The 105,294-nt window shown below is 47.8% G+C and overlaps 5 protein-coding genes and 1 long non-coding RNA gene across 17 annotated transcripts; 2 read left to right on the top strand and 4 right to left on the bottom strand.

The window, feature by feature from the left end:
* Positions 1-10,442: 10,442 nt before the first annotated feature.
* On the top strand, positions 10,443-28,577 carry HMGCL (3-hydroxy-3-methylglutaryl-CoA lyase). 4 transcript variants are annotated; one of them, XM_086328315.1, is made up of 10 exons: positions 10,443-10,526; positions 14,528-14,611; positions 16,456-16,545; positions 16,677-16,784; positions 17,452-17,547; positions 19,517-19,665; positions 22,179-22,242; positions 25,321-25,509; positions 26,785-26,910; positions 27,903-28,577. In XM_086328315.1, the coding sequence occupies exons 4-10, from the start codon at positions 16,716-16,718 to the stop codon at positions 28,002-28,004; spliced, it is 795 nt and encodes a 264-aa protein (XP_086184441.1). In that variant the 5' UTR covers positions 10,443-10,526; positions 14,528-14,611; positions 16,456-16,545; positions 16,677-16,715; the 3' UTR covers positions 28,005-28,577. The 4 variants fall into 4 exon arrangements, with proteins under 4 accessions (XP_086184441.1, XP_086184451.1, XP_086184435.1 ...); XM_086328325.1 differs by having other exon boundaries at positions 14,528-14,646; XM_086328309.1 differs by lacking the exon at positions 16,456-16,545.
* Positions 28,578-30,189: 1,612 nt separating this feature from the next.
* Positions 30,190-34,760, top strand: GALE (UDP-galactose-4-epimerase). 3 transcript variants are annotated; one of them, XM_086328294.1, is made up of 11 exons: positions 30,190-30,223; positions 31,899-32,113; positions 32,272-32,387; positions 32,476-32,589; positions 32,799-32,975; positions 33,253-33,366; positions 33,444-33,510; positions 33,603-33,688; positions 33,799-33,876; positions 34,092-34,206; positions 34,377-34,760. In XM_086328294.1, exons 2-11 carry the CDS (start codon positions 31,993-31,995, stop codon positions 34,433-34,435), a joined length of 1,047 nt encoding a protein of 348 aa, XP_086184420.1. In that variant the 5' UTR covers positions 30,190-30,223; positions 31,899-31,992; the 3' UTR covers positions 34,436-34,760. The 3 variants fall into 3 exon arrangements, with proteins under 3 accessions (XP_086184420.1, XP_086184429.1, XP_086184410.1); XM_086328303.1 differs by having other exon boundaries at positions 30,190-30,234; XM_086328284.1 differs by having other exon boundaries at positions 30,190-30,247.
* A 53-nt stretch (positions 34,761-34,813) lies between these two features.
* On the bottom strand, positions 34,814-39,240 carry LYPLA2 (lysophospholipase 2). Of its 2 annotated transcripts, none has more exons than XM_086328354.1 (10): positions 39,144-39,240; positions 37,568-37,724; positions 37,287-37,318; positions 37,128-37,193; positions 36,600-36,647; positions 36,443-36,513; positions 36,228-36,301; positions 36,045-36,146; positions 35,771-35,944; positions 34,814-35,691 (listed from the first exon to the last, which is right to left on the bottom strand). In XM_086328354.1, exons 2-10 carry the CDS (start codon positions 37,643-37,645, stop codon positions 35,641-35,643), a joined length of 696 nt encoding a protein of 231 aa, XP_086184480.1. In that variant the 5' UTR covers positions 37,646-37,724; positions 39,144-39,240; the 3' UTR covers positions 34,814-35,640. The 2 variants fall into 2 exon arrangements, with proteins under 2 accessions (XP_086184480.1, XP_086184474.1); XM_086328348.1 differs by having other exon boundaries at positions 37,568-37,671.
* A 2,587-nt stretch (positions 39,241-41,827) lies between these two features.
* On the bottom strand, positions 41,828-49,549 carry PITHD1 (PITH domain containing 1). Of its 4 annotated transcripts, XM_086328363.1 has the most exons (6): positions 49,262-49,549; positions 48,524-48,567; positions 48,075-48,152; positions 44,272-44,376; positions 43,519-43,627; positions 41,828-42,755 (listed from the first exon to the last, which is right to left on the bottom strand). In XM_086328363.1, the coding sequence occupies exons 1-6, from the start codon at positions 49,457-49,459 to the stop codon at positions 42,654-42,656; spliced, it is 636 nt and encodes a 211-aa protein (XP_086184489.1). In that variant the 5' UTR covers positions 49,460-49,549; the 3' UTR covers positions 41,828-42,653. The 4 variants fall into 4 exon arrangements, with proteins under 4 accessions (XP_086184489.1, XP_086184497.1, XP_086184494.1 ...); XM_086328371.1 differs by lacking the exon at positions 43,519-43,627; XM_086328368.1 differs by lacking the exon at positions 48,075-48,152.
* A 3,665-nt stretch (positions 49,550-53,214) lies between these two features.
* On the bottom strand, positions 53,215-57,089 carry LOC147377376 (uncharacterized). Its single transcript, XR_015137469.1, has 2 exons — positions 55,999-57,089; positions 53,215-53,924 (listed from the first exon to the last, which is right to left on the bottom strand). It is a non-coding gene; the product is annotated as an uncharacterized LOC147377376 (long non-coding RNA).
* Positions 57,090-58,386: 1,297 nt separating this feature from the next.
* ELOA (elongin A) lies at positions 58,387-76,617 on the bottom strand. Of its 3 annotated transcripts, none has more exons than XM_086328253.1 (11): positions 74,799-76,617; positions 68,633-68,689; positions 67,538-67,644; positions 65,684-66,869; positions 65,223-65,337; positions 64,050-64,205; positions 63,859-63,956; positions 62,858-63,038; positions 62,453-62,564; positions 61,726-61,907; positions 58,387-60,811 (listed from the first exon to the last, which is right to left on the bottom strand). In XM_086328253.1, the coding sequence occupies exons 1-11, from the start codon at positions 74,949-74,951 to the stop codon at positions 60,750-60,752; spliced, it is 2,409 nt and encodes an 802-aa protein (XP_086184379.1). In that variant the 5' UTR covers positions 74,952-76,617; the 3' UTR covers positions 58,387-60,749. The 3 variants fall into 3 exon arrangements, with proteins under 3 accessions (XP_086184379.1, XP_086184389.1, XP_086184398.1); XM_086328263.1 differs by lacking the exon at positions 74,799-76,617 and adding an exon at positions 74,347-74,544; XM_086328272.1 differs by lacking the exon at positions 74,799-76,617 and adding an exon at positions 68,786-69,449.
* Between the last annotated feature and the right edge of the window lie 28,677 nt (positions 76,618-105,294).

The raw sequence follows: 105,294 nt of genomic DNA, 5'->3' as shown, positions 1-105,294 counted from the left end.
AGCAAACCACGGGAAGGAGAAGAATCTGGATTTCCAGAGTTGCCACATTATTAGATTCAAATGTCCAGTTTTCAACAACAACAAAAATCATGAGACATACAAAGAAACATGAAGGTATGACCTATTCAAAAGAAAAAAAGTAAATCAACAGAAACTTGCTGGAAAAGACCTGATGGCAGATATACCAGACAAAGACTTAAAAAGAACTGTTTTTAAAATGCTCAAATCACTAAAGGAAAATGCAGAGAAAGTAAAGAAAATGAATATATCAATAAAAGGAACATGTAACAAAAATTCTGGAGCTGAAAAGTAAAATACTGAAATGAAAATTTCACTAAAGGAATTCAAGGGCAGATTTGATCAGGCAGAAGAAAGAACAGCAATGGAACAGTGGAAATTATTGAGTCTGAGGAACAGAAACAAAAAAGATAGAAAAAAAATACCATCTATTTGGCCATGAATTAGTCTCAATAGATTTTTTAAATATATATTTTTCAGAGTATCTTCTATGACCATGACTAAATGAAGTTGTGAGGCTTCCCAGGTGGCTCAGTGATAAAGAATCTGTTGGCCAATGCAGGAGCCACAGGAGACTCGGGTTTGTTCCCTGGGAGGGGAAGATTCCCTGAAGGAGGAAATGGCAACCAACCCCAGTATTCTTGCCTGGAAAATTCCATGGACAGAGGAGCCTGGTGGGCCACAGTCCATAGGGTCGCAAAGAGTCGGACACGACTGAGTGACTAAGCATGCATGCAAATGAAGTTCAATATCAGTAACAGAAATAACTGGAAAATTCACAAAATTGTGGAAATTAAACAATGTAACTCTATCAAAGAGATCACAAAGAAAATTAGAAAATACTTAGACATGAATGAAAACAAAAACAACATACCAAAACTTACGGGACCCAGAAAATGCAGTGCTGAGTAGGAAATTTATTGATATAAACACATTTCGAAAAAGGAATAAGAAAGATTTCAAATCAACAACCTAACTGTAGAACAGAAGGAACTAGAAAAACAACAAACTAAAACCAGTTAGCAGAAAGAAGGAAACAAAGATTAGAGCAGAGATAAAAAATATAAAAACAATAGAGAAAATCAACAAAACCAAACATTGATTCTTTTTAAAGAAATCGAAATAATAAGCTTGTAGCCAAGTGTACTAAGAATTGGTGAAGACCCAAATTACTAAAATTAGAAATGAAAGTGGGGACATTACTACCAATTCTACAGAAGAATTATAAGAACTATGAACAACTGTATACCAGCAAATAGGATAACCTAGATGAATGTGGACAAATTCCTAGAACCACAAAATCTACCAAGACTAAATAACGAAGAAATAGAAAAATATGAATACCATATGAACCTTTACGTTGTAAACCAGGAGTGAGATGGGGTGCCAAGTATCACTGTTAATATTCAGTGTTGTTTGGGTTGGAAGGTCCTGATAGATGCAGTAAAACAAGTTAAGAAAAAAACAAAAAATGGAGATCTAAGAGTCAGAAAAAATGAAACCACACAATCATTGTTCTTGGATGATGTGATTGTTCACATAGAAAACTTCAAAAAATATATACAAATAAATCATTAGAATTAGGTAAATTCCCTGGGAATTTAAATCCTAATCCTAAATTCCCTGGATTATGACTTGTCACTTTTACTCCGGGGACCCAGGTTCTACCCCTGATAGGGGAACTAAGATCCCACAAGCTGTGTTCAGTTCAGTTCAGTTCAGTCGCTCAGTTGTGTCCAACTCTTTTCGAACTCGTGGACCGCAGCACGCCAGGCCTCCCTGTCCATCACCAACTCCCGGAGTTTACTCAAACTCATATCCATTGAGTTGGTGATGGCATCCAACCATCTCATCCTCTGTCGTCCCCTTCTCCTCCCGCCTTCAATCTTTCCCAGCATTGGGGTCTTTTCCAATGAGTCAGTTCTTCGCATCAGGTGGCCAAATTATTGGAGTTTCAGCATCAGCATCAGTCCTTCCAATGAATATTCAGGACTGATTTCCTTTAGGATGGACTGGTTGGATCTCCTTGCAGTCCAAGGGACTCTCAAGAGTCTTCTCCAATACCACAGTTCAAAAGCATCAATTCTTCGCCACTCAGCTTTCTTTATAGTTCAACTCTCACATCCATACGTGACTACTGGATTTTTCCAGTTTTGGGTTTTCCATAGCTTTGACTAGACAGACCTCGTTGGCAAAGTAACGTCTCTGCTTTTTAATATGCTGTCTAAGTTGGTCATAACTTTCCTTCCAAGGAGCAAGCATCTTTTAATTTCATGGCTGCAGTCACCATCTGCAGTGATTTTGGAGCCCAAAAAAATAGTCTCTCACTGTTTGCCATCTATTTTCCATGAAGTGGTGGGACCAGATGCCATGATTTTAGTTTTTTGAATGTTGAGTTTTAAGTCAACTTTTTCACTCTCTTCTTTCACTTTCATCAAGAGGCTCTTTATTTCTTTACTTTCTGCCATAAGGGTGGTGTCATCTGCATGTCTGAGATTATTAATATTTCTCCCGGCAGTCTTGATTCCAGCTTGTGCTTCATCCAGCCCAGCATTTCTCATGATGTACTCTGCATAGAAGTTAAATAAGCAGAGTGACAATATACAGCTTTGATGTACCCCTTTCCTGATTTGGAACCAAGCTGTGGGATGTGGCCGAAAAAAAAGTTATTAGAATGAATAAGACACTTTAGTAGATCATTGGTTCCATCAGTAAAAAACAATTGCACATCTACAGTACAAAAACTAGAAAACTGAAAAATATCTGTTTACCTTAACAGATATAAAGTATTACCTAAAACAAAATTTACAAAAGTTGTGCAAGAGACTGAACAGCCGAAGCTCCAACTTTGGGCTCTTAAGTTTTCAACCACCATTTTCCCAGGAGGATGATGGAGGGGCAACAGGATGGCTCCAGGTGGCCTCTGGCATCTTTTGGACTCTGGCACCATGGTCTCCCTGACGGTATGGAAGGTCCCCAGTAAACCACGATGGGAGACTCTGAGAACAGATCCAATTCCTAGCAAAGTCACCGCCACAGGTGTGTCCTCGACTTGTAAATTTTCCAGTAGATACTGAACCTCTGGAATGCTTGGGGGAGCATGATTCCAGGATGATTCTAATGAAGATGAATAGATCCAAATTCTTAAAAATTTCATCCCAAAGAAGGGTTCCAACTCTGTCTTCAGGATTGCATGCAATGTGATGAGTAAATCCGAGATGTTGGACTTGATTCCAGGATCGTTCCAATGGAGACCAGAAGATCCAGCTCCACACCAACTTGAGCTCCAGACTGTGTCTCCAACTCTAGATCACATCTCCCCCTCACCCCGCCATTTTTTTTTTAATATGTTCTGGATCTTAATTGCAGCATGCAGGATCTCTTTTTTTTTTTTTTTTGCAGCATATGTGATCTTTACAGAATGTGGGATCTAGTTCCCTGGCCAAGAATCAAACCAGGCCCCCTGCATTGGGAACTTGGAGTCTTAGCCACTGGACCACGAGGGAAGTCCTTAGATCAATCCTAAAGTCTGGAGTAAGTCCACGCTGTAGGATAGGATTCCAGATTTCAGAAATGGTTACAACAGAGATGAGTAGATCCAACTTCTTACAAAATAGAGATCTGAGGTGTGCTGTTTCCTTTCAGTGGAAGAGCTCAGGGGAGTGTCACAGGCCAGGATGGTTTGCTGTGCAGCCACATGGATGGACCCCCTTACAAAATAGAGGCTCAAGGTGTGTCCCCAACTCTTAAACCTCCCAGATTGTGTCAGATGTCCTTAATAAGACCACTATGGAGGATCTTTCTCAGTGGAAAGGAGTAAGTTGAACTCCTTGGGTCTGTCTTAAATTCAAACATCTCAAATAATTCAGTGCTGAGATTACCAGGCCAGGCCAGGACAGTTTGCAGCAAAGAATGAATTGAACCCCTTACAAGATTGTGGCCCAAGGCATGTCTGGAGGCCAGTTCCTTTGGGAGGCCAGTTCTTCCCATCTGCCATCTGGTCCTAAACTGACAAATTATTTTTTCACTGTGTTCATCTTAGAAAGCTAATAAAAGTGACTCCCATAGCCTGTTAATGGGCTGGGAATATTCTGATGGTAGGTAATCCTGCCATGGTGGCCACCAAGGGACATGTGGTGCAGCTGATCAAGGAACTAAGATCCCACATGCTGCACAACAAAAAATAATAAATAATTTATATACTTGGAAGCATACAATATTTTTCCTTTGGTATCTTATTTGTTTCACTTAGCATAATATTCACAAGATTTATCCATGTTGTAGCATGTATCAAAATTTTATTCCTTTTTAAGTTTAAATAATCTAGACTGTAAAGAATCCGTCTGCAATATGGGAGCCCTGGGTTAGGAAGATCCTCCAGAGGAGGGCATGGCAACTCAATCCAATATTCTTGCCTGGAAAATCTCCATGGAGGGAGGAGCCTGACAGGCTACAGTCCACGGGGTCGCAAAAAGTCATACATGACTGAGCAACTAAGCAGAGCAGAGAGAACATTCTATTGGGCTTCCCAGGTAGCTCAGTGGTAAAGAGCCCGCCTGCCAATGCTGGAGATGGAAGAGATGCAGCTTGATCCCTGGGTCGGGAAGATCCCCTGGAGGAGGGCATGGCAACCCACTCCAGTATTCTTGTCTGGAGAATCCCATGGACAGGGGAACCTGGCAGGCTACAGTCCACAGGGTCGAAAAGAGTCAGACCCGGCTGAAGCTACTTAGCACTCATTCAGCACACACAACGTTCTATTATACGTATATACCACATTTTCTTTATCCATCCATCAGGTTTTATCTGTTTGTTCTTGGCTGCACTGGGTCTTCGTTGCTGTGTGCAGGCTTTCTCTGGTTGCAGCAGGTGGGGGCTGCTCCCTAGTTGCGGTGTGTGGACTTCTCATCGTGGTGGTTTCTCCTGTTGAGGAGCACAGGCTTCATCGTGGTGGTTTCTCCTGTTGAGGAGCACAGGCTTCAGTGCTCATGCCTTCAGTAGTCGTGGCGCACTGGCTTACCCACCCCGCAGCATTTGGAATCTTCCCAGACCGGGGAGAGAACCTGCATTGGCAGGTGGACTCTTAACCACTGGACCACCGTGGAGGTCCTATCCATCCATCAGTTGATGGACATTTGAATTGTTTACACCTTCAGAATATTGTAAATAACTTTGCTAAGAACATTGATGAACAGGTTTTCTCTCTGAGTTCCTACTCTTCAATTCTCTTGGGTATATACCTAAGATTGGAATTACTGGATCATACGTTCATTTTATATTTTACTTTTGAGGAACTGCCAAACTGTCTCCCATAGAAGCTGCACCTTTTATAGTACATTGCCACTAGTCATGGCAAGGAAGGTTCCAATTTCTCCACATCCCTGCCAACATTTATTATCTGTCCATTTTATGACAGCCATCCTAGTGGATGTAAGGATTCTTTTATTTTCAAGCTACTTTTAAAAGCTATAATAGTCTAGGGAACCCATTTCAACAAAGTTTTCAGATTTATTGTCCATAAACTTGTACATTACAGCATGCAATGTCTTTCACTCTGTCCTCTTGTTTTATTCATGCTTTTTGTTGTGTGACCAATGTGGTCACATAATGTTGTCAGTTTTATTCGTCTCAAAGAGCCAGTATTCTTTTCTTGTTTTTTTAATTGGATGATCCTCTCTCAACTGTAATATTTTTCCTACGTCATTCAAATTTCTACCTTCTATTTTGTCCTTCATTCTACTTAAGAGTTTTCCAGTTGTTCTTTTTCTACATCTTGAATAAAAATAAGATTCTTCCTCACTCACTTCCCACAAACACTCCTTCTAGAACCCTGGTTGAAATGAGGCTTTTTGAAATATGGCTTAATAGAACAAAATCCGTAAGAGATTTGACAGTACAGCATGGTATTGCCTTGTGGCTTATGTACCATAAATAAGGAATCTATAGAAACTTCTATATATAAAACAGATGATAAGTACCTACTGTACAGCACAGGGAACTCAATACTCTGCAGTGACCTATATGGGAAAAGAATCTAAAAAAAGAGTTGGTAGATGTATCTATATTACTGATTCACTTTGCTGTATACCTGAAACTAACGAAGCATTGTAAATCAACTGTACGCCAACAAAATTTATAAAAGTTTAAAAAGTGATAAAAAATAAAATGGTTCCAACTGCTAGTGACCCTAGACAGATTCTCATACATTTGCTAGTATTACTCTTAGGGTAAATAGTTAATGCTAACCATGTACCTGGTATTATGTATTCCACAGTGAATAATAGCCAGTTAAAGTCTTTGATCCATTTTGAGTTAATTTCTGTATATGGTGTCAGGAAAGAAGTCAACTTCATTTTTTTGCATGTGGTTATCCAACCTTCTCAGCAAAATTTGTTGAAAAGACTCTTTCCCTATTGAATGGTTTTGGCATTCTTGTTGAAAATTTTCTATCATATACGCAAGGGCTAATTTCTGAGCTTTCTAACCCCTTCCATTGGTCTGTATGTCATTTATGCCAGTATTACATTGTTTTAATTAATACAGGAAGTTTTGAAATCAGGAATTGTGAGTCTTTCAACTTAGTTCTTTTAAAGAACGTGTTGGCTATTCTGGGTCCTTGAGATCCCTTACAAATTGTTGTTATTGTTGTTCAGTCTCTCAGTCATGTTTGACTCTTTGCAACCCCATGGACTACAACACGCCAGGCTTCCCTGTCCTTCACTGTCTCCCAGAGTTTGCTCAAACTTATTCTAATAAATCAATAATGCCATACAACCATCTCATCCTCTGTCATCCCCTCCTCCTTCTGCCCTCAATCTTTCCCAGCATCACAATCTTTTCCAATGAGTCAGGTCTTCCCATCAGATAGCCAAAATATTGGAGCTTCAGCTTCAGCATTAGTCCTTCCAATGAATATTCAGTGTTAATTTCCTTTAGTATTGACTGGTTTGATCTCCTTGCTGTCCAAGGAGATTAAGAATTGTAGGATTTTTTTTTTTTTCTGTTTCTGCCAAAATCATCACTGGGATTTAAATAGGGTGAATCTGTGTATCACCTTTGGGTAGTATTAACACCATGACAATATTAAATCTAATTCATGAACACAGATATCTTTTCATTTATTTATGTCTTCTTCAATTTCAGCAATGGTTTGTAGTTTTCAGTGTACAGGTCTTGAAAGTCATATTTATTTTATGAAAGTCATATTTATTTTATGAAAGTCATTTATTTTATGAAAGTCATATTTATTTTATGAAAGTCATATTTATTTTATGACTTTCAAGACCTGTACACTGAAAACTACAAACCATTGCTGAAATTGAAGAAGACATAAATAAATGAAAAGATATCTGTTTTCATGAATTGGAAGATTTAATATTGTCATGGTGTTAATACTACCCAAAGGTGATACACGGATTCACCCTATTTAAATCCCAGTGATGATTTTGGCAGAAATAGAAAAAAAAAAAAATCCTACAATTCTTAATCTCCTTGGACAGCAAGGAGATCAAACCAGTCAATACTAAAAGAAATTAACACTGAATATTCATTGGAAGGACTAATCAAGTGGGCCTTAGAAAGCATCACTACGAACAAAGCTAGTGGAGGTGATGGAATTCCAGTTCAACTATTCCAAATCCTGAAAGATGATGCTGTGAAAGTGCTGCACTCAATATGCCAGCAAAGTTGGAAAACTCAGTAGTGGCCACAGGACTGGAAAAGGGCAATTTTCATTCCAATCCCAAAGAAAGGCAATTCCAAAGAATGCTCAAACTACCGCACAATTGCACTCATCTCACACGCTAGTAAAGTAATGCTCAAAATTCTCCAAGCCAGGCTTCAGCAATATGTGAACTGTGAACTTCCTGATGTTCAAGCTGGTTTTAGAAAAGGCAGAGGAACCAGAGATCAAATTGCCAACATCTGCTGGATCATAGAAAAAGCAAGAGAGTTCCAGAAAAACATCTATTTCTGCTTTATTGACTATGCCAAAGCCTTTGACTGTGTGGATCACAATCAACTGTGGAAAATTCTGAAAGAGATGGGAATACCAGACCACCTGATCTGCCTCTTGAGAAATTTGTATGCAGGTCAGGAAGCAACAGTTAGAACTGGACATGGAACAACAGACTGGTTCCAAATAGGAAAAGGAGTTTGTCAAGGCTGTATATTGTCACCCTGTTTATTTAATTTATATGCAGAGTACATCATGAGAAACGCTGGACTGGAAGAAACACAAACTGGAATCAAGATTTCCGGGAGAAATATCAATCACCTCAGATATGCAGATGACACCACCCTTATGGCAGAAAGTGAAGAGGAACTCAAAAGCCTCTTGATGAAAGTGAAAGTGGAGAGTGAAAAAGTTGGCTTAAAGCTCAACATTCAGAAAACGAAGATCATGGCATCCGGTCCCATCACTTCATGGGAAATAGATGGGGAAACAGTGGAAACAGTGTCAGACTTTATTTTTGGGGGCTCCAAAATCACTGCAGATGGTGACTGCAGCCATGAAATTAAAAGACGCTTACTCCTTGGAAGGAAAGTTATGATCAACCTAGATAGCATATTCAAAAGCAGAGACATTACTTTGCCACCAAAAGTTCGTCTAGTCAAGGCTATGGTTTTTCCAGTGGTCACGGATGGATGTGAGAGTTGGACTGTGAAGAAGGCTGAGCGCCGAAGAATTGATGCTTTTGAACTGTGGTGTTGGAGAAGACTCTTGAGAGTCCCTTGGACTGCAAGGAGATCCAACCGGTCCATTCTGAAGGAGATCAGCCCTGGGATTTCTTTGGAAGGACTGATGCTAAAGCTGAAACTCCAGTACTTTGGCCACCTCATGCGAAGAGTTGATTCATTGGAAAAGACCCTGATGCTGGGAGGGATTGGGGTCAGGAGGAGAAGGGGACGACAGAGGATGAGATGGCCGGATGGCATCACTGACTCGATGGACGTGAGTCTCAGTGGACTCCCGGAGTTGGTGGTGGACAGGGAGGCCTGGCGTGCTGCAATTCATGGGGTCACAAAGAGTCGGACACGACTGAGCGACTGATCTGATCTGATCTGATCTGACTTTGGGGTCTCAGACAGTAAAGAATCTGCCTGCAATGCAGGAGACCTAGGTTTGATCCCTGGGTGGGGAAGATCCCCTGGAGAAGGGAATGACTACCCCCACTCCAGTATTCTTGACTGGAGAATTCCATGGATAGGGAAGCCTGGCAGGCTACAGTCCTTAGGGTTGAAAAGAGTCAGACAGGACTGAGTGACTAACACTTTTCACTCTCAGCCCTCTAGCTGCAGGCTTGAGGATTCTGGCAGTTCTCTAACTGCTATGATGGAGGAAATTTGGGGGGCTGTGGAAGCATAACTAAACACTTATCATGTCTTGTTTTCTCCTTAGCTAAAATCTGAGTCCCTTGAAAACAAGGACAGTGCCTTCTCTGCCTCCCCCAAGAATGCCAGTCAGTGAGCGTTCTTACCCAGCCAGGAGCCTCAGTGCCTGTTTGCACAATGTGTATCTTCCTGCTTAAAATCCTTCCAATGCGTTGCTATTAAGATAGCTGTTATTAAGGAGTTAGCCAAAGCCCTGTGGTATAGTCCCTGCCAGTATCTCCCATCTGAGTAGGAAGACCTCTTCTCTCTGCCTGCTCTCTAGTCATTCTGGCCTTTTTTTCATCTTTCTAAAACAATGTTTTCAAACATTTCTAATTGCAGCGTACAGTAAGAAATGTATTTTACAGTGAAACCCAGTTTGTTTTGTAATGACAAACAGAGGCTCTGTAAAGCATTACTTAGCTTTCCTGCTTATACAAGGCACTCTGATATTTTCTGTTTCTTTTAAAAAGTACCGACTAAATTGATATTATTTTGAAAAACACCGCTCTTACGCATTCAATTTCTTTGCTTCGGGGCCTTTGCGTACACTGTGCTCTGTCTGAAAAGTTTTTCCTGTATCCTCTTTACCTGGGTAGAGTTTACTTATTCTTCAAGGTATGTAATCAAAGGACGCTTCTCTCTCCGGAGTCGACCGCCTGCATTTAAGTCCTTAAGACCGTGATGAATGAGTTAATACATGCAAATAACTCAGAACAGCGCATGGCAAAATAGTAATGCTTGGTCTCATTATTGCAGAAGGTGCGTGTGATTGTTCACATCTGTCTTTCCACATCTCCCAGATTACAAAAACTCATTAAGTCAGAGACTGTGGTGAATTTTTGTTCATCTTTATAGAGTCCTCACTTGCCCTTTGCACACAAAAAGCGCTCACAAATGAGGGCTAAGGAAACTGCCGAGAAGGAATAGAAACGTCGACAGGCTGGGGGCGGAGCCACCGCATGGCGTCACTACGGCGCTCCAGAGGCCCCGCCCCGTGGGCGGGGCTACGCCCACCTAGCCGTCAGTGTCACGTGGGACTCCGCTGAAGCGGCCGCATTGGAAGCTGGGCGGAGATGGCGACAGTGAAGAAGGTGCTCCCGCGGAGGCTGGTGGGCTTGGCGACCCTCCGGGCTGTAAGTGCCCCGTCACGTCCAGGGCCGGTCTTGAAGGCACCGTGAGGGTCAGGGTCTAGGACTTGGCCCCTAGCGGCTGCTCCCGTAGAGGCAGAGCCTAGGACTTCCCTGGTGGTTCAGCGGGTTAAGACTCCGCGCTGCCAGTGCGGGGTGCAAGGGTTTGATCCCTGGTGGGGCAACTGAGATCCCACGGGCAGTTCTGGGCAACCAAATGATTAAAAAAAAATCGATACCATTTCTCTGAGAGGCAAAGCCGGACAGCTCTTTAGGCCAGAGTTGGGAGGTCTTTGAAGTCTTGGACACCACTCTCTGACTCGCCCAGATGCCTTGAGAGGCATGGGAAACTGACCCTCAGAGAAGGGGAGCGACTCTCCCGGGTCGTGGAGACTTGGAACGCCATCCTAGGCGTCCTGCTTCCCTGGCTAGGGCTCTTCTTGCGGACCCTGGCATCTTTCTATCATAGGGCTTCAGACTTCTTGAAGTTCCTCCTTAATGAAAGTCATGAATACTCAAGAATACCCTGCCAGTTCGAGTGGGAAAAGCCAGGCCATCCCCCTCTGTTGTTCTCCATTTCTAGTTCTTGTTGCGTTTGGGGACACTTGGTCCCAGCTAGATGAGCAGGACTTGGATCGCGTGTTGCTGGATGTGATTCCCCTGGAGTTGTACTTTGGGCTAGTTCGATCCTGATGTTCCGCCTTCTCTCCCATGCTCAGTGAGTGGAGAGAAAGTGTAGGAGACCTAACTGGGTAAAGAGTTGAATACATTGTGTTGGTTAAAGCTCAAGCTGTGATGCCCCAGCGGTTCTGAAGCTACTTTTTAGGTTGAGTGACAAATCTCTAAATTCCAGTCATATTGACCTTTAACATGGAAAAAAAGAAAATCCTCAGGGTTGGTTTGGAGGTTCAGGAAAATGGAACTAAAGCATTTGACATTTTTCTAGCTCTTAGTAAGTGATAGGTCAGTTGTTGCTTTAGAGTTTAGAAGGAGTTAAAACTGTGTGCTGCTGCTACTGCTAAGTCACTTCAGTCGTGTCCGACTCTGTGTGACCCCATAGACGGCAGCCCACCAGGCTCCCCCGTCCCTGGGATTCTCCAGGCAAGAACACTGGAGTGGGTTGCCATTTCCTTCTCCAATGCATGAAAGTGAAAAGTAAAAGTGAAGTCACTCAGTCATGCCCGACCCTCAGCGACCCCATGGACTGCAGCCCACCAGGCTCCTCCGTCCATGGGATTTTCCAGGCAAGAGTACTGGAGTGGGGTGCCATTGCCTTCTCCGTAAAACTGTGTAGTGGTAAAAATTACATTGTCTTGGCAGTGGGGAAGTGGGTAGGGGGCTCTTAAAAAGCCACTTCAGTGTCTACTAGACCACCCTCCCCCACCAGTTGCTCATTGCAAATAAATCCGTGAAGTCCAACTTGAAAAGTTAAGAAAATTAAATGAGATGGTGAATGTCAGTGTTTGAAAAAACTCCTATTGCAATGAGATGGTAGTGGTAGGCATTCCATGGGGTTACTAGCATAGATTTGATATGAGAACCAGACAGTTAAGTGCAAACTTCCTCACTTCTAGCTGTGTGATTTGGGGTCCTTCTGAGGTCATTTCTTCCCCTGTGGAGTTGGGAGAGTAATACATGATAGTCCCTCATCGTATTGAAGCGACTTAGCAGCAGCAGCAGCATCATAGCATCATATAAGGACTAAAGGAAGTGCTGATGGCTGCGGCGCTGGCCTTTAGCCAGTGTTAGCTGTTGACATAGGTACCATAGCTCAGGAGGCTGTGGCTCAGGATTTGTGTGGTTAGAGGGGATTATTTCTATGCAGAACTGTACAAAGGGAATTAACTAGGTGTTTAACCCAGGCAACCCAGAGTAGCTCAAACTGTACAGGATGTGCCTGCAATGCGGGAGACCTGGGTTTGGTCCCTGGGTTGGGAAGATCCCCTGAAGAGCAACCCACTCCGCTGTTCTTGCCTGGAGAACTCCATGGACAGAGGAGCCTGGTGAGCTACAGTCCATGGGGTCACAAAGAGTCAGACACAGCTGAGCAATAGCACTTAACCCAGGCAAGAGAAAACGGGGGGGACCAGAGGGTGGCAGAGATAATGTGGCCTAGGGGTTAAGAGCGTGCATTCTAGATCCACACTGCTGGGTTCAGATATGGGCTCAGTAACTAGCTAACCATGTGACCTTGGGAAAATTACTTAATCTTCTTGAACTTCATATCTCTCATAGTAAAATGGGGACTTTAACAGTTCCTACCTAATAAGGTGTTGAGAGGATCGTATGGGTTAATATGTAAAAGGCTCTTTTATGTGCCTAAAAAATAGTAGATGCTTCATAAATGTGAATTGTTTTGTTAGTATATGAAGAGTTGTTATGAAGAAGTGTGTTATAGAATCAAGTTGATTCTGTTCTCATAAAAGGAACTTGAAACAATTCTTTCAACAACATTTACCAGTTATTTATTGAGTCCCTGTTAGGTCTCAGGGCCTCAGAGAAATATAACAATTAATAAAACAGAGTTCCTGCCTCTTGGAGCTTACATTCCAGTGGGATCCTTTTAGGGTAATGTACCAGCAGAAGCTGAACATCCCAACTGGAGGGAGATTCAGTTTGCAGGGACCTTCCAACCTAGCCTGTTGACTTCATGAAATTCAGTGGCTCATCACCTTAGCCTCTAGGAAGCTTTGTTGGGTAAAACCAAGGCCAGTTTGGGCAAGTTAAGTTCCGGCTGTTTGATAGCCAGGAATATTTCCTTCCTTAAGGGTTTTGGGAATGGGGATCCTTAGCAGATTGCTAGGGTCTTCCCTCATAGCTCAGTCAGTAAAGAATCTGCCTGCAATGCAGGAGACCTGGGTTCAATTCCTGGGTCAGGAAGATCCTCTAGAGAAGGAAATGGCAACCGACTCCAGTACTCTTGCCTGAAGAATCCCATGGACTGAGAAGCCAGGTGGGCTACAGTCCGTGGGGTCGCAAGAGTTTGGGCACAACTTAGCAACTAAGCCTCCACCACTAAGTAGATTGCAGGTACCCCTGCCCCTTGCCCTCCTGCAGTGTGTTCATCCAGATTAAATCTGGTGAAATGAAATTAATTTCAACAGTAATAAGTAGTACTAAGAACAATAGAGGAAAGGAAGAAAAAAACCTTGTATTACTTGGTGGTGAGGAGGGGAAGATTTTCTATAGAAGACTATATATAGGGCAGACTTTATACAGAGGCGACTCCAGGCCGTTGTTTTAATATCTTCAAATGCTGAAGGTTTCACCTCCTCTCAGACTCACTCCCCTTGTCACCACCCACCCTGTGATCATAACAGAGCAGAGCCTCTTCCATCCCTGCCACCCCACATAGTCCAAGACGACTCCTCTCCACACTTGGCAGTTGTCCTCCTCTGGGGCAGCTGTGCCCCGGGTGTGTGTGCTAAGTCACTTCAGTCGTGGCCGACTCCGTGCGACCCTGTGGACTGTAGCTCACCAGGCTCCTCTGTCCACGGGATTCTCCAGGCAAGAATACTGGAGTGGGCTGCCGTTTCCTTCTCCAGCAGATTTTCCTGACCCAGGGATCGAACCACGTCTTTTAGGTCTCCTGCATTGATTGGCAGGGTTCTTAACCACGGGAAGGGTTCAGTACCACCTGGGAAGGTTCAAGTCAAACTAGGCTTTAGGAGAAATCAGTTCTGTTTGGGGACTTCTAAGTTTGAGAAGTACAAATAGGTTTGTTTAAAGAACAGTCTAAATGCCCAGTTGCCAGGTGGTTGGAAATGAGTCTGGATTTTAGGGGAGTTGCAAGTGGTCCATACTGCAAGCATGAATCTCTTACTCTGTTCTTAAGTGAAATGTTCTTTTTGTTCTTGATTCTAAAACAGAGCAAATATGGATTAAAGGGTGAGAAATACTGCTTCTAGTCTCAGTATTGAGGATGGATACATTCTTTCTGATTTGTCCCCATGGAGAACTGTGACACTCTCTTCCTGTTACTTTTTGTTCCCTCTTTTAAACCACAGGTCAGCACCTCATCTGTGGGTACGTTCCCAAAGCAAGTGAAAATTGTGGAAGTTGGTCCTCGAGACGGACTACAAAATGAAAAGGTAAACGTGGAAATCAACCAAAAGATATTTCACAGGTACTGAGCGCTCCATGTCACGGGTGCCGAGCTGTGCCTGACTTTGGGCCCGTCTGGGAGGCCAGGCAGGCACCTGTGACAGTTCAGCCCCAAGTGTTGTGATCCTGGGTCCCTCTCAAGGGCCTGTGGGGCGGGGTGGATGGTGAGAGCTGCAGGAGTGTGGGGGAAAGGTGAGGGCGTGCCTCATCCAGCAGCGACACGTCAGGGGATTCGGCCAGAGGAAGTTATGAAGGTCACATGCCAAGATTTAGCTTGGGAATGTCCCTTACAACCCTGGTGTAAGAGCAGGACAGTTGCAAATAACCAACATGTTCAGTATGAGGAAAAGTAGATCAAATACATTAATGACTTCATAAAATGTAATACTGTGAAGCTGTTAATGATATAGGAGTATATTAAGTGATGTAAGCAGATTATACAATACTGTATATATAATTACATACGTATTTATATATTAATATACATTTAATCTTATATATAAACAAAAAAGTTTGTATATGTGTGGAAGCATCTTCCGAGAAAAGGATCTTAGAACAGTGCTGTGTGATAGAACTTTCTATGAAGATGGAAATGTTGTAGATTTGAGCTATCCCATACAGTAGCCACTAGATACATGTGGCTGTTAAGCACTTGAATTGTGGCTTGTATGGCTGGGGAATTGAATTTTTAAAATGTAGTTTCAGTTAGTTTAAATTTAAATAACCACATATGGCTCATGTGTAATGTACTGGACTGCACAGATCTAAAAAGTTACCTACCAGGGTATTAAGAGTGTTATCTCTGGCAGGTGTTAGGGTGGTTTTCTTTTGTTTGGGGTGTGTTTTTCTGAAATAATCATGTGTTAATTATTTTTTAAATTAAAAAAAAAACCTTGAAATCTTAAAACATGCTTGCTGCTGCTGCTAAGTCGCTTCAGTTGTGTCCGACTCTGTGCAACCCCATAGACGGCAGCCCACCAGGCTCCCCCGTCCCTGGGATTCTCCAGGCAAGAACACTGGAGTGGGTTGCCATTTCCTTCTCCAATGCATGAAACTGAAAAGTGAACGTGAAGACACTCAGTCATGTCCGACTCTTAGCGACCCCATGGACTGCAGCCCACCAGGCTCCTCTGTCCGTGGGATTTTCCTGGCAAGAGTACTGGAGCATGCTTAGTCTACCTTTAATAATGAATGTTGGTTGTAAAAGACAGTTGTAAGGTCTCTGAGGGCAGGATTGTGTCTGTTCTGCTCACCACTGTATCTGTAGCTCCTAGCACATTCCTTGGAGCAGGGTGAGCCCTTCAATGGATTAAATTAAAACAGAGGGAGAGAAATTGGGGGTGGAAGAGGCTGGTGAGAAGGATTTTGGAGTTTTAGGATTTTGGACCCAATTTTGTAAGGACTAGGCAGCCAGGGGAAGCTTTTGAGCAGGAGGGTGAGATAATAGAGACTGTGTTTTAGAAGGATTCCTGTGTGGGATAAATTGGTAGAGGAAGATCATGGCGTAATAGACATGGGATGATAGTAGATTTGGAAATAGGAATCCACAGAGGCTGGTGAGCAGCCAGACAGGGTGTGGCGGGGGGAGAAAGAAGTAGTGGAGCATGTGAGGATGAGATCCTGTGCCACCTGAGACGGAAGGAGGAAGGTGTGGCCTGTTGGAGGCCATGTCTCATAGGATCCAGAGGGTTAGTCATCTCCGCCCTTTCAGGCCATGGCTCACTGGTCTCAATCTGTTTTTGATGGGGTCATAAAGTAACAGAGCTTTAGTTTAAAAGCCCGTATGACGGGCAAATACTGTTTCCATTGTAAGTATTAACTCCTTTTCAAGTGAGAAACTGCTTTCACTGCAAAATGCTCTCTGTGGAACTGGAAGACAAGCCTGTACTGCACCTATTGGCAGGATTACATGTGAATTCAGGTTAGTGTCTGACAGTGGAGACAGTGAAGCGGGTGCTGTAGAAAAAGCTTTGAACTGACTGCATTCTGAGACCATTTCGTGACTCACTTGGCCAGCCTGTCTTTTTCTGGTGTTTTCTCTTTGCATTACAGAATATTGTACCTACTCCAGTGAAAATCAAGCTAATAGACATGCTTTCCGAAGCAGGACTCCCTGTGGTAGAAGCCACCAGCTTCGTGTCTCCCAAATGGGTTCCACAGGTGAGCCCCGGCCTGCAGGCACATCTCAGATGCATTGGAAGTAAGTGGAGGTCAGGATGTAGGTTTCCAGGTCCTCACTTTTGTGAGCTCTCAGTGCTTCATAGTAACATGTACAGCAAAGGAGGGTGACTTGGGAGGAAGACTCGGTCTTGGCTGTGCCCCGCCTTGCCTGGTGAGGCCTTCCCCTCCCCAGGTTCAAGGTGATGTCTCTGGCTCTAGAATCGTAGAATCTCTAGGCCTGTCTAGAGATGTGGCTTCTGTGTTTGTCGAAAGGGGAAGCTGGACAGCTCCTGCATCACAGAGACAGCCAAATGGGAAGAAAGATCCTGGTCCAGCTGAGTGTTAGGTGACAGGGAGCTGAGCCCAGGGTCGGACTCAGAGCACGTTCTCAACCAGTGGCTAGAAGTATCATTGCTGCTGGTGCGGCTCATGTAGAGTCGACAGTGTTAGCCACATGGAGAAACTGGGGTTCTCACCCATGCTAGGGAGCCTTCTGGCTCATCAGCCGTCAAACAAGTAGTGAAAGCCTTGGGGAGACTCAGCTCTGCAAAAGGCCTCTTTTCTCCAAAGGTCCTGGAGAACAGAGATTTTGTGCTAAAAATGCTTTCTCTACCTGAGCTCTCTGCCGCCTTGGTGGTGAATTGGCAATGTCTCCTTTGGCTCCCAGATGGCTGACCATGCTGAAGTCTTGAAAGGCATCCAGAAATTTCCTGGCGTCAACTACCCAGTCCTGACCCCAAACTTCAAAGGCTTCCAGGCAGCGGTAAGAGACTCATTTTTGGTTGGGGAGTGCCCCTGAAAAGAGATGGATGGCATGGGCCCCTGTCTTGTCCCTGAGCCTCAGTCTCTGTCCCAGGATTCTGTCCGAACGACTTGTCTCCAGCGGTGGTGGGCATCGTCAGACAGACCCGAGGAGGGGGTCCTGGCCCCGCCACTCTCAGCTCTCTGATTTGACAAGCTGTTAAACCTCTTTGAGCCTCAGGTTCTGCCCATGAAATAAGGTTAATGGTAGTACCTACCATTGTGAGGATTTCAGAGGACAGGATGCACATAAATTGCTTAGTAAGAGCCTGGTAGAAGGTGAGTACTTAATAAATGTTCACTCCTGTTCCTGTCGCCCATCTCCTCTTGAGAGGTAAGCAAGCTGTCCACAAATTTAGAGGTAGTTGCTAGTATCTAACTTTTTTATCATTTCAGATGAGAATTTCTTTGGAGATGTTGATTCTGAATTTAGGCCACAAGGGACTTCCGGGGTGGTGCCGGCAGCAGCACTGTGGGTCCTTGGGGGAAGGCCAAGGCTTCTTTGTTTGGGGATATGATTCACTGTATTAATTTCCTACGGCTGCCATTACACGATACCAAACACTCGGTGAAAGGTGAAAGAGAACAGAAACGTTCTCTCTCCCAGTCAGCAGGCTGCAAGTCCGCGCAGGGTGGCAGCAGGTTCCTCCGGAGGGCCCTGAGAGGGCGTCGTTCCCGCCTCTCGGCGGTTTCCGGCGATGATTAGCAGTCCTCAGCGTTCCCCAGCCTGTGGGCGCGTCACTTCAGGGTCCACCTCTACCTTTGCCGGCCTTTCCTCTATCTTCACACGAGCGCCTTCTTATTTCGGCGTGGAGACCAGTGTGACCTCATCTTAACCCTATACATCTATCTACAGTGATCCTGCTATCAAACAGGGTCACATTCTGAGGTTCTGGGGGTTGTTGTTGTTGTTCAGTCACCCAGTCGTGTCCAACTCTTTGTGACCCCATGGACTGCAGCACATCAGGCCTCCCTGTCCCTCACCATCTCCTGAAGTTTGTCCAAGTTCATGTCCATTGCATCAGTGATGCCATCCAGCTGTCTCATCCTCTGACACCCTGTTCTTCTGCCCTCAGTCTTTCCCAGCATCAGGGACTTTTCCAGTGAGTCTGCTGTTCACATCAAATGACTAAAATCCTGGAGCTTCAGCTTCCACATCAGTCCTTCCAGTGAATATTAAGATTGACTAGTTTGATCTCCTTGCTGTCCAGGGGACTTGCAGGAGTCTCCTCCAGCACTGCAGTTTGAAGGCATCAATTCTTTGGCGTTCTGCCTTCTTACAGTCCAGCTCTCACAACTGTACATGACCACTGGGAAGACCATAGCCTTGACTATATGGACCTCTGTTGGCAGAATAATGTCTTTGCTTTTGAACATACTGTCTAGGCCTGTCATGGCTTTCCTGCCAAGAAGCAATCATCTTCTGACTTAATGGCTGCAGTCACCATCTGCGGTGACTTTAGAGCCCAAGAAGAGGAAATCCGTCACTACTTCCACCTTTTCCCCTTCTATTTGCCATGCAGTCATGGGGCTGGATGCCATGATCTTATTTTTTTTAATTTAGTTTTAGGCCGGCTCTTTCACTCTCCTTCATGCTCATCAAAAGGCTCTTTAGTTCCTTTTCGCTTTCTGCCATTAGAGTGGTATCATCCGCAGATCTGAGGTTATTGGTGTTTCTCCCGCCTATCTTAAGACTTTAAGCATGACCTTCCTCACATGGGAGATGAGTTCAATTGTCCAGTGGTTAACACATTCTTTTAGTACTACCCTTTTTGGGAATTGGGTTGAGGATTGACCTTTTCCAGGATAGTACTGGGGGTAGGAGGGACACAGTTCAACTTATAGTAGTACTCATATGTCATAAAATTCACTCTGGGTGGGTATTCCATCAAGAGAAAATCGCTGAAAGGAATTCACCTGGCTGTTGGCAGGTTGCTGCCGGAGCCAAGGAAGTGGCCATCTTTGGAGCCGCCTCTGAACTCTTCACCAAGAAGAACATCAACTGCTCCATAGATGAGAGTTTGCAGCGGTTTGATGAAATCTTGAAGGCAGCTCGGGCAGCCGGTATCTCTGTGCGGGGGTGAGTCTGGCTACGCTGGTGCTGCCTCCTTTCCTCAGAGCATTCTGGAACAGGGCCAGCCTCTGACTCTAGCGACCTCCCTCACAGGCTCCTTATCCTGGGTGCAGGGAGCCAGAGCTCCACACCCAGACGTCTTTTCCCAAGTAAAACAGGGTCAGAAGAAATCCTGGCAAGTGCTTTCTCCAAACCTGATTTTTGGATCCTTTCACCCCACGAATCTAGCAGGACAGGGTCCTAAACAGGGCTTGTGGAGGTCAGCGTAACCCTGGCTCCACCACCAGCTCATCACACGTCCCTGAGGAATCCCCTCGGCCTCTCAGGTGTCTCCAGCATCACATCTTTAATGGCAGCAGTGCCAGGTGTTGTCCACATATTATCTGAAGATAGCCTCTCAGGCACCCAGCACGGAGGGCACTCTCCCCGCTTCCAGATGATGAAACTGAGGCTCCAGAAGGATGAAGAGTCTGCTGTAAAGTCACAACCGACTGCAGCCAGAATACGCATCCGATCACATCGCCGCCTGGTTGAACGTCTGCCAGTGCTCGTCAACTGCAGACTTCAGCGGGTTTACAGCCCCTGCGCAGCTCAGCCCCTGCCGCTCTCTGCAGCTCACGTCTCCCCTCTGGCCCCGTCTCCTCTGCACACTGCATTCAGCCAGTGGGAACCTCTTTCCGTCTGTCACACGGGCCAGTTCTCTCCTGCCCCTGGGCCTTTGCATGTGCTTTCCGTAGACTCAGACCACCCTTCCTTCTACATTCTACTTGCCAGGGCTCACTCCTGCTCACCTTCAGGTCCTCTCCTGGTGCCAGTTTCTCCAAGAAGCTTGCTTCTCTTCCCTCAGGTGGAGTTGGTGCCCCTTCTCTGGGCTCCCAGAGTCCCCTGGACATCCTCTGACATAGCACTTACCGCTTGTTACATTCTCCGCTGCCTCCCACCTCCCACTAGACTCTGTGTTCTGTGAAGGCAGAGCCCACATCTCCGTCGGTCCCTGGCATGTGCTGTCTCCCGTCTCTGGGCCTAGCACATAGTAGGTGCTCAGAAACCGATGGGCAGATGGATGGATGGGAAAGCAAGGACGTGTCAGGTCTGCCTGACTCCCAAGTCTGTGCTCTTTCCTCAGGATTTCTTTTAGCTTTTCCATGCTCAGCAGTGATTGGAGAGTAAGGAGAATGAAGATGACAAAATACACTGAGTTGTTTGAGTCTGAAATTATTTATCCAGCAAACATTTATTCTGCCTCTTAATATGCAGCATCATTTGTTAGACTCTAAAAGATTTAATGGAGCCTCTGCCTCAGTGGGATGAGTGGGCTCAGAAAGCATCTAAACTCAAGATCCAGACTCCTCACCACAGCTCAACGAGCCCCCATGATCAGGATGGTGGCCGCCTCTCCAGCCCCCTGTTGTAGCCCTTTGCCCCTTGCTCCCCACACCTGTTTTTCTGTCCTTTGTTGTATGTTTTGAGCACACCTCCTCTTTCATCGGACTTCCCTGGTGGCTCAGTGGTGGAGAATCTGCCTGCCAGTGCAGGAGCTGCAGGTTCAATCTCTGGGTCAGGAAGATCCCCTGGAGAAGGAAATGACCACCCACTCCAGTATTCTTGCCTGGAGAATCCCAAGGACAGAGGAGCCTGGCAGGCTACAGTCCATGGGGTCGCGAAGAGTCAGACATAACTGAGCGACTGAACAGCTCTCCCACCTTGGGGCCTCTGCACTGGTCCTCTGCCTGGAATGTGGCTGTCCCCGCCACCTCAGTCAAGTGTCACATCCTCACAAGATCTACCTGGGCCATCCTAGCTGCGGTTGGCCTCCGGTGCTCCTGCCACACTTCCCTTGTCTCTCCTTCACAGCACATCACTTTCTGAGATCACCTCCTTTCCCTACTAGATCTGATTTATCATCTGTCTCCCTAACTTGAAACCTTAAGCTCTGTGGCGGTGGGGACCTGCTTGGCCTTGCTCACTGCCCTTCTCCAGTGCCTGGCGCACTGTGGGCAGCTCAGTAAACCTCAGTCGAATAAATGAGTGTATGCGCCCCCTGGCAGCCCGCCGGTGCCGCTGACCCCTCGGGCCTCAGGCCAGCCCAGCTTTCTTGTGCCCGCTTCAGTTTCATGTACCCTTCCTTGGTTCTTTCCTGAGGGGAGCCCCACCCGGGCCCACGTTCTGCTCTCCTCACCCCGTGCAGTCAGCTGGCTGCTCATAGAGCTCCTCCTCCTCTGTGGCTGGTCTCTGGTTGCCTCTCCTGAGACCTGGGCATCATTGGCCTCCTCACCCACAGGCCTGTTGGCTTCTTCCCTTCCCTGCGTGGCGCTGCACTGCCCACTCCTGGCGCTGAGCGGCACTGCCATCGTCTGGCTCACCAGCATGGAATTAGCCTTTGCCCCGGGCCCTCAGCCTCCTGCCTGGCCTCAGGTTTGGGTGGGGCTGACCAGGGCGATGTGTCAAACAGCCAACCTGCCCCAGCCCTGTTAGCCAGAGAGCCCAGGTGCACTGACACCATTCCTGTTTTCCCACAGGTACGTCTCCTGTGTGCTTGGATGTCCCTACGAAGGGAAGATCTCCCCGGCTAAAGTCGCTGAGGTCTGTGTGAGTGTGTGTCCGGCAGGGGAGGGGCGGGTTCATGAGGTTTGGCTTCCATGCCGGTCCCTGAGTGTGCAGGTTACTCTCGCCACCCTTTCCTGGTGGGTCACTGATTTCATTTGTTAACTCAGCTCCTTCCTTAAGACCCTGTGAGAGCACAGCCCTGCACTCACCCCAGTGGGGGGCCACTCCTAGCCTGGCAGGGAGTCTCTGAAGCCCCTGCCCTCTACCCCAGAGCAGAAGCCTCTGACTCAGTTCCCAGGCTGGTCAGTGAAAGGTGATGACTGAGGTGAGGATTCTCTGCAGAGGGCTCCCTTCTTGTGCGTGGGGAGACATCCTGGAATGCGAAGTCAAGTGGGCCTTAGAAAGCACTGCTACGAACAAAGCTAGTGGAGGTGATGGAATTCCAGTTGAGCTATTCCAAATCTTAAAAGATGATGCTGTGAAAGTGCTGCACTCAGTATGTCAGCAAATTTGGAAAACTCAGCAGTGGCCACAGGACAGGAAAAGGTCAATTTTCATTCCAATCCCAAAGAAAGGCAATGCCAAAGAATGTTCAAACTACTGCACAATTGCACTCATCTCACACACTAGCAAAGTAATGCTCAAAATTCTCCAAGCCAGGCTTCAACAGTACACGAACTGTGAACTTCCAGATGTTCAAGCTGGTTTTAGAAAAGGCAGAGGAACCAGAGATCAAATTGCCAACATCTGTTGGATCATTGAAAAAACAAGAGAGTTCCAGAAAAACATCTACTTCTGTTTTATTGACTATGCCAAAGCTTTGTGTAGATCACCACAAACTGTGGGAAATTCTTCAAGAGATGGGAATTCCAGACCACCTGACCTGCCTCCTGAGAAATCTGTATGCAGGTCAAGAAGCAACAGTTATAACTGGACATGGAACAACAGACTGGTTCCAAATTGGGAAAGGAGTACATCAAGGCTATATATTGACACCCTGCTTATTTAACTTATATGCAGAGTACCTCATGCGAAATGCCGGGCTGGATGAAGCACAAGCTGGAATCAAGATTTCCAGGAAAAATATTAATAACCTCAGATATGCAGATGATACCACCCTTATGGCAGAAAGCTAAGATGAACTAAAGAGCCTCTTGATGAAAGTGGAAGAGGAGAGTGAAAAAGTTGGCTTAAAACTCAACATTCAGAAAACTAAGATCATGGCATTCAGTCCCATCACTTCATGGCAAATAGATGGGGAAACAATGGAAACAGTGAGAGACTTTATTTTGGGGGCTCCAAAATCACTGCAGATGGTGACTGCAGCCATGAAATTAAAAGATGCTTGCTCCTTGGAAGAAAAGTTATGACCAACCTAGATGGCATATTAAGAAGCAGAGACATTACTTTGCCAATAAAAGTCCATCTAGTCAAAGCTATGGTTTTTCCAGTAGTCATGTATGGATGTGAGAGTTGAACTATAAAGAAAGCTGAGTGCCAAAAAATTGATGCTTTTGAACTGTGGTGTTGGAGAAGACTCTTCAGAGTCCCTTGGACTGCAAGGAGATCCAACTAGTCCATCCTAAAGGAAATCGGTCCTGAATATTCATTGGAAGGACTGATGTTGAAGCTGCAACTCCAGTACTTTGGCCACCTGATGTGAAGAACTGACTCAATGGAAAAGACCCTGCTGCTGGGAAAGACTGAAGGTGTGAGGAGAAGAAGATGACAGAGGATGAGATGGTTGGATGGCATCACCAACTTGATGGACATGAGTTTGAGCAAGCTCTGGGAGTTGGTGATGGACAGGGAAGCCTGGCATCTTGCAGTCCATGGTGTCACAAAGAGTCAGGACACGACTGAGCAATTGAACTGAGAAGAACACAGGGCAGGAAATGAGTTCGAGCAGCCCAAGAGCTTGTGTCATTTTGTCCTCAAAGCCACCCTGCAGGAAATTCCTTGGTTAGAACTCTATGCTCTCAATGCCATGGGTCCAGGGTTCAATCCCTGGTTGGGGAACTAAGATCCTGCATGTGGCACAGAGCGGCCAAAACAAAACAAACAGATCACCCTGCACTTCTGGAGTTCTTGTTATTCCAATTTACGGTTAAGGAAACTGACACTGACTGACTTGCATACAGGTTGCATGTGGAGAAAGCAGGTCTCAGCCCATGTCTGTCTGCCTCCAGCGCCCTCCTGCTCTTCCTGCACACCAGGTAGCAGCCAGAAACGAGCGGTGGCTAACAGGAGCCACTGCTTCCTGAGAGTGGCCGCTGCAGTCCAGACCTTAGCCTCCTATTCCCCCAGTCCTCCCCAAAAGCTCGTCCTCGTTTTTCAGGAGCAGAGATTGAAGCTCAGGAAAGTGAGGTCCGCTGCCAAGGTTCCCCAGCCAGTGAGCAGCAGGACTGGGGCCTTACTTCAGCATCATGTCACTCCCCCACCCACCGCCTTTGCTGCATCCTCTCCCGCCCACCGGCTGCCACGGGCTCCTTGTCACCCTGCCTGCGTGGGCAGTGGAGGAGGGGCCCACCGTTTCCTTCATCCCACAGACCACTGTTGAGTATCGAGTATCGTTTCCGTCCTTGGCCCTGCCACATCCTTCCTCCCCCTTCTCCCCAGAGCAGTGGAGGGCAGCATCTCATGGAGCAGATCCCGCTCTGGTTCTGCCGTGATCTTAGCAGTTTATGGACGGGCTTCTGAATTTTTCATAGCCAGGTCCTTCTCTTAAAAATAGAGAACTAGCACTTCAGACCCCTGACTTCACACATCTGCTTACCAAGGATAGAGCCACGTGAAGGGAATCGGTTCTCCTGATTCCCGCCCCAGGTCTGACACCGTGGGTGAAGGTGGTAAGGGAAGGATCAGCTGGAGTCTGAGACCCTCGGAGGAAAGCCGCAGGGGTTAGAGCCCGGGGCCTGCACCGATGGCCAGCGCTGCTCCTCACGTCTGTCTCCCAGTGAGCAGAGTGAGGAATCAGTCCCACTCACAGAGTTAGTTGTAAGGAGTCTCTGGTCCAAGAGGAGCTTGGTGCCTCGGACATGGAGGTGTTCTGCGGAGGCCAAGGACCCCGGCTTGAGGAATCCGGGTCCTCCAAGAGCCTGCTTGTCTCCCCAGGTCACCAAGAAGCTGTACTCCATGGGCTGCTACGAAATCTCCCTGGGGGACACCATCGGCGTGGGCACCCCTGGGGCCATGAAGGACATGCTGTCTGCTGTCCTGCAGGAGGTGCCAGTGACAGCCCTGGCCGTCCACTGCCATGACACCTACGGCCAGGCCCTGGCCAACACCTTGACGGCCCTGCAGGTAATCAGGGCATGTCCTCGGATAGAGGCACACGTCCATTCTCCCACAGGGCAGGGCAGCAGGACAGCTGTGTTTCGTTTATTCTTTGAGCAAGCCTTCACTGTGTGCCCACACCTGTGTGCCAGGCCCCAGGCTGGCCACGGTGGACACAGACATGCCACCCTGCCCTGAAAGTGCCTGCATCTGTCTGTCAGGAAAGACAGTGGAGAGTTAGGTGACAATCCTAACGCACTGTGACAATGTCATGGGGACTGAGGATGGTCCCCATCCCAGCTGGGGGTGGGGGAGGGCAGAGAGGATTCGCCAGAGAAGGCCTCATCGAGGCTTGAAGGACATGAAGCTGAGCAGTTGAAAAAGGGAAGCGGAAAGGTGACCAGGCAGCACTGCATTGTAAACAAGACTAAGGCGGGCTCAGGAGGACTGGGGTGCGCTGGCCCCACCACGGCATGCAGGGCTGTGAGTGTGCATGCGTGCACCAGTGAGGGGTGGGGGGGATCCTTTGATGCTCTTTGCCCAAAGACTGGACCAAGACCTCAGACTGAGTTTCTCTTGAGGTTAGCTTCTTGTGGGTTGGCCCAGAACAAGGGTCCAATGGCCCAAGAGTCCCTTAGAAAGTTCTGCGTGTCTGACCACAGGCTGCCTTGCTGCAGGAAGTCTAGTGTAGTGTTTAGGTTAGTAGAGCAACCCTGCGCCGTCTTTTTTTACCCATTTTTATCTCTCACGTTACCTCCTTGAGGCTCATGTCTTTAATCCAAATGATTCTATGACTTTCTGGGTCTTATTTTCTCAGAGTTGAGGCTTAAGGAGAGAGAAAATGAAACAGTCATCTCGGAAAGTGGGAGCAACTGATCGAGAGAAGTGGGATCAATCCAGAGAAGCGACCTTGGGGTCAGAGGCCTGACGTGGCGTGCAGGAGAGGGGGTGGTAAACGAGTACAGGAAAACAAAGGGGGTCTGAAACCTCAGCAGTTGGGAGGAGTTACTTTAGGTGAGCCATCAGGAAGGGCGTCTCTGAGGAGGTGGCTTTTAGGCTGAGAAGGAGAAGTTGAGGAGCCAACCATGAAAGGAAGGAGGAAAGATTCCTGGCAGAGGAAACTGTAGTAAAAAAGACTCACACTGTTTTAGGAACCAAAAAGAGGAACAGTTTCTTTCAGTGGGATTTTCATAAACTGAAGGAATGAATAATTTGAGTGGAATTTCAGGCAGCCACTGAGAGGGAGTTGGTAGGCTCAGACCCCCCACAGTGACAGCCATATTCCACCATCCTTGTTTTCAGATGGGAGTGAGTGTCATGGACTCTTCCGTGGCAGGACTGGGAGGCTGTCCCTATGCACAGGGGGCGTCGGGAAACTTGGCCACCGAGGACCTGGTCTACATGCTGGCCGGCCTGGGCATTCACACGGTAAGCCCGCCTGCGCCCTGGTGGTGACGGCCCCGAGCTGACCGGAGCTCTGCCTGAAGCCGGAGCTGCTGGGTTTGTTCTGGGTTTTTGTGGTGGCGTTGGTGCAGTTAGGAGGAGAAGGGCGCCACGGGACTAAGGCTTTTCTGTCCTATGATTTGAGATAACAGAGCGTGGTCGATGGGGGCTATGAGAAGGCCAGGCCCTTGGCGCGGGTTTGAGAGTTCCATCTGAGGCGGCACCAAGAGCCCTGGAAGGGGCAAGGCCATGGCCTGAAATGAGTCGGTTCTCTCTGGACCTTTGTTTTCTCCTCTGGAAAAAATGAGGGCAATAGAATTGCACGCCCTCCCCTCCCGCTCCCTGGGCTCTGCCAGAGTCAGTGAGGGCCCACAGCGTGGGCTGGAAACACTATAGCATCTGTGCTTTGAGATCAGACAGACTGGGTTTAAAACCTAGTCCTGCCACTCAGGCTGTGTGACCTGACAGATGACTTCAGCACTTTGGGCCTAAGAAATGGGAATAAATAACAGCACTTATCTCATAGGATAAGAAAGAAAATGTAGCCCAGAGCTAAGCAAATAGTACACAGCAGTAAATAGGAGCTTGTTGTCAATATAAAGAGGCTTCAGTGTGGCCTTTTTAGCTGGTGTTTCTACCCCTGCTGCTCTGCCTTCGTTACCCTGACTTCATACGCAGCGTTTCACCACTGTGGGCCCAGCCTGTGCTAGACCCTGGAGTACCGAACAGGACTACTGGCTCCCTTCTGGGGTGCGGCACCTCAAACCATGTCACACACTGAGGGCAGTCAGAGGGGAACCCCATGTGCCAGGAGGACACCACCTCACAGACAGCCGGCAGTTGTTTTAGGGGAACAAGAGCATGATTGTCTTCACCTTCACTTTCTCAGCAGCACGGTTTTCTGTCCAGTCGGATGTTTCCCTGGGTGTTGAGGGCAGGTTGTGACTTAACTGCATCCTCTGACTTGTTTCTCAAAGGGTGTGAACCTCCAGAAGCTCCTGGAAGCTGGGGCCTTCATCTGTCAAGCCCTGAACAGAAGAACCAACTCCAAAGTGGCTCAGGCTACCTGTAAACTGTGAGCCACTGGGTCCCTGAGCCCTGGGGACCGTGTGGGAATAGGGACAGCTGTGGATGAATTATGGATGGGCACGTGGAAATGGGAATGCAGTTAACCGGAGCAGGCACTTCACTGTCAGCTCTGCACGTGGGTCTCTCCTGGAAGGAAGGAGGTGGACAGGAGTTGCCTGGCTGCAGGCCCTCCCTGCCTGACCTGAGTATGAGTGAGAGGTTTGGGTAGCTGGAGGTCTCCTTCCACCTGGACCCAAAGGCCCAGGAGTTGAAAGCCTGAGGGCTCTTGGGAACCCAATTCTCTGGCCTGGGTTGATCCTCAAGTCTCATCTCTGGGTGAAACCTGCCAGCTGGCCACTCTCCACAACTTGCTGCTGTCATATTCTTGAGGGCCATCGCTCTGACTTTGTAGGGCAAAGGGGCCTGGAGGAATTTTTCCCTCAGCTGGCAGAGGGCACTTGGTGAAGGGGTGAGGGCTGAGCAGCTGTGGTGGCCACCTGCCAACTCCAGCACCTCTGCAAAACCTCCACTTTGAACATGATTGTTGAAAACAGATGACATAATTAAAGGTTTAATGACAACCATTCCAGTGTTCTCTTGTGCAGGTGTGTGTATACATGAGACGGAGCGGAAAGCATCTTTACATTTCCTCTGAGAGGAAAACGGAGGCTTCAGTTTATTAACCTCTGAGTTTTCTCTCTCCTCCTCCTCAGAATTGGGGAAATCGGTGGTAATGACTTACTCAGCACTGACCAGGGAACCCTGGAGAGGTTGTTTTTGAGGCTGTTGGCTCTGTGACCAGGACTGTTTGTGGCACAAGGTCCTCTGGGCCAGGGCAGGCGGAGCTCTAGGCGCCCTGGGGACCAGGGGACCAGTCAGCATCCCTGGTGGACTCCAGCAGGCCCAGGGCACTCCAGGCTGTGGGACGCCCATGTGCCTTTCTTCCTCTGCTCCGGTTTCCTCATTCAGTATGTGTGTATGTTAGTGGCTCTACTGCTGCTGCTGCTGCTAAGTCACTTCAGTCGTGTCCGACTCTGTGCAACCTCAGAGATGGCAGCCCACCAGGCTCCCCCGCCCCTGGGATTCTCCAGGCAAGAACACTGGAGTGGGTTGCCATTTCCTTCTCCAATGCATATAAGTGAAAAGTGAAAGGGAAGTCGCTCAGTCGTGTCCAACTCTTAGCGACCCCATGGACTGCAGCCCACCAGGCTCCTCCATCCATGGGATTTTCCAGGCAAGAGTACTGGACTGGGATGCCATTGCCTTCTCCTAATGTTAGTGGCTCAGTCGTGTCCAGTCGTGTCCAACTCTGCAACCCCACGGACTGCAGGCCACCAGGTTCCTCTGTCCATCAAAGAATACTGGAGTGGGTTGCCATATCCTTTTCCAGGAGAGTCTTCCCGACCCAGGGATGGAAATGGGGTCTCCTGAATTGCAGGCAGATTCTTTACCATCTGAGCCACCAGGGAAGCTCCTCATTCAGTATGTCACACCTTTATACCCACCATTCCTTAGCCCTCCCTTTATTTTAGAGAAACAGAACACTATTTTCTAGCCTACTATGGTAGGCAAGGTACAAACCGTTCCGCGAGGTTGGGGGCCACGGTGTGCGTGAAGGCTGAGCGCAGTCGGCGCTGTAATTCGTGTTTTAGTCTCAGGGCTCCCTCCAGCCCTTTGGCGGGGTTTTTAAACTAGATTTTTGTAGAACGGCAGCCTATGAGAGACCCCGACCCACTGTTTTCCATCGGCGCCGCCCCTCCTGCCTCTCCCTTAAAGGGAGCCATCTACTTCACGCCAGGCTTACTAACAAAAGGTGGGAAACCTGGGGCGAGCGTGGAGCTGCGGTCTTCCGCGCCGCGCCCGGCTGTGGCTCCCACTGCAGGATGGCTGCCGGGCACCGCCGACGAGCCGCATCTCCCGAGGCGCAGCGCCTGCTTCCAGGGATCGGGACGGGGGAGCACGCCAGGTCTCGCGGGCCCGGGTGCCGACCGCGCCTTCCTCCGCCCACCGCCCGGGCACCGGTCACTACCGTCCTCTGCGGACTGTGCCGCGCAAGCGTCCTGGAGCCGCGGCGCTCTTGGTCCACCCGGCTCCCCGTACTGCCGGCTCCCGACCGACACGTTTCTTGGGGGCGTGACGGGGGTCGGGTCCAGGGCGGAGCGTCGGCTCTTAAAGGGACCGGTCACGGAGCACGGGAGGCGGCGCCGTTCGAGACTGCGCGGGGCGCGTGGTGCGGAGCAGGTTTGGGAAGCTGGTGAGGGGTGGGGCCGAGCGGGTTTGCGAGGGGCCGGGTGGTCCGCTGGGAGCGAGGGGGGAGTCTCGGGGGTCCGGGCTGCGTTCTGGGCAGAGTTCCGCCTACGCGGGCTCGCGCCCGCGGCTCCTAGCTCTCGCTGCCTTGGCCGGGGCGGCTAGGATTCATTCATTCCCGGCCGGGGGCCTCCTAGTTCTGCCCCCATTCAGCCACCGCCCGAATCCCCGGCCTGAGACTCTAGGGCACTCGAGCGCCCAAGGCCCTGCGCCCCCTCCCTTCCATTTTACGGATGGGGAAGACTGAGGCGACAGCTGACCATAGATCACCCCGCGTGTCGGAGGGAGGGCAACCTCATTGGCCTTCCTGCCTCCCTGGAGGCCCCCGCCACCATTTTCGGGGGGCTTGCACACTGCTGGGTGCTCGGTGGGGCGGGGGCGAGGGCGGCTTCAAAGCCTAGGGCAAAGTCCGGCGGGAACCAGTGGGGGCAGGGGGCGAACTGCTCGGGGAGGGGCGGGACTAGGTCCAGATTCTAAACCCGCCGTCACTGGCTATGTGACTTACGCAAGTTACTTAACCTCTCTGACCTTAGTATCCTTCTCTGTAAACTGGCAGTAATAACACCTGCCTCTTTAGGACGTTGGAGGAATTCAGGGAGATAATGCAAAAGTGCCCAATACAGAGCCTGGCACGTAGCGGGATGAGTTCAGTCTAGTGGGTTAGGAGCTGTATGAACCCAGAACAGGATTAAGGCTGCTTGGAGGAAGGCGGCTGCGGGCCAGGCGGCCCCAGTGAAAGGCCTCACTGTCTGGACTTCCTCCCCTGCCAATCCCCCCCCCCACCCCGCCCACCGTCTCTGCCCGCAGTTTGTTCAGGGCGGCGGTGCACACCTGGCAATGAAATCTGGGGCCAAAGCCACGTCTACACCACCCTGTTGAGTGCCGCCTACAATTAGGCGGGATTCTTACCGCCAGGCCAGGAGTGGCATCCGCACTGGCTAAACCAGCCTGACCGACCTGGGGGTGGGGCCCACTCCAGGACTACAGTGCTGCAACCCCAGAGCTGGGCTCAGCCGCCGGGCAGAGGACCTACCCTGAGGCCATCTGCTGTATTTCCTGCCTCTCCCAGTTGACCTTTGTGGGAGAGGGTGCTTGGGGGGGGGAGGGGGGGAGGGGGCGGGGGGGAGGGGGGCGTTGGGCAGGGAAAGCTGCTTACCCCAGGAGGTGTTAGTCACTGAACTGAGGAGCCAGTTTGTACCCAGTGGTGGCAGAGGGACTGGGGAGGTCTGGGTCTGAGCAGACAGACCTCTTCCTGGGCTCTTGCGAGTCCAGTGCTGCTACCTCGATTCCTTCTGTCCAGAATTGTCCCATCTCCAGACGCCTCAGGGGAGCAATGTGGAGACTCGGGTTCCACCTTCCCAACCCCCAGTTAGGGCTGGAAGTTATGGCGCCTGTGCGTCCATCTCCACCTGTACCACGGGACGGACCTTTAGAATCTCGTCTGACCCGTACACGACCACATACTCATACAGCTATAAACTCCGTTACAGAGACGGAAACTAGGGCCAGGAGAGAACTGGTCTCCGAGGCCTAAGGCCAGAAAGTGATGCTCTCTGACCTTGGACCAGGGCTGACTCCAGACCCACCCTATTAACTAGGACACACCAGTCTCGGACGCCAGTTTCCAGGTTGAAGGAGGCTCTGAGCAGACAGCATCGGCCACTTCTGAGTCTCTCTCCTGAGCCAGGCATAATGGCAGAGAAGGTGCTGGTAACAGGTGGGGCTGGCTACATTGGCAGCCACACCGTCCTGGAGCTGCTGGAGGCAGGCTATTCGCCCATGGTCATTGACAACTTTCATAACGCCATTCGTGGTAAGCGGGGCAATGGGAGGGGGCCTGGGGCTCCAGGGCGGATGGAAGGGAAACCCTGGTTTCTAAATCCACCTCCAAGGGGTGTATGCCTGGCCAGTCCCTTGGGAACCCAGCTCCCCATCGCCTCTGATTTTGATGGCCTCCGTGTGCCCAACCAGGAGGGGGCTCCATGCCTGAGAGCCTGCGGCGGGTTCAGGATCTGACAGGCCGCTCTGTGGAGTTTGAGGAGATGGACATCTTGGACCAGGCAGCTCTACAACGTCTCTTTAAGAAGGTGGGCGCTTGGCAGGAAGGCAAGCAGTGAGCATTTCCAAGGGCCGGGCCTGTAAGCCACATCTGATCCCAGCTTTACCACCCTGCAGCACAGCTTCATGGCAGTCATCCACTTTGCGGGGCTCAAGGCTGTGGGTGAGTCAGTGCAGAAGCCCCTGGATTATTACAGAGTCAACCTGACAGGAACCATCCAGCTTCTGGAGGTGAGACCTGGGCCAGGGACACACCCCGGGAGGGCCCGGGGCCAGGCAGGCAGTACCAAACACGGTAGCAGCGCCCAAGCTGGCTCACACACTGGACACGTCTTCAGCTCTCAGCCACAGTCTCCCCTTCTGTAAACGGGAACTTACACCTCAGCCCCCTCCACCTGTGGGGCAGGCAGGGGCCACTGACACCTCTCCTCTGTGGGCAGATCATGAGGGCCCATGGGGTGAAGAACCTGGTGTTCAGCAGCTCGGCCACCGTGTACGGGAACCCCCAATACCTGCCCCTGGACGAGGCCCACCCCACAGGTGGCTGTACCAACCCCTATGGCAAGTCCAAGTTCTTCATCGAGGAAATGATCCGGGACCTGTGCCAGGCAGACAAGGTAAGGGCCCCTTTTGCCTCAGCCTGGGCCCCACTCTTGGGCCCCTCACAGCCTGCCCCCTGAGCCCGAGGATGGGGTCCTGAGCCACCCTCCCTGAGGCCAAAGCTGGGGCTCAGGAAGCAGCGGTGACTTCAGGCCTTTTGGGGAGGGCTGGATCCCCTGCTCCTTTCTAAGGACAGAGAACGAGCAAGGTGAGGAGGTGGGGGAGGCAGCTCTGGATTCAGGTGGGCCATACAGCTTGCACCTCAATCCCGTCTGCCTGACTTGCATCCCACAGGCCTGGAATGCAGTGCTGCTGCGGTATTTCAACCCCATAGGCGCCCATGCCTCAGGCTGTATCGGCGAGGATCCGCAGGGCATCCCCAATAACCTCATGCCCTACGTCTCCCAGGTAAGGGAGAAGGGAAAGGAAGCGGGTGGGCTCCAGGGGTGAGGGCCAGGGAAGGGCTAACCTGACCTCCACCCCAGGTGGCAATTGGGCGACGGGAGGTACTGAATGTCTTTGGCAACGACTATGACACAGAGGATGGCACAGGTGAGTCCAGGAGCCGGAGGAGCCATGAGGGAGGCTGAGGTGGGACAGAGACTGTAATGGACCCCTCCCTGCAACCACTTCCTCCTCTGCAGGCGTCCGGGATTACATCCACGTCGTGGATCTGGCCAAGGGCCACATCGCAGCCTTGAGGAAGCTGAAGGAGCAGTGTGGCTGCCGGGTAGGGGAGAAGGGAAAAGTGGGGGAGACGAGACAGAGGCCGGGACCAATGGGGCCCAGAGGGAAGTCCGTCCACCCCCACCACAATCTCTGCCCTCCTTTCCTGGGCAGATCTACAACCTGGGCACGGGCACAGGCTATTCGGTGCTACAGATGGTCCAGGCCATGGAGAAGGCCTCTGGGAAGAAGGTAGGCTGGCAGCCCACCCTGCCCCACCCCCAGCCCCTCACACTGACATACCTGATGGGCACCTGAGTCCCGCTGTCTACTCGAGCCTGCCTGAGGCCTTGACGCCTGAGAGCGAGACCCTGCTCCACGCCTCCATTTCTGGAGGGCTGGTCAGCAACTTGGTGGCTTATGCCAGGGCTGGTTCAGCTAGGCTACACCCGCCCCCTCTCCTGCAGATCCCGTACAAGGTGGTGGCCCGGCGTGAAGGCGATGTGGCTGCCTGTTATGCCAACCCCAGCCTGGCCCTCAAGGAGCTGGGCTGGTCAGCAGCCCTAGGGCTGGACAGGATGTGTGAGTGCTCGCCCTAATCCCCGACCCTGGGTGCTTACCTGACCGCCGGGAGAGACTCGGGGGCCAGGAAAGGGCTACTGGGGTCCGGGCTGGCCCATCCTGGGCTGCCCAAGACGCTGCGGGCCCTGCACTCAGTGTGGCCCCTGAGTACGGACCTCGTCCCGTTCCAGGTGAAGATCTATGGCGCTGGCAGAAGCAGAATCCTTCAGGCTTTGGCACGCAGGCCTGAGACCCTGGCCTCCCACGGACCAGAAAAGGGAGAGAAGCAACTGCCTGCTCTCTAGCCTCTGGCAGGAACCCGGGGGCCCCAGAGGCTCCGCTACCTCGGACCCCAGCTGGGTCCACTGAGCCCGCCAGGCACAAGGCCAAGGTCTCCACTGACCAGGTATCGGGTCTGTGTGCCACAGGGGCCAGGAACCCATGCGGACCACCAAGGCTGAGTGGTGTCAGCAGAGCCTTAAGACACGCCGAAGCCCCTCCTCCCAGGCACTAATTTATACTGCTATGAAGGAGCATCCCAAAGTATTTAAAATAAACAGTTTTCTTACACTGGAGCAGATACTTGCACGTGGTCACACTCTACCCCTTGGATAGAATCGCCCAGGCCTGAGAGTTGAAGCAGTTTCTTTAATTTTATCGGAATCCAGGACACGACCAGAAAAACACCCGAAACTACATGGAGACAGAAGACGAGACACAAGACTCCTCCCAGCTCCCCAGACCTAGCGTGGGGACGACGTGGGGTGAAGCGGCTGGGGCAGACCTTGAGCCCCAGTCCAGCCCGGCAGGCTCCAGGCCCGCAGGTGGCAGAGGGTAATGGGGAGGCAGGGCCCAGCCCCCACATCAGAACGGCTGAGGGGAGGCCCCCTCGAAAGGCTTGGCCCCGTCACCCACACTCCTGCGCAGGGGCAGGGAGCCCACAGCGGCCAGGGGTTGGGTCATGGACACATTCATGATTGAGAAGCAGCTAAAGTGGAGGCAGGAGACACACGATTATCTGGGCAGAATCAGTTGGGGAGAGGTGGAAGGAGGTGGGGCCTGGGAGGGCCCCATGGGCCAAACCCTGAGGTCACCGGAGGGGGCCCAAAGCGGGGCTAGTGAGTGAGGTCCTGAGTGAGTGGGTCAGCGGCTGGGTCCCTTTCTCCCGCTGCCTACAGCCCCTCCAATACTGCTGCCCGGGGGGTGGCCCCCACCTCCAGGGAAATGGGATAAGAAAGCAGCCCAGCCCCTGCAGCAGACAGCCAGGGGTCTGAAGCCAGGAAGGAGGGCCTGGCCAGGCTTTGGCCTGTCTGCCCCAGAGGCCTGTGAGAAGAGGGGATGGGTCCAGGAGGGTGAGAAAGGGGCTCGACCGGCTCAGATCCAAGATGGTGCCACGCGTGCCAAGTCCCCCCGCCCCGTGAGCGGGGGGACTGTGCTGGGGGACAGCAACTCTGGTTAGACAGGAGGCAGCAGCTTCTCGAGAAACTCCTTCACAGCTGCCATCTCCTGGGGGTGAGGAGGACTATGAGATGCGCCTGGCCAGAGGGAGATGGGCAGGGAGAGGAAGGAGCCCCTGCACACTGACCTGGGGACAGGAGCTGTGCATGACCCCTGGGTACGTCTTGAACTGGACCCTGGCAGGTGTGACAACGGACCGCAGCTTCTCGGCTGTCAGGGCCCCAAACCGTACAGGAACCATGGGGTCCAGCTCCCCATGGCACTGAAGGATGGTCAGGTCCTTGGCACTGCCGTTGGCTGCCTGTGGGCCAGACAGGAGGGCAAAATCCGGGGCTTGGGCACGATCCCCTCCCCAGCCCCAAGGAGACAGAGGGCAGGAGCAGGGTCGTGGAGACACTCACCTGGGGGAAGGCCCGATGCAGAGGTAGCCAACAGCTCAATGCCACGATGCCAGCCAGAGGGTGGGGGCAGGTGAGGGCTGTGTAGAGGGACAGAGCTCCACCCTGGAGAAAGAAGAGAATGAGGGGTCACGAAGGGCACAGCTCAGCACCCATCACTCACCCCTGCCCTCTCTCTCCCCTCACCTGTGAAAAGCCTCCCAGGACGATCCGATTGGCAGGGATCCCGTTCTTCATCTCATGCTCAATCAAGGCCTTGACTGGGGGGAGGGGCATAACCAGGTCGGGGGAAAGCTGCTGGAGGGACTCCAGGAAGGGAACCAGACAAGAGGTTCTGCCCAGCACTTTCCTGGGGGGCCAAGGGGGAGAGGGAAGATGCCGAGGAGGGGCTGGGGCCTTACTGTTCTCTGCTGCTTTCTTGATGCCAGCCTCATCTTCTGGTGCGTCTGGACTCAGCCCCATCAGGTCAAACCTGGAGTAGAGGAGTTGGCAGCCACTGGGAGACCTAGGCTGGCCCCGGGCAGCTCCCTTGGCTCCTGTTCCCCTCCCCAAGCTCACCAGGAGGGCATCACCATCTTCATGTTGAGTGTTACAGGGATCCGAGGCCTGCGGAGGGGCAGCAAGGAGGACCGTCACGTGCAGGAAGGATGAGGCAGCCACAGCAGACAGCCCAGGAGGGGGCAGGGCAGCCCCTGGGGAACCCTCCCAGTGGGCAGGGCCTGTGTTTAAGGTGTTGCCAGGCAACCTGCCACGTGGGGCTGAAAGCTGTGGTTGGGGCATCAGCAGTAGCGATGGAGAAGCAGAGCCCAGCACTCAGTGTGACAGGGTTCCAGCTCAGTGGGTAAGTACTTGGGGAAGGGGGGCAGGGGGATCCTGGTCCTAGGAGTCTCAGGTCTAGGAGGCCCTGGGTTGGGGGCTGGGGCTGGACCCCGTTCCTGGGGGGTTCCACAGGAATGAAGGCTGAAAAGGGCCTTTTGGACCGCTCTGGGCCCCAGGCCCCAGCATGCAGCTGGCAGCAGAGAAGAGGCCTGGGACCACAGGACCACCCCGCTTCCTTCACCCCTCCCATGCTGCGGTGACACTCACGCATGGGGACAGATGTACTTGACGTGAGGGAGCCGGATGGTGGAGAGGGCGTCAGCCCAGCTGTGCCTGTAGGAGGGAAGGGAGAAAAGGCACCGATGTGGAGAGGGAAGGAGGAGGGCGTGGGCCTCCCCGGAAACACCCCCTCCCCAGCTCACTCACCCTGTGTCTCCAAGTCCATGTAAAAAAATAACCTGGAAGAGTTGGAGATGGGGAAGAGGGCAGTCATCATCCTGCCATCGCTCTCACTCTGCCCTCCAACCTCTGGTCACCCCTCCATCACCCACAAGGATCTGGGAGGGGGGGCACTGAGGGAGCAGCCCCCTGTCTCCCCGCTGCAGGGCTACTCCCCTCTCATCACTGCCACCTCCATTCTCCCCACACCCACTCCAGCCAGTTCCCAGGCGGCCTGGGGGCTGCGTGGGGTAGGAGAGGACCCTTACCGCAGCTGTTTCCCGCTCAGCTCCAGACACAGTGGCAGCGTCGGTGAGCAGGGGCACAGACATGGTGTTACCACACATACACTGCAGGGCTCCACGGCTGGGGCCTGTGCAAATGCCGGGCAGTGGTCAAGGGCAAGGCCAGGCAGCAGAGAGCATCCTGACCCAGGAGCAGAAACACAAACCAGGGCCATGAGCCCCTCAAGCGCCCTAGATGCTAGCTCCTGGACACAAAGGAAAGGCAGGCAGAAAAGTCCTGGGGCCAAGCGGGGAGAAAGTGTGCCTTCATTCCAGGGCAGAACAGCAGAGGCAGCCACCCCGGCAGCCCTAGGTCTGGCCCCCCACACAGCCTGAGCTTGGGCTGGAGGTGGGCAGAGGCTGGGCTCAGGAGCCTTGGTGGGAGGGGAGCCAGGGGCTCCCTGCAGCCTTCTCCCCACCCGACAGCCCTCAGCAGGTGACTGCCTCCTCTCCCTACTCTACAGCCATCTCCCTTCTCTAGAGAGCCCTGGATCCCCTTCTCCCAGCCCTACTGGGAAATGAAGGGGAGAAAAATGCCAGGGAAGGAGGCTTCGGGCCCCTACTCTCAACCCCACACACGATTTTGTCCAACCCCCTCCCATCCAGTCCTCCTCAACCATCTGAGAGCCCCTGGGGCTGCCCGTGTCCCCAGGAGGCACACGAACTGTGATCCACCGCCCACCCGCTAAATGACGCCCTCCATGCCCCTCCTGAAAGAGGCTACCTGCTGCTGCCCACCACTCCCAAACAGGTCCCCCCCACCCAGCTCGACCACGCTCCGGGATTCCCAAACACACAAAAGAATGTCAAGCTGGCGGGCTCCTCCCCATCCTTAGCATCCTCCAAACTCCCGCGAAGCTTCTGCTACCGGAGCCTAAGTGCCTACCCTTCCCGCCTGTGTCCACCCCTCCCACCCTACCAAAGGGCTTCCACCTTCCCCCTCGGACCTCCGAGTGCCCCTCTTCACAGGAGGATCCCTCCTCACCTCTGACCCCGGGGTCCCTCTGCCCACACAGGAATTCATCTTTTGCCCCAAGCTGGGATTCCCTTCCTTCCCCCCAACTGAGCAACTTCCAGCCCTCACCCTAGGTCGTTCCTCTCAGAGTGGTGCCTTCCCCCCTCGCAACCCCCGCGACCTGGGGTCTTCCACCCCACTAAAAACTTCCACCCTGATTCAGGGTCTCCCACTCCCCACAGTGGGAACTTCTGTTCTGGCCGAGGGTCGCCCGCCTCACAGTGACATTCTGTATCCTGATACCGGACCCACTTCTGCCCACACAGGGGCGTTCCACTTTTGACCCTGGAGAACACCCCCACCCCGCCCCACAGTGGGATTCTCCAATTTCCGACCCTGAAGCCCCTCTCGGCATACCCAGACCCCACCTTCTTCCCCGTCTCTACCCCGAAACTCCCCAAGACCGGCCGGCGCCTCTTCGCACCTCACTCCCCACCCCCATCCCTCACAATTGCGGTTGCCCCTCCTCTCTCGCCAGGACCCTCGTGGTGAAGCCGAGGCCATCCCAGTGCCCTTCCCCCGCCTGCTGGCCCCAGACCAGGGTACCTCCACTCCCTGGGGGGTTTCAAGACCTCTCGGGCGATTTGCTCCTCTTTCTCCGGCACAGACACACACACTCTTCCCCACCTCGGCCGCCCCCGCCGGAACTTCCGTTCGAGTCCCGGGAACCCTGCCATCGCGCTGCCGGAAGTAGCCTGGCCAGCGCTACGGATCCCGGAAGTGGGCGTCAGGGTTTCTTCGGATGAGGGCTGCCATGTTGGGTACGGTGGGACGACTCCCCGTGATTAGGCCACGGAGTTTCCTCAGGGTCTAGACGACGCACCCGTGATTCCCACTTGCTACCACCACCCATGCGTCGGTCTCCTGAAGGAAACCTTCCTGAAGGAGAGGCATTCTTCCTGAGGCTGGAGGCATTCTCAAGCGTTGTTTCCCGCCTTCCCATCCATTATGGTCTTGGGGTACGCACCACTGGTCCTATTCCAGGATCATGGAGTCATACACTCCAGCTGACAAGACCCTTTGAGACTGTCTGGTCTTCCGGTCTTACTTTTAAAGATAAGGAAACAGGCTCAGGGGAGGGAAGTAAACAGCAATCTCAGGATTACTCTAATGCTGCCTCTGCACCTGCTTCCTGAGCTATAAAACGGCGGTAATAACCACCCTGCTTGCTTCACAGCTTTGCTAAGGCTCAAATGAGGTCGTGTGGAAATGCTTTATAGTGTAAAATCACAGTGTGAGGACTTAATGACTCTAAAAAGGACCCTGGGAAAAGAAGGAACACTGGCATCAGCAGTGTCCCGGGCAACTGGTGAGGAATCGGAAGTGTTATCTTAGCTCTGTCCTCGGCAAGCTATGGCATGCAGACGGTGCACAAAATACTACCATCGGGAGGCTCCAGTTGTTAACAAAAAGGGTTTCAGTTAGGGACCGCTGAGGTCGCTCTTTGCTCCTTGTTGCACCGGTAAAATGCAGCGGGACTCAGGGCCCACATAAAGGCTGGAAGGGGTGGGAAGCTGAGTTGAAGGACCACGTCCCTGACAGCCTGTGGACATCCACACACAGGAAATGAGTCAGCCCTCAGCAGCTCAGGACTCACTTGCCCAGTGTAACCTATGCTGATTTTTCTTTGAACTGAAAGAAAATAGTATCTGAAAGCTCAGCAAAGCACTTTTTCCCAAGATGGGCTTTGGTTTTAAGCGCTCAGCAGGTCAGAGGTGGCCCTGAACAGGAAAACTTTTGGTCCAGAGGTCCACAGCAGACCAAGGACCCAGGACTGGAAGGGGAATGAGTGGATGAAGACAACACACCTGCCCCTCTCCCAGACTCCTGGCTGGGTCTGCTTGTGGAAAAATAAGCAATTCCTCCTGCACCCCAATCACTTCAGACACTGTGGCAACTGGAGCAAACTCTTCAAGTCAGTTCAGTTCAGTCTCTCAGTCGTGTCAGACTCTTTGCGACCCCATGAATCGCAGCACACCAGGCCTCCCTGTCCATCACCAACTCCTGGAGTTCACTCAGACTCAGTCCAACAAGTCAGTGATGCCATCCAGCCATCTCATCCTCTGTCGTCCCCTTCTCCTCCTGACCCCAATCCTTCCCAGCATCAGAGTCTTTTCCAATGAGTCAACTCTTCGCATGAGGTGGCCAAAGTACTGGAGTTTCAGCTTTAGCATCATTCCTTCCAAAAAAAATCCCAGGGCTGATCTCCTTTAGAATGGACTGGTTGGATCTCCTTGCAGTCCAAGGGACTCTCGAGAGTCTTCTCCAACACCACAGTTCAAAAGCATCAATTCTTCGGCGCTCAGCCTTCTTCACAGTCCAACTCCCACATCCATACATGATCACTGGAAAAACCATAGCCTTGACTCTTCAAAGGGAAGCTCAAATTCAGAGGCCTTGCCCCAGAGGCTACCTATGACCAGTGCTTTAATAAGTGGGATTAATGAAGGGCTAGTCTGCTCTAACGTTTCTATCTTTATTTTCCCCCATTCCAAATTAAACAGTCATTCTTTTTTATCTCCAAATGACCCAAGTGACATAGAAAGCCTGTGGTAGAGTGAGTACTATCCTTAGTGCATCAAGAATAATGTTTGCATTCTGGTTGATTTCAGACTGCATATTTAGAAATTCTGAGGATTGACAGGCGTGGTGGTGGCAGACTTTCCCCAGGACAGGCTGGAGAAACAGGCTAACAACTGTGTGGGCTGATTCAGAGGAATTGTCTCAAAAGGATCAAATTCAACACTAATTCCCATTATCAAGTGTTTCTATTTTCTGCAAGGGAGAAAATACCATTTCAAATCTCTTTTAAGATACTTAAGTCCAACTGGTGTACTGACTTTCAAAACTTAAGTCCAAAGTCTTGGGTCTACCTTCAGACTGTATCTGCTGCTCACTGAATTTCCTGTTTCTTCTGATGAACTCGAGAATCTGTTCTCCCTTATTTTTGTAAACTTCACCCCACAAGTTACTTCCTTACATGAGCAAGGAAATGTAAGGGTTTTAACCTCAGCTTCTTTACAAAATGTGGGTTAGTGGGTGTAGGAGTGTTTTTACCCTACTATACAGAATGCGGCCTGACCTTTCCTAGAGACACTAATCTAGTGTTGATACAATTGTGGCACTTATGATCTACCTAGTCCAAAATAACAAAGAGATTTCAAAATTTCATACAGTTCTCAACAAAGGCTTCATAAATACTACTAAGATCACAAAAGAATATACAAACATTAAGTCTGGCAAGGATTTATTAGGAAGCTTATTAGTCACAGTGAATAAAAAGCCATGAACAGAAGAACTGAGATCTCCAAATTCTGCCATTGGGCTTACAACACTAGTTAAAAGCTGATAAACATTAAGGATGTCCCAAAGAGAAGCACATCAAAGTCCCAATCTTACCCTGACCAGGATACCCACACAGAAACAATGCTCTCCTCAGACTGCTTACCTGGGCAACAGGAAAAAAAGACCCTCCCAAGCTATTAAGCAACATCAGGAGATTTCTGCTCTTCAAGCTATAATACGGGACACTGGTGCATGACAGACAACTCCAAGCTGGGCAACTTGACAAGAATGTTGAAAGATGACAGGGAGAAGGAGCAAGCAAGGACAAGTATTTCTAGCTGGAGACCCTCCTGATGGTTAATACAAACACAATGCTTAGGCTTCAGAAAGTTTACTGCAGCCCAGGAATAGTTTCCATTTTAAAAACAAGTCACACAATAATCCTGCCACAAAGCAACAAGACACTTGGGATCCCATGGCCACATAAACTGGGAAGGCAGGCATTATCCACGGCCGCCAGGTACTGACCAGCCCAAGACCCAATTTCTAGGGGCCCTAGAGAACCACGATTGTTCCTTGGCACCCACACAACCCTTCCTGGGGGTGCAGTGTCTTCCATAGGCCAGGTTTCTGCAGCAAGCCCCAGAGACAAAGCTTGGTAGAGGCTGTGGCAGCCAACTCTCTTTGGAGCCCCATCTCTCTTTGTCCTTCCCAACAGGATGTCATACTTCTTCACCAACACAACACCTCTGTGGGAGTCGTGGCCAGCCCTTAGGAAATAAAGTGTGTCTGTGGGGTAACCTGATGGACCTTGTGGTCAGCTGGGTTGGCTGATGCTTCATAATTGCAGATGGTCACCTCATGTCGGCGAAGCTGCAAGAAAATTAAGAGGCTGGGTCAGCTGGCCACTTCCCAGACCATACACTGGAGTAGTCCTTATTCAGGTTCATTTCTAGACATCATCCTCTAATTTCATCCCCGTTCTGATGTTTTTTATCCTGAGAACTCCGCACTGTGTGCTCAGCTGCGTCTGACTCTTTGAGACCCTATGGATTGCATCATCCCACCAGGCTCCTCTGTCCATGGGATTTCCCAGGCAGAATACTGGAGTGGGTTGCCATTTCCTCCTCCAGGGGATCTTCCCGACTCAAGGACTGAACTCACGTCTCCTGAAGCTCCTACATTGGCAGGTGGATTCTTTACCACTGAGTCACCTGGGAAGCCCGTGAGAAGCCTGGATAAGATCAAATCACTGATTCACCCTGTAACTTAGAAGATTCATTTCTCCACTATAATGGAGGCACCATGAGAAGAAGAACGTGTCTATCTTGTTTATCGCCCTATCTCTGTTGCCTGGAACAAGAAAAGTTATTAACAATGTTAAATCAAGGAAAGAATTTTAAGGTGAAAAACCAAATTGATATCAACTGTTTTATTTCAACTCCCTTAAAATTCCTATAGCCTGTCAAATGAGATAGTTTACAGTGATGAAACCATGAAATATTATAGACTCAAAAAAATCAATGTCTCACTTGCTCTTTTTCCTTTCCTTCAAGCTCCTACTAACACAGCCTATAGCTACAAACACATATGTGCACATCATGGAAGGGCAAGAACATTTCCAACCCCATCTTACCTCAGTCCATTCTCCTCTCAGGCCAATATAAAAGACCTTTGTGGTATCGGCTCCAAAGTTTTTTGAAATATGAATTGAGAGATGATAGACATTTGAAAAACGAGAAATTCTAGAGGATGAAGGAGTAGAGAGAGAAGACAACAATTAGAGGTCAGTGAGCCTGCTCACCACCATGTTAAAAATGTCAATTCCAGCTCCATCTTGTGGTAAAACCCAGGCAAATGTCAGAGAATAATCTTGGGGTCTTACGTCTCATTCTTCTCCTCTGGACAAGCAATTAATACAGTGAACATTTACTGAAATCGGCCAGATCTTGTCCAAGGCAATAGGGACGAAAAATAATCAATACTGCCCCCACTGTGCGGTTACACAGGGATTTGAAAGCAAGCTCAAAAAAGAAATCAGTGAAGAGATATGTGGTCATATGTAACTTGGCTGCTGTAAGCCCACTATGCAAAGAGCAATTCTGAAAACATTTTTCCTAAGACCACCCTAGGAGCTCATTCAGATCTGTCAATTGATTCCAGGTTAACAAGTCTGTGGCTTGCACTGAAACTCTGCCAAAATTTGACCAAGCCTAGGATCAGGACTCTCCACCATTTTAACTTGTTTCTGATGCTAAGACAGCAGAAGACCAGCCAAAACCAAATCGCAAGCCCAGTAAGCACTAATGCACCGATGCTCCCTGCAAACAAGGGAGTGCCTGCTATTCCCAGGAGAAGCCAGAGGGTGGAAAAGAGGCCCAGTGCTTACTTTGTAGCATACTCTAATTCCCCTGTAAGATCCCGGTTCAGACTAAAGGTCTGATCTGGCTCCCTGTCTGTATCATCAAAGGACATCTGTGGAATGTTCTTGTACCTGAGAAAGGAAAGGGGAGAAAAATCAAGAAATATGCATTATCACATTTTTCAGGTTCTCAAAACTTCCTACTGACTCCCCTCAGTTCTATCAAAGGAGATAAAATTTTAGATATGACATTTTACTGGCATTTATACACAAATATCTTTAACCCAGCAAGAAAAGAGCTGAGAACTGCAACACAAGCCAATAACATCTTTGAGTGGGTTAAGATCACATGAGAAGCAAAACACAAAGAGACAGCTCAAACTGGTCACAGGCAGCAAATGCATGGAGAAAATAAGCAACTCAGCACATTCGGACCAAGCTGAGGATGTTAAATAAAACAGCTTACTCATGGGGAAAAAAATACTTTGGCAGAAACATATTAAACACAGTTAAGAGATAAGATCAGGTAACCCAACATTCAGTCTTTCCTCTCTGTCCAAAATTATCCTATATACCGAGTCACCTTACAATTCTTAAAAAAAAAAATACAACCAGGGGATTTCCATTCTGAAAAGGGTATAAAAGGCCATCAACTCACAAGGGGCTTTGGAAAGCAAGTAAAACTGCTAATGAGGAAAAAAATTTTTTTTCAAAGACATATCTAAGGAAGACCAGTCTCCTCTGTAACTCACAAATTCTAAAAGACTGAGCCATACACCTCAATCTCTAGAGTGAACACACCCACATGGGATGGGTCTAGATATCAGCTACAGCAAAATGCATGCAATATAAGAAAGCAAATGTTTGCTTCAAAGTGTTTCTAAGAATGATGCACAGCATAGTACTACTACCAACAGTAAGCATTTATGAGCAGCATTATGGGAGGCAGTGCTCTGAAGCCAGACTTCCCAAGTTTAAAGCCTGAGTCACTGACCAGCTGTGTAATTTTGGGCAAGTGATTTAACCTCTCTCTTAGTTCCTCATCTGTAAAATGGGATTAGTGATAGTGCATATCCCATACAGCTGATGTGGATGTTAAACTGAACCAGTTTTAAGAGACACGTTAAAAATTTCTACTACTGAAAATTTCAAACATACACAAAAATAGAGAGAAAAATATAATGAACCTTCATATACTTATTACTAAGTTTCAATAACCAACATTAAGCCAATTTTGCCTATCGCCCCCATTTTGTGTGTGCTTGATCCTTTTTTGAGGGGAGGAGTAAACTGTCAAATGATTGTTTTTTGGTGGGGCTTTTTTGTTATTGTTTTTTCCAACTTATTTATTTTTGGCTTCACTAAGTGGCACGTGGGAATCTTAGTTCCCTGACCAGGGATCAAACCCATGTCCCATGCAGTGGAAGTACCGATTCTTAACCACTGGACCACCAAGAAAATCCCTATGCTTGATATTTTAAAGCAATCCCAAACATATCATTTCGCTCATAAGTATTTTTGTATATATCTTTATAGAGTAAGGACTTCTTAAAAAACCTATGATCATTTCAGTTCAGTTCAGTCGCTCAGTTGTGTCCGACTCTTTGCGACCCCATGAATCGCAGCACACCAGGCCTCCCTGTCCATCACCAACTCCCGGAGTTCACTCAGACTCACGTCCATTGAGTCGGTGATGCCATCCAGCCATCTCATCCTCTGTCGTCCCCTTCTCCTCCTGCCCCCAATCCCTCCCAGCATCAGAGTCTTTTCCAATGAGTCAACTCTTCGCATGAGATGGCCAAAGTACTGGAGTTTCAGCTTCAGCATCATTCCTACCAAAGAACACCCAGGACTGATCTCCTTTAGAATGGACTGGTTGGATCTCCTTGCAGTCCAAGGGACTCTCGAGAGTCTTCTCCAACACCACAGTTCAAAAGCATCAATTCTCTGGCGCTCAGCTTTCTTCACATCCAACTCTCACATCCATACATGACTACTGGAAAAACCACAGCCTTGACTAGACGGATCTTTTTTTGGCAAAGTAATGTCTCTGCTTTTTAATATGCTATCTAGGTCGGTCATAACTTTCCTTCAGGAGTAAGCGTCTTTTAATTTCATGGCTGCAATCACCATCTGCAGTGATTACTATTTTACAATTAACACTTTAACAATTAGCAATAATTCTTTAATATATCTAACAACTAGTCTGTGTTCAAATTTCACTGATTTAAGTCTGAATTTAACTTTTCTAGATGTGTCAATGACATGTCATAGTTGAACAGATGCTATGTATTTCTTTATCATTGGTTCACAAAATAATGGTGCATTTTATAATCAATGATATCTTAGATTTAATAAAGTACAAAGTGCTTAGAATGGAGGGCTATGTAAGTATTTGCACCTGGGGTGCAAGACTGGGGACATACTAGGGAATTCCCTGGTGGTCCAGTGGTTAAGATTCTGCGCTTTCACTGCCAAAGGCCTGGGTTCAATCCCAGATCTGGGAACTAAGATCCCATAAGCTGTTCGATGGAGCCCCCAAAATACCCCCCAACATACACCAGAAACAAAACTGGGCACATACTACCTTCCAGATTTCTTCTAAGCTCTTCATATGTTACAGCTCATTTCTCTCCACAATCTTAAGAGGTTCCAACTATTATCACCATTTTACATGTGAAAAAATGGAGATATAGAAAAGTATACTGCCCAAAGGCATGCAGCTAGCAAGTGGCACAGCCAGAATCTGAACTCCAGTTTATCCCAGAGCCCACTCTTAACCAGAATGCAGCACGGATGTCTAGTCTTGTCCAGCCAATCCATCTCCCAAGTAAATGAGTCTCAAAAAGCATCAACTCAAATCCACTTCATTTCCTTAAAATCATTAAATATGTGGGTTTGCTTTCCAATTCATGTTTCTAACATTCAAAAATAAGGTCCAGTTCTTAAATCTTTCACTTAAATTGATCGATTTTTCAGAAGAACTTCTTATGTAAAGTTCTTCTGATTTCTGTTTCTCCAGCACAAGTGGTGTCCCCCTTCTTCTAGAAAGGCTGCACTGAAATAAGGCAGCTTGTCAGAAAGGGAGTACTAGCTCTGGTATCAACTGATTCAGTGTTATAACGAGGTACATGTGTGTGTATACTTCATTTGCTCAGTCCTGTCCGACTCTTTGTGACACCATGGACTGTATCCCACCAGGCTCCTCTGTCGATGGAATTTTCCAATCAAGAATCTGGAGTGGGTTGCCATTTGCTACTCTAGGGGGATCCTCCCAACCCAGGGATTAAACCAATGCGTCTGCTGCACTGGCAGGCAGATTCTTTACCACTATGCCACGTGGGAAGCTGCTACAAGAGTTATATTGAACTTTGCTAACTAAAGGCCACGCAAACTCAGCTGGAGTTATTCCATCTCAACAAAACACACAGAAAGATTGTAATTGTCTAAAACAGTAAGGGAAAACGTTGAGGCTAACCCCAAGAGTAGAGTCCTTAAAAATAATTTGAGATCTGCAGCTGGGTTATTAAGAAAATTGCAAAGTCATCAACAGTTGGCATTTAGAGGATGCTCTCTGAATGAATGGTGCCACAAGTACTTTGAAAAGAGACAAGCTGCTGGTCCAAAAGATACCTAATCTAAAAATGTCGTTAATTCAGAAAGAGATTAGTGTATTCTGATGCAGAACAAATATATGACTTTTTTTTTAAGAGGAGGGGATATTTAACCCAGTAAAAAGAAAGAATTTTGCCAATCTGGAATAAAGCACTGTCAGAGACCAGAGAAAAAGGGACAGAAGCTTCTTGAGGGCCAAGACCCTTGCCACTTACAGTCTCATCTCAGAGGGGTGTGAGTCATCATCTTCTCCCATTATAATAATGCCTTTTAGCTTGACATTGCCTGTAAATCTGCCAGAATGCAAAAACAGAGGGTTGTCAACCTGGGTTAGAGTCTCTGCTGAGCTGCGTGACCCTGGGCAAGACCCTTCCCCTTTCTGGGCTTCAGTTTACTCCCCTGTCAGACTTGTACTAAATAATTTCTAAGATCCTGTCTGCCTCTGGCATTCTGCCGTTACCTTGACCTCTCAGTTATGTTTTAACAAATGTCTTTTTTTGCACCAGGAAAAGTTTTGATCCTTTCCTACTCACACACCCACCTCAGTAACTTAGCCCATTTCTAGAAACAGATGTGTGCTCTCGATATAACTGCTGAATGAATCCTGATAAGGCAACTGGGTTCAGCCTATATAGCCTGAGGCAAGCACCAAGGAAATACTTACGGAATATTAAACAGAAGCTCTTCATCTGCATCACTTTCAACAAACTGGAGGGGAGAGGAGAAAGCAACAAATATTTGCTGAGCACCCACAATTTCAGGCATTTTCCACCCTGTTTTACAACTGGCATGCAATGCAAATAGTCAACCTCCCTCTGTTCTCCAGCACATACTAAATTCCAGGGCCGACTAGTCTCCTGAAATTGTGTGCAAAGATCTGTACCTCTGCGGTCAACAACTTTCAAATGGCTCTGCAACCCCACAATGTTACCATTATTACATTATTACATATTATTACATTATTACCATTATTACAATGTTACCATGCTCTAGATAGGATCACGTGCTTCATCTCCCAAAGACTGGTCTTTGGTCTTCATCAGGTGGTTAAGTTGATCAGGCAGCCATCGGGACCAGTGGTCAAACGATAAGGAACACGCCCTCGTGGACATGCTCCCTCACTAACCCCTCCCTAATCCCTGGAACTGCACGCTGGCCGTGTAAAAGCAAAGTGCCCCTTCCCGTCTCTGGTCCTCAGTTCCCCGACCTGCAAGATGGGGAGATTCAACCCTATTCCCCTCTCAAAGGGCTGGAAGGAGACGGGCATGGGAAAACGCCTGGCAATCGGGCCGCGGTTATTTTTAACTTCAGGAACTAGGCTGACAGAGCAGCCGGGTGGCCTGAGGCCCCGCGCAGGTCTCTGCCTCGCCTCGGCCGCCCGCCCAGGCCCCCGAAGGCCCACCTTAGAACGGTCCGTCCGCTCCTCCCACGGCTTGAAGACGCCGCGGCCGCTGCCCTCGCGGCTCTCGTTGAGGCACTGCAGCCGCTCCAAGTCGATGCGTAGGTACAGGCCGTAGGCCAGGCCGCGCTGCTCGGGCGGCTCCTCCCGTTCTGCGGCGCAGTGGCAGCCACCCCCGCCGTGGCTGTGACCGTGCGACATGGCGACACCACCGCCTGCGCGTCCCCTCGGCCCTGCAGCCGTCGCCGCCGCCGCCGCTCCCCGCGACTGGCTCTTTTCGCTCTGGCCGCCAAGCGCGCCGCTGCCGCCGCGTCGTAAAAAGCGCCCCTGAGCGGCGCATGCGCGTGGGAAGAAGAGGGCGGGGCTTGGAGAGGGCGGGGTTCGGAGAGGATGGACGTTCGCTTAAAGCGCTTCCCAGTTGAGTTCTGTCGCTCAGTCGTGTCCGACTCTTTGCGAGCCCATGAGTTGCAGCACGCCAGGCCTCCCTGTCCATCACCAACTCCTGGAGTTCATTCAAACTCACGTCCATCGAGTCGGTGATGCCTTCCAGCCATCTCATCCTCTGTCGTCCCCTTCTCTTCCTGCCCCCAATCCCTCCCAGCATCAGAGTCTTTTCCAATGAGTCAACTCTTCGCATGAGGTGGCCAAAGTACTGGAGTTTCAGCTTCAGCATCATGCCTACCAAAGAAATCCCAGGGCTGATCTCCTTTAGAATGGACTGGTTGGATCTCCTTGCAATCCAAGGGACTCTCGAGAGTCTTCTCCAACACCACAGTTCAAAAGCATCAGTTCTTCGGCGCTCAGCTTTCTTCACAGTCCAACTCTCACATCCATACATGACCACTGGAAAAACCATAGCCTTGACTAGACGGACCTTTGTTGGCAAAGTAACGTCCCTGCTTTTCAAGCCTGGGAAATTCACGTTGACTCTTTCAGTCCTGAAGATGGATGCTATTGCTCTCCCAGCTTCACAGATGTGGAAACTTGAGGGGGAAAAAAAAAGCAGAGAGATTATGCTGGTGTTCCGAGTAAATGGTGAGGTCGGGTTTCGAATCCTCCTCCTCCTCAGGCTACAATCTGTTCTCTTTTCGTTTTACCCACCAGCGTTTTTTGGAGGAGCTGGTGATAGCAGTGATAAGGCCCTGAAGAGTAGGGAACACAACCTTATCACTGCCTCACATGTGCAGGCTTAGGCGCTTAGAGCTCACGAACCTACATGATCACTTTCCTCACAGTGGGCTTCGTGTTGGAGACCACAGGCTTTATGGACAGCTGAATCTGAAACAAGTCCCGGGTCTGTTATTGACCTTGTTACAGCTGGAGTAAGTCACGGTCTGCATCCTGAGACTTCGTTCCTCGTCTGTAAAGTGGCATTAGTAATATCAATTTCATACGATCACAGTGAGCATTGAATGAAATACTGCACTTCAAGAAAGCGCAGTTGCTGACACATGGTAAGAATTCAGTAGTCAAGTCAAATCTTGGCTCAATCGAAGCTCTACCACTTACCAGTTGTGGGGCCTGGGCCAATTAATTTAACCTCTCTAAGTCTCAGTTTACCCTCTGTGAGGTAAAAGGATTGGACTAGATGACCTTTAAGTCCCCTCCTCATATGACATTTCAGAGCAGTTTTTTCAAACTGCTAGTTATGACCCATTAATGTCTTAAAATCTGTTTAGGAGGATTGTGACCAGCATTTAAAAAACTAAATTGAATAGAATTTAAAATTCAGAATGTATTACACATTTTAGCCTCAGTTTATAGAACTTTTGTTTCAGCTTCAGATTTGTATTCTCAGGTGCAAGTTAAAATGTTTTTCATCTTGTGAGTTTGTTACTGAACCCAGGTCCAGCTGATTGCTGCTCAGAAGTCATCATATAGGTTGGTGGAAAGGGAAGTTTGCTTTATTTTGGATGCCTGAAATGGAAGGCAGAGGGGTTTTACCAAATGCCTGTCCAAAGTCTGACTCCCCAGCTCCCCTGACACTTAAGGGGCCAGAGTTTTTCTAGACTGAAGGAGGGGGCTACATGCAGAAACAGTAGTCAGCCCTGACAGTCATCTTCAGATTGGTCATTGGTGGTCCAACCAGTATCATCTTGATAGTTTTAGGCACAGTTAAGCTTCAGTTCCGAGGTCAGTTTGCATTTCTTGAGGCCAGTTCTTGGAATTATAGCCACTTATGTCATGGCATCGTGTAGTCAACTTCTTCCACCTGGTGGAGGCTTCAGTATCTGTAAGACAGATCACAGGATATGGCTCAGAATATTATCCGTAGCCCTTGAGAAGGAAGTAAAATGTCCTTGAATATGCTTCACGACTACACTATTACTATGTGGTCTCCTTTGACTGCTCTTTATTTCTGCGTTTTCTCACTTCTCTGATTAAACGTTTTATTTGGCTAAAGTGTATTTCTACAGAAAAAAGCAGGCTGAGGACATGGCAGGGGGCAAGGACTGTAGACCTGCTCTGTTTCAGGTTGAGATCAAGGGTGGGGAGCACTGTTTAGAGCTGGAGTAATTCTGGTTTTGGGGTAGGATGTGTGCTTATTCCTTGGTGGAGACAGGGAAAGATAGGATGCAGGGACAGTTAAGGGATATTGTGAATATCCCCTGCCCTTCACTTATGGCCCCAAAGTATCCAGATGAGACTGAGGGCAGCCACAAAATATCCATCTCCTCAAGTCCCATTCAGAAATATTTTGATGTCCTAGTTCAATTCTTTGTGAAGCAGGCAAGCTTGGTTCTGATTCAAATAGCTCAATGACATGACCTATTCCTGCTTTTACATTACAATTTCAGGGATCGGGCCCAGCATGTGCTAAACACTTAGCAAATACTTGTTTAATTGAATGATACACTCAGCAGTCCTTCTTTAGAAAGACTGTGTCCCACTTTGGGACTAACCCAGGCCTTACCCTGCCCTCTGCCCATTTTTGTCTTCTTTCCTGTCATTTACATCATTGTCACCCTTTACGATTTATCCTGTACCCTGTGCCATGCTAAGCACATTATGTAGTTTGTATGTGTGTGTGTCAAGTTGCTTCGCTCATGTCAGACACTTTGTGACTCCATGGACTGTAGCCCACCAGGCTCCTCCATCCATGGGGATTCTCCAGGCAAGCATACTGGAGTGGGTTGCCATGCCTTCCTTCAGGGGATCTTCCCAATCTAGGGATCAAACCCAGGTCTCTTCCATCTCCTGCCTTGGCTGCTGCTACTGTTCAGTTGCTCAGTCGTGTCCAACTCTTTGCGACCCCATGAACTGCAGCACACCAGGCTTCCCTGTCCTTCACCATCTCCCTGAGTTTGTTCAAACTCATGTCCATTGATCGGTGATGCCATCCAACCATCTCATCCTCTGTTGTCCACTTCTCCTCCTGCCTTCAATCTTTCCCAGCATCAGGGTCTTTTCCAGTGAGTCAGCTCTTCGAATCAGGTGGCCAAAGTATGGGAGCCTCAGCATCAGTCCTTCCAGTGAATACTGGGTTCTTTACCACAAGCGCCCCCTGGGAAGCCCATGTAGTTCATGTGAAATGAAAGTCGGTCTGTTGTGTCCCACTCTGTGACCCCATGGACTCTACAGTTTATGGGATTCTCCAGGCCAGAATACTGGAGTAGGTAGCCTTTCCCTTCTCCAGGGGATCTTCCCAACGCAGGGATCGAACCCAGGTCTCCCACATTGCAGGCAGATTCTTTACAGGGTAGTTTATGTGGTTCATCTTAATCATTTGTCACATGATCTTTAAGAGATAGGGAGTATTGCCCAGTATTTTCTCCAGTTTGAAGGTGAGGAAAATTGAGGCTAAAAGAAGTGAATTAATTTGCCCAAGATCAGATAAGTCTGAGAAGAAACTAGGCTTTGAGCCTCCTTTGTTTTCCTGAAACAAAAAGGTATACATAAAGCAAACATGTTGTATCAATTAGCTTATACTGTGTAACAAATCACCCCAAAACCTAAAAGCTTTAAACAACAACATTTACTGTTTCTCATGGTTCTGCAGATCACCAGGGCAGTTGTTTTCTGGGCAAGTTGGCTGGGCTGATTAGTTTGGAATGGCCTCACTCACATGTCTTGTTGATACGAGCTGTTAGCGGAGGTGATGGCCAGGGGTCACCAGCAGGCTACCTGAGCTCACTCACGTTGCTGCAGTTACTGAATTCCAGGAGCACAGGAGGGAAGGGCCAATTACACAAGCATTCGATAACCTCCGGCTTCTATCGTTTTTGTTAATGTTCCATCAGCCAAACCAAGATTTATTGGCCAAATCCAAATTCAAGAGTTGAGATATAGACTTTACCTTTTAATTGGAAGAACTGCAAAATATGGTGGCTCCCTGCTCCCCTGCCCCCAGCGTACCCCTGTTCACCTTTTGTCATGTAACAAATCACCGCCAGATTTAATCTTAAGGCAACAATTGACCTTCATCTCACAATTGCTTCCAGTCAGGAACTTGGGAGTGGCTTTCCTTGGTGTGGGCAGGGGCGTCTGTCTCTTCTCTCATGAAACTCAAGTCTTCTGATGACTTGGCCGGGACTGGAGGATACACTTCCAAGATGGTGAACTTGCACGGCTGGCAAGTTGGTGCGGGCTGTTGGCACGAGACCCGAGTTCCTCCTGTGGACCACTCCATAGGACTGCTTGAGTGTCCTCTTGACATGGTGGCTGGCTTTCACCACAGCAAGTGATCCAAGAGAGGGAAAAATAGAAAATACAATATCTTTTATGACTTAACCTTAGAAATCGCATGTTGTTGACTCTGCAATATTCCATGGTTCCATACGTCAGCCATATTTCATGTGAGAGGAAACACCATAAGGCCGTGAATACCAAGAGGTAGAACCTATTAGAAGCCCTCTTGTAGGTGGCTACCATGCTACCGTGCGTCGGAAGTGACTCCTGAAAATGTCTTTAAACTTCCCTTACGTTTAATTGGTAGTTTGGATGAGGATGGAATCTCAAGATTTTGAAGGTATTATTCTGTTTTCTCCCAGCTTTGAGAAATACAGTGTCATTCTTTGTGTGGATTTCCATTTCCTCCCTGGAAGCTTTTAAGATCTTCTCTTGGTCCCTAGTATTCTGAGATGTGATGCTGTGGCTCTTTCATCATTCACTGTGCTGGATACCTGATGGACCTTTTCAATTTAGAGACCCTACAATAGAATGTGGGCGTGCAGATGAGGACACCTGCACAGCTGTGCTCGAGCCCCCTTGCAGGGAAACATATTTAGGGTCTGAGAAGAGGGGTGGGGCTAGGGCCTTGCCTTTTCCCATTCCATGACCTTCTAGTGCAGAGCTCCAAAGGCTCAGAAATCTAAATGTGGCCCCCAGGTCATCGCGAAGGTATTTATTTGTCAAAGTAGCAGAACAGGCTGTATTTTTGGTTTGTTTGGCTATTTGGGGCCAGGCCATGAAGTCTGCGGGATCTTAGTTCCCCTACCAGGGATCAAACCCAGGCCCGCAGCAGTAAAAGCTTGGAGCCTTAACCAATGGACTGCCAGGGAATTCCCTAGGCTGTATTTTATTTAACAGCTCATTAGTTCCATTTATAACTGTTTTTGGGGAAGTCATATGGTCTTTATTAATTTGAAAAACTATAGGAAAATCTGCAGTCATCTATCAAAATTATACCCTACGAAGAATTTGAAAGGTATTTTAAAAAGATATGTTCACAGTCTGTCTAAATCAGATACAGAGCAGCATCTGTAGAAGCAAAAGCCAGACAATGAACACATGAGGGCAAATGATCGCATTGAAATCCACAGCCAGCACCTCAGACGCACTACTGTACTGGCTCCTCTACCCCATTGACTTTGAAGCTGTTCTGCTGCAAAGCTTCCTTATTTGTACTCTTGCCCCAGTCCTACAAATACTGGGTATGGCCTGTTGGGCAAGTCACTTAGCTTCTCTAAATCTGTTATATAAGAAGAGTGCCTACTTTATAGTGTTTTACTATGAGGGCTTTATAAAATGATGTATGAGAAAGGTTCGAAACACCATCTGCTGGGTAGGAAGAGGTTAGATAGTGTTGATTACTTAGTGCTAACCAGACTGTCAGGCTCCCCAGGTGCCAGTGGTAAAGAATCTGCTTGCCAAAGCAAAAGGCAATTCAGAGCTAGGCTACCCTTCCAACAGCTGCTGCTGCTGCTGCTAAAGGTCACTTCAGTCGTGTCCGACTCTGTGCGACCCCATAGACGGCAGCTCACCAGGCTCCCCCGTCCCTGGGATTCTCCTGGTTTCCTCCAAATCCACCCCGCTTAGCAATTGCAATTTCCCATTGAACCAGGCGGTGGCGCTGAGCTGAAAGTCTGGTTGTGTGTGTGTGTGTGTGTGTGTATACACTCACGTGTGTGTGCTCGGTTGCTAAGTTGTGTCCGACTCTTTCTGACCGCATGGACTGTACCCTGCCAGGCTCCTCTGTCCATGGCATTTTCCAAGAAAGGATACTGGAGTGCGTTGCCATTTCCTCCTCCAGAAGATCTTCCTGACCTGGGGATGGTCTCCTGCATTGGCAGGAGGATTCTTTTACCACTGCGCGATGTGGGAAATCCTTCCATGTTGGGTACTTCCCCTAATTCATCATCAATCTCCTGGCTAACATGCTTTGAGCTCTTTTTATGTGCCAGGCCCTATTCTAGGCACTTGACAGATTTTTATCTCATTAAATCATTATATGATAGCTCTATAAGGTTGGTGTATTGTCCTCATTTTTGGAGGAAAATATTGAGACACAAAGAGCTTACCTGGAAGAGTGGGATCCAAAGTTGGGTGGGCTTGTGGATTATCCAAGAGTCCAGGCTACTATGATTGCCTTTGGAGTTAGCAAATATTTCTGGTGCTCTGCATCAAGGTATATGGATGAATTGCACTTCCCTTGAGTTCTGGTGCAGCCAGTGAAATATGATGGAAATGATGGATGTATCCTCTGGACACAGCTTAGGGTCCAGTGCAGTATTCCGCACTTACTTGGAAAGGCCTCCCTAAGGGACACTGAGTAACAAACTTTTATTTTTTAATATTTACTTTTCTGCCTCAGATCTGTTTCAGCACATTGGACCTTCATTGTGTCATGCAAGATCTTTCATTGTGGTGCATGGACTCTCTAGTTGTGGTACGAGGCTTCAGTAGTTGCAGCGTATGGGCTTAGTTGCCCCAGGGCACATGGGATCTTAGTTCCTGGACCAGGGATCAAACCAGCGTCCTCTGCATTGCCAGGTGGATTCTTAAGCACCAGACCACCAGGGAAGTCCCCAAAGCTTAGTTGTTTTGAGTCACTGGGATTTTAGTTGTTACTGTACCATAGCCAAGCCCCAGGTTCCCCAAGCTCTTCTCTCTTTGCTTTGCAGTAGTTTAAGTGGCCTTGGTATTATCTGATCTTTAAGGCTGAAAGAATTCCCCTAGGACATCTTGGGTCTGGAGCTTTTTTTATAGGGCAAGCACTGCAACCACTTTCTCTATTTCTTCTATGGTAATTAGTCTGTTTAGATTTGCCATTTCTATAGGGGTCATTTTGATAAGTTCTATTTCTGGAGAATCATCCACTTCATATATAGGTTTTCTGAAGTATCGCATAGAGTTGTGACGCAGGGTTTTAGAAACTGGGGGACTTTACACATGCATCTAGATTCCTGTCTTCTATTTAAAACCCCTAAGATGCGGCAACACTGGACCCGCCGTCTACCTGGGAACAATCAAGTGGAGCTGGTTAGTAGCTCATTTTCCTCCGTTCCCACCACTTCCATCTTACACCAAATTCCTGGTATTTGTGATTCCTGAGATAACAAGAAATTAGGTAGTGGCTGCCTTTTTGGTGGTTGTTGCGGGCTATGGTTTAAGGGACCTGGAAGAGATAGGAGTCTAAAACAGAGAAGTTGAACTAATCTATCTGGGGCAGCAGGGGCTAAGATTTCAGTTATCAGGAAGGGCTGACTGACCTCAGAATAGTGCTTAGCTTGTGACCCTAAAGCTTTAATTCCTGTCAATTGGAAACAAAACTTTGCCTTTCATTCCACCTTTGGAGAGAATGAAGGACATTAAAACTTACTGAGCTCTACTTCTTTCATTTAATCCTTGTAAGAATTCCTGCGAGGTGTCATTATTCCCATTTCATAGATGAGGAAGCCGAGGCTCAGAGAGATTTCACAAAGCTAGAGTGGTGGAGCCAGGATTTAAACCTGAATCTGACTTACTCCAAAGTTCATGCGTTGTCCTCCCACTGTACTGCTGCTGCTAAGTCGCTTCAGTTGTGTCCGACTCTGTGCGACCCCAGAGACGGCAGCCCACCAGGCTCCCCGGTCCCTGGGATTCTCCAGGCAAGAACACTGGAGTGGGTTGCCATTTCCTTCTCCAATGCATGAATGTGAAAAGTGAAAGTGAAGTCTCTCAGTCGTGTCCGACTCTTAGCGACCCCATGGACTGCAGCCTACTGGGCTCCTCTGTCCATGGGATTTTCCAGGCAAGAGTACTGGAGTGGGGTGCCATTGCCTTCTTTGTCCCACTGTACTAGGCATTCCCAAACCAGGCTACTCATGCCAACTCATTGAGGGAGGCCTATGAAAAAGTACCTTTTTCCAGATCATACTTCTGACCAATTCAGATTTCTGTAGTGGGGCCCAGAAATCTGTATTTTAAACAATGATTTTGGGAATTCCCTGGCAGTCCAGTGGTTGGGACTCTGCACTTTTAACTGCTAAGGAGCTGGGTTCAATCCCTGGCTAGGGAACTGAGATCCTACAAGCTATGTGGTGCAGCCAGAAAAGAAAAACACAAACTATTTGTGTTGTTATTTCATCACTGTCTCCCCTACTAGATGCTGCTGCATGAAGGCAGGGCCGTGTCTGTCTGACACAGCAACAACATAAGAATTTGCTGTGAATATGCAAGTTCCCCAGCTCAGCCAAGAGTTTTTAAACTAAGTGCTCATTTGTATCTGAGTTGCCTTGCTTTGCTCATAGGGTTCTCCCCGCTGGGAGTCCCCCTTCCCCAGAACAGCTGTGCTACAATACAGACAGAAATTCATCCTTTACGGCCCAGCCCAGGGATTAAGATCTCTGCCTCCAGCCCAGGAACCAGACACTGTGACCGACTACCATTCTGACACAATAAGGGAGAACGGAAGTAAGACAACAGAATATGGGTATTGTTTTTTTTTTATTTAGACATGGAATTTTCCTTTCTTTTCATATAACTTATCTAATTAAAATATTCATCTTGGTAGTTACCACAAAAAAGTAACATAGAAAATCGTATTTACATTTTGGGACCAAAATACAAATGAAGAGCAAGATAATACCTTGCTCCTTTCCCTCCCACTTCCCGGAAAGAAAGAAAAAGCCCCAAAGAAACTGTTCATTACACCAAGGATCACAATGGGTTAATTTGCAATTTGGTGATTTGTGTGTAGTGTAGCACAGAAAAAAGGAATTGCACAAGTTTTCACAAATGAGACCAAAGGTTCAACATCAACCTGTGTCTGCTCTGCAGCCATTTCAACAATCCAGGAGAGGCGGTCGTTTGGAAACTCGGCTTCTCCTCTTCCCTCACCCTTCCCACCAAGTCATACCCTGATGCAGACACTCTTAGAGGGGACGGGAGGAAGATCTGGCTCTATGTAAACGGGTGATCCAAAGATGGGGAGTGATGCTGGGGTGTGTCTTTTATTCCCTCCCTGCTCAAAGACTCCTAATGAAGGAAATTAAATCACACACAACTGAATCAAATATGGAAAACTGGTTTCAGTGGCAGAGACTTCAACACACAGGTAAAGAGACAAATTCAAGGTGTGGACACCGAGAGGAAGCTGTCCCAGGTGCTCATGTGGTTTTAGAGAAGAGGCTTCCTAGTATCACATTTGGGGAGCGGGCTGGGGGACTGGTGGAATGGTAATACATATGATCAAGAGAAAGAATGCTTTTACCCAGTCCAAAAATACAGCAAATTAAAACACAGCAATACTTGCGTCCCTCAGGCACCTTGCACAGCAATGCACACTGAACAACGCAGCTTTTGCTGCACAGACTTCTTGCTGTGTTGCTCTGCAATCTTCAGAATTAGCCTGAGGTCTACAGGATGGTTAAAAACAGTGGGCTCCATACTGTGAGCTTTGAGTGACCTTGTCAAAGGGACTACCAACTGCCAAGCTCCATGGGCTGCCACACTAACCACACCCTCAATCTGCTTCTCAGATTTCTAAAGGATGGCCATCTCCAATTTATAGTATCTACTTCTACCAGGGTCATGACTAAGGGGGTTCCTACTAGGTCACTGCCCTTCAACAGCCAAGAACACTGATGCTGTCCTCCTAGTTCTAATCTTTCGTCCTATGTCAACTCCAAAGTGAGATTCTCCCTTCCAAACCTGTGGATGCCCCTGTGGCTCAAACCCTTTCCTTAAACTGGTCCTTTCCTACAAATTCTGGCTTAAAAACTCAAAGGTAGAGAGAGTTTCAAGCTGCAGAGTTCTCTACAAAACATAGCAAATTGTGCTCTTTCAATCACATGATCTTAAAGAAAGGCAAAAACAAAACCGATTTCCAACATAGCATTACTTTTTAAAACCATTCAGCGATTCACAGGGAGTAAGAGATTAAAGTGCTGGTTTTTAAGTTGCATTGGGGGCCTACAAAAAGCCCCTCCAGGTGTTTGTCTTCTGCCCCATGCCAGTGGGGAGAGGGAAAAGTCAGGGAGGAAAAGGAGCCCCAAGTTTTGAATTAGAAACTGGAAACTGTAAAAATACTGGGGTTCTGTGTCCTCAAGTTAAGCCTCAAAAGAAGTGGGACCTGGCAAAAAGAATGGTGGGGCGGGGGGAAGACTCTAGAACGTCCCTTAATAAATACTATGTGATGAGTAGGGAAGAGATGCACCTGTGCAGGACCGCATCGTGACACTGAGACGGGTTCCCAGAGGGACGGGGCCGCCCTGAACACGCCGGTCTCCAGGCCAGGCTCCCCTTCCAGCACAGGCAGCCCGCAGCGCAGCGTGCCCCGCACAGGCTCCGGGGACATGCAGTCCTCTCTCCGGACCAGAGTCCGCTCAGGAGAGATGAACCGGGACAGGAGAAAGACTTCCACTAGGCTTCTAACAAAGAGCCCTGAAAATAAAAGGCTAAGTGTGTGGGAGAGGACCAAAACAGAACAGAACAGAAAAATTGGGGGCAGGGGGAGGTAATATAAATACAATCTGGGGGCAATATTTATTAATTAAAACTATGTCTTATAGTTTACAAAGAAGCTAATTAACAACAAAGGTACAATTGACCTTAAAATCCTCGGTGAGAGCGAAGCTTCACGTCTTCAGAACTCTGAAGTGCTCGCCAGGCAAGGAGGCAGCGGCTGCGGACACCGGCTCGGGCACACGCCCGCTGACGGCGCAGGACTCGGGGACCAAAAGCTTCCACGGAGTGAAAGGCTCTGGTCTCCTGTGGAAGTTCCATTCCCCAACCCCCACCGTCCTTGTATTCCTCCCCCCAGATTTCATTTCCAAGGTAAGTCCTCGATTTATCGTCGGGAGAACCTGTTCTTGAAAGCTTTAATCGTCTTGGCCATCATTGGGGCAATTTCTGTGAAGAGAGACAAGGCAGTTGTTTCAGATCCACAGCAGTTTGGACACCAGACACCAGTGGTTTAGGCAAACCCAAGGCCTGCTACTCTTGGCTCTACGCAGCCAGATGAACCGATGCAAGTAGCAGCCCAAAGCGAATGCTTTCCAAGCACCCGCCAGGGCCCGGACAATCACTCCCTCTAAGTCTCTTGGGCTGGCCCCTGGCTAAGTGACAGAAATGGGCTTCAATCCCTGCCAGACTCTAAAGGCCATTCTGAGCCGCAATTTAACTCTGCTTCACCAACATCCAAACCAGCAAAAAGCACCCACTCTCATACCTGTCCTGTGCAGCAACAGGTCTGAGATGAGCTAAATGCAAATACCACCTAAGAAGGACTAGCCTGCTTCTAAATGGGTTAGCCTGAGCCCAGCCAAAGCTCCCACACTCCTGCGAGCTCTGAAGTCAATACAGAATAATGCTTAAGTCAGGACACCCCTGTAGAATACTTAGGATCGTCTATGGTAATAAAGTTAGTGAGACACAAACTAGATCCAACTAGATATAAAAAATAAATACTTGGAAGCTGGGGTTATAAAACTTCAACAAAATCATTCAGCTGTTAACTCCATGTTGCTGCCTAGAGAAGCAAGTTTACATTTAAGCTGAAAAAACAAAAACAAAAACAAAAAAACAACAAGCAGAGCACCAGAATGAATATTCACTACACTCAAAATGTAAACGATGCACACAACACACATATGAACGAGGCAGAGGAAGGAGGCGCTGATGTTTAGACCGGCCACGGGCAAGGCCTCACGCACGCCGCACCTAACACACACGGGCACTGCTGGTGCCGCGCTGATGACGTTAGAGGGGCGCAGATGCTCGTGGGAACTAGCTGAGGTATCTGAGCAGAGCCCCAAGGTACTTACTCTTCACGGCTGGTTTCCTAGGATCGTAGGAAACTGTGCTGCTGACCACTGGAGCTGGGTGGGCGCCACTGGTGCTCGGGCCGTCGTAGGCCGGCTCCTCGGGGCTGGCGTTAAAGCTGTTGCTGCTGCCGCTGCTGAAGGAAGCGCGGCTGCTTCCTGTGGGGTACGGCGCTGGCTTGATCCTGGAACACAGAGCAAAGGTGAAAGTCAAAAGCAGGAAAAACCGACCCTCGGCACAAACAGCCTGAAGTGGGCTGGCCTGCGGACTCGGTTCTGTGGCTATGAACAGTGGACCGGCTACCTAGATTTTGCTCATAGCTTGGAAGTGACATGGTAGTCTTTGGGATGAATGATAATCTTGACTAACGTTTCACTGTTTCGGTGTAAATCTGTATTTTGAAAATGCAAACATACTTAGATAACATAGTCATTGCAGTAACATGTTTTCTGTTTAAGCAGAGAAAGGGAAAGCCTTAGGGAATGAGTCCCAGAGGCAGGCCCTGTTCTCCATGTAATCCTGACCTCTCTGAGGGGCAGGGGTCATTATCCGGGCCATAGTGCAGCCATGGAAGCTGTGGCTCAGGGAGCTAGGGCCCAGTGGGTCAAGGTCAGCCTTCAGAACCCATTCTGGCCTCAGGCTCCCCCCTCCCCTAGACAAAATGAATCGCTTCCTGCCCTAGGGCTCTCTCCCTGAGCAGGCAGAACCACAGAGGAGCAGAGGTCTTACCTGATTTTTTCAGGCACAGCTGCTCCTCCTGTTCCAAATTTCTCCTGCCTCCTTCGAACATCACGAGGTGGCTTGGCCACAGAGTTGACAAAGGCCATTTTTGCTTGTCGGCCTGTGGATAAATGGAGGTTAATACCTGCCTTCTTGAGCTGAGATGCTATTATTAATAATCTATGCTGTTAAGAGACAAAGGCTTTTCAAGGGCCTCCAAAGGTAGTGGATAATCGACCAGCCCTGGAAAGCTCTCTGTAGGGCAGCACGGGCAGTGGCAGAACACACACCTTCCCTCCGCCCACTTGTGCAAACGCGAGCGCTAGGGGCCAGAGCTTAGCTGAGCCTGCCACAGCCGTGACATGACCAGAGCACAGGGCTCACCCTTCTGCCAGTCCCGGCCTGCAGTCTTACCTTTGGGCTTATTGGCGTGTGCAGATCGGATGTTCTTTGTGAGGACTCGCAGCCGCTGCTCTCGTGCATCCTGAAGCCGCAGGTACATCTCCCGCCATGACTCGTACTCTTCCGGCCTTTCATCCTTGAAGTCTCGGTGACAGTGAACTTTCCATAATTGATCCGTTTCTTCAATTAATACCTAAAATCAGAACCAGGATGTCATTTACATGCACGCACTCTTGCATGCCTCTTTTCCGTCCTCAATCACCCACGGTGGCCAGTTTCCTAACAATACTTTGGTCTGCACAGTAACAGTAGTAGTATTGTAAAACACCATAGTTCTAGGAAAAACCGAATCCCTGAATTAAAATATTAAGTGCAAGGCACTGCTAACTGCTGCTGGGGGCTGAGGGGCTAGGAGAGAAGACAACACCAAATTAGCTTCAGATCAGTCTTTTCCTGTGCAGGGAAGGAACTGAAATCCAGTCCAAGCATTCCCCCAGCACCACACTGAACTGCCATGGCCAGGGGCCGCCTGAGGAGGAGATGCCACAGATCCTTTGAACCAGAGAGGGACAGCTCACGAAATCAAATGAGTGTCTCTGGCCTTAGGAGGACTGGGGGATAGATCTGTTTGCCTCTAGAAGACACTCAGTCAATCTTCCATATTGACACTCAGGTGTCTGGTGAACAAAGCTCAATCCCTGCCTTGGATCCCACGGGCTGTGCTTCTAGAATTTTCCCTTGACTTCTGAATCTAGGAAAGTGCAAGGGACGTGTGGGAAATGGTCCACCTCTCCCCGCTCCCACCTTTTAATCCCACCTTGATTCTAGCCTAAGAGGCCTACTTAAGATGCTAGGGGCAGGGGCTAACACTCTGGTATTTAAAGGCCCATAGGCAAACCCAGAACAGCGCCCTGACTGCTGCCTGCCCATCACTGTGGCGAATCAGAGACAAACCTAGTTTTTCAGACACAAGCCAGCAAACTGCCCTCCTGCCACCCAAGCAGGACACTCACGTGATTGTACTCTTCTATTCGATACAACTGATCAGGTGTGCACCTCTCCAAAACAGGTTCAAGGACAGAATATGGGACGCCTCCCACTTCAAAGATCGCTGCAGAGGATCGAGAGTAAAAGGGACTGAGTAGCGGTCAAGTCACCCAGTGACCCAACGTGCCAGGGAGCAGAAGAGAAGCACGTGACTTACAGTCGATGTTGTTTTTAAGCACCCGGATGCACTGCTCGTGCAAGGTCATCATTTTGGGGAGATAGGCACACTTGGAACCAGAATAGACCTGCATCTTAGAATTCATTCTTCTTCCGGTGAATCCAGCTTCTTCCTCTTCCTGGGGTGAGGAGAGTGCTGCAAGACAAGAAAAACAGGAATGTAAGTTATAAAAGGCACTAAGGTGGGCCTCCCTACTGGTCCACTGGTTAAGACTCTGAGCTGCCAATGCAGGGGGCGCAGGTTCAACCCCTGGTGGGGGAACTAAGACCTCACAGGCCATGTGCTGCCATCAAAAGATTTTTAAAAAATTTTTAAAAAGGCACTGGCTCTTCAATGAAAACTCTCCTTCCACCCCATTCTTCAGCCTCTCAGTTCCCTTTCTGAGGCAACCAATGCCTCTGAGAAAGCAAAAGAATTAGACAGTTTCTTATGTCCTTCCAGAAAGTCTATGCAAAAACAAGCTAATATTTTATTCCTTTTAATCAATAACATACTATCATTTTGTCATTTACTGAATTTTAGAAATCACCTCAATACATAGATTTTTACACTTAAAAAAAAAAAGTGGCACAGGATGCGATGGTGTGGATGAGCCATGATCCATCTGTGAGCCTCTTACTAAGGAACACCTGCTGCTTCTGCTGCTGCTGCTAAGTCGCTTCAGTCGTGTCCGACTCTGTGTGACCCCATAGACAAAGGAACACCTACGTAGTGTCTAATTCTTTTGCTATTAAAACTAACCTTAAAAAAAAAAGAAAAAAACCAAAACCAGAAAAAACCTAGACCTTTTTTTAAGCTCCTGTGCAATGTACAGACCAGAAGGCTGCTAGTAATAGCAGCTGCTAAGATTTAATGAACACTTACTGTGTGTAAAAACCCAGAGCTCAGAGCTTTACGAGCATTATCACTTTCAATCTACCTCATAGGCAGACACCACTATTTCATCCATTTACAGAGTATGAAACTGAAGCCCAAGAAAATTAAGTTATTGCCCAAGATCATATAACTTGGAGTAGAGGCCAGACCTGGGATTCAAACCTAAGCCATCAAACTCTAGAACCTGCGCTCTTAGAAAATGCACCATTCATGATGTCAGATCATAAATTTTTTAAATCACTTTTTCCTTAAAAAAAAAAAAGACAAGCAAATTACCTTTTCGCTTTGGTTGGAAAGATGACATCAATTCAGGGGAAGGAAGTGGACGGTAATTGGCCTGGATCACAGGTAATGGGAGGTCAGGTAATACTGGCAACACATCGCTGGGGACCTGCAGAGAAGAGACCAGTGACTGGAGAGCCCCTTTCTACCAGCACAGCTCCTTCCCACAGTCGATGCCCAGCAGTGCTGACGTAGCAGTAACTTCACAGGCAGCCTGGAGGACAGGCAGCAGCCATGCCTGATACCACCTAAGTCAGGAGATACACAGATGGGCCCAGCGCGATGGAATGCCTCAGAAAAAGTTTTCTCAGGTTCTACCGACCCTGGTGGCCAGAGAGGCCAGGAGGAAATTATTTCAGACTGAAATTCAGCAAGTCACGGAAAAGCCAGCCAAGCAAATCAGCAGTGGGGTTGCAGGCCCAGGTGCTCTGGGTGGAAGGGGCCGCAGGGGTTACCTTTTTCAGCTTGGCTGAGTCGGCTCCAACTGGCGGAAGCTTCTCAGGCTTGTTTTCATTCACCTTAGGTAATTTGTGAACTGAGTCCAAGTTTTTACTAGTGCTTTTTGAATCATTTTTTTTAAGTCCTTTTTCTCTGGGAGTCGTGGTTGAAGTTTTCACAATCTTTTTCTTTTTCTTCCGGGGCTGGTCATAGCTGAGGTATGACTCAAAAGACATGGTGGGTTTCTCGAATTCATCATCCGAATCTGCCTCCTCACCTTTAGGGAAGGAAGCCACCGACTTTCTATCTGAATGCGAAAGTTTGACTTTCCCTTCTTGAGTCTTCAGGTTGTTAGAAACCTTCTCTTTTGCCTTGGGCAACAGGTCTCCTGCCCCCTTGCCCATGTCTGAGTTTTCTAGACTGTGCTTATTTTTGTCTGATTTGGTTTTCTCGGAGTCTCTAGGTTTGGGCTTTTTAAGGTGGTTGTCTGAAGCCACCTCCAAGGGGGGTAAGACCTTCTTCTTGGCGCTGCCCTCCTTCTCCTTCTCTTTCCTGACACCAGAGGGCGGTTTCTCCTTTGTGCTGTCCCCAGAGGTCGGCCTCCGGTTTTCCTCTTTGGAGACGACCTTGTGTGACTTTTCTTTGATCAGAGAAGACTTCTCGTCTCCTCTGGCATCTGCCGGACGTTTTTCTTTATGGGAAGATCTGTGCTCCTTGCTCTGACTCGTGCTTTCTCTCCCCTGGGCTTCCCCCAGGTGTCGCTCTTGACTGACCCCCAGTCTGTCCTGAAAGGTGTTACTATGGCCTTTGCCAGGCTTCTGGTGGGGAACAAAGGGCTCATGGTCCTCCTCCAGGGGTCTGTAATGGTCCAAAGACATGTGATGAGGGCTGGTGGATGGTGGAGGGGACTGAACATGGCCGTAATCGGAAGACTCATGGTCTGAAGAGTAAACTGGAGAAGCTCTGTGGTACCTCTTTCTTTCATCTCTCCTCCCATGACTGTGAGATACTTTGTGAGGCCGCTCGAGCTCTGGGAGTTTTCTGTGCTTTTTCTGTCTATTATCAGGACTGCATGACTGGCTGCTGGAGGCTTTCCAGCTTTCTGGGTAGTCCCCCTCTATCTCTGCCTCCTCCCTCAGGGCATCCCTGGGGCGCTTCCGAGAACTGCTCTTCTCAAAGTTCTGTTCCTCAGGCTCTGTGGTTCTAAAACAAAAGGAAAAAACCGAGAAAAAGTTCAGGGTAATCCTTGATCACAGTTCAAAGTCACAGAACCTGAACACAACAAAAGATGGAAGAGGTTACATAGTTAGAAACACGGGCTTGGGAAGAAGGTTCTGCTCAACGATACTCCACTAGGTTTTAGAACTGGGAAACTCAAATATCCCATAAATGCAACAGGATGAGTTTAACTACAGGCTACAAAGAAGATCAAGTATCTCGTGTACGTGAAAAAAGCTTTTCAACACAGGGAAATATTGGATTTGTTACATTAAAAAGGGGCAGTAATTTATGTCAGTTTATTCACAACTGTATAAAAATGACTTTTAAGACCAGCTTAGAAAGAAACATTCCAAAATGTCAATAATGCTGATCTCTGGAGGCTACAATTTAGAAATTTTTATTCTTTCGAGTTCCCTGGTGGCCTAGTGGTGAGGATTCTGGGCTTTCACTACTGTGGCCCAAGGTTCAATCCCTGGTCAGGGAACTGAGATCCCATAAGCCATGAGGCAGTACCAAAAAGAGACATTTATTCTTCTACTTTTTAAATATTTTACAATATTCTTTAACGATCATGGCTTATGTTTTATAATTGAGGCAGAATAAACATTTTAAATAAGAAGGCAGAGAAGGAGTAAGGGAACCCTTCCTACCGTTCTACAGGAACCAGCTTCTTCCACTGGGCCACCAGGTCCCTGGCAAAGCTTCCGACGTGCTCGTGTTTTCGCAAGCTGTTTACCGTTTTCCCAACTCCAGTCTCCTACAAAGTTGACAAAGGAATCGTTAGAAGGTTGTGGAACTAGGCTCATAATTTTCTAAAGAAATAAAGCCTCCTGCGTTCCAACAAACCAATACTTCATCCAAAAACATACAAGTCTGAGTACAAAGTTAGTTTGTGTCAGTGAGCCAAACCTCTAACGACGCACAGTGGCAAAGCATACCAAATTGAGAAGAGGAAAACACTAAATTAGAACACCTCTGGAGGGACTGCCCTGCTAGTCCGGCGGTTAAGAATCAGCCTGCTGGTGCAAGGAGCACAGGCTCAATTCCTGGTCCCAAAGATTCCACATGCCTCGCGGTGACTCAGCCCATGTGTCACAACTCCTGAAGCCCACTTGCCCTAGAGTCTGTGCTCCACAACAAGAAAAGCCACTGTGATGAGAATCCTGCTCGTGGCAACTAAAAACGCCTGTGCACAGCAATAAAAACCCAGAACGGCAAAAATACAGTAAAAAAAAAAAAAAAAAAAAATCAAGCCCATGGTTTATAAGACATAAACCACTTCTAGAACTTTAAAAATAATAACAAGAGTGATTATGGCAGGTGTCAGATCCTGACCTAAGAGTATTGCATCTGGTGTCTGAGTTAATACTTTTTTTTGGCCACACTGTGTGACTTGTGGAAACTTAATTCCCCAAACCAGGGATTGAACCCAGGCCCATGGCAGTGGAAGCACAGAGTTCTAACCACTGATCCACCAAGGAACTCACTGAATTAATGCTTTAGAACGGTTTCATCACCCTAAAAAGAAACCCAGTTCCTCCCACCCCTGGTAATCACTAATCTACTTTCTGTCTGTGGATCTGCCTACTCTAGACATTTCATATCAATAAAACCACACAATATGTGACCTGGTGTCTGGTTTCCTTCACTTCTAGAGCCCATGGTCTTAACCTTACTGTATAATCTCTCTGATTGCAAAGGAGATGGATACAGTTGTATAATACATAAAATTACACAGCTCTTACCGCAAGAATGTCTACTGTAATGGGCAGGGCGGAGAGTTTCTTCAAATATTTCAATAGCTGCAGAGAGAAATTAAATACACATTAATTTTTATAAAATCATAATCATTCCCTGAACAAATATCAAAGAATAATATCTAATGGCAAAGTGCTTACCCTGTGTTATACAGTATTAAGTCTGGTTATTATCCTATTTACAACAGCGAAAACAGACTCAATAAAGTTAAGTTACTTGTCCCAGGATGCATGTAGGGCAAGATGCACTCAGCTCTGTGGCTTTAGATTCCGTGCTTTCAACCACTATGCGACACCAAGGGAAGACCTATCAGTTCTAGTAAAAGTCATCAACAACTACCGCTCTGCCCCAGTTAGAATTTCTGAGAAAGGTGCCGAATGTAGGAAATTACTCACGGAGGAAAGTAAAAAGAAGAGGTCTCTACCGGAAAAGGGAATCACATTTCCAGAGAAAGTGTGTTTAACAGAATTGGGGGTTTTGTTTGTTTGCTTTTTGATGTTAAGTGGGAAGCCAAGACCAATTTCAAGTTGCTAGAATAGGCACTTTGCATTGCAAATGGTGAACGAAAATGTCTGGGTAGACTGGAGAAGCAATCTGGGTCTGGCCACATTTCTTTTCTATAGTATAGTCTCTTGAACTTGATCAAAATCAGGATAGCAGAGCTGTTAGGATAGAGTCTCAGTCAAAGACAGGCTTCAGTGTGCCCCTGCCACTTTCTTGTGGGGTGATCTTGTGCAAGTCACTAACCTCTCTGAGCCCCAGTTACTTCATCTGCAAAACAGAACTGAATCCTGTCTCTACTTCACAGGTTGTGAGGATTCAAACCATGTCTGTAGCCCTAGTGCCTGGAATGCTATACAAGCTCAATAAGTGCTTATTAATCATTTCATTCATCAACTGACCATTCGTTAAAGTTAAACAGCTACCCATAATCTTCTACCAGATATTCTCAGCCAGTTCCTACTTGCTCCACTTCTAACCAAAGTCATGACTGCTATGCCATTCTCTAGGAAAGGTTTATGTATATACAAATAAATTTACACTCTGCTGCTGCTGCTGCTGCTAAGTCACTTCAGTCGTGTCTGACTCTGTGCGACCCCAGAGACGGCAGCCCACCAGGCTCCCCCGTCCCTGGGATTCTCCAGGCAAGAGTACTGGAGTGGGGTGCCATTGCCTTCTCCAATGCGTGACACTGAAAAGTGAAAGTGAAGTCCCTCAGTCATGTCCGACTCTTAGCGACCCCATGGACGGCAGCCCACCAGGCTCCTCCACCCATGGGATTTTCCAGGCAAGAGTACTGGAGTGGGGTGCCATTGCCTTCTCCAAATTTACATTCAAGGAGTGCCAAAAAGTACAGGTTGTTCAAAACAGATTAACTATGACTGCCTTTATATTTAAATATCTGATAACAGGATCTGTTCTTTTTACATGTGTAGCCCAGGCTATACTTAGTATGCCATATTACTACCAGGTGGAGTAGCAAGTATGTTTTTCTGGTCATTCTACTTCAATAATTACTGAACACGGTCGCTAGGCAGAGCAACTGGATCACATGTGATCATCTTGTTTGACTGGGAACAACTGAGAAGCCAAGTAGTGTATCTATGGAAAACTATGCTCCACTTCCAATTCAATCACCACCATCATCCAACTCAGGACAGAGTATATGTGTGTTTCTTGTCACCCAAGTGATGGGTGCAAAGATTCCTGCCAAATCCTCTTCTTAAAAAGGAAAATTTAGACTATCTGAAAAGATAAAAAACAGATTGTCTCCTCTAACACCATTCTCTGGAAGGCATTTATATATTGAATACTATTTATTGTGCATTGGCTACTACGTTAAGCTCTTACACCTGTTAGCTCATTTCATTCTCGTTAACCAACTCTATAAAATGGATTTTATGTTCCCCATTTTACAAATACTGAAATTGAGCTCAGTGAGATTAAGGTAACTTGCCTAACAAGCAAGTCAGTCAAGTGTGTTTAACACAGCAGGCTCTGGGTTGGTAAAATGTTACAGAAAAACCCCTTTGGCCAACTTAATACTACAAAGCCACATAAAAAAACAACAACAACAACAACAAAACAGTCCTTAGAAGAGAGGAAATGAAAATGTTCCTCTTAGAACACGTGACACAAAGCAGAAGAGTCCCTCCTTAGTGTCACAATGTCAGACAGTTTAGAATCTGCAGAGGAAAAGTCACTACCAGGACCTCTATAAAGGCCACATATAAGATAGGGCTAGAAGTCACTGATGGTGTGTCATCTTGAAGCCTAGCACTAACTTGAAGTGTAAATCCTGTCTTTCTGCTTCATTTTGGGTTAGAAGGGGCGACTTCAAAGCAGACAAAACTAAAACCCAGGAGATATTCAAACCAATTTAGCCATAGCCAAGAGAAACACGGCTTCAGAGCCTCTCTATTTTCAATGAGGTTCAAAGAAGAACAAAGCACTAAAAAGGTAAAGCTCTTTGGGCATCCTCAGATCAGATCAGTTGCTCAGTCATGTCCGACTCTTTGCAACCCCATGAATCACAGCACGCCAGGCCTCCCTGTCCATCACCAACTCCCGGAGTTCACTCAGACTCACGTCCATTGAGTCAGTGATGCCATCCAGCCATCTCATCCTCTGTTGTCCCCTTCTCCTCTTGTCCCCAATCCCTCCCAGCATCAGAGTCTTTTTCAACGAGTCAACTCTTCGAATGAGGTGGCCAAAGTACTGGAGTTTCAGCTTCAGCATCATTCCTTCCAAAGAAATCCCATGGCTGATCTCCTTCAGAATGGACTGGTTGGATCTCCTTGCAGTCCAAGGGACTCTCAAGAGTCTTCTCCAACACCACAGTTCAAAAGCATCAATTCTTCAGTGCTCAGCCTTCTTCACAGTCCAACTCTCACATCCATACATGACCACTGGAAAAACCATAGCCTTGACGAGACGGACCTTTGTTGGCAAAGTAATGTCTTTGCTTTTGAATATGCTATCTAGGTTGGTCATAACTTTCCTTCCAAGGAGTAAGCGTCTTTTAATTTCATGGCTGCAGTCACCATCTGCAGTGATTTTGGAGCCCCCCAAAATAAAGTCTGACACTGTTTCCACTGTTTCCCCATCTATTTCCCATGAAGTGATGGGACTGGATGCCATGATCTTCGTTTTCTGAATGTTGAGCTTTAAGCCACCTTTTTCACTCTCCACTTTCACTTTCATCAAGAGGCTTTTGAGTTCCTCTTCACTTTCTGCCATAAGGGTGGTGTCATCTGCATATCTGAGGTTATTGATATTTCTCCTGGCAATCTTAATTCCAGCTTGTGTTTCTTCCAGTCGAGCATTTCTCATGATGTACTCTGCATATAAGTTAAATAAACAGGGTGACAATATACAGCCTTGATGAACTCCTTTTCCTATTTGGAACCAATCTGTTGTTCCATGTCCAGTTCTAACTGTTGCTTCCTGACCTGCATACAGGTTTCTCAAGAGGCAGATCAGGTGGTCTGGTATTCCCATCTCTTTCAGAATTTTCCACAGTTGATTGTGATCCACACAAAGGCTTTGGCATAGTCAATAAAGCAGAAATAGATGTTTTTCTGGAACTCTCTTGCTTTTTCCATGATCCAGCGGATGTTGGCATTTGATCTCTGGTTCCTCTGCCTTTTCTAAAACCAGCTTCAGGTAGGTGGAAACTTGCTGTTACCAAACTGAGGGACCAGTAGTAGTTCGCAAGAACTGTTAACAAGTCATTGAGAAATGGAAAACGTTTGCACAGTCCATGCTTAAGAATCTCAGTTGTCCTTTGCACACTACTTCATCCCAAAGAGCCAAAGATGTTCATAGTGTTGACCCCTTGTTCTCCACTTGCCTTCAAACTGTGTTCCTGGTAGTTTCCATGTTCAAACGATAACATGTGACAAGTAACTTGACCAGCCATGAAAACTGTTTCCACTTAAATAGTAGGAACCAAGTGACCCTGGTTTGCCTCATACATTTCCCCTCAAGTAAGCTAGATTATACATGGGCTTAAAGTGAAAACAGAGTTATAGTTAAACATCTGTATGTTTAACACTGGAAAATCCATGCACAGAGGTGTACGATCAACCCTTTGGCTAATAATGGTTTGAAATCAAGATTTAGTTTCAAATTTCAATACTGCTATATAATCATCTTGCAATTTCAAGAACAACCTGTGGGAGCTTGTTGGGTTAACAGAAGGTTGAGAAGGCCGGGGTGCCAGCTTGCAGTTTTCCCTCTGCATTAGCTCATTTGTGAATGCCAACTATTGTGCCCTTTGCAAAAATGATCTTCATAATGCAAAGTCAGAAGTTTAGGGTGACTGACTGTGCCCAGATACTCACAATCACTCCTAGCTGGAATAGGTTGAGAAGTCAAACAAACCTTTTTTTACTTTTAAATTTCATGCACATCAACAACTAGAAAAGCTACTTCAAAATTCAAGCTCTAGTGGGGAAATGGCTACATATACTACATGGTGCTTTTTTTTCTCTTTTTTTAAACCCAATGGAAGATGAAACTGGGGAGATAAGGGGATTTACATACTGTTGTTTTAAGGTTTTAAAGTCAGTAGCAAACCTACAGTGTCCGGGAAAACAAGCTAGTACTCAGAAATAATGACCATTGATTAGAAGCCCACAAAGGGTTATTGTAAAAAGAAACTTGTAAATATGCCTGTCCACTAGGTATTGAAGCCAGGATAGAAAATATAACACAAAACAAGTGAAAGCATTTCAGTTTTCACAGACTTAAAGCTCAAATGTCGTCTTGAAGTTGATCTTTGAGCTAGGTATGCATGAGAAGCAAGTGCTCTGATAATGAGATATAGCCTTTAGAAACAGAAAAAAACCTCACCTATGACAGAGAGCAAGGTGAAGAGAAAGGGATCCATCAAGAAAAACTGTAAAGAGTGGAGATTAACATCTACTGAGCACTTCCGCCTTTTAGTGCTGTCCTAGAAGAAGCAGGTGAGGAAACTGGCTTAGCAAGGAACACCCCCCCTCCCCCACCCCCGCAATGTCCATGGCTAGCAAATAAATTAGAACTCAAATCTCCTCACCATTTTATCTCTAATGACTCCCTGGATTATTTCCTCTTTAAAAGGCACTCTGGGATTTACAGATCCAACTCTTAAGGACTGTACACAGCAGCTATAATGCTGACAGAAATGTCAAGCACCTTGAGTGTTTTTATCACTGTATTTCAATAATTAAAAAACCACTAACATCCACCGGACCCTCTCCCAGTCACTGAGAAGCTGAATGGAAGAAAAGTCGGAGGAAAAAAAACCCCCAAAAACATGCATTTAACTTATGAAAACAGTTAAGGAGGGGGAACAAAACTCGCCGAGCACAATTAAAAATGGTTGCCCATCAATCGCAGCTGCCAGAAACGGTAGCCCTTACCTTTCCAGCAATGCCAGAAGAAAAATCTAGCTGCAACCTCTAACCCTGTTTCTCCCCTCCTCTTCCAATTACAACCTAAGTTTTTAGTTAGGGTGACATGAGGTTTATTTTTGCTTTGAAAGAGATTTACTGAGAAAGCAAAAAAAGAGTCCACGTTCTAATTATCAAGGCGGAAAGGAATTAAAAAACGTCTTAAGGACGCAGGGACCACACACCGAGCCTAGGTTCCATCAGGCGCATGCAGAGAACCCCCAACCCCCCCCCCCCCCCCGCCCCCCGCGCCGCTACCCTACCCTCTTCTCTCCAACAAACATCAAAAAGACGGGAAGAAATCAGGGGACGGATCGCGCAGGGCGAGTAGCTGAGCGGGCAGGAGTTAACTCCGGGCGGGGAGCTCTCCCGACAGGAAAACAGCTGGCCCGGGACGCCCGGGGGAGGACTCCGCGAGCCCCGCCGGCACGCGGCGTCCGCGCGGAGCGCGCCCCGGCCCCGCCGCAGCCCGCGGGCGCCCGGGGCCGGCAGAAGCCGAGGCCCCGGCCCGTCGAGGCCGGCCGCCCTGCGGGCCCCACCGCATGGGCAGCGGCCGGACGGCCACGAAGTTCCCCGCCGCAGGCCGCAGCCCGGCGGGGACCGCGCCGCGGGTCCGAGCCCACCACGGCCGCGCCCGGGCCCGCGACCGTTACCGGGCCGCGCCGCGCCCAACGCCCGCCCCACGCCGCACCCGCCCGGCCGCCAGCGCGCTCACCTTCTTCGGGTCTGCGTTCGTGGCCAGGCGCGCCTGCAGCTTCTCCACAACTTGCAGCGCCGACTCCGCCGCCATCGCTGTCACTGGCGCGGCCTCCTCGCCGGAACTGGGCTCGCGTCGCGTCCTCGGGCTGCGGCTCCGCCCTCCGTGCATCCCCGACGGAGACGGAAGCAAGACCGGTCCCTTCCGGGCCTCGGCGAAGTCGGGGGGCGGGGAGGGCGGGGTGCGTCGGGGCCGCCGCTCGGCCGCAGGCCCCGCCCCCGCGGCCGGGAACCCGGGTCCGCTGAGCGCACCCGGGCGGCCGAGCGCTCCAGAAGCCGGGGAGTCGCTTAGTCTCGGCGCGCCGGGTGCTCCGCACTGGTCGCCGCTGGGCAGCCCCGCTTCTGGTCCTCGGGGGCGCGGAGCCAAGGCCCGAAAAGACCACGCTCCGATGTCCAGCCGAGGCGGAATGTAGATCGCAGCGCCGGACCCTGGTTTTATAAATCCGGGCCGGTCCCTTGCGCTGTTAGCCACGCCCTAAATAACACCTGTGTGTGGTTCCTGAGTGGGTCTGCGGCTAATGAAATCAGCAGGGATTAACGCTAGTGACCACTCTTGATTGGGCGCACTGAAGCCCAGTGATTGCGTTTGCTTAATTTCACTCTCAGTACAACCCAATGAAACGAGTCATATTATCCCCATTTTACAGATGAGGAACCCGTAGCTCAGGGGGATGAAGTTAACTTGCCTGTGGTCACATAACAGCAAAGAAGTGATGCTGGAATTTGAATCTAAACAGTCAAGGTTCACGGTGAACGCACATCTCTGAATAGGTCGATTTGAGACCCAGAGAGTGAAAGGGATTCGTTAAGTCAAACAATTTAGCTACAAGCGGTAACAGCCCATGTCTCACTTTCACCCCAGAACACTGCCTGGTACCCGAGTACCAAATAAATACTTCTTGAATGAACCAATGGCTGTTTCCTCTAAACCAGTAGGGCCTGAATCAGACCAGTCCAAGACACCATCCCTGAGAGTTCTTACCCTCATCCCAGAAGCACTAAATTTTACTATTAATAAACTATTATCATGGCTAGAAAGAGCTACTAAACAGTTGAAGGGGCTTCACTGGTAGTTAGCTGGTAAAGAATCTGCCTGCAATGCAGAAGACCCTGATTTGATTCCTGAGTCAGGAAGATCCCCTAGAGAAGCGATAGGCTACCCACTCCAGTATTCTGGCCTGGAGAATTCCACAGACAGAGGAACCTGGCAGGCTACAGTCCATGGGGTCGCAAAAGAGTTTGACAGGACTGAGCAACTTTCACTTCAAACGGTTGAAAATTGGTTTAAAATACCAGCATTGATTACATCTTGTTTGATTAGATCAGATCGGATTACAGAGTAATCTGATCACCATCAGCAATTCCCCAATGTACCCAGCCTGACTCCTCACCCAACCTGGAAAAGCCTAGTAGCTCTCCGGGTCTCTGCTCCAGGAAAAGTAAAAGAAATGACACAAATTGTTTCTTCCAATGAGCTTTCATTCACTAAATTGAGAAGCCCTCCACCCCTCTGCTCCAGGCCCTTTTCTCTGCAACTAACCCTTTTGGGGCGTAAATTGTCAATTTATTCTTCTGTTTTGTCACTGGGCTGTTTATTTAGCACAAAATGCAGGTGACTGACCTGACCAACTTTATTTAAGCTGCACCATGCAGCTTGAGGGATCTTAGATCCCCAACCTGGGACTGAACCCAGCCTCATGGCAGTGAAAGTGCACAGCCTTAACCACTGGACCTCCAACAAAAGGGAATTCCTTGAGCTGTCCAACTTTAAATCTCTGTTGCCCAGCAGAATCCAATCCATATAGTCAGCAATGGATAAAAAATCCATGAAGATTAATACTCATTCGGTGCTCTAGAACTCAATCACAGGGTGTAAGGAAAAACACATCAAACTGGTGTAAGGAGCCTTGCATTCTAGTCCCAGGCCTAAAAGCTCCCTCTCCTGCACAGGAAATGCTTAATTTATATTTACATTTTAGATGCATTCAGTTTTGAAAATGTAACATTGGTATAATGGATACATGGGCTCATTCCTGAAGCAGAATTGCTGACTAACTGACCTGGCATATACTTAGGGCACTGGAACAGGATCTACCCAGGGAGAGATCTCACCCCATCTATCTTAGCCGGAGGCAGGGCCACCTGCAAAGTAAAGAACTCTTACACTTGAATACTGGTCTACTTCTCAGATCAGTTAATTACATTGTCATTCTGATTAAAAAGAACATTTTTAACCTGTTTTAAATATGATACTCCGTATATGTTCACTGGGGGGTTACCAACTCACCCTTGGTTTAAGGAACAGAGTGAGTTCCTTAAAGTCTGCCCTTGTTTTGTCCACCTTGGATCAGCAACACCTAGCATACAGGTGATGTCCCTATAAATTGAGCTAACTACTATTCAACTTAAGGCCAGTCCAGAGTGTCATCGGAAAACCTGAGGGGGTTAGAGCACTCAGGTTAGATCCCTTTGAGAGAGAACGTAAAAGACCCATCTTTTAAAACAGCAACAAAACATGTTCTGAAGGCACATTTAAAGCTATATTGGGGGAGAAAAATGGGTATGGGGACTCTCATCTTCTGCTATGCGCATTTTTGACTTTTTGTAACAAATATGTTCTACTTTTCAACAAACACAATTTAAAGGTCTTTTAATTTTGGAAAAGAGCAACCTCAGGCTGGTTGGCAGTGGAGTCATTTTAAACACTGAAAGACAAGAGGAAAACAGAAAAATAACAAAAAATAAAAACCAACCAGTTTGTCTTTGACAGCAGAAAGGGGCTCTTGCCTTTCATGGAAAAAGGTCCAGTGGGATTCTCTGGGCTGGACTTGCGTGCTGGGTGAGGAATCCTGGTGGACGGAGGGCTTTCCCTGTACCTCTTCTGGCCTGGGCTCTGCCGCTCCTCTGTCTTACCAAATGGGCAGCATCTTAGGTTTGTGGGGTGGTGAGTGTAAAGGACACTGGGTGGGGCTCAGACAATCTGAGCTCCAATCCCCACCTCTACCAATGCTGGCGGTAGTCAAGTTACTTAAACTGGCTGAAATTGTTTCCTTATAGATTTTCTCATTAATATGTCATATTAAGTAACTGACATACAGAAGGTATTTTTTAAGCAGAAATTATTAGAGAAAAACCATGGCCTTGGTAAAGAGAATATTACGTTCTGCTGTAAAGGGAACATCAAACCCTCCCTCTTGGCAGTTTTGTTCTGCACAGCTGTAGCCACTGTTCTCTTCCTCAATGGGCTCATTTTTCTGAACTGACTACATTCACCTTTGTTTCACATCCTTCAGACATGTTCAGTTGGTGATTTTACTTAGGCATGGCATCTTTCTGAGTTTCACAGACTGGATTTGCCCTCCTCAAATGTGGTGATGCAAGTGAAGACCGCCAGCTCCAGGGAATGGTGTCTGAGATCCAAAGTCCACACCTTTCATAGACTTGCCTTGAAATCTGATTCAATTAAACTCTCTATTAACTAAGGCTATTAACTGAGGCCTTCTTGTCTAAGAGAGCAAGCTCAAGCATTCTATAATGCCCTTGAAGAGCAGTCCACTGAGAATCTGTATGTAATAGGAGGAAAAAAGCTACCATAAAAATTAAAAAAAATTTTTTAATTAAAAAGTAATAAGGATATACTTTGATACTCTTATACTATGAATTTATACAATCTGTATCCAGGTAGAAACCTAAACACCTTCCCTTAGCTCTTGTTCACATTTGTTACATCATCTATCACAATTTGAAACTGCCTTATTTAGTGGTTCATGTTTTTATAGTCTCTTCCCACTATGTAAGCTCCATGAGGCATCACTGTGGCTAAAGCTACTTAGAACATAGTACGCATTCAATATTGACTGAGTTGAATGAAAGATCTACTTCATGAATTTATTGTTTGGACTTAATGAGACTATGTGTGAACATACCTGGCAAAGTGCTATTAACCAACAATGTTTTCTTAACCCTCACCATTTTACTTTCATTCAATGCTTTCGAACTGTGTTGTTGGAGAAGACTCTTGAGAGTCCCTTGGACTGCAAGGAGATCAAACCAGTCAATCCTAAAGGCAATCAGTCTTGAACATTCATTGGAAAGACTGATGCTGAAGCTCCAATACTTTGGCCACATGATGTGAAGAACCAACTCACTGGAAAAGGTCCCGATGCTGGGAAAGATTGAAGGCAGGAGGAGAAGGGGACGACAGAGGATGAGATGGTTGGGTGGCATCACTGACTCAATGGACATGAGTTTGAACAAACTCCAGAAGATAGTGCAGGATAGGGAAGCCTGGCATGCTGCAGTGTATGGGGCTGCAAAGACTCAGACACAACTGAGCAACTGAACAACAACAAATCCATTTTACAGATAAGGAAATTCATGCTTTGGAAACTTAAGGGACACCATGCCCTTAGCCCCAGAAACTGAGAGTGTGGGTGTGGTCTTTGCTGAAAATGCCCTTGGAAGGAAGTTGTAAGATCTGAGAATGCCCTTGGAAGGAAGTTGTTAGAAAAAGTGTGAGATAAATAAAGGCAGCTTGCCCGGAACACATAGGGCTGTACAATAAAGAGAAGGAAAAGAGAAGAGGGAGGGAGGAGAAGGAGAGATTGATTGGATTCAGTCTGGATCTATTAAATTTTCACCCCCACTATTAGCAAAGGTTTAGGAACCTTCTGAGTTTGGGTATCCACAGATTCTCAAAGGGGTCCATGTCTCCCTTATCTCTTTGAGAAAACAAACTAACCAACCACTGGGTTAAGTAGAGAAGAAAGCAGCACCACAGCCAAGGTGGGGAGAACTGCTGCTTGTTGAGTGCCTTCTAAGCGGCCCTGCTCTCTGCTACCTTCATGTGTCCTCTCTCCACTTTCCAACCATCTCAGGAGGCATTTTAAGGATGGAGAACCCAAGGCTCAGAGAGGCCAAGCAACTAGTTCAAACATAGTAAATGACAAACCCAAAACGTGGGCCAAGGTCTCCTCAGCTCGGAAGCTCATACTTACACGCCATGGCTGAACACCTGGTGCTGGTGACCTCTCCCTTCTCTGACGCACTGCTCACCTCTGGTGAGGCCTGCTTCCTCATCTGTTAACTGAGGAGGCCCGATGTATCAAAGCAATGATAACAACAACAGGGGTGGTAACATTACTCCCATTTCTTGGTGCTTACAATGTGCCAGATAGTATGCTAATCAATTTGCAATAACTATCAACTCTACCTAAAAACAATCTTGCAATATGGATATCATATCATCTCCATTTCACAGATAAGGAAACAGGATGTGTGACCTACCCAAAGTCAGAGAACCTGTAAGCAGCACAGCCAGCAATCAAAGCCAGGTTTGTCCAGCACCAAAGCTCAAGCCCTTTGACCTTAAGCTGCCTGCTTTCCCTTGCCAATGAGGCCACTTGGCAGGACACCATCCAAGCAACACACTTCATTCATTCATTCACTTCAGCATTGGTGTTGGAATGGACCCAGAAAGGGGGAAGACAGTACTAGATGAGTTTTGTGAGGAAGGCAGGGGGCAGATTATGGAGGGTTTTAGAGACCATGGTAAGGACTTCGTATTTTATTGTTGGGTAGGGGGATGGTAAAACCTATCAATTAATTATTTTAACACTATAGACAATATATCAAGAATTAAGGACTATAATTTATTTGATAGTCTGCTTTAAAACAAACTTAACAATCCCTTATGACAGCCATTTGATCAGAGACTTTAATCATCTTATATACGACAGTGCACACACACGCACACACACCCACACACCTTTGTTTTTCTTCAAAGCACTTATCAAGACCTAATAGACAGTTGATCCTTAAACAACACTGGAAGGTTAGGGGTGCCAACATCCCTCAAAAATCTGTGTATAACCTTACAGTCAGCCCTCTGTATCCATGGCTCCCCATTTGTGAATTCAAACAGCCTTGCATGGCAAACAGGGCAGTGTAAGTATGGGAAAAGTCTGCCTGTAAGTGGACCCACGCAGGTCACACCCATGACGTTCAGGGCTCAACTCTATTTTATATAGTGTCTGCCTCTCCATCCCTAGAATATAAACCCCATGTTCGCTGTTTTATTCATCATCACCTACCACAGTGGCTGGCACACAGCCGGCAGTCAGTAGATATTTACTGCATGAACAAATAACAAAGGTATGTCATACGCCCCCTGCAGAGACAGTCTACGTTCGCTGTCTATGCTCGTTCATCTCCTCAATCAATATGAATGCTAGTTTCTATTCTCACCACTTTACTGAAAATAACTTTTCCAAGGTGATCAGTAAAATCCCAATTGCAACGCCTGAAGGTGTCTTCCCTGTGGCGGACCTCTCTGCTTTTTCTGACACTGGTGATTTCTCCCTTCTGGGCAACTCTGCTTGTTGGCTTCCTTGACACTTCCTCTCCTGATTAACTCCGAAGGTTTCTGACTGTTCCTTTTCTGTCTCGTTAATGGCTTCCTTTCCTACTTTTCCCAGGTTCAGTCCTGGGCCCACGACTATTACGGTACTACACTGTCTTTGGGCATTCTCATCTATTTTCATGGTTTCCATCACCAGCTATTGACTGGTGATTCCCAAATATAGTCCCAAACTTTAGACTGCCTGAATGGAGAGCAGGATCTATGTGGACAGACATCCCCCATCGATGTCCCCCATGGCCCCACGGCTCAGCAGATTCAAGACGGAACTTGCCATCTTCGCCTCCTTTCCTCTGGTGAGCTAGGAGCTGCTGAGACCAAGATGACTGGGAACACTGATACCCCAGGACTTCCGCCTACTCCTTCCTAGAGGAGGGCAAAGATGGGTGTTTAGCCTGGGAGGAAATGCCGGGAAGCACCAACACCAAGACGGCTGCCCCGTAGCTGGTCTATTAGAGGCTCAGGCCCTCAGTCTCGAGGACTGCATGTGCCCATCGGCTCTGCTCTGAGCCCTCATCCTGGCTGTTTGTTGAGCATCTCCATCTAGGCGGCCCCAAGGGCATCTCAAATGCAAAATGTGTAAAACTGGCCTCATTGTCCTTCTTCCTCATCCTTTCCCACATCTACATCCAGTGCCATCACCAGTTTCCAGGAGAGAAACTGGAAAGTCCTTCCTGACTCTTCTTTTCTCTCCTGTCACATTTAATTAATCCTGGTGATTTTTATTCCCTAATATCTGTTGATTCCATCTACTCCTCTAAAATTCTATTGCCCTGAACCCTTCTGGGCTCTTAAAAGACATCTGTTCTCTCAGACTCTCTGAACACTTCTCTAACAATTGCCTAGACTCCTTTTATTTGTGGAAAGGGACATTTTTATGCAGAGCAAGGACCTAGCAAGAGTTTTCTTTTCATTGAGTTTCTTTGTACAGCTAACTTCTTTTTATGTCAAGTAATAATATTTTTAAATTTTGATATGAAGTTTCATTTCCTTCTAAATAAATTTACTTAAGTAAAAAAAAAAAAAGTGAATCTCTTTACATAAAAATTAACTGGGTATTTAGTAGTATCTACTTGGGCTTCCCACGTGGCTCAGTGGTAAAGAATCTGCCTGCCAATGCAGGAGATACAGGAGACACAGTTTCAATCCCTGGGTCGGGAAGATTCCCTGGAGGAGGAAATGGCAACCCACTCCAGCATTCTTGCCTGGACAATCCCAAGTACAGAGGAGCCTGGCGGGTTACAGTCCATAAGGTCAAAAACAGTTGGACATGACTGAGTGACTGAACACACACGGTAGTAAAAATCATGAAGGTAGTTTAAGAATGTCAGAAGTGGAGAAAACACTAGGATCCAAAACCCAACAGGGAACATATTAGCTGGAGCCATATGAAACTGATGGTATCTATTTTTGTTTTGACCTACAAAAATGACAATTTCATATGGCTCAGCCTACAAAGTCCTGGGAATTTCCTGGTAGTCCAGTGGTTAGGACTCCAGGCTTTCACTGCCAAGGGCATGCATTCAATCTCTAGTCAGGGAATTAAGATCCCACAAACCTCAGCACGGAGCTAAAAACAAACAAAAATAACCTTAGAAAGCGTTATGCTTTCTAGCCCCTGCCTATGTTCCAGCACAACCAACTGCTTGCCACTGTTCTGCACATAGCACGTCATCCATCAGCTCTGTGCCTTTGCCCAAGCCAGTCCTTCCACCTGGACACCCCCACACTCTTAGGGCTCAGATGTCACCACCCTCGGGAACCTCCCTTGCCGTCTGCCCCCTGAAGCATGGGAGGCGCTCCCCCTCAGTGCTTCCCCGATGCAGTCAGCATGTGTCTGCACATTTGGGTCTGTCTCTCCAGCTAGTCTATGAACTCCTTTAGGGCAAGGACTCTTCTTAAATGAAACTCTGTAGCCTCTGCCTGGCACACAGTAGCCCCTCAGTTAATCTGCAACCAACCAAGTGAGTGAGTAAGCGGAGATCTATAAAGAAGGGAGGCCTAATTCTACCTAGAAGGCCAGAAGAAGCTTCAGAGAGGAATCATTTGACATAGACCTCCTTGAAGGATGAAAAGGAAGGAATTTACTAGGTGAGGAGTGAGTGCAAAGACACTGCAGGTAAGGCAATAGCAGGCATAAAGGGACTGGAGGTCTGAGAGAGTCCACAGTACTGGAGGAAATGCAAGGATGGCTCGAGCGGAGGGTGAGGGAGGAGAGACGATGGAACAGGCGGTACTCAGAGTGTATACACCCCCGCACCCAATTTTGGTCAAGGTATCCCAAACTGATAAACACATCCACCAGTTCTTCCCATGGCTGTTGTTTAAAGGGGTGTGAGGCTGGCGCATTTCTCTACCTTGAAGACAAAAAAGATCATCTGAGCACAGAAGCAGAACCAGCCGTGCAGAACTACCCTGTTCAAACCAGCGTGACCGCCCTGCAGCCCTCAAGGAACTCACTCTCTAGAAAAGCAGCTGTGTAACCAAGAATCAGAGAGACCGCCACCACAGAGACCAGACTGGACGGGCAAATCCACAGGAAGACCACTCCTGGGAACAGAGTTGCCCAAGACAGGCAGATTGATTCAGAGACATTAGATCTTCTACCACCAGATAAGACATCCCTTCACCTAGCAGGAAGGCAGACTAGTTATGGCAAACACAACAAAAACCAAATGGGAATCTTAGTATTGTTAGGAGAAATGAATGTTTTAAATATTTTCTCATTTAAAGGACAGCCTTTTTTATTACTGTCCCCACTTGACAGAAAAAGAAGCTGAGTTTTGGTGAGGCAATGAGAACCACTGGGACTGAAATCCAGGTCTCTGACTATGAAAACAATGCTTTTCCCACTTGAACACAAAAGAGGCTTCACTTCAAAACTGAAACCAGTGAAGAAGGGAGGGGAGGACCCTGTGACGCGGGGAAGAGGGTACGTTCAATTCCACATATTAACATGATGTGCACAGACTACCAAGTGAGCACTCAGACCTCAGGCTTATGGTCCTCAGCCTCCGGTCAGGATAATTCCTAAGAAGCTGGCTATCAGAGTTCCAATCTCTCCCCCTTTTAAGCTCCAGTACCTCCTTCAGCAAACATTCCCCTAATCACCTACAAGAATCACTGTTCCCTCAAGGCAAGTCTTTTTACTCGTTTCTAAGTTCCTCTTTTTACTTCCTGGTTTTAAAGGGGCAAGACACAGACAAATCTCTCTTGGTTTGTATTTGCACCAGACTGGGGGAGGTGTGCCTTGAATAAGTTGATAGCTAAATCAATACTACTTGTGCTTGGAACTGCAAAATAAAGAAACATCACACACTGGAAACAGGGCTTGATTTATTCAAACCCTTACTGAGTTCCTACTCTGTGTGTAGCAGGCAGTGTGCTTGGTGCTGGCCCCCTCAGGTGTGCTGCTGCTGCTGCTAAGTCGCTTCAGTCGTGTCCGACTTTGTGCGACCCCATAGACGGCAGCCCACCAGGCTCCCCCGTCCCTGGGATTCTCCAGGCAAGAACACTGGAGTGGGTTGCCATTTCCTTCTCCAATGCATGAGAGTGAAAAGTGAAAGTGAAGTCGCTCAGTCGTGTCTAACTCTTCGAGACCCCATGGACTGCAGCCCACTAGGCTCCTCCGGCCATGGGATGCAGACAGCCTCAAAGCTATAAGGAGTCCAGTCTAGTGGGTGCGATGTTATTCAAAAGAAAGATTCCATTCAGTTCAGTTCAGTTCAGTCACTCAGTCGTGTCCGACTCTTTGCAACCCCATGAATTGCAGCACACCAGGCCTCCCTGTCCATCACCAACTCCTGGAGTTCACCCAAACTCAGGTCCATCGAGTTGGTGATGCCATCCAGCCATCTCATCCTCTGTTGTCCCCTTCTCCTCCTGCCCCCAATCCCTCCCAGCATCAGGGTCTTTTCCAATGAGTCAACTCTTCGCACGAGGTGGCTAAAGTATTGGAGTTTTAGCCTCAGCATCAGTCCTTCCAATGAACACCCAGGACTGATCTCCTTTAGTATGGACTGGTTGGATCTCCTTGCAGTCCAAGGGACTCTCAAGAGTCTTCAGCACCACAGTTCAAAAGCATCAATTCTTTGGTGCTCAGCTTTCTTCACAGTCCAACTCTCATATCCATATATGATCACTGGAAAAACCATAGCCTTGACTAGACGGACCTTTGTTGGCAAAGTAATATCTCTGCTTTTTAATATGCTATCTAGGTTGGTCATAACTTTCTTTCCAAGGAGTAAGCATCTTTTAATTTCATGGCTGCAATCACCATCTGCAGTGATTTTGGAGCCCCCAAAAATAAAGATTCCATTAGGGAAGCCCTAAAACTATCAGTGACTACAGCCTGATCTGAAAACTTGAAACAAAAATTCTGAGAAAGAAAAAACTTCTATAGATACATAAAGAGATGTTCAACCTCAGTAGTAATCAGGGAAATGCAAATTAAAACCACAATGAAATACCATTTCAAACCCACCAGATCGAATTAGTACCTGATAGCAATACCCCCATGGACTGCAGTCCACCAGGCTTCTCTGTCCATGGGATTCTCCAGGCAAGGATCCCGGAGAGGGTTGCCATGCCCTCCTCCAGAGCAATACGAGGCCAGCAGACCTGAGGCTGCAGAACAGTACGCTTGGCCAGGTGCTGAGAAGCACAGGTGGAGCAGGCGTTTAGTAAATGTTTTGCTAATCCAAGAACAGAAAAGCTGGAGCAGAGATAGCAAAGCGGCAGCTCATGGGCTACATCTGGTCTGCTGCCATGCTTTGTTTGCCCTCGTAGTGTTTACAAAATTGAGCTAATTGCCAAGAGTTAAAAATCAGAGATTTCATAACTTCTCTTGAAAACTGGTTAACAGCTAACCGTGCTTGGCCAGTCCAGCAGTAGCTGAACCCCATCTCCCACCACATACCCTCACTCTCCCACCCTCCGGCAGGGGCGCTGCTGCACCCGCTTCCATCACTTCAAGCCCCGAAGCATGCTCCCCCTCAACTGAATATCAAAGGAGACACATGCCCAGGCAGAAGATCCAGCAACTGGTATTACCAACTCTGCAACGGGGCCAGGATCCACATCCAGAGACAATCTCCTCAGCAAGATATTTACATACCATTAATCTAAATCCTTGGTGGTTCAGACAGCAAAGAATCTTCCTGCAGTGCAGGAGACCCAGGTTTGATGCCTGGGTTGGGAGAATTCCATGGACAGAGGAGCCTGGCGAGCTACATCCAATGGGGTCGCAAAGAGTTGGAGACAACTGAGCGACTAAAATACAACACAACCCAAATCCTTACAACCCTATTAGAAACCAGAACTCAGAGAAGTTAAGAAATTTGCCCAAAGTGTGGCAAAGCTGGAATGGAAACTCAGGAATCTCTGATTTAGCTAGTATTGATTAAGCACACTTGCATACTTAAGCAATTTTAAGGGTCGTACATGAACTAATAATTCTCACTGCAACCCTATGAAATAGGAACAGTTATTATTTCCATTTTACTTATGAGAAAATGGAGGCACAGAAAGGCCATGGCTTGTCAAAGGCCACACAGGTAGTAAGAGGCAGAACAGGGGTTTGAACCTGGTCATTCATTGAAGAGCCTGAATCTCAGGGCAAGGCTGACAGGCCTCTGGAGCACCGTGAGAACAAACCCTCACGTCCCAGATCCTGGGCCTCACCAACGCACAGTTTAGGGCCTCCCTTTCAAGACAAACATTTAGTGCTGGCCTTTAAGAAGAAAATGGAATACCACATACCATCCTGTCAAGTATTACCCCCACTTACCAATATACCATGGAGCTCTTTCCAAATGAGCATGGTCTCCCATGTCTATGAACATGTCCTGGTTCGCTTCATTTATCTCCCTATAAGCATCAGTCTCCAGTTTTTCCTTACTTAAAAAAAAAAAAAATTGATATAGCAAAGATCCTTGTCCACCTAAATTTGTGCATTCTGAGTAGAATTACCAGGTTAAGGTCATGCATGAATAAGGTTTTGACAGATATTGTCAAGTTGCCCTCCAGAGAGGCTCGATTAACGCACATTCCCAATACCATACTAGCACCTGTTCTCCACGGCCTTCCCTCCAGTGGGTGTATTTCTTCTACTGCTTTCTGGGCACCATTCTCAAGCTGTCTTTCTTAAGCTGCTTCATTATTTTTATGAATCAGTTTATGAACCAGTGTGATTATAACTATTAAAAGAACATAACAAAATAATCTATGTCCAGCCAAAAAAGGGGAAGGGGTCAGGAAACATACCCAAATGATGGCAGTGACTGGATCTGTGTGGGCATGATTAAATTTTCCCAGTATTTTCCAAATGTTCTTAAATGAGTGTTACTTTGATAGTAAGGGAAAACTTCTCCCCTATTCTTTTACCATGCTCCACTCTAATTTCTTTATTTTTTTTAGGCCTAGATTATGTCTCTGGGGCAGCATGGAGGAAAGGAACTAAAGAGACATGCCAGCAGTCAGATTTTGTGGAAGAAGTGTGGTCTACCCCTCCCCGCAAGCTCAGGTGGACAGTGAAGGTGGGAAAGAAGAAAGTAGCTAGAATTCCTCAGGGCCTGAGGCAAGATGCGAGGAGATTAGGGAAGTCAGAAGGCCAGTAAAGGAGCAGACAGCTGTTTATAGAGGCTCGTTAGGTTTACAACGGGAGAAGGCAATGGCAACCCACTCCAGTCCTCTTGCCTGGAAAATCCCATGGACGGAAGAGCCTGGAAGGCTGCAGTCCATGGTGTCGCTGAGGGTCAGACACGACTGAGCGACTTCACTTTCACTTTCATGCACTGGAGAAGGAAATGGCAACCAACTCCAGTGTTCTTGCCTGGAGAATCCCAGGGACGGGGGAGCCTGGTGGGCTGCTGTCTATGGGATCACACAGAGTCGGACATGACTGAAGCGACTTAGCAGCAGCAGCAGGTTTACAAGGCCAGGGAAGTGAAAGTGAAGTGAAAGTGAAGTTGCTCAGTCGTGTCTGACTCTTTTCGACCCCGTGGACTATACAGTCCATGGAATTCTCCAGGCCAGAATACTGGAGTGGGTAGCCTTTCCCTTCTCCAGGGGATCTTCCCAACCCAGGGCTCAAACCCAGGTCTCCCACATTGCAGGCGGATTCTTTACCAGCTGAACCACAAGGGAAGCCCTTCCTAAAGCTGCGCCTGCCAGTATTTCAGATTCCAGGAAACAGCCCCAGTATTCACCTAAGTTTTTCAAACCTGAAGTGAGGAGGCCATCCTAGATTCTCACGTGTCCATCCCAGCCACCAGATCTTATTGACTGTATCTTCCTAATCTCTCCAAATCCATTTACTTCTCACATCACGCTAGCTGCGGCTCTCACTGTCTCTCACCTGGATCGTTAAACTGTCAATACTACCACCTCTAAACCCAATCTCACTCATTTCCCGTCATGTTGTCAATTCAAAGCATTTCCGACCCACTAGTATGATTTGGGGAGAACATTTTCATGGAGTGTGGCCTATAGCCCTGATTCTTAGTCTGGGCTACACATTTAAATCACCCAGGGAATTTTTTTAGGTGATTTCAATGCACCAAGTGCCCACATCCTGAGATTCAGACTAAACTGGTTCAGGGTAGGGCCCTAAAAACTACGGATTTTTAGTTTTTAAAGCTCCCCCAGGGACTTCCTTGGCAGTTCAATGGTTAAGACTCCGAACTTCCACTGCAGGGCCAGGAGTCCAATCCCTGGTATGTGTGTGTGTGGGGGCGGGGGGATGGGGGGAGTGTGTGTGGAGGGGGAGTGGGGTGTGGAGGGTGGGAGCTTCCCCAATTGATTTTAATGTGCAGCCAGGGCTGAAACTTGCTGGCCTCCAGGTTCCCCTGTATGGTGTTGAGGAACTCCAAGTCATTCAATCTTCCAGCAAATACTGAGCATTTGCTATGTATTAGATGCCTCACTGGCACGGAGGCCGAGTGAAGAATAACACGTGCTCCTCATGAAACCTACGGTCTATCAGGGTCAATCTGGGGCACTTAGTATTCTAAGCCCTCGTTCTGCCTCCTCCCACCTCCCACTCTTTGTTCTAGTCATCTTGTCTGATTCGGGATTCCCCAAACTTGCCCTCTACAGCTTCAGGGCCTATGAATATGCCACTGTCTCAACCCAAAAATCTAGGCCCCAGCCTCCTGGCCTAGTTGAGACTCTGTTTGAGAACCACTTCCTCTGAAAAGCTTCTACCAAACCCCAGCCCCAGGTCTGCCCAGATTAGCAATGCACTCAGCTCTGTATCCACGGTCGCCATGGCCCATTTCATTCTCTGGCACCCTCACTAGACTGTGAGCTCCTTGACGCCAAGGTTAGTGACTACACTATCTCTGTATCCCCAGTGGAGGTGCTAATTAATTGTTTGGTCAATACATAAATGAGTGAACTTGAATGATGAGAGGAGGGTCTTTATAAGAGGTACCCACCTAAGACAAAGTTTGATATGAACAAGGTATGAGCAGATAGGAGGCTACTTAGAGGAGGTTTACAGCTTCAGAGGCTTCCGCTTCAAGGAAGCCAGGCTCTGGATGAAAGTGAATGTGAAGTCGCTCAGCCGTGTCCGACTCTTTGCGACCCCATGGATTGTAGCCTACCAGGCTCCTCCCTCCATGGGATTCTCCAGGCAAGAGTACTGGAGTGGGTTGCCATTTCCAAGTTCAAAAATAGACAGCTTTGCAACCACCAGGGAGTCAGATAGATACATGACATAGTATCAAAACTGAGTACAAAAAAAAAAAAGCCAGTGGTAGTTGACTTTTCCCTTACTTCTCTTTGAAGAAGTGGCCTGTGTGGACAATACAAAGGTTTAAGAGAGGATCTGTGTTCTAACCTGGCCCTTTCCTTGTTATGTGACTGTGGGTTAGGTCTACCCTCAGTATTTGTAGGGCCAGTAGCAGGAGTGCAAATGGAGGCCCACACTGGTTCGTTTAGTCACTAAGTCGTGTCCAACTCTGCGACCCCGTGGACTATAGCCCGCTAGGCTCCGCTGTCCATGGGCTTTTCCAGGCAAGAATACTGGAGCGGGTTGCCATTTCCTTCTCCAGGGGATCTCCCCAACCCATGTCTTCTGCGTCTCTTACACTGCAGATTCTTTACCACTGAGCCGCCTGGGAAGCCCAAATATCTAAACGTTATCAATTAAACTAATAGACCATTTAAATACAGTCTCTATTCTATTCTCCTATTTTGATAAATACATCTTCATAATGACCTAGAAGCCTAGGTTTGAATTTTGAATTCTCAAGTGTTCTTGGGAATACACTGGCATAAGAAGAACTGTTTCTCTTCCCACCAGTGGTGGGCAGAATAATTTCCCAAGATGTCCACAGCCTAATCTCTGGAGCCTATGAACAGGGTATCTTACATGACAAAGGGAATTAACGCTGCTGATCACCAGACCTCCAGATAGGGAAATTATCCTGATGGGCCTAATGTAATCACAAGGATCCTTCCAAGTGAAAGAGAGAGAATCAGAGTCACAGAAGATGTGATGACGGAAGCGACAGGACTGCTGGCTTTGAAGACAGATGGAGCCGGCCACAAGCCAAGAAACATGGGTGGCCTCTGGAAGCTGGAAAAGGCAAGTAAGGGGATTCTGCTCTAAAGCCTGCAGAAAGGAGTACAGCCCTGCAGACACCTGGACTGTAGCTCAATGAGACCCATTTCCGGATTCTGGCCTCCAGAAATGTGAGAGGATATGTTTGTGACAACGTTTTACAGCAGCAACAGGAAACTACTCAACGGTCTAGGCGCTGCCGTGATCCAGGAGGCCCCACGTTCACCTGCGGGCCACACCAGTCACAAGTCCTAAGTGGCTGCCCCTTGGCCACTGCAACACACCAGTGTTCTCTGGAGGAGGGACCCAGGAAAGAGGCTCTAGAAGAGAGCTGGGGCCATTTAAGCAAGGAAGTGTGGGTTTTCTGTACTTGTGGTTGGCCTGGAAGCAGGTATGGGCTCTGGGATGAGAGTTCCTGGGTCGAGTGGGGAGGCCCACAGCTCCTAGAGGGGTCCAGTGAAGGACCCTTTAAAGCACAAAGGCCCCGCAAGCAGTACTGTCTTGAGTCAACTGGCTTCCCCTCCCTGAGCCTCATCTGGAACATCAACCTTCAGATCATTACTGCGCACCTCTGTGCCAAGTGTTACACTTAGAGACAGTGGAATGGTAGATAAGGAGGTGGCTGGCACAGAACAATCCCTCGATAAGCTTTAATTTCCTTCCCTTTCTATTTAATCTCATCTGAAACAATAGCCTTGCAAACTGAAAATAAAAACCTGTTGCTTAAGTCCTTTGGTGGCTTCCATTTGCTCTTGAGAGGAGCCTGAAATCCTCTGCAAACCCTGCAAGTCCAACCTTGCCTTCCCATTCTGCCGCCTCTCTGCTCCACACACAAACCTTCTGCTTCCTCAGCTGCACCAAGGGCCTTCACTGCTCCTGGTCTTCCCCTGCTGTTCCTTCCGTCTGCAACACTCTGTCCTCCAAACATGCTCACCCCACTTTCACCAAGCTGACTCTTTCAGGGCTCGGTTTCAATGCTGTTCTCTTGAGTAAGCCCTGCCCTGTTCCCTAACTCCGCTAACCAGAGCAGGTTCTCTTCTCTCCCAACTCTAGGGAGCACCCTCTGCAGCACTTAACATGACGACCATCATATGACTATCTGTATTATCTTATTTTGGTTAAATATAAGATGAATCTATTTTCTTAATTTTTCATTTCATTTTCTTCAAGATAAAGTCCAAAATGCATTACTTTTTATTGTGGTAAAATGTACATAAAATTTACCATTGTAGCCATTTTTAAGTGTATGATTCAGTGGGATTAAGGACATTTGCCATACAACCAGTACTACTGTCCATCTCCAGAACTTTGGATTATCTAAAACCGAAACACAATACCCATTAAACAATAACTCCTCATTTCCCCTCTCCCCAGCCCTTGGTGACTGCTCTTCTTTCTATCTCTATGAATTGACTATTCCAGGTACTTTATATAAGTGGAATCATACAATATTTGTCCTTCTGTGTCTGGCTTATTTCACTAAGCATAATGTCCTCACGCTTCCTTCACGTTGTTGTATGTGTCAGAACTTCCTGTTTAGGGCTGAATAATATTCCATCGTATGGATGTACCACATCTTGGTTATCCGTTCACCCACTGATGGACACTTGGAGCTGCCTCCACCTTTGGCTAGTGTGAATAATGCTGCTTTGAACACTGGAGTATAAATATTAGTTGCCCTGCTTCCCATTCTTTTGTGTATATACCCAGAAATGGAATTTCTGGATCCAATGGTGAAAAACTGAGAAGTGTTAGTTCCTCAGTTATGTCCAACTCTCTGCAACCCCATGGACTGCAGCCCGCCAGACTCCTCTGTCCATGGAATTCTCTAGGCAAGAATACTAGAGTGAGTTGCCATTTCTTTCTCCAGGGAATCTTTCCAACCCAGGGATCAAAGCCAGGTCTCTTGAATTGCAGGCAGATTCTTTACCATCTGAGCCACCAGGGAGGCCCAGATCAAGTGGTCACACTGTGTGGTACACACTGCTTTCCTCCATTCTTTCACACTCTCCCCGCCCTCTTCCTTACCACAGACTTTAGCACCATGAAGAGAGGAACTCTGTCTGTCTTACTCCTGGGACCAGCACAAGCTGGCGTTTCAATCAGTGTTTATTAAATGAATGAATGACTTGCAATTTAGGTGACTTGGGTGAAACAGATGGAAACGGAAGAAAAGCAACAGCAGTTCCTCAGGGGTCTGAGCTCCTAGAAGTCCCAAGGAGCGCACCTACGGCTCTTTAGGTTTTCACACCTTTCTACAGGGCTCACCCTGACTATGGCTTTACACTTGAAGTTATTAGGTAGAAATATATGAATATATAAAACTACATCCAAGTGTCTGTGGTTCACTCACAGGGCCATGGGAGCACACTGGGAACTGCTGCTTTGAGTCAGAGGAGCAGGGTGAGAATCCAAGCTCCACGATCTCCTGGGGTTTACTCTTGAGCCTCTCTCCTCACCTGTAAAATGGGAATATTATGTGATTCACAGGAATGGGAGCATTACATTACTCATCAGGCAACTGCGAGGAGTATCTCAAGTGTGTAAAGGGCCTGGAACCAAAGAGGCGCTGCCAATGGAATGTTCCTTCTCCCTTCTCTCCTCACAGCGTGTGCTCACCTGACAGGCATGATCGTCTGTTTTGGAAAGCCTTTATGGTTTTGATCACCATGGGGGCAATTTGTAGAACAAAGACCAAACGAAACATATTCTAGAGCACAGAGGAATTCATTATACTCCACACATTCTCCCCACAGAGGCTCAGTCCACAATTAGAGCTGACAGTCTCCTTACAATTCCCAGTTCTGAAAAGCTTAGGCACATTGACAAACACTGACCACAGGTGAAATGATGACGATGGGAATGCCTCGCAAAGACAGACAAACTGTGTTGGGGTTTGCATGACACTGCCACGTATATTATCTTTCTCAAGCCAGGCAGCAAACAGAAGGAGAGCTGAGGCTGAAAGGCGGGTCTAAGGTTCCACAGCCTGCATATGGCAGTAGAGTATAACACAAAGCATTCAGGAGATCTGAGTTCATATTCTGACTCTGCCATTCACTCATGCTGTGATTTTAGACAAGATAAAGTGAATCCCTGGTGGCTTAGAGGGTAAAGCATCCGCCTGCAATGAGGGAGACCCAGGTTCAATCCCTGAGTCGGGAAGATCCCCTGGAGAAGGAAATGGCAACCCTCTCCAGTACTCTTGCCTGGAAAATCCCACGGAGGGAGGAGCCTGGTGGGCTACAGTCCATGGGGTCGCAAAGAGTCAGACACGCCTGAGCAACTTCACTTTGACAAAGTGCATCAGGAGCTTCCCTGGTGGCTCAGCAGTAAAGAATCCGCTTGCCAAACAGGAGATGTGGGTTCAATCCCTGGGTTGGGGAAGACTCCTGGAGAAGGAAATGGCAACTCACTCCAATATTCTTGCCTGGGAAATCACAGGGACAGAGGAGGCTGGCGGACTAAAGTCCACGGGGTCACAAAGAGTCGGACGTGACTTAACAACTAAACAACAACAAAGTGAATGAGACTCACATTACTTGATTTTTTAAAAAAATAAATAATGATTACTTGAGGCATATGACTTCTTGACACTTGTCCTCCAGAGTATGATATTTTGCCTTCTTACAGACAGGAAGGAAAAACTGAACACAGAGGGGAAAAGGCCAGCACCAAGTTCTGCTCAGAGTGTGCTTGGAAGACCAGCAGCCTCAGCATCACTGGCTGAATTGTTAGAAATGCAAATTCTTGACTCCATCAAGCAGCTACTAAATCAGCATCCCTGGGAGGCCCAGGAATACATTATTTAAACTCTCTAGGAGACTTGTAAACCCACTAAAGTGTGAGAAGCACTTTGCTACACACACTGAATAAACTGATTCATTCTATATCCTGGTTAACTCCCAAGTTTATATCAATTTCCCCCATTGATCCAACTGCTTATGTGACTTCTCCATTTGGATGACTAAAAGACATCGAAAATGAAAATGTGTCTAAAACCAAACTCTTGATTTTTCTCTCTCTGAACCTGTTGCATCTGCAGTCTTTTCCCACTGGGAACAAACACAGCTACTGACCCAGCTCTTCAAGCCAAAAACCTAGATGGAATTCTTGATGCCATTCTCTCTCAGGCCCCGTATCCGATCCAATCCATCAACAGATGCTGCCCATCCAATCTTCAAACACCCAGAATCCCATCCTGCCCACCATGGATGTCTTGACCACTGCCAACCTAGTCCCTGCCCTCTCATCCCAAGGGCCTCCACAGCCGTTCCGTGTTCTACGCTTGCTCTCCTCACAGCTAACACTGATGCTCATCTTTTTTTTTTTTTTTTTTGGCTGCATCGGGTCTTAGTTGCACAACACAAGATCTTTCACTGTGGCACATGGGCTTAGCTGCTCCACGGCATGTGGAATCTTAGTTCCCTGACCAGGGGTCGAACCCATGTCCCCTGCATTGCAAGGTGGACTCTTAGCAACTGGACCACTGGGGAAGTCCCCTGGTGACATTAATCTTAATTGCTTGGTTTAGGCGGTGTTACTGGGGTGTTCCTTTTTCTAGGCCTTCTCAGTAGAAAGAGTAGAAAATACATGTGTTTAAACTAAGTCATGTATCCACACATATTTATCTCTGTTTCGAGCTCCAACCAATATTTCAAACTTCAAGCCAGCACCACAGGGATCATTCTAGCATTTAGTTCCCTTCTGCTTCCTGGTAATTCTTCTGGTCACTTCTTTTTCAACACTGAGAAACTTGGTTCTCATTATCTACCATATATCACTTATTGTTCAATCCTAGAATAAATATCAAGTAGTTTCAGAGCTGCTAATTCACACTTCTCTTCTTCCTCTCTCCCCCTCTCCCACCAACTAGTGCAACGCTGGTGTACAGAGCTTTGTGTCGTCAGCCTTACAGTTTACAGTCGGACGCTACTGGCCAAAGTTACTTACGTCAGATGTTTTCATCCTCTACATCTCTGAATGTGCCAACTCTATTCCTCCCCAAACGTATTAACCTCAATCTAATCGTGAGATAACAGCAGACAGTCCCAAGGTGAGGGACACATTCTACATAGGAACCAATTAGTACTCTTCAAAAATATCCATGATTCTACACAGTAACCAATCAGTACTCTTCAAAAATATCAATGTCGAGAAAGACAAGGAAAGATTAACAACTCCCACAGACTAAGGACAGACAGCAACTAAATGCAACGTGGCGTCTGGACTGGATACTGGAATAGAAAGACTGGTGCAATCCAACTAATGTCTGCAGTCTACTTCTATCAGTATTAACTTCTAAGTTTGGAGATCATTGTGCTCTGGTTCCATAAGATGTTAGTATCAGGAGAACCTAGATGAAGGATCTATAGGCACTCTCCACTATTTAATTGAAAATTTTGAGATAATTGTAGATTCACATGCAGTTGTAAAAAATAATGTAGATCTCTTGTACTCTTCATCCAGTTTCTCCCAATAGTAATATTTTGCAAAATGATAGTACAACATAACAATCAGGATACTAATATTGATACAATCTACCCATCTTCTCCATTTTACTTGTATTCATTTGTGCGTCTGTGACATCTATTTTTTTGGAAGTCTAAAATCAATCCAAAATAAAAAAGATATTTTAAAAAAGGTTGATGAATTGGCACAATTGAGATTCCCCATCCCCACTTCCTCTGAGAAAGTGTCCACCACCACACCTGCTTCACCCATCTCTTTACTCGTAGCCCCTACAGGGATTTAAATACGTGAACCCTGGGGCATGTAATTTTTAGGGACCATTCCAACAAGAATCCTGTGTAATAGCATTATTGCTATTTTGCAAATAAAAAAACTGAAGCTCACAGAGGTTAATGCACATGTTCAACAGTACAAGGCAGGTCTGAATTTAAAGCCTTTTTATTTCATCTCTAACAGCTGTTATGGTTCAAGGGAAGTCAATCTAGGCTGAAGCCACTGGCCTTAACAATTATTCACTTCTAGGTTAGATGACGGAGAAGGCAATGGCACCCCACTCCAGTACTCTTGCCTGGAAAATCCCACGGACGGACAGAGGAGCCTGGTAGGCTGCAGTCCATGGGGTCGCTAAGAGTCAGACACGACTGAGCGACTTCACTTTCACTTTTCACACTCATGCACTGGAGAAGGAAACGGCAACCCACTCCAGTGTTCTTGCCTGGAGAATCCCAGGGACGGGGGAGCCTAGTGGGCTGCCGTCTATGGGGTCACACAGAGTCAGACACGACTGAAGCGACATAGCAGCAGCAGCAGGTTAGATGAAGGAGTTGTATTTGCACAAAAGATCTCAGACAGTCTAGACATCTTTTATATTTTATTCCTGGAGGCCCTCCTTGGACCTTATTTTGTCAAAACTTCCAAATTGACCCCAGCCTTCCACATATGCTGGAGAAGGGAAAGGCTACCCACTCCACTATTCTGGCCTGGAGAATTCCAAGGACTATACATTCCATGGGTTCGCAAAGAGTCGGACACGACTGAGCGACTTTCACTATCACTTTCCACATATGCTGTGGTCAGTGGCATATGTTTTGAAAGACTGGACCTGGATACTGGATTAACATATCTCAAACTAAGCTCCGTGACCTGAATCACTTTTCAGAATCAATCAGTTAGTGATTGATTCTCACTGACTTCATTTGTTGCTGCCATCCTTGAAAACATGAGAAAAGTATAGCCTTGAAAATTATAGGCCAAAGGCTGTCAGTGCTACAGAGAACATGATATTCTGGAAAGATAAGAGATTTTTAAGATTTCCCCAAATTCAGACTTCCATATAATTGCCTCCAAAATATGATATAAGGTATAACTGGGGGAAAAAAGCCCCCAAACCCCTTAGATACCTACTGGTCACATAAATCCAGGACAATGGTGCTTTATAGAGCTATTAAATATGTCAACTTTTATCTGACCTTTCCCTTCTCTTTGGATGAGTAACTTTTCTCATGAATGAAAATGATGAAAACAGATGGCTTTTCCTCTCTGCTGCAGAGTACACAGCATTCTGCCCATATGGAGGGCACCTCACAGGGTGGGTGCAAGACCGCCGAATCTGACCTCCACTCTTTTCCCCCTTGGGTTTGTGTCACTGAAACCAACTTTCCTGAGAGCACATCATTTTCTCTTCACCTCCATCACCCCCACTGGCAAGTCATTTTCCTAACAGATACCTCCAAGGGTGTCCCAGGAAAACTACAAATTAAAATCTGCTACAGATTTTCACGTTTGCTTGCAAAGAGCTGCAATCCTGACTAAAATTCATAAACGCCAGACACCCTCAGCTATCCCTACTTGCCATCCCCTTTCCAACTGCCTCCTCAACTCAGGTCACGTCTTCTCACATCAGGAGTGTGGCTAAACACCCCTGGGGCTTCTGTGTCTGGCTAGTTTTGGCGCCCGGTGGTTTTGATGCCCCTGGCTGCTGGGACGAGCTTTCTAAACACAAAGGACGCTGATAAAAACTTGAGCATTTGGGTCATAATAACTTCACTTACATGATTTCCACTTTTGATAATAACCAAGTTAGACAGGACTTATCTATTCCTATTATCAAGGAGACTAAATTCAGAGAAATTAAGAAATTCACCAAGGGCAGAAGGTGAGCAAAGCCAGGGGTGGGATTCCATTCTTGGTCTCTGTGGCTCCGGAGCCGGTGCCCTCCCCATCACAGCCAGCAGATTCCCAGGCCTTCCTGTCATGCCCCAGACACTGCTCTTAGCTCCAGACGCAAATAACTCAACATCCTCCTTGCAGCATCCGTATCTCAGAGATCAATACTGCCTCGTCCGAAATGATTTTCCTCAGCCCTTTTCTTTGCCTGGTTCGCGCTGACATTTAAATCAAGTGAGTTTTTCTGTCATTACCAACACCCCTCCCTCCTCACTCGCATCGCGCCCCTCTCTCCACCACCCCACACCTGACCCGACACAAGCAGTCACAGAACGGCCTGAGCAAACCTCTGGTGCACCAGCCATCAGTCTTCTAACCTGCTGTATCCTCAAGTGTGGGATGGGTATACGGACACGATACTAAATAATATAGTAAATCACAAAGTGAGAAAGTTATTCCCTTTCCAATGCTTTTCCAGTCTCTGACTACAAGGAGGAAGTTTCAAAGCAGAGATAGTTATCAGATGGTGGCAAAGGGCATGGACCCTGGAGCCAGCCTGCCTGCGTTCAATCCCTGCTGTGCTAGCTAATAGCCAATTGACTTCTCTGTGCTTCTTCATCTGTGCTATACAGATTAGAGTACAAATGGGGTCGCTCACAAGGGTTAAGAGAGTTAATAACATATTACCTGCTCAGGGTAGGTGCTCAGGAGCAGGTAATTATTATAGTTCTCCTTGCTTGCATGCTAAGTCGCTTCAGTCATGTCTGATGCTTTGCAACCCTATGGACTATAGCCCGCCAGGCTCCTCTGTCCACGGGATTCTCTAGGTAAGAATATTGGAGTGGGTTGCCATGCCCTCCTCCAGGGGACCTTTCGGACCCAGGGATCAAACCTGTCTCTTCTGTCTCCTGCACTGGCAGGCAGCTTCTTTACCACTAGCACTACCTTGGAAGCCTAACAGTTCTCTTTCGCTCCTTTAACTACTGCTCTTTACTCTAGGAAGTCAAGAAACGCCTGGAGTAACAGGCAAATTTGGCCTTGGAACACGGAATGAAGTGAGGCAAAGACTAATAGAGTTTTGCCAAGAAAATGCGCTGGTCATAACAAACACCCTCTTCCAACCACACAAGAGAAGACTCTATACATGGACATCACCAGATGGTCAACACTGAAATCAGATTGATTATATTCTTTGCAGCCAAAGATGGAGAAGCTCTATAAGTCAGCAAAAACAAGACCAGGAGCTGACTGTGGCTCAGACCATGAACTCCTTATTGCCAAATTCAGACTTAAATTGAAGAAAGTAGGGAAAACCACTAGACCATTCAGGTATGACCTAAATCAAATCCCTTATGATTATACAGTGGAAGTGAGAAATCGATTTAAGGGCCTAGATCTGATAGATAGAGTGCCTGAACTATGGAATGACGTTCGTGACATTGTACAGGAGACAGGGATCAAGACCATCCCCATGGAAAACAAATGCAAAAAAGCAAAATGGCTGTCTGGGGAGGCCTTACAAATAGCTGTGAAAAGAAGGGAAGTGAAAAGCAAAGGAGAAAAGGAAAGATATAAACATCTGAATGCAGAGTTCCAAAGAATAGCAAGAAGAGATAAGAAAGCCTTCCTCAGTGATCAATGCAAAGAAATAGAGGAAAACAACAGAATGGGAAAGACTAGAGATCTCTTCAAGAAAATCAGAGATACCAAAGGAACATTTCATGCAAAGATGGGCTCGATAAAGGACAGAAATGGAATGGGCCTAAGAGAAGCAGAAGATATTAAGAAGAGATGGCAAGAATACACAGAAGAACTGTACAAAAAAGATCTTCACGACCCAGATAATCACGATGGTGTGATCACTGACCTAGAGAGCCAGACATCCTGGAATGTGAAGTCAAGTGGGCCTTAGAAAGCATCACTACAAACAAAGCTAGTGGAGGTGATAAAATTCCAGTTGAGCTATTCCAAATCCTGAAAGATGATGCTGCGAAAGTGCTGCACTCAATATGCCAGCAAATTTGGAAAACTCAGCAGTGGCCACAGGACTGGAAAAGGGCAGTTTTCATTCCAATCCCAAAGAAAGGCAATGCCAAAGAATGCTCAAACTACCGCACAATTGCACTCATCTCACACGCTAGTAAAGTAATGCTCAAAATTCTCCAAGCCAGGCTTCAGCAATATGTGAACCGTGAACTTCCTGATGTTCAAGCTGGTTTTAGAAAGGGCAGAGGAACCAGAGATCAAATTGCCAACATCCGCTGGATCATCGAAAAAGCAAGAGAGTTCCAGAAAAACATCTATTTCTGATTTATTGACTATGCCAAAGCCTTTGACTGTGTGGATCACAATCAACTGTGGAAAATTCTGAAAGAGATGGGAATACCAGACCACCTGATCTGCCTCTTGAGAAATGTGTATGCAGGTCAGGAAGCAACAGTTAGAACTGGACATGGAACAACAGACTGACTGGTTCCAAATAGGAAAAGGAGTTCGTCAAGGCTGTATATTGTCACCCTGTTTATTTAACTTCTATGCAGAGTACATAATGAGAAACGCTGGACTGGAAGAAGCACAAGCTGGAATCAAGATTGCCGGGAGAAATATCAATAACCTCAGATATGCAGATGACACCACCCTTATGGCAGAAAGTGAAGAGGAACTCAAAAGCCTCTTGATGAAAGTGAAAGTGGAGAGTGAGAAAGTTGGCTTAAAAGCTCAACATTCAGAAAACGAAGATCATGGCATCCGGTCCCATCACTTCATGGGAAATAGATGGGGAAACAGTGGAAACAGTGTCAGACTTTATTTTGGGGGGCTCCAAAATCACTGCAGATGGTGACTGCAGCCATGAAATTAAAAGACGCTTACTCCTTGGAAGGAAAGTTATGTCCAACCTAGATAGCATATTCAAAAGCAGAGACATTACCTTGCCAACAAAGGTTCGTCTAGTCAAGGCTATGGTTTTTCCTGTGGTCATGTATGGATGTGAGAGTTGGACTGTGAAGAAGGCTGAGTGCCGAAGAATTGATGCTTTTGAACTGTGGTGTTGGAGAAGACTCTTGAGAGTCCCTTGGACTGCAAGGAGATCCAACCAGTCCATTCTGAAGGAGATCAGCCCTGGGATTTCTTTGGAAGGACTGATGCTAAAGCTGAAACTCCAGTACTTTGGCCACCTCATGCAAAGAGTTGACTCATTGGAAAAGACTCTGATGCTGGGAGGGATTGGGGGCAAAAGGAGAAGGGGACAACAGAGGATGAGATGGCTGGATGGCATCACTGACTCGATGGGCGTGAGTCTGAGTGAACTCCGGGAGTTGGTGATGGACAGGGAGGCCTGGCGTGCTGTCATTCATGGGGTCGCAAAGAGTCAGACACGACTGAGGGACTGATCTGATCTGATTTACTCTTGAATAGTGCAAGCCTCAGGCCCAGGACCTCTAGTAGGCAACAGAATCTAAGCAGCTAGTGATACTGATGTTCCTTTTATAATAGCAGAGACATGGGCTTCCCAGGTGGCGCTAGTGGTAAAGAACATGCCTGCCAGTCCGAGAGACATGGGTTCAATCCCTGGGTCAGGAAGATCCCCTGGAGAAGGGCATGGCAACCCATTCTAGTATTCTTTCCTGGAGAATCCCTTGGACAGAGGGGCCTAGCAGGCTACGGTCCATGGGGTCGCAAAGAGTTGGACACGACTGAAGCAACTTAGCATGCAAGCACGCACACAAAAAGAGGTATGGGAAGCCCTGGTGGCTCAGCAATAAAGAATCCGCCTGCAGTGTAGGAAATGTGGTTCACCCACTGGGTCGGGAAGATTCTGGGTCTTCCCCTGGAGAAGGAAATGGCAACCCACTCCAGTATTCTTGACTGGGAAATCCCATGGACAGAGGAGCCTGGTAGGCTACAGTCCATGGGGTCACAAGAGTCAAACGCGACTTAGTAACTAAACAACAATAATAGATAAATTAACAACTGAGTCCACTTAAACATTAGGTAACTACCTCAATATGGCCAAAAAACCCCGAAACAAACAGTAAAAGCAGCGTTGGAACAAAGTTAAAGAAGTACATGCAAGTGTTCTCACGCACACAAAAAAAGACCACTCTACGAGGTGATAGCTGTGCTAGTTAACTTGACTGTAGTAATAATGTCACAATTATACATTAATCAAATAATGATGTTATATACTCTAAATATGTAGGCTTCCCTGGTTGCACAGTGGCAAAGAATCTGTTGCCAAGCAGAAGATGCAGGTTCAATCACTGGGTCAGGAAGGTCTCCTAGAGGAGGGAATGGCTACCCACTCCAGTACTCTTACCTGGGAAATCCCATGACAGAGGAGCCTGGGGGGCTACAGTCCATGGGGTCGAAAAGAGTCCGACGCAACTTAGTGACTACACGACGACGCTCCTCTGCTCTGCTGCTCAATCACTCAGTCCTGTCCGACTCTTCGTGACCTCATGGGCTGTAGCCCACCAGGCTGCTCTATCCATAGGATTTCCCAGGCAAGAATACTGGAGTGGGTAGCCATTCCCTACTCCATGGGATCTTCCCAACCCAGGGATGGAACCCAGGTCTCCCCCACTGCAGGTAGATTCTTTACCATCAGAGTCACCACTCAGCCCCAACACTCCTCGAAATAGATAAGATTTTATTTGTCAATTATAAGTCAATAAAGCTGAGGGAAACAAGCCATGGAAGTATATTGAAGATTTCCTCACTTGTCTCCCCAACTAAACTGTGAGCTCCTAGGGGATAGAGACTGTCTTCATTGCTATATCCCCAAGACCCCAATACACACTGCAAGCCCACAGTATACATTTGCTGAATGAATGAGTTACAGAGACATACAGAGGCCAGTCCAGTGGTTCTCAAAGAATGATTCTTGAGTCAGTAGCCTCAGTTATCACCTGGGAACTTAGAAACACAAATTTTCAGACACCACCCCAGATCTACTGAATCAGAAACTCTTGAGGGTGGGGTCCTAGCAAACTGGTGTTACAGGAGATTCTTACAGTCTTATAGGCACACTTAGGTCTGATCACCTCTGATCTGTAGGACAAAGATACAGAGCAGGACTGGAAGACAGCCAAGACAGAATCCAGAGACCAAGAGCAGCGATGAGAGAGAACTGCTCGCACGACAGACAGCACTCTGCAGCAGGACAGACCGGCAGGCTGAGATGCTGCCACGGAGAGCAGAGTCTATCATGGAAAAGACAGTTCCTCGCCAATCTACCAAGTCTCAGGCCAGGTGACCCGGCAATATGGGTTGGGCTTGGCTCTGCCTTTCACCAGCTGTGTGACCTTGAACGTGACCCATTAGCTCTCAACCCGTTTCTTCACTCACCAGTGCTTCGTTGAGAGGGCCCTGCCCTTCAGGACCGTTGCCCTGTGTTTGGTGTGGGACTCTCCCAGGTGGCCCTTTCTCTCCTTCTCTAATGCCTAACACCTCTCCCCCGCCCACCGACCCTTACTCTCCCACCTCACTGAGGAACTAGAAGCTCAACCACAAGAGAGCATCCACGGAGTTCCATCCCACATCCTACCACCTACCAACATCTACACCCGCACACTCAGCCTCCTGACTTACCAACCACGATTCTATCCAAACCGAATCCCTCCACTTTGTGCTAGAAGCAACCCCTCTCACATATTCAAAGGTACTGCTACAGCACGTCCCCTCTCTCTCACATCAATTCCCCCACCCCCACTGGACTTTTCCAATCACCAGAATAGAAGTTATTTCACTCATCTTTGCTCCCCCTGACAGCAAAACGGTCTGCAAGCACTGTCTATACCAGCTGTCTCCAGTCACTCTGCTCAGGCTGTCACCTTTGCCATCCTTCCAGCACTGCTCTGGTCAAGGTCACTAGTCGCCTCTGCGCTGAGAAATCCAGCGGTCTCAGTGCTCACCTGACTTGACCCCCATCAGCAGTGCTTTCGAGTTCATCATGCCTTCCCTGCACATTCTCTCTCCCAGCTTCCAGGGCACCAAGCTCGTCTGTTTTTCCTCCCACTTTAGGGGTCCCTCCTTCTGAATCTTCTTTGTCAATATCTCTTCTTTTTCCAGACCTCTTCCTACTGAAGTAATCCAAGGTTCAGTCCTGGACTGCCCTTCCATCACGCACTCTACTGTGATTTCATCCAGTCTCAAGACGTTAAACATGGATATCTTGATGCTAAAGACCCCTCAACACACATTGGCAGCCAAGACTCCAGACTCTGGCTGCCTCTTCCATGTCTCCCCTTGGACGATTAGCGGACATCTTAAATACGTTCAAAATGGAATTCTTAGTTTCCAGTCGAACCAGCTCCAAACACAGCCTTCCCTGTTGAAATTCATGGCAACTCCATACTTTCTGTTGCTTGGGTCAGAAATTTTAATCGTTCTTGATTTCTTTTTCTCTCATATCCCTTCTCCATTCATTCAAAGAAATTACGCTGGCTTGCCTTCAAAACCCATTATCTGACCATTTTTCCCCACCCTCAGTACTGTTGCCTCACTCAACATGATTGCCTGGATTACCACAATCCTTTCCAACAGGCTTTCCTGCTTCTACGCACGCCCTCGTATCCCAGGCTTAACACAGCAGAGCCAGCTATAAAATGGAAGTCAGCTCATGTGACGCCTCCGCTCTGACTCTGCAGAGTGATTCATTTCATTCGCAGAGAAGGCCAGCGGTCTACCAGGCCAGCAGCTCCCCCCGCCCCAACCTCTCTGACCTCAGCCCCTCCTCGCTCCCCCTCACTCTCCCTGGCTCAACTGGGCCGTGGACTCCATGTCCTTCTGGGGGAGGGCCTTTGCTCAAGCTGTTCCCTCTCTGGAAAG

This window comes from Bos grunniens, chromosome 2 (assembly GCF_055505025.1).
Source record: "Bos grunniens cultivar Pamir isolate PY7600 chromosome 2, Bosgru_T2T1.0, whole genome shotgun sequence".
NCBI classification, from domain to species: domain Eukaryota; kingdom Metazoa; phylum Chordata; class Mammalia; order Artiodactyla; family Bovidae; genus Bos; species Bos grunniens.
This window is presented reverse-complemented; position numbering and strand designations above follow the sequence as displayed.

Excerpts from the sequence above, each read along its gene's own strand:
- PITHD1 (XM_086328363.1), bottom strand. The coding sequence starts at position 49,459 with ATGTCGCACGGTCACAGCCACGGCGGGGGTGGCTGCCACTGCGCCGCA. Across the intron at positions 44,377-48,074 it reads CACCCCTCTGAGATGAGACT|GTACAAGAACATTCCACAGA; the intron begins GTAAGTGGCAAG and ends TTCCTTTCTCAG. Across the intron at positions 43,628-44,271 it reads GAATTAGAGTATGCTACAAA|AATTTCTCGTTTTTCAAATG; the intron begins GTAAGCACTGGG and ends TTCATCCTCTAG.
- HMGCL (XM_086328309.1), top strand. The coding sequence starts at position 10,467 with ATGGCGACAGTGAAGAAGGTGCTCCCGCGGAGGCTGGTGGGCTTGGCG. Across the intron at positions 10,527-14,527 it reads GCTTGGCGACCCTCCGGGCT|GTCAGCACCTCATCTGTGGG; the intron begins GTAAGTGCCCCG and ends TTTAAACCACAG. Across the intron at positions 14,612-16,676 it reads ACGGACTACAAAATGAAAAG|AATATTGTACCTACTCCAGT; the intron begins GTAAACGTGGAA and ends TTTGCATTACAG.
- ELOA (XM_086328253.1), bottom strand. The coding sequence starts at position 74,951 with ATGCACGGAGGGCGGAGCCGCAGCCCGAGGACGCGACGCGAGCCCAGT. Across the intron at positions 62,565-62,857 it reads ACACGCCAATAAGCCCAAAG|GCCGACAAGCAAAAATGGCC; the intron begins GTAAGACTGCAG and ends ATTTATCCACAG. Across the intron at positions 61,908-62,452 it reads GCTGTGCCTGAAAAAATCAG|GATCAAGCCAGCGCCGTACC; the intron begins GTAAGACCTCTG and ends TCTGTGTTCCAG.
- GALE (XM_086328294.1), top strand. The coding sequence starts at position 31,993 with ATGGCAGAGAAGGTGCTGGTAACAGGTGGGGCTGGCTACATTGGCAGC. Across the intron at positions 32,590-32,798 it reads GAACCATCCAGCTTCTGGAG|ATCATGAGGGCCCATGGGGT; the intron begins GTGAGACCTGGG and ends CTCTGTGGGCAG. Across the intron at positions 33,367-33,443 it reads TCATGCCCTACGTCTCCCAG|GTGGCAATTGGGCGACGGGA; the intron begins GTAAGGGAGAAG and ends CCTCCACCCCAG.
- LYPLA2 (XM_086328354.1), bottom strand. The coding sequence starts at position 37,645 with ATGTGTGGTAACACCATGTCTGTGCCCCTGCTCACCGACGCTGCCACT. Across the intron at positions 36,302-36,442 it reads CAAGAAAGCAGCAGAGAACA|TCAAGGCCTTGATTGAGCAT; the intron begins GTAAGGCCCCAG and ends CCCTCCCCCCAG. Across the intron at positions 35,692-35,770 it reads TGCACAGCTCCTGTCCCCAG|GAGATGGCAGCTGTGAAGGA; the intron begins GTCAGTGTGCAG and ends CCTCACCCCCAG.